Here is a 144,179-nt window from a genome sequence, read left to right as displayed (position 1 = left end):
ATGTCATTAAACAGCGCGCAAGGGAGCAGAGAGGAACTGCAGGATGGTTATTGCTCCCTCACGTGCCGCCTCCATGCTCCCCCGTGGCGGACGGCTTTAATGTTTCCTGCGTGGCTCAGCAAAGGGATGAAAAATGCCAGGTGGCAGGGCGAAATGTCTAGTCGCCATAGCGGCCTGGCACCTAGAATTTGTCGAGCCCTGTGTATGTGTGTGTATGGTTGTATACAATGTAGCGGACCACGGGTATATATATATATATACACATACACGTTTTATAAGTGCCCCCTACTTTTGTCTTTGGCCCCTTATGTGCCCTCCCTCACCCCCCAAGTATGAATCCTGGAGATGCCACTGCACAGCACCCAGGGCCAGCGCTACCGTAAGGCGGCCCAGGCGGCCGCCTTAGGACGCACTAGCCCTGGGGGCGCAACATCAGGCTGACCGGAAGGAGGGAAGCGCACTGCGCTCCCCTCCAGCCGGTTACTACTTGTAGCGTGGCCGAGCGCGGCATAGAGATCCCCGCCCGCGGAGCCCAGCCTCGGTCAGCCCACCTCCTACACTGGTGTCTGCCGGAAGCTGTGTGGAGGGGGCGGGGATATGAATGACATCTTATCCCTGCTCCTTGTACCACACAGCGCGGCTGGCGCCCAGTGATGGGGCTGGGCTGCAGGACGAGACTCCACAGAGCCGGACAGCATGCAACCAGGGGACAAGATTTAACAGATGTAAGTATGTAATTATGTATGTATGTATGTCTCTGTATGTTTGTCTGTAAGTCTCTGTATGTATGTATGTCTCTGTATCCAATGTGTATGTATGTATGTATCTGTATGCATGCATGTATATATGTAACTAAATGGATGTTTGTCTCTGTATGTACGTATGTATGTATGTGTCTGTGTGTCTCTGTATGCCTGTATGTATTTGTATGCATGTTTCTGTATGTATGTATGTATGTGTCTGTATGACGGTTTGCCTCTGTATGTATGTATGTTTGTATGTGTCTGTATGCCTGTATGTCTTGTATGTATGTTTCTGTAAGCCTGTATGTCTCTGTATGTACATATGTATGTGTATCTATGCCTGTATGTATTTGTATGTATGTTTCTGTATGCCTGTATGTCTCTGTATGCCTTTATATATGTATGTGTCTGTATGGCGATATGTCTCTGTATGCATGCATGTCTCTGTATGCGTGTATGTCTTTGTATGCCTGTATGTATGTATGTGTCTGCATGCCTGTATGTTTCTGTATACCTGTATGTCTCTGTATGTATGTATGTATGTGCCTGTATGTCTTTGTATATATGTTTCTGTATGTATGTATGTGTCTGTATGACGGTATGCCTCTGTATGTATGCATGTCTTTATATGCCTTCATGTCCCTGTATGCATGTATGCTTTTGCCTGTATGTCTGTATGTCTCTGACTGTATGTGTCTGTATGTCTCTGTATGATTATTTCTGTGTTTGTATGACAGTGTACCTGTATGACTTTGACTGTGTGACTGAAAAATTATGCCTGTGGCTTGGGAGGAAATACACACAGGTGAAGATGCATTTTTTTTTAATCAGGGTGATGGGCGCCAAAATGCATCTTTGCCTGTGTAACTAAAAATCCTATCACCGGCCCTGACAGCACCCAAAACACTCCTAAGGTGTCTGAATCATGAACAGGCATTGAGGACTGCAAAGTCTGGCTTTTTAAAGCTCTTCCTCTTGCACACCTAATTGATGCCTGTAAGAACCAGAAAAGCTGATGCTTACATCTATCAGCATAATCATTATGTTCAAGGAGCAGGTTCTGTGTCAATTGCCCTAATCAAAAGGTAGCCTTCTAGAGGACCATATAAAGACATTATCCTGCATATCATCACTTCATTTTATTTTAGACACCTTGTAATATTTTTTCTCCCCTACTTTGTAACTGCAACCTCTACTAGCCATACTTTGTGCATCCTGGGCATATTGCATACGTTTTCACCTTTATGTCTTGTTCGGCTTGGTTTCACCAGCCCTGCTCGATATATTTGGTTTGTTTAATTGTTTTATTCACCTACATGCATACCTCTAATAACTTTCCTCTGTGATTTTGCCCTCCACTCATTCTTTTATTGATACCTTGCCAAATGTTTGTTTTGTTTGAATAACCCTCATCTCACATGTACATAGATGCATCTCTCCATTCCTCAGCTTTATTGCAGGCCTCTTTGACCCCAACATATCTCTCTCCCACAACCTGAATGAATAGTTATCTAGCCTCAGACTTGAACAGAACTCAGAGCTCCAACAGCTGATCAACTGCCCCTGAGCTATAGTCAAATGTTCTATCTGACCACAATCTGCTGACCTTTGACATCGGTATACCCTGTACCCAAATTATACCACCCTCGGTATATCAGTCTTGCAGAAACTTGACAAGTCTTGACCTATAGCAATTCTCCACCAACCTCCAAACTCTGCTTTTGCCTATTTAAAACCTCACCTGCCCTAGCTCTGCAACCTCCTCCTCAACTAGATATCATGGAACCTCCTACATTTAAATGTTGCAAGAGCCCCAGATTACAACTATGGCAAACTGATCCAATGCCTCCAAAAATGCTCCTGAACTTCTGAATGCTACTGGAGAAAGTATCATTCTGAAACACCTCTTGCCCACTTTTAACTATCTTCTTTGCTGTGTTACTGCTCCTCCTCCTACTAACTTAACCGATACAAACTTCACAACTCACTTCACTAAGAAGGGGCGGAGGCCAGGTGTAGCAAGTGGCAGAGCCGGTTCAGAGTACGCCCCATCGTAAGGCGGCTGGTGGGAGTGGAAGGAGGATGTCTACGGTGGGCTCCGTATGGAGGAGAGCGCTGCTGGGCAGGACTTCTGCATCAGAGGCACCCATGGCCCCCTTGAGTCAGCCCCTGGTGGTCTTGGCGGCACTGCTGGAGAAGGGTTGGAGGGGGGGGTCGATGCGGGCCGAGGGTCAATGAGACGTTGGGGTCAGGCTGGTGGCAGGAATTACCCAGGGGACGCTCTCAAGGACAGCGCAGCAGGTCACCAGATGTCACAGGGAGGAGGCAGGCATTTACACAGCACAGAGAAGGGACCAGGCGCAGCAGGGACAGGCAGTCCCCAAGGTGGTGTCCAAACCAGCCCTTCTGTTCGGCGCTACAGCAGGGAGCCTTCGGTGTGTTCAGACAGGAAAGTGCACAGCCGACAAAGTGCTTCTCAGCAGTGGTGTATCTTGGTTTTGTGCTGCCCTAGGCAGGACAAAACTCAGACACCCCCCCCCCGCGCGCGTGTGCCACCCCCACCCAACCCTTCCCCCCTGCCCCGCTTTCTAAATACACACACATTCACTGACAGATACGCATACACTAGCTAACAGACACACACAGTCGGACACACACAGTCGGACACACACACACACTAACAAACACACACAGTCGGACACACACACACTAACAGACACACACAGTGAGACACACACACTAACAAACACACACAGTCGGACACACACGCTAACAAACACACACAGTCGGACACACACACACTAACAAACACACACAGTCAGACACACACACTAACAAACACACACAGTCGGACACACACACACTAACAGACACACACAGTGAGACACACACACTAACAAACACACACAGTCTGACACACACACTAACAAACACACACAGTCGGACACACACACTAACAAACACACACAGTCGGACACACACACACACTAACAGACACACACAGTGAGACACACACACTAACAAACACACAGTCGGACACACACACACTAACAGACACACACTGTCGGACACACAGTCAGACACACACACTAACAGACACACACACACTAACAGACACACACACACTAACACACACAGTCACAGACACACACACACACACACTAACAGACACACACACACACACACACACACACACACTAACAGACACACACACACACACTATCAGACACACACAGTCAGACACACACACACACTCACATTAACACATTTTTTTTATTATTATTTACTCCCCCCCCCCTACCTTTGGGAATGCTGGGGGTGGGGGGGTTCTCCCATTCCCTGGTGGTCCAGTGGCTGCAGGACGGCACTGGCGGGCAGGCTGGGCGGCCGGCGAGGGAGCTCTTCCCCTGAGCTCTCTGCTCAGCTCCCTTGCGCGCCGCCCGCAGAGTGAGGCTGGGAGGCGGAGCTGGAATATGACGTCATATTCCGGCTCCCAGTCTCACTCTGCGGGCGGCGCGCGAGGGAGCTGAGCAGAGAGCTCAGGGGAAGAGCTCCCTCGCCGGCCACCCAGCAACCAGCAACCAGCCCAGCATGTCTGTTAGCCGCAAGGCTAACAAGACATTTGCATTGGGCATTTGGGGGCGGCGTTTTTTGCCGCCCCCTGGAAAATGGCGCCCAAGGCAAATGCCTTGTTTGCCTCGCGGCTAATACGCCCCTGCTTCTCGGTCATGTAGCAGAAGCCCACTCAGGGGTAGGCTTACCCCATGCGGCCAACCGGGTCAGGCTCAAAGGCGCAGCTCGGACAAGGATCGCATGCGGGAGCGTGGGGAGGATGGGTGGGTTGATGCTACCGAGAGCAGACTTCACAGGTTTTTTTCTCCCCGCAGGTCATGGACCCCTTCTCCCGCGGTTCTGATGTAGGACCAGGATGCCAGACGTCGGAGAAATGCTGCCACTCCTGAACCTCTTGAAGTGGATGGAAGGACAGCTCCCTGTGGACCTCGATGGCCCTGGCGGTGAATATTCATTTGCATCACACTCTGGGTCTTTGTTAGACAGTCTGAAGTCCTTTTTAAACACTTGGTCGGAAGGGGGGGGCTCAAGGGCACAGTTTAGCAGAGTATGAGATCCCCCTGGCAGGTGTAGTGTGCCTGGCGGTGCGGTGGTAGCCGTTGACGGGAGCGGCCCGAGGGTGGCGTTGGAGGCTTCTCCAGCTTCAGGCGATTCCTCGGGGGTTGGGGAACGAGTGGAATTGACAGGTGAGATTCCAGATGTGGTGAGGCAGAATGTACATGTCTCCTTTGAGGGTCCCTTGGGTTGCCATTTAAAATTAGATGAGAAGGAGAAGATATGGCGGGAGGAATTCCTAGAAATCTTTTTGCTCCTTCCCCTCGAGGAGTATCTTGACCTGAAGGAGAAGGACAAAAAAGATACCAAAAAGGAGGAGAAACGTCGGCGGTATCGTAAGATACCAAAGACGTTTGGGAATTGGCTTAGAGCATTGTGTATCTTGGCGAGTGTATTGGGGGATAAATGTCCAGAATGCTGTTTGCAGTTCTTTTGCTATTTGGATGGCATCTGTGAGGCCTACTGGACATATGGGGGACTGGATTGGTGTAAGTACGACGAGCAGTTCCGCCAACACCTATCGGCTAATCCAGGGATACGGTGGGATCAGATGGACCTGCCACTCTGGATGAAGTTGATGATGGCTCAGAAGGTGGCGCCCTTTCAAGGAGGGGCTGGCGTGGGAACGGGTGCCTCATCGTCGGCCAGCCAGAGAGAGGGGTTTTGCTGGCTCTTTAATGAGGGCCAATGCAAATGGGTAACTGCATGCAGATTCAAACATGAATGTTCTGGATGTGGGGGGACTCACGGGCTCAATCGATGCTTTAGGCGAGGTAATACTTCCGCTATGGGGGGAGCGGCGACATCTGCCTCTTCCTCTGTGGGCAACCCCGGTGAGGGTAGCACAAAGCTTCCACAGAGGGCTGTAATGCCTAATGATCAACAAACAGCGACAGAGCTCCTGCTCTGCCAACAAGCACCTGCTCGGCATACCCTGAAACATCTCACTGTGAAGCCTGATTACATCATTTCACTTGAGGGCATCGGTTGAGCTGGGCTACACGATGGGACTTCTGGGACTCATGCTACTGTGTCTGCTTTTAAGATATACTGGGACTACCATCAGGATCTGCCATTACCTTTAAGGGCCTCATATGGTGGATAATCTATACTAATCTATACTACTCTATAATTATGCCGATTCTACTTTTGCCTTATTTAGTCTAACTAATTGCACAGTTACTGCTGTTTCTTTTTCCTCCCAAGCCACTGTCCACATCCTAACTACGGTTTGCCTATGCTATGCTCCCTCAAGTACCTCCAGGTTTAGCATCTTGAACCCAGGGACCAATATACTTGGTGACTTTTTACTCATGCTTTCCCTCTGTACAGTCAGAATGTAGAATGTAGAATTATAATTTATGTCCTTTTCTTTCTTTCTGTTTTAACTCACACCTGTTCTCTATATATTTTTAAATAGTGCAATTCTCTCACATGCCAAGCCTATGTATCAACCTGTCTGCTATTAAAATCTTGTCTGTAAACTCTTGCACTTCAAAAATAAAGAATATAAAAAATAAACAAATAAATATTTTTTTTAGGTGAAAGTTGTCCTTTAAGTGTTTTAAGAGTTAAGACATTCAAATATATTTATGACTGGATGGAAAGCTAGAAATATAATCAAGATGAGCCAGTGTCACCCATAGGGTTATGCACTAAAATGAGAATTCAAAGTGGATTCAAAGTGATTTTAAAAATTTAGGCCATAGAAGCAGAACTGGAAGCATGGCTGACTTGAAGATTTTACCATTTTGGTAAATAATACTGTTATTATACATTATAGTTGAGTCTAACATTTGTCACCACTCTGCCAGCTATCAGTACAAATATAAGTTTTTATTATTCCATTACAAATTGTTATGCCGTTCCAACAGGTTTGGGTTTATACTGTATATTTAATGTGGTATGTGGAGACATGTATGCCATCATTCTGAGGATTTTTTTATTTTATTTTTACCAACTTCTAAAGTAATTTTATGAAAGTATGCTTACTGTCCCAGAATATTAACTAATTGTTTTCAGTATATACAGCATGTTTTTTTTTTTTAAATAAATCAGACTACTTACCTAAAATCTCAATGGCTGTATTAAGATAGCAAACAAAACTCTATCCAGTCAAACAAAACTCTATACAGTCATCTCTTACTCATGGTTGATGTTACTGACAGGAGTTAACAGACGACATTCCAGGTGTTATGGAAAAGCAGAGAGGGTCGACATTTGGATTGCAACTATTATTCATAGGAGTGGTTTCGGAGCCTCCTCATTACATATTACTCACAGCAATTTTAAAGCTTACTACTGGTTTTATATTACATCACACCCTATTGCAATTAATGTCTTTTTCTCACAATCTCAAAAACAATACATAATGATCCAGCATGGAGAAGTATGTCAAATCAAAAGTGTGACATTTACTTAGCTAAAAACTCTCTTTTAGATTTCAGAAAATGTCAGACCTATGGAGATTTGGCATCAGACCTGGTATTGGACATAGACTCTAAATTTCCTCCAGTTACTTGCATGTACCAGATCTGCTCTGCTTTTTAATGCTCATGTACTCTTGGTATGTATTTTTTTTTTTATTGTGCCATCATAGAACCAGTAAAGCTACTAGTAGGATGTACTTAAAGGGTTACTCCAAGACCCTAGACCACTTCAGTGACTTGCCTGGAATCTGTTTCCTAGAATTTTACTTTGAAATGCAGCACATCTAGAGATTGACCCATCTTCTGCTGTAGGTGTAACTCCACCTCTAGCAGCATCATGGTGATGACATCAGCCAGCCCAGAACTAGAGTTTCAGGCTGGCTAATGGCTAATGTCAATTCTGTGCAAATATTGTTGCACACAATGACAGTCATTGGTTGGGAGCGGTCTGCTGATACAGAAGCCAGCATTGTAGAAGCTGGAAGCACATCACCATGAAGCATCAGAGACAAGTAAAGACCCAGGCAAGGGTGCAAACTCTTTCTTTATGGTATATGCCATCACCATGTAACATGGCTAAGGTGCTCCTGGCATCATAACCCCTACAGCAAGCTGTAGTGGTTATAATGCTTGTGGTAACCCTTCAAATGGTCCATGTTAGCTTGGCTCCAAGAGTGCTTTAGATTACAACTGCATGCTTGTTTTGGGGTTGGAATGTGTATTCATGTGCAAGCCATTATGTGTGCAGCACAGCTCTCTATTTGAGTGCATATAGCCTTTATTAGCATGCAGTGCATATGCCCTGACACTATGGGAGAGGTTTATCAATGACTCTATGGGAGATATTTATCAATGCTGGAAAATGGTTATTTTTGGTCTCTAAGATATTTGCATGTATTACATTTTTCTAAAAAGGTCCAAAAAGTATCAGCCTTAATTCAGGCAATTTTCATACACATATCTCTCCAGTCCAGCTTAACCTCTTCTGAGACAGGTCCATCAAACTGGGACAGAGCTTCCTGCATTCACTGCTGAACTCTGAGGTTTGGCACCTAGATTTCTGCACTCCACAATCTGCTTCTGCTCCGGCCTGGTCAAACTCTGTAGTCACATCCTCCCAGATCTGTTGTACCACCTCTGCTGATGGATTGGCTCCAAAGAAAGCCAATCTCTGTGACACTCATCGGATGAGAATGCTATACAAATGCTAACTTTTATCCATATCCTTAAATTCTGGAAGATGTGCAGGGATTCCAGTGGATGTTTCTAAAACAGCTAGAATGCCATCCCACCCCTGCCACCAATGTGACGTAGCTCCTGTACTCCAACTCCGACCTCTCTGCCAGGTCAGCTTACTCGCTACTGCCAGGGGCGGACTGAGAACCCTCAGGACCCCCGGGCAAAATAAATCAAGGGCCCCTTACAGGCCCCACCCATACTCCGCAGCAAGCGCCACTCTTGTCCCGCCTCCATGCACCGCCTCCAGCCACACCCTACACAATCTTTAGACACAAGGAACAAAAGTGCAATAATCCCTTCGAGGCCCCAGTAGAGACTACAATTGAGGGCTAATGGGCCATGGTCTTTCTAGAAGAGGCTATCTCAGTGTCCTTTAGAGAGTGTGTTAGAAAGAATCCCCTCTAGGCCCCATTAGAGACTACAATGGAGTCTAATAGGCTTGGAAGGGGGTCTTTCTAACAGAGGCCATCTCAGCGTCCCTGCTGAAAACAGTCGCCTCCAGGCCCCAGTAGAGACTACAATTGAGGGCTAATGAGCCATGGAGGGGGGGGGGGGTCATTCTAGCAGAGACTATCTCATTGTCCTTTAGAGAGTGTGTTAGAAATAATTTCCTCCAGGTCCCATTAGAGACTACAATGGAGTCTAATGGGACCTGGAGGGGGGTCTCTCCAACACTCTGGTTCCTATTCACAATATAGCAACACAACATAGCTTGCTGATACCTAGGCCAAGTTGGCTCCTCTGTTGCTGGCTGGCAGTCTGTGGGCTTGCTGGAAGGCTGTGGGCTTACTGGCTGCGGCTGGCAGGCTGTGGGCTTGCTGGCTACTGCCGGCAGGTTGTGGGTTTGCTGACTGCGGCTGGCAGGCTGTGGGCTGGCAGGCTGCGGCTTGCTGGCTGTGGCTTGCTGGCTGACAGGCTGTGGCTTGCTGTAGGCCTGTGGGCTGGCTGGCTGGCCTGTGGGCTAACTGGTGGCCTGTGGGCTGGCTGGCTGGCTACTGGCCAGCCTGTGGGCTGGCTGGTCGGCCTGTGGGCTGGCTGGCTGGCCTGTGGGCTGGCTGGCTTGCTGGCTACTGGGGCACTTGTAGATTATTTAAAGAAATAATCCACGCACAATAACCACTACTGCTCTGTGTAGTGCTTATGGTGCCAGGAGGGCCGGGCCCCCCTCCCAGAGTAAGTAGTCAAACTGTTTAAGAACAGTTTGACAACTTACCTGGGGTCTGCTGGGATATGAGGCTGTAGTAGGGTATAGGAGCAGTGGTGCAATGTGTGAGGGGTGCAGTGTGTGTGTGAAAGGTTCAGTGTGTGTGAGGGGGTGTAGTGTGTGAATGGTTCAGTGTGTGTGAGGGGGTGTAGTGTGTGAATGTGTAGGGTGTGTGGGGCAATGTGTAGGGTGTGTGGGGCAATGTGTAGGGTGTGTGGGGCAATGTGTAGGGTGTGTGGGGCAATGTGTGTATGAGGGGGCTGTGTGTGTGGGGCAATGTGTAGGGTGTGTGGGGCAATGTGTGTATGGGGGGCTGTGTATGTGTGTGTGTGTGTGTGAGGCAATGTGTGTAAATGTGTATGTGTGTGTGTGTGAGGCAATGTGTGTAAATGTGTATGTGTGTGTGTGTGAGGCAATGTGTGTAAATGTGTATGTGTGTGTGTGTGAGGCAATGTGTGTAAACGTGTATGTGTGTGTGTGTGAGGCAATGTGTGTATGTTGTGTGTGTGAGGGAATATGTGTATGTTGTTGTGTGTGAGGCAATATGTGTATGGTGTGTGTGTGGGAGGCAATATGTGTATAGTGTGTGTGTGGGAGGCAATATGTGTATGGTGTGTGTGTGGGAGGCAATATGTGTATGGTGTGTGGGGGAGGCAATATGTGTATGGTGTGTGGGGGAGGCAATATATGTATGGTGTGTGGGGGAGGCAATATGTGTATGGTGTGTACAGGCTAAGCACACAAAGAATAGTCAGGAAACAAGCCGAGTAAGGGGAACCAGAAGACAGAATAACGAGAGACAAGCCGAGGTCAAAGGGTAGGAGAAAGTCGCAAAGTCGGATACACAAGCCAGAGAGTACGTAACCAGAGAGAAACACAAGTTCAGTAGCAATACTAGCAAGCAAAGACCACAACAGGGCAGAGAGAGACAGGAAAGGTAAGTATTTAAACCTATAAATTAATTCTGATTGGATAATTTCCAATCAGAATTAACAATCACACGTGGGAGATATTTATACCTCCCACTGTGATTGAGGCACTGTGCCTTTAACGCCGGGTCAGGTGGCTGACCCCGGCATTTATAAAACTGGGCGGTCTCCCAGCGTGCAGCGTCATGCATGCTGCCGCTGGGGGACGGAGAGGAAGACGCGGGCGGCATCCGAGGCTGGGAGGATGCCGCCCGCCGAGCATACGCCGGGAAGGGGACCCCGGACGGCTGGAGGGTGAGTGCCGCGAGCGGACTGAAGCCTCCCCTCGCAGCCGCCCGCGGGATCCTGACATTACCCCCCCCTCGAAGACCGCCCGGAGAGCGGGAAGCAGAAGGCTTCAGAGGAAACCGGGCATGAAAGGAGCGGACCAAAGAGGGAGCGTGCAAATCAGAGCTTGAAACCCAAGACCGCTCCTCAGGGCCGTACCCCTTCCAATCCACCAGATATTGTAGCCGACCCCTAGAAACACGAGAGTCGAGGAGGGCAGCCACTTCGTACACGTCACTAGAGACAGTACGAGGGGAAACGGGCCGTCCGAGGGAACGAGAGAACCGGTTACACAGCAAGGGCTTCAAAAGCGAGACGTGAAACAAGTTCGGAAAACGCATGGAAGGAGGCAAGTCCAGGGAGTAGGAAACGGGGTTAATCCTACGTAACACCTTGTAGGGACCAAGCAAACTTCAACGAGGGAACCTTGAGACAGAGGTTCCTTGAGGACAACCATACCCTATCACCCGGAGCATAAGAAGGGGCCGCACCCCTTCGGCGATCAGCAAACTTCTTCTGAGCAGCTGCTGAATGAGACAGCGCAATATGGACCTGATCCCACATCTTCCGCAAAGAAGCGAGGTGCTGGTCCAAGGCGGGCATTCCCTTGTCGGAGAACGCACCGGGAAGGACAGAAGGCTGAAACCCATAAGCAACCTCAAAAGGACTTAAGCCAGTAGATGAATGAGACACCGTATTCCTGGCAAATTCAGCCCACGGAAGGAGACGAGACCAGTCGTCCTGGTGCGCATTAGTGAAGCAGCACAAATACAATTCCACAGACTGATTAGCACGTTCGGCTGCACCATTAGATTGCGGGTGATAGGAGGAAGTGAACGACAAGGAGACCCCCATCTCAGCACAAAAGCCCCTCCAAAACCGAGAGACAAATTGAGGACCCCTGTCAGACACGATATCCTGAGGTACCCCATGCAAGCGGAACACTTCCTTGGCAAACACCTGAGCTAGCTGAACCGCAGAAGGCAGTTTCTTAAGCGGAATAAAGTGCGCCATTTTAGAGAACCTATCCGTCACAGTCAATATCATTGTCTGACCATCAGAAGGAGGAAGGTCTACAATAAAATCCATGGATAAGTGGGTCCATGGTTTCTTGGGTACAGATAGAGGCATCAGTAGACCCTGGGGTCTCACATTAGGAGACTTACACTGCGTACAGACCTGACAAGCCTGTACAAAATCCACTACGTCTCGCTTAAGTGAAGGCCACCAGAACTGTTGAAGGAGGCCCTTATAAGTCTTGGTAACCCCCGGATGACCGGCAGTTTTGGCGGTGTGAAATAAAGTTAACAACTTTTTTCTGTAATTTACTTTAACATATAGTTTACCAACAGGCGTCTCAGGGGGTGTTTGGGTTTGGTATGTCTTAATACCATCAAGGAAAGGAGACGAAATAACCAAACGGGTAGCAGCTATTACCTGAGACGCAGGTACAATAGGTTCAGGAGTGGGGTTAACAAATTCTAAAGGTTCATACTGTCGAGAGATAGCGTCAGCTTTGGCATTATGGCAACCAGGTCTATAGGTAATAACGTATTGGAAGCGTGAAAGAAAAAGAGACCATCTAGCCTGCCGGGCGAACAACCTTCTAGCATCAGCTATATAGGAGAGGTTCTTATGATCTGTTATAACCGTAATTTTGTGTCTAGAACCCTCTAATAAGTACCTCCATTCCTTAAAAGCTAACACAATAGCTAATAGTTCCCTGTTCCCAACATCGTAATTCTTTTCTGGATCAGACAACCTTTTTGAGAAGTAACAACAAGGATGAAGGGGTTCGTCATACGATAACCTCTGTGACAGTACTGCTCCCACACCCAATTCAGAAGCGTCTACTTCCATAACAAAGGGAAGAGAAGGATTAGGGTGGTGTAGCACTGGGGCAGAGGCGAATGCCTTCTTGAGAGTTTTGAAGGCCTTAAGAGCTTCAGGAGTCCAAACCCTAGGGTGTAGGCCTAGGGTGCTGACCTTTTTTAGTCAGCTTCGTGATAGGGGAGATAAGCGGTGAAACGTTTTTTATAAATTTCCTATAATAGTTGGCAAATCCTATAAAACGCTGGATAGCCTTAAGTCCTTGGGGAAGTGGACAGGACAGTATGGCTTCCAGTTTAGCAGGATCCATACTGAAACCCTGTTTGGAAATTATATATCCTAGGAATTGCAGAGGTCTAATCGAACAAACATTTTTCTAACTTACAATAAAGTCCGTTCTTTAATAACTTTTTAAGCACCATCCTAACATGCTTATGGTGTGACTTCAAATCAGGAGAATATACAAGTATGTCGTCAAGGTATGCCACGGCACAGACATGCAGTAGATCCATAAGGACATCATTTATGATTACACAGTCCAAAAGGCATGACCAGATATTCGTAATGCCCACTACGCGTATTGAACGTTGTCTTCCACTCGTCATTCTCCTTTATACGGACAAGGTTATAAGCCCCCCTGAGGTCTAATTTAGTAAAGTACTTAGAACCTTTAACACGATCGAACAACTCAGTGATGAGGGGGATAGGGTAGGTGTTTTTAACCATTATATTGTTCAGACCCCTGTCTATACATGGCCTTAGGTCACCCTCCTTTTTGGCAACGAAAAATAAACCAGCCCCAGCAGGAGAGGAGGACCTTCTGATAAAACCTTTACTTAAGGCATTCTGTATGTACTCCTCCATGACCTGGTTCTCTTTTTCGGAAAGAGGATATACCTTACCCCTAGGCGGCATAGTACCCGGTAAGAGGTTTATGGCACAATCATATTCACGGTGCGCGGGCAGTTTATCTGCCTCCCTTTTTTCATAAACCTTTGCTAGGTCTGCATACACAGGAGGGACTGAAACAGAAAGTGGTTTGGCTGTGGGCACATTAAGCAAGCCAACAGGACAAACACGGGTCATACAATCCCCTTGACAAGATTTTCCCCAGGAGAGAATCTCCAAAGAACCCCAATCAAGCACTGGGTTGTGCTTAACCAACCAGGGGAAGCCCAAAACGATAGAGGCTGTAGGAGAGTCAATTATTTGAAAGGACAACCTTTCCTTGTGCAAGGCACCCACAGACATAACCAGTTCTTGGGTCTCATGGGTCACCAGAGGTTTTTCCAGTGGTCTACCGTCTATGGCCTCCACGGCCAAGGGAGTAACCTTTTGGATCAGAGTCAAAGATGCGGTTTTAGCAAAACTCTCATCCATAAGATTGTCAGCAGCCCCTGAATCAATCAAGGCTTTGGTAGTCAAGGTAGTATTCCTAACTAAAAGGGTAACCGTAATAAAGGGGACATGAGGGGAAAAGGACATAACACCCGAGGCCGACCCCTTTATAGGCCTTAGGTGCTGAAGTTTTCCCTGCAATTCAGGGCAGGTTCTTAGAAGATGTCCCCTTTTCCCACAGTAAAAGCATAACCCTTCCCTTCTTCGATATGATTTTTCAACCTCAGTTAATCCAGTAGCACCCACTTGCATGGGTTCAGTGGGAGGTTGGTTAGAAGGGGGTAATGCTAGTAGCGCAGTATTGGGCAAAGCAGGTAACATCTGTGTATTCATACGCCTCTGACTACGTCTCTCTCTAATACGATTATCAATATGGATGAAATAATCAATAAGATCATCCAGAAGGACAGGCAATTCCCTGGACGCTATTTCATCCAGGATGTAAGCGGCCAAACCCTCCTGGAATGCTGTTACGAGAGCGTCATTATACCAAACCACTTCAGCTGCTAAAGTGTGGAATTCAATAGTGTAATCCGCTACCGATCTGTTCCCTTGACGAACCCTAAGCAGAGCTTTGCCAGCAGAAGCAGCCCTACCGGGTAGATCGAAAGTACATTTAAAGGACCACTCTAGTGCCAGGAAAACATACTCTTTTTCCTGGCACTAGAGTGCCCTGAGGGTGCCCCCACCCTCAGGGACCCACTCCCGCCGGGCTCTGGGGGGAGGAAGGGGTTAAACTTACCTCTTTCTCCAGCGCCGGGCGGGGAGCTTTCCTCCTCCTCTCCTTCTTCCTTGCGACGTCATCGGCTGAATGCGCATGCGCGGCAGGAGCCGCGCTCGCATTCAGCCGGTCGCATAGGAAAGCATTTACAATGCTTTCCTATGGACGCTTGCCTGCTCTCACTGTGATTTTCACAGTGAGAAGCACGCAGGAGCCTCTAGCGGCTGTCAATGAGACAGCCACTAGAGGTTTTAGAGGCTGGATTAACCCTCAGTATAAACATAGCAGTTTCTCTGAAACTACTATGTTTATAAAAAAAAAGGGATAATCCTAGAGGGACCTGGCACCCAGACCACCTCATTAAGCTGAAGTGGTCTGGGTGCCTAGAGTGGTCCTTTAAAGGCTGTTAAAAACACAGCAAAGGATGTAGGGGACGTATTCTCCCATATGGGATTAGCCCATGCTAAAGCTTTCCCGGAAAGATGGTTAATAAGGAAAGCAATCTTAGTTCTATCAGTGGGATAGGAACGAGGATTCATCACCAAATGGATATCAATTTGGTTGAGGAAACCACGACATAATGACGGATCACCACTATAACGCTGTGGTGGCGTCATATGCACTACATGAGCAGGAACAGGTACTGGCTCGGGAACGGGTTCTGGCGTCGTAGTAACTGCTTCTTGGACACCAGACTGCAAGTGAGCAGTACGAGCCAGTATGGTTGGTAAAGCCTGAGCAAATTGGTCCATACGGTGGTCTAAACCATCCATTCTAGCTTCCTGATTAACCAATAACTGTGGAATGTCAGCAGGTTTCATTATGGCCCTGTTGTAATGTCACGATTCTGGGAACCAAACACGCTAACACACACACAAAGAAAAGGTGCAGTACCGGACCTTAGAGTGGCCGGGCTAAGCACACAAAGAATAGTCAGGAAACAAGCCGAGTAAGGGGAACCCCGAGTAAGGGGAAGACAGAATAACGAGAGACAAGCCGAGGTCAAAGGGTAGGAGAAAGTCGCAAAGTCGGATACACAAGCCAGAGAGTACGTAACCAGAGAGAAACACAAGTTCAGTAGCAATACTAGCAAGCAGAGACCACAACAGGGCAGAGAGAGACAGGAAAGGTAAGTATTTAAACCTATAGATTAATTCTGATTGGATAATTTCCAATCAGAATTAACAATCACACGTGGGAGATATTTATACCTCCCACTGTGATTGAGGCACTGTGCCTTTAACGCCGGGTCAGGTGGCTGACCCCGGCGTTTCTAAAACTGGGCGGTCTCCCAGCGTGCAGCGTCATGCATGCTGCCGCTGGGGGACAGAAAGGAAGACGCGGGCGGCATCCGAGGCTGGGAGGATGCCGCCCGCCGAGCGTACGCCGGGAAGGGGACCGCGGACGGCTGGAGGGTGAGTGCCGCGAGAGGACTGAAGCCTCCTCTCGCAGCCGCCCGCGGGATCCTGACAAAAGGAAGAAAATGACAATTCAATGCCCAACTGTTTACTGAAAACCCTCCAAAACCGAGACACAAACTGAGAACCTCTGTCAGATACAATATTGTGAGGAATGCCATGTAGTCGGACATTTTCTCATATAAAAATAAGAACCAGGTCTTGAGAGGATGGCAATTTTTTGAGTGGAACAAAATGAGCCATCTTAGAAAAGCAGTCAACCACCATAAGGATGATGGTATAGCCATTAGAGTTAGGAAGTTCTTGATGAAATCCATGGACAAATGGGACCACGGAACACTAGGTACAGGAAGTGGATGCAACAGTGAAAGCTTATGAGGTACCTTAGAAACTGCTCAAACAGAACAGGCCTGCACATATTCTTTAACATCTTTCCTGAGAGAATGCCACCAAAATGATCTCATGATTGCGGATATGGATTTATTAATGCCTGAATGTCCAGCAGTTACTTTGTTGTTGAACACCCTCACGACATTCTCTCTTTCAACCAACGGAACAAATAATTTATCTAATTTATCTGGTTTATTGCACACAGAGGTCTGGGTGTCTCTTTAATTGGACTCTGCCGTTATGAACATGTCCCAGACCAGCTAATTGATCTATTTATTCCTGAACACATGTTGAAATATATTCTGGATTTTCAGGTACATTCATCACTGAAGTAGTGTTGGAAATATACAAAGTCTGTCCGAAAAAAGTCCAGCGTTTGTTAACATAACAAGAACGGCTTGCTCAACATTGATGTAATCTGGCAGCCAAGAAGAGTGGACTGTAATGTGCATATGTGAACAATGACAGCTTCACTGTACTAGTCAGTTGGACGCTAGACGCCATTGAGTGAGCATGTGTACTGTGTGACCATCACATTCAAAATAACTGAGCAAGTAGAACAATGAATCTGCATCAAATTTTGCGTTAAGCGTGAGCATTCCTCTATGGGCACTACTCGGTTGAGTCAGAAGGCTCTCGGGGACATTGCAATGAATGCAGCAGAAATAAAAGTGTGGCACAAATGCTTCAAAGATGGTCGAGAATCTGTTGAAAGATTTGGCGCCCTGCAACTTCTAGCTTTTCCAAATTTAAAATCACCTTTTTAAAGGAAGTATTTCAGATCATCAATGAGACTCAGATAAATAAAATGAGTCAGCTGATGGCGATTCCAACAGAGGATTTTGCAGAGTGTTTTGAACAATGGAAGAGATGCTGGGAGAACAGTTTGAGGTCCCAAGGTGCCTTTTCGAAGGAGACTAAGGTGTAAAATATTTCTTGTATCTTCTTCAGTGAATGTCTCTATTTTTCATATGTACATAGCTGGATACTTTACGGACAGACCTCGTACTTACACTATATATTACCCAATCTCTCAAATGCTGTATTACTAGTTGTAGCTAAATTTTGATCCCGAGCAGCTGCAGCACATACAGTTGTGCTCAAAAGTTTGCATAACCTGGCAGAAATTGTGAAAAGTTGGCATTAATTTTGAAAATATGACTGATCGTGCAAAAAAAATAATTTTATTGGAGAATAGTGATCATATTAAGCCATTTATAATCACATAGTTGTTTGGCTCCTTTTTAAATCACCCAAATGACCCTGATCAAAAGTTTACAAATCCTTGAATGTTTGGCCTTGTTACAGACACACAGGTTAAAATGGCAATTAAAGGTTAATTTCCTACACCTGTGTTTTTTAAATTGCAATTAGTGTCTGTGTATAAATAGTCAATGTGTTTGTTAGCACTCACGTGGATGCACTGAGCAGGCTAGATACTGAGCCATGGGGAGCAGAAAATGGTCAAAAGACCTGCATAACAAGGTAGTGGAACTTTATAAAGATGGTAAAGATATCCAAAGCCTTGAAAATGTTAGTTAGTACTGTTTAATCACTTATTAAGAAGTGGAAAATGTGGGGATCTCTTGATACCAAGCCAAGGTCAGGTAGACCAAGAAAGATATTAGCCACAACTGCCAGGAGAACTGTTCGGGATACAAAGAAAAACCCACAGGTGACATCAGGAGAAATAAAGGGTGCTCTGTAAAAAAGATGGTGTGGTTTTTCAAGGTGCACAATATGACAATACTTGAACAAAAATGAGCTGCATGGTCCAGTTGCCAGAAAGAAGTCTTTACTGCACCAATGCCACAAAAAAGGTTACAATATGCCTGACAATACCTTAGCACGCCTCACAGCTTCTGGCACACTGTAATTTGGAGTGACAAGACCAAAATAGAGCTTTATGGTCACAACCATGAGAGCTATGTTTGGAGAGGGGTCAACAAGGCCTATAGTGCAAAGAATACCATCCCCACTGTGAAGCATGGTGATGGCTCACAAATGTTTTTTTTTTTGGGGGGGGGGGGAGGTGAGCTCTAAAGGCATGGAGAATCTTGTGAAAATTGATGGCAAGATAATTGCAGCATTAGAATACACTGGCAAGCAATTTGCATTCTTCTATACGAAGGCTGCGCATGGGACACACTTGGACTTTCCAGCGGGACAATGACCCTAATCACAAGGCCAAGTTGCCCCTCCAGTGGTTACAGCAGAAAAAGGTGAAGGTTCTAGTGTGGCCATCACAGTCTCCTGACCTTTATATTATCGAGCCACTCTGGTGTGATCTCAAACGTGCGGTTCATGCAAGACAACCAAAGACTTTGCATGAAATGGAGGCATTTTGCCAAGATGAATGGGCAGCTATACCACCTGCAAGAAATAGGGGCCTCATAGACAACTATTACAAAAGACTACACTCTGTCATTGATGCTAAATGGGGACAATAAACAGTATTAAGAACTAAGGGTATGCAGACTTTTGAACAGGGGTCATTTACTTTTTTTTAAATTTTTTTTATTCAAGGTTTTTATTGTTGACATATAATAAGCATTAAACATCGACACAATTGTATACATAGCAGGTCATATAGCATCGCTGGGTAAGCCAGTAAAGTATACAGTTTTACGGATGTACATAGTATGCATTGTAGGTCATACAGTAGGTATTTTCAGTTATATAGTGCATTTCCTTAGTGCAGGTAACCTGCCGGGTGGGGTAGGTAATAAGAGGCAGCGCTTGTCGTGGTTTCAGCGGCTTCTGTGTTGTTGGCGGTGTGTTGGTCAAGTTATATGTCTTGGCAAGCCGAGCACGGCGTCCTTTTTTTCTTTGTTGCCATGTTTTGTTTTATGATTGTGCCATTCTGTTATTACCTACAGTTGAATATGAAACTCATGAGAAATAAAAGAAATGTGTTTTGCCTGCTCACTCATGTTTTCTTTAAAAATGGTACATATATTAGCAATTCTCCAAGGGTATGAAAACTTTTTAGAACAACTGTAAGTACCATTAATTAGATTTGTAATCTTTGTAATTTCTGTAATACATTTAACGTTTCCCATTTAACTATTTCTGTGCTGAGAGGAAGATGTCACATTCCTCAGCAGTATGCAGAGCTGACAATCAATTTGCTCAGGCTTGTATCTAACCTGCGTTGATATCTTGTAAAATCAACGGGAGGGTGAAGGTGCTGGGAGTGGCCCATATGTTAGTAATAATCTGTGGGAATTTGAGGCACATACAGATGTGTTACAATCTACCTGGATTGTGAAAACGTTCCTATTTCTACTAATGAAACATTATAGTTACAGTATCGTGGCTACAAATACAACACAAATTAAAACTGACTAATGCACAAATAAAAATGCATGTAATTATATAGGTCTTATATCATATGTATGTAATTATCACTTTTAATGTACAAGATTTGGAACCTAATTGTTTTAGTGGCAAAGTGGGTAGACTGGCTAACTAAGTTACTGCCGAGATTGGCATTAATTACAATATATAAGTTTTTACAGTACACAAAACAAGAAATCAGAAGATTTTTGCTATAATCACACATGCAGGTATATCATCTATGGTGGATGTTCTTAACATTTTTCTCAGAGTCAAATTATGTACATGGCATTAGATATCTTGCTTTATTACTATTATGCTGTGAAATGCTCACTATGAATAAAATATATGATCTCATTTGCATGTGGTATTTCAGACCCTCTTGCTGGATTCCTGAATGTTCAAGTGAATGACTCAATCTTTATTTTAGGGGCATTTGTAAAAAAAAAAAAAAAAAAGCATCCCAACTGAATTGCAGGGATTATGCCCAAATGAAGTCTGTTACTGCTTTAATTACATACCATGGTTGATAATTTCTATTTTAAGTGGTTGGATTGTGGGGGGTATAAGCCCCAGTAGTGTAAATTCAAGTGTGGTCTTTGTCATTAGCATTGCAAACATAGGTAAAACTTGCTTAATTGGAGAGAATATCCACCTCATCCCTGCTTTTTACCTGAAGTCTTCATAATATTTTTATATATGGGGCAGGACCAAAATTGGGCCCCCATTCTATTGCAATTGATCCCTAAATGTTGGAGAAGGCACATTACGTTCATCAACTGCGAGCTCCCGACATTAAACTGACTGCTGTAGTTCACTGATTTTTCCAGTGCAATGGAGACTTCTCTGCTGGGAAAAGTATAATTACGGTGTTTTTACTGAATATCTTTTGTTAAATGCTGCATAGAAACTGAAGCAGTGTTAATTTTGTCGACTAACAATTGTAGTCAGCTTTTAGTAAAACTGAGACAAATGAGGGGACTGGGAGAATGAGACACATGAAGGAACTGGGGGGTAAATGAGCACATGTAGGGTTTTGGGTGGAATGAGACATGTGAAGGGGCTGGGGGGGCACAAAGTGACATAGAGGTGCTGGGGGAGAAAGAGACAAGGTGCTGAGGGGAAGAGATGCACAAATGGGGCTATGGAGAGAAAGAGACACACAGAGGGGATGAGAGAGTGGAGAGTGGGGCAAGGAGCCACAGATGTGCTGAGAAGGGAGGGGGACAAAGATCCACAGAGGGGCTGGGCAAGGGGCAATAGAAACAAACCTGGGCTTGGAGGAGAGACACCAAGTGACACAGAGGGGCTAGGGAAGGGACAAAAGAGACAGATAGAGGTTTTAACTAAACCCATTAGATTTTAGTTGTGTTGACTGGAGATTTAGTCGACTAAAACTAGACTAAAACTAAAACAATTCATATGACTGAAATAAGACTAAAACTAAAATGGCTTTCTAGTCAAAAGACTATGACTAAAACTAAATTGAAAGTTGTCACCAAAATTATCACTGAATTCAAGAAAGGTGACTATTAGTGATGTCCCTAACGGTTCGCTGGCGAATAGTTCCTGGCGAACATAGGTTGTTCGCGTTCGCCACGGATGGCGAACATATGCGATGTTCAGTCCGCCCCCTATTCGTCATCATTGAGTAAACTTTGACCCTGTACCTCACAGTCGGCAGACACATTCCAGCCAATCAGCAGGAGACCCTCCCTCCCAGACCCTCCCACCTCCTAGACAGCATACAATTTAGATTAATTCTGAAGCTGCATTCTTTTTTTTTTATTCTTTTTTTTTATTCTTATTATTTTTTTTGTGTTTGTGTTTATTATACATTATCCTCCATAGCCAGTAACCTGTGTTTATTATACATTATCCCCCATAGCCAGTAACCTGTGTTTATTATACATTATCCTCCCATAGCCAGTAACCTGTGTTTATTATACATTATCCCCATAGCCAGTAACCTGTGTTTATTATACATTATCCCCCCATAGCCAGTAACCTGTGTTTATTATACATTATCCTCCCATAGCCAGTAACCTGTGTTTATTATACATTATCCTCCCATAGCCAGTAACCTGTGTTTATTATACATTATCCCTCCATAGCCAGTAACCTGTGTTTATTATACATTATCCTCCCCATAGCCAGTAACCTGTGTTTATTATACATTATCCTCCCATAGCCAGTAACCTGTGCTTATTATACATTATCCCCCCATAGCCAGTAACCTGTGTTTATTATACATTATCCTCTCATAGCCAGTAACCTGTGTTTATTATACATTATCCCTCCATAGACAGTAACCTGTGTTTATTATACATTATCCCCCCATAGCCAGTAACCTGTGTTTATTATACATTATCCCCCCATAGCCAGTAACCTGTGTTTATTATACATTATCCCTTCCATAGCCAGTAACCTGTGTTTATTATACATTATCCCTCCCATAGCCAGTAACCTGTGTTTATTATACATTATCCCTCCCATAGCCAGTAACCTGTGTTTATTATACATTATCCCCCCATAGCCAGTAACCTGTGTTTATTATACATTATCCCTCCCATAGCCAGTAACCTGTGTTTATTATACATTATCCCCCATAGTCATTTATCGTTGGATCTAGGCAGCATGATGTCTTAGGCCGGCCCAGAGAGTGAGTGAGTGAGTGAATAATATAATATATATGTTCAGAAACATATTAGTAATATATGTAAATCGGGTTCACGCAAAGAGGGTGAAAAGGTATTAAAGAAAAACACACTTATTGCATCAAATTTACAAAGCCAAACTTTTAAAAGCTTTCCTCATTTCTTTCTCGGGGTGAGGAATATATCGGTTGTAGACTGAGGATTTCCATCTGCCCAATCTTTTAATAATATGGAGTGTCAGTGTTGAAGGAGATCGAAGCTGCCCCTATTCTAAATGAAAGACCCGAGACATGGATACAACCCAATCTTAGGAGTAGTGTTCTGATGTAGAAGATGAATTTAGCCGTAGTCAGAGGGATTCAGTGAGAGTAGTGGTGAAATGTGTGTGGCATGACTGAGTGTGGGTAAGTAAGAGTCAAGTATTTTAACTGGGCACTAGTTCTAGGTGGGATAATGTGGTATAGCGGATGGATGAGTAGTTTGGTTCGTTTTAGAGGTTTGTAGAGAAAGTATATAGTGATCATGATTTTTAGCGATATCCAATATTTTTAAGGTGGTCTCAAACAAACATAAAATGCTACATAAAATTTGTGGGAATATCGAATAGTCGTGTACAGTAAATCAGAGAGGGCTCAGAATATCGAACCATCGATTGGTAACCTGGATGAAGTAGGGGGTCTATCTGTTTTATTAAATACGCGGTAATATGCTTTTAATGGGATAGGACGTTAGGAAAGGTGTGTGATTGGGATAAGTGGTTGTGGCTGTATTTACCTTATCCTGGGACCGACCTGGCTCCTAAGCTTGAGCCGCGCGTGGCTGGATCACTCCTGCCTCCACACGAGCCGCATGCGGCTTGATCTCCTCTTCTGACTTAGCCGCGTGCACTGACCGCAGTGATCGGTCACGTGGCCCGCCTGGCACTAGGAGCACGGCTCGAGTCACGAGCTTGCTCTTAAAGGGGCAGTGGGAGCCAAAAGTTGATTCAGGCTCCCATTGGCCCACGTCATTCCAGCACCCCCACACACAAACGTTTTGGGGGCACAATAGCTTGCATTTAAAAAAAAAAAAAAAATTTTTTTGACTGTAATATAATAGCAGTCAGTTTCCTTCACACGTGTGCGTTTCAGGGCCTGCCAGGGCAAAGTGTCACACCAGTGCAACTCATATCTGGTGTAACAGTAGTGTACATTTAAAAAAAAATACAGGGGGCTTGTTGTCACCTTTCGGGGACCCTTGGTGTTGTACGTGGCTGGGTGGAGGAAGAGACCTTCAATGACATCAGTGAGGACAAGGAACGGGACATGGCTAGCTTGGTATCCAACCTTGTGCAAATGGGGAGTTTGCGGTTGTGCAAATGGACTGTTTGCGGTGCGTTAAACGGGGAGTTTGGTCTGTCACTGTGAAGCGGGCGTAACCCTTACACTACCTGATCGATACAACATCATACCTGATGTTTTAAAGCACGTTATTCCAAACAATTTAGGAATGTTAGGTGATTTATGCCCTTTATGGATTAAAACCATACTCTGCATCAACTATGTAATTTTCCATGGGAGTTTTGCCATGGATCCCCCTCTGGCATGCCACAGTCCAGGTGTTAATCCCCTTGAAACAACTTTTCCATCACTATTGTGGCCAGAAAGAGTCCCTGTGGGTTTTAAAATTCGCCTACCTATTGAAGTCTATGGCGGTTCGTCGGGTTCGCCCGTTCGCGAACATTTGCGGAAGTTCGCGTTCGCCATTTGCGAACGGAAAATTTTATGTTCGCGACATCACTAGTGACTATTAACACTAAATCTAACCAAGGGCATAACATAGATGGCAAGCTTGTTTGAGAAGGGCCTTCTTCACCTCTTGTTTCTATTATTTTGTCTGTCAATTACTCATTGTCAGATGTCCCTATTCTATAATTGTAAATTGCTGTGGAATGTGTTAGCACTATATACATGATAATAACAATAATAATAATAATTTTAGTAATAATATAGCATTTACTTTTTATTGTCTTTATTATTTTAACATAATAATATGATAAATGTAAATGACTGGGACTATTTCTCTTATGCTTAACATATTTATCTGCCAGCTGATAGCAAATATTTACAGTTTTCAAAGTACAGCAGTGTGTGACAGATGCTGAGAACATATATTTCACTAAACAAACAAGACCAAAAAAAGCCTGCAAACATTGCATTCTATTGAAGGTCAATGGTAACTTGAGTGCAGGGAGCCATGTTGGAAATTAAATATCGTCTGGCTTCGTAATGCCATCAGTCGCTGGTAAATCCACTGATGATATTGCTTTGCATACTCGGCTGTCATAAAGGTTAAAGCGAAAACTATGGCTGGATCACCTTTTTGACAATGAACTACAATGAAGAGTAGATTGTAGGCACAAACTAATTATTTTACAGACAGTTATGTATTTAACAATCTATATTGAGTAGTAGACAACTGGAAATGTACAGTATCATTCCTCAAAACATATTAGCCCGCAGAATTGGGATGGGGTGGGCAGTCCCCTGAGGGTGCGTTGCCAGTTATGCTGTCCATGTCACAGCCACACCTATAACGGGTAGACCCACCGGGAAAAGGTGGGCAGTGGTTCCCAGCCTTCAAGACTATGCAGGGAAAGTGCTCGCTCTGCACAGTTCTAGTGCATGCTGCACAGGGCATGTAATGATGTACTTGCTCTGTGCTGCTAGGGATAGTTCCTTGGTGTACCCAGATTTATGATACCAGGCTACTAAAGTGGGATGGCGGGACAGAACCTTAAAATGGGGAAGGTACTGTTGGGAGGCCTGCAGTAGTGGTAATATCTATATATATAGAGAGAGAAAACATTGAACAGTGAAATGTGTATTATAAGAAAATAATGCCATTAGGATCTCATAATAACCTATTAGACAGAAGGTTGAGTGGTTTATAAATATTTTCAGAACCCAGAAATAGCATTATTTTCCCCATAAACAAGTTTCTACACTAGGTATATTTTTATATTGCTAATAACACTGCTAAATACACACACAGAGACTGCTGAATATATACAGACTGCTGAATACATGCAGACTGCTAAATGCACACATACACACTGCTAAATACACATACAGAGACTGCTGAATACATGCATACTGCAGTGAGGGGTGCAGGGCACAGGGCGCCATGTAGCAGGGGGCGCTGTGCGGCCGCACAGCCGGCCGGGATTTAAAAAAAAAAAAAAAATTAAATTTGCAGCAGGGGCGGAGCTTACCGTGCGGCGGGGGCGGAGCTAAAAGCGCCGGAAAACTGCTGCAGGGGAAGCAGGAAGGAGTCCCTGCTTCCCCACCAAACAGTCACCAGGAGCTGCACTGCCTCCACAATGAACTCCACAGGTAACTGTGTGATTGTCAGGTGAGTGTGACTCTCTGCCTGTGTGTATTACTGTCTGTGTGTGTATGACTGTCTGCCTCTGTGTGTATATGACTGTCTGCCTGTGTGTATTACTGCCTCTGTGTGTCTGTGTGTATGACTGTCTGCCTCTGTGTGTCTGTGTGTATGACTATCTGCATGTGTGTGTCTGTGTGTGTGTGTATGACTGTCTGCCACTGTGTGTCTGTGTGTATTACTGTCTGCCTCTGTGTCTGTGTGTATTACTGTCTGCCTCTGTGTGTGTGATTGTGTGTATGACTGCTTCTGTGTGTATGACTGCCTGTGTGTGTCTGTGTGTATGACTGCCTGTGTGTGTCTGTGTGTATGACTGTCTGCGTGTGTGTCTGTGTGTATGACTGACTGCGTGTGTGTATGTGTGTGTCTGTGTGTGTGACTGTGTGTGTCTGTGTGTATTACTGTCTGCCTCTGTGTGTGTCTGTGTGTATTACTGTCTGTGTCTGTGTGTATGACTGACTGTCTGCCTGTGTGTGTCTGTGTGTGTGTGTGTGTGTGTGTGAGACTGTCTGCCTTTGTGTGTCTGTGTGTGTGTGTATGACTGTCTGCCTGTGTGTGTGTGTGGATGTCTTCCTGTGTGTGTGTGTGTATGGCCGTCTGACTCTGTGTGTGTGTGTGTCACATACAACCAATACACGCATATCACACACTGTTAATACACCCATTACAAATATCACACATAGCACACATATCACACACAGTCATCACATACACAGACAACACAAACATTACAGCATACATGGATGACGGGGGGGGGGGCGCTGTGAAGATTTTTCGCACAGGGCGTCTAAATGCCTAAGGCCGGCCCTGTATGTGAGTGTGTGTCACGCTGATGCTACAAAGAAATACACATTCACACAGTGATTAGAGGAAGTTTGGCTAAAGGTACATAATTTTATCACATGACAGGAGGCTTCATATTTTGCATAACTTTCTTTACTTTATGCCTCCAGCAGCACAAGTCAATCAGAAAACTTTAAACCAATCAGTAACAGGCATCACCTCCATATATAAAGCCCTGACAGTCACATGATTTCCTCTTTCTTTGCTGCTTCCAGCCAAGGCACAGGTCAGAGTATTAAGCTCTCAACTGCTTTTCTATATATAGTGCAAATTTATCTTGTGGTCCCTTTAAGTTGTTTTTGGCATTGTACCTTTTACTTTTCCCCCTGTCTGGGGCCCCCCTTTTTCATCTGCCCCCTCTATTTCCCCCTGCTATATCCATCCTTCTCCCTGGACTGTTAGGTGTTTTTTCCCCCCCACTGTTTTCCCCTGCTGGGAACTGTTCTGTCTGCCTGCTTGCCTGTTTGTCCCTCGCGATTCGCGGCATTTTACCGCGATCGCGCGGGACCACCAGGCTTCAATGAGAGTCCCAGGGTACCGAGGAGTGGGGAGGGGGGCACGAGGGGGTGCCGACCGATACCGTCGGACCGCAATCGCGGGCTGCGATCGCGGACTGCGCGGCAAATTTGCGCGCGAACGGCGGCCATCTTGGATCTCGCGATACAGCGAGATCCTCGGCGGCCATCTTAGTTTCGCCAGTTCGTGATTCCCACGAACTGGCACAGAGTTTTTCTACTTATATAAATGTTTTATGTGCCATTAAAGAATTACATGAATAAATTGGTCCTACCCACAGGACACCTAACCTAGTTTTTAAAGGTAAAGTGTAAAAATTATTGATATTGTCGGAAATAAAAGTTTTTGCCACATAATATAAATGGGTAAAAACTAAACACACTTCTCACTGCAGTTAACCCCTGCAACTCTGTGCTAAAGGGCCACTGCAGGTAACTTACCATTAGGATTGTATTGCACCAGACCAGGAACAACTCCCATCAGGCTAAGCACACTTCTCACTGCAGTTAACCCCTGCAACTCTGTGCTAAAGGGCCACTGCAGGTAACTTACCATTGGGATTGTATTACACCAAACCAGGAACAACTCCCATCAGGCTCAGGCTGCACTGCCCAATTAGATGAACTCTCACAGAAGGCAATGATGATTGGTACACACGGGTGAAAGCACTGAAGAACTACCCAGAAATCATTACAAACAAACAAGCAACCAGAACAAAAAATCTGGCATTATCCCAAAGGGTGACCACCACGCCCAATCATGGGCTTATAACGAAGTACGCACAATCCACAATGGCGAAATTTCCACAAAATTCCATACACAAGGGGAAGGTACTGTTGGGAGGCCTGCAGTCAGTGGTGTATCCTGGTTTTGTGCTGCCCTAGGCAGGACAAAACTCAGGCGCCCCCCCCCGCGCGCGCGCGACACCCCCACCCAACCCTCCCCCCCCCGTCCCACCTTCTAAATACACACACACACACACACACACAAATTCACTGACAGATACGCATACACTAGCTAACAGACACACACACACACAGTCAGACACACACACACACACACACACTCACTAGCAGACACACACACTCACTGTCAGACACACACACTCTCTGTCAGACACACACACTCTCTGTCAGACACACACACTCTCTGATATATAATATAATATATAATATAATATATAATATATAATATAATGTAATATATAATGTAATATATAATATAACATATAATATAATGTAATATATAATGTAATATAATAATATATAATATATAATGTAATATAATAATATATAATATAATAATATATATAATATATAATATAAAAATATATATAATATATAATATATATAATATAATATATATATAATATATAATATAATATATATAATATTATATATATATAATATATATAATATAATATATTATATATATATAATATAATATATATAATATAATATAATATATATATATATATATATAATAATATATATAATATATATATATATATATATAATAAATATAATATATATAATATATATATATAATAAATATATAATTATATATATTTATAATAATATATATATATAATAATATAATATATATATATATATATATATATATATATATAATATAATATAATATAATATATATATAATTTAACCTACCCCCCCCCCCAGCCTCCTTACCTTTGGGAATGCTGGGGGGGGTTTCTTTACCTCCCTGGGGTCTAGTGGGGCTGCCGGTCGGGCTGCTGGGCTGGTTGCTGGGCGGGCGGGCGGGCGGCTGGCGAGGGAGCTCTTCCTCTGAGCTGTCTGCTCAGCTCCCTCGCGCGCCGCAGAGTGAGGCTGGGAGCCGGAAGATGATGTCATATTCCGGCTCCCAGCCTCACTCTGCGGCGCGCGAGGGAGCTGAGCAGACAGCTCAGAGGAAGAGCTCCCTCGCCAGCCGCCCGCCCGCCCAGCAACCAGCCCAGCAGCCCGACCGGCAGCCCAGTTAGCCGCAAGGCTAACAAGGCATTTGCCCTGGGCATTTGGGGGCGGCATTTTTTGCCGCCCCCTGGAAAATGCCGCCCAAGGCAAATGCCTTGTTTGCCTTGCGGCTAAAACGCCCCTGCCTGCAGTAGTGGTACAAAAGCGTACTGAGGTCTTCGATACCTCCCATTACCAGGCTTACGTCCCGACCATTACCGGGCTCTGTCCCAACCATTACCGGGCTCCGTCCCGACCATTACCGGGCTCCGTCCCGACCATTACCGGGCTCCGTCCCAACATTAAAGACCGTTCACCCCGGTCGATAAGAGGGTGACCCCTCTTCAGACAACTAGTCAAATTCCTAATGGTACTGATTACATGGTACCTGGGTGTCCCCCAGTTGTACGTGGAAGCCACTGTGTAGCTACATACGCACTGACGTATACTCTGTCTCCCCACAGACGGGAAAAATCATACTACCATTGTACCACTACTTGTCACGTTTAAACATTTCATATGAAGGAACACAACTGCAGATTTCTTATAGTTCGAATATTTATTAGGAGTAATTGGTATTGACTTTAATTCCAATATACAGGTACTGTAGCATTAAGTATTAAACGATAAATGAAGTCCACAGTTATATGCACTGTAGCTTTAAGGAGTAAACGGAACTGAAGCAGCAAGAGTCCTTTAGTAGTATTAATTAATTAGATGATAAGAAGTTACAATAGCTGTTCCATAGACTTTAACTGAAGAAAGATAGATGCAGCTAACTGAGACAAGTATGTGTTGAAGTTAGCTGTAACGGTTGGCTTTAACGAAGGACTTTGGAGACAGGAAATAACAGCTTTAGATGCAACGTTTATCAGAGAAGTTTTACTTAGCTTCCGGCTTATAGAACACTGGTTCCCGAGATTCCTCAGAGGCAGATTATCCTGCATGGATAGAGTTCAGCTTTAGCCGTGGATGAGGAGAGGCGAAGGGAACTTGAAGTCTTCTATTCCGGTCCGGTAACAGCAGGTTTTCACAACTAAGTTGCAGCCGGTTCGTGAGTACAGAACGTAGTTCATTAATCCAGCCTCGATCAGCTGGTGCGGTCAGATTAAATAGGGAGACCGGGTCATGAAGGGGTGTGGCTAAGCTCCGTGGAACCAGGAAGTAAGGGGATATTATAGTTAAGGCATGACAGTATCCCCTCCTTAATGAGCAACCTCTGGGTGCTATTGACTTGGTTTAGAAGGGTAGCGTTTGTGAAACTGGGAAACTAATTTGTCAGCATGAACGTCAGAGGAGTTTTCCCATGTATCTTCATCAACTCCATATCCTTTCCATCTGATGAGATATTGTAAGGAGCCACGATGGAACCTTGAATCCAGTATACTTTGAATATCGTATTCTTCTTCACCCTGGACCAGTATAGGGTCAGGAGAAGTAGTGACATTCCTTTGGAAAGGGTCAGGATGATGAGGCTTCAGCAATGACACATGAAAAACAGGATGTTGCTTTAAAGTAGGTGGAAGTTTCAATTTAACAACATTACGGTTGATAATCGATAGTATTGGAAAAGGACCAAGGAAAAGAGAACTTAACTTCTTTGATGGACGGTTTGTAGAAATGTTCTTTGAGGAAAGCCAGACAAGATCACCGATTTGATAAGAAGGTGAAGGTTGTCGTTTTGTATCAAAAAACTTCTTTTGAGTGGAGGAGGCCAATTCAAGATTGTCATGCAATTTTTTGAATAAAGAGGACATATGAGAGATTTGATTCGAATCGGAGAGATTAGATGAAGAACTTGTCTGAGCAGGAAATGAGGAAGGATGAAATCCATAATTGGATAGAAATGGAGTCATTTTACTGCTGGTATGAAAAGAGTTATTGTATGCGAATTCTGCCATAGGTAACCAAGTTATCCAATCGTCTTGTAAGTGAGAGCAATAACATCGTAGATATTGTTCTAAGCATTGGTTGACTCTTTCAGTTTGTCCATCTGTTTGAGGATGATATGCAGATGATAGTTTACGTTGGATATGAAGAGTGGCACATAAGGCAGTCCAGAATTTGGAGGTAAATTGAGTTCCTCGGTCTGAAATGATTTCGTCTGGCAGTCCGTGAAGTTTAACTATGTTGTCAAGAAATGTTTTCGAAAGTTCAGAGGACGAAGGTAACTTCTTTAAAGGAATGAAATGAGACATTTTCGTGAAACGGTCTACCACCACTAAAATGGTAGTGTGATGATGAGAAGGAGGTAATTCTACCAAGAAATCCATAGAGATGGATTGCCAAGGTCGTTCAGGAATTGGTAAATTCAATAATTGACCAAATGGTTGATGATGGACATGTTTTGATCTTTGGCATACAGAACAAGATTTGACATAAGATTCAATAGTTTGGTCTTGACGAGGCCACCAATAGTATCTTTTGGACAATTCAAGGGTCTTCTTTATACCTGGATGACCTGCCAGAGGAGAATCATGAATAAATTCGAGTACTTTAATTCTGAAGGATGGAGGCACGTAAATCCGGTCTTTGAAATAGTAGAGACCGTTTTTCTTAAATAATTTAATTGATTTAGGAAGTTCGAGAGCATCTTCACTGAGATCTTTAATGTCGTCAATAAGAGAAGATAAGATTCCAATGACTTTAGGTGAAGGAGGTTCAATCTCAGTGTCCTTATGGATCCTGGAAAGGGCATCAGCCTTTTTGTTTCTAGACCCAGGTCTAAAGACGATTTGGAAGTTGAACCGGGAAAAAAAAGAGATTCCATCTTACTTGTCGAGCAGACAGTGTTTTATTGGAGTGAAGATATTCGAGATTTTTATGGTCAGTATAAATGATTAAAGAGTTCCGAGCGCCTTCAAGAAGGTGTCTCCAGGTTTCTAAAGCCACTTTGATACTTAATAATTCTTTTTCTCCTGTAGGATAATTCTTTTCAGCAGGAGATAATGATCGTGAGAAGAAGGCGACAGGATGAAGAGGGTCTTGAGGAGTTTTGTGTTGAGAGAGGACAGCTCCAATTGCAAATTCCGAAGCATCCGTTTCAAGGACATAAAGATATGAAGGATTGGGAAGTTGAAGAATAGGAGCTGTTGTAAACTTTCTCTTTAATTCGGTGAAGGCAGTTTGAGCCTTCTCGTTCCAATTGAAGGGATAATTTTTTCTGTTAAGTTGATTGAGTGGGTGAACTATCTCAGAGTAGTTTTTAATAAATTTTCTGTAGAAATTGGCGAATCCTAGAAATCGCTGTAATTCTTTAACTGTAGAGGGAACAGGCCAGTTGATGATACAATCGACTTTTGCATTGTCCATACCTATTGAATGAGGGGAGATGACATAACCTAAGAAGGTAATTTCTTTGACATGGAAAAGACATTTTTCAGGTTTAGCGAATAATTTGTGAGTTCTGAGTCTTGATAACACCCATCTGACATGTTTTCTATGTTCCTCAGGAGTGTTGGAGAATATGAGAATATCATCTAAATAAATGATGACACAGACGTCCAATAGGTCTCTAAAGATATCATTTATGAAGTGTTGAAAAGTTGCAGGGGCGTTGCAAAGGCCAAAAGGCATTACCAGATATTCAAAGAGGCCATACCTTGTTCGGAAAGCAGTCTTCCATTCATCATTAGCCTTTATCCTGACGAGATTATATGCCCCGCGAAGGTCAAGCTTAGTGTAGATGGTAGCAGTTTTCAATCGTTCAACCAGTTCATTGATGAGAGGAAGAGGATAACGATTTTTAATTGTTATTTTATTTAAGGCTCTGTAGTCAATGATAGGACGTATAGTCTGGTCTTTGTTTCTTACAAAAAACATACTTGAGGCAGCAGGTGAACTAGAGGGTCTAATAAACCCTTTCCGTAGATTTTCATCTAGATATTCTTTGAGAATTTGTAATTCAGCCTCAGAGAGAGGGTAGATGTGCCCAAATGGTACTGGGGCACCAGGTATGAGGTCTATAGGACAATCGTAAGCACGATGAGGCGGGAGCGTTTCAGCTTCTTTTTTACTGAAGACATCTGAAAATTCTGAATAACAAGAGGGTATGGTTGGTTCTTTAGAGATTTGAAGAATAGGAATTTGTTGTAAACATGTTTCTTTACAATAATGTGAGTTAAAGGTGATGGAGAAAGGAGACCAAGAAATTTGAGGGTTGTGGTTCCTTAACCAGTTGATCCCTATTATAACGGGATAGAGAGGTGACGGAATAACATCAAATACTAGAAATTCAGTATGTATGTGATTTGTGGTTACCTTTAGAGGGATGGTTTCATGAAGAATCGGTCCCGAGGAGATAAAGGAGCCATCAATCACTTTAACAGGAACAGAGTTAGCTTTTTGAACACAAGGAATTCTATTCTTTGTTACAAAGGTTGAATCGATGAATACTCCATGTGCACCAGAATCGATGAGAGCTTCAGTCACAATTCTCACCTTATCCCACTGTAAGACAAGGGATACAGTTAAGAACGGATTGTTTGATGTTGAAGGGAGTGCACTGAAGATAGCAGAGGTATAAGCTTGTCTACCGGCCTTTGTCCGTTTTAATAAGGGACAATCGGAAACCAGATGATCTTGAGAGGCACAATACATGCATAGGTTTAATTGACGTCTTCGGTTCTTCTCTGCAGGAGTAAGAGGACTTCGTATTACCCCTATTTCCATAGGTTCACTTGGTAAGGAAGTCTTTTCTGGAGCTTTTGAGGGAGTGAAAGGTTTGCGGTCTTTAGAATGTAAAAGGGCCTTTTCTGCCTTTCTTTCTCTTAATCTTCTGTCAATGCTGATTGATAAGTGAATTAGAGCGTTCAAAGTAGTAGGAAGTTCTGTTCTAGATAATTCGTCTTTTACAGCTTCAGATAACCCAAGTCGAAATTGGTTGCGCAATGTGATGTCATTCCATTGCGTTTCTACAGCCCATCTTTTGAATTCAGCAATATAATCTTCAACGGGTCTATTTCTTTGCTGTAGTGTTCTGATTGTTAAATCAGCTGTAGCTTGTTTGTTAGGATCTTCATAGAGAAGAGACATGGCTTCAAAAAATTCATCCAGTGAGCCTAAGATGGGGTCATCATTGTCCAAAAAGGTATGGGCCCAGAACATAGGTTCACCTCTTAGAAAGGAAATAACTGAAAAAACCTTAGATCTTTCTGTGGGATAAGCTCTAGGTTTTAAAGCAATCAATAGTTTGCAGGAATAAAAAAACTCCTTATATTTGGAACGATCACCATAGAATTTTTCAGGGTTACATACAGCAGGATCGCTAGCCGAGTGCAGAGTAGTATGGGGAGTATGAGTTTGTAAATCTCTGACATAGGTGAAAAGTCTTTCGTGAGTAACTTGCAGTTCTTGCATACCTTGGACTAGTGTATCAACTCTTTGATGCAGCGTAGCTAAAGTAGAATCGAAATCTGCTGGATCCATTACAATGGCTGGATTAATCTGTCACGTTTAAACATTTCATATGAAGGAACACAACTGCAGATTTCTTATAGTTCGAATATTTATTAGGAGTAATTGGTATTGACTTTAATTCCAATATACAGGTACTGTAGCATTAAGTATTAAACGATAAATGAAGTCCACAGTTATATGCACTGTAGCTTTAAGGAGTAAACGGAACTGAAGCAGCAAGAGTCCTTTAGTAGTATTAATTAATTAGATGATAAGAAGTTACAATAGCTGTTCCATAGACTTTAACTGAAGAAAGATAGATGCAGCTAACTGAGACAAGTATGTGTTGAAGTTAGCTGTAACGGTTGGCTTTAACGAAGGACTTTGGAGACAGGAAATAACAGCTTTAGATGCAACGTTTATCAGAGAAGTTTTACTTAGCTTCCGGCTTATAGAACACTGGTTCCCGAGATTCCTCAGAGGCAGATTATCCTGCATGGATAGAGTTCAGCTTTAGCCGTGGATGAGGAGAGGCGAAGGGAACTTGAAGTCTTCTATTCCGGTCCGGTAACAGCAGGTTTTCACAACTAAGTTGCAGCCGGTTCGTGAGTACAGAACGTAGTTCATTAATCCAGCCTCGATCAGCTGGTGCGGTCAGATTAAATAGGGAGACCGGGTCATGAAGGGGTGTGGCTAAGCTCCGTGGAACCAGGAAGTAAGGGGATATTATAGTTAAGGCATGACACTACTCCATCATCAGCGGTGGATTTCCAGGCCATGATCAATGCCGCGGGGTCGGCTTCGGGGAAAAGGCTTTGGCCAAAATGATGACACAGACACCGCCGGAGATGGTGGACACCACGCCTCCATCAAGAACAAAGGATAAGGATCCTACACAACTTAGGCCGGAGGCAGGGGCGTCCAAACACCATTGGAAGGGCTCCAGCACAATCCTTCCAAGAGGTGAAGGGAAGATATCGAGGAAGCGGAGCCGCCAGTCAAGGCGCCTGGACCGCTCCCCTCCACAAGACCCTCATCAGGGGATGAGGAACCATTATCTCCACCGTCCTTAGAAATCATAGACGAATGGAGGGCAGAGGACTCGCCCTCGGAGGAGGAGGACTGGCAAGACATACCTCAGGAAGTCGGAGAACCCAGCCAAGACCCGGAATGGCTAAGGACATATAGATATCGGGGTCTAATCCCCACGTCCTAGGAGGGCTGATAACCACGGAGTACGATCTGTTACTGTATGCCAGACCGGAACACAATGGATACATGTATGTCGACAGCACCAAGAAGGAGAGCTTATGGTGCTGCCAAAGCTCCACAGTACTATATCCAATAAGGGTGACCCCTTGGATAATTTGGAGACTACCGTACCTCCCCATACGGGCTTACGTCCCGACATTTCTGACCGTTCATCCCGGTCTTATTGAGGGCGCCCCCCTCCTCAGACCACTCACAGGAAATCTCTAAGTGGGACTGATGGAAACAGTTCTGGGTGAACCCCAGCTGTACGTGGAGACCCACTAGTGGCAATAAGTGTATTACCGTACCTGACACCTGTCTCGGTACCCCACAGACCGGAAGAGGGTCCCAACAGGCCATACATACAGGGGTGACCCCCTATGCTGGGTGACCCCAGGCTAGTCTTACTCCGGTGCTAGTGGCATAGGTACGAAGGGGTGACCCCCCGCACCCATGTCTAGGGCTTCTACCTTCAGAGTATGCTCTGGCATTGTATGCACAGACCAGGGCACACTACATGCATGTGTTCCGACACCTCTATGTTTCAATTGGAGGATCCGTACGCCCTTCCCTTAACCGAGAAGGAGAACTCACTATACCGCCAAACTCCACAATTCTAGGACATATAAGGATGAACCATTAGATTATACATAGGGAGGCTTTCACGTCTCCCATACCTGGGTACGTCCCGGTCCTATGGAGGGTGTCCTCATTCTCAGACCACTACCCAGATCCTGCGAAAGTGGTACCGATTAATCGAAATGCTGGGTGTCCCCGGTTATACACAGAGGCACACTGAGTGGCAATAAGCGTACTGTTGTACGATCCTGACTCCACAGACCGAAAGGGTGTGAACCAACGGGTCGGATTTCCCTCAATTCACCGACTGATTTCCAGGTGAGGATTAAAGCCGCCAGGGCAGCTCCGGGGGAAGAAGTCCTCTCCAAGAGGCTGGCTAACAAGTCGGGCACCTTACCACCTAAACACCATGGGAAGGGCCCAACGTGACTTCCCCAAAGGGGAAAGAGAACACCCCGACTTTGCGGAACCGTCTCTCAGAACGTCCTGCACATTGAACATCTCAGACTCCATCATCAGGGGACGAGGACTCCATTCCCCCCCCTTTTCTGGAGATCATAAGAGAATGGAGAGTCTCCATCGGAAGAGGAAAAGTGACAGAACCCGCCTAGCAAGAAAAGTTTTCCTTTGGCACACTGGACAACCTTGGTTGACTCGCGTACCACCAGACACCCAGGATCATCCGAAAGGGGTTTGCCGGAGCACCGGGCACACCTTGCCAACCTCTGGCTTTGGGTAAAAGAAGTACGAAACAAGCTCAGGATGGAATGCCCATGTCATCTAGGAACGAACAAGATAGTCCTCAACAGGGAGCTCGGTGTCACTACAGGGATATCTATGTCCCGATCAGACCGAGGTCCACGTAAAAGTAGTAAAGGAGAAGACAGGAGACTCTCACCCAGTCATCAACACATAGTACCTCAAGAAGTTTTGGAAACTGGCCAGGACGCACTGAAGAGCAAAGGGTATCTGCTGTAGCATACCTAGACGACTTGCTGACCCTTTGCAAGCCCAATTCCTAACTGCGTATACAAACGAGATTTATTGTTACAGTTTCTGGAATTGTTGAGATTCATAGTGAACAGAGAGGAGTCGGTCCGATTCCAGTTCCGAGTGACTACGTACCTCTACTTTGGAATAGATTCCACCTTGGACGGATTGCACCTATCCCACATCAGCGATAGCGACTTTTCGTAAGGAAATCCGACGGATATGGCGGAAAGGCTCCATAGTACCTTGACTATTTCCCAGGACCACTTCACTGACGGGCCAGACATCGCCTGAAAGCTCACTGCCTGAGATCCGGGCACACCTATGAAATTGGGATCAGAATGGCAAGGACTTCGATAGTACTCGTTACAGAGGTAAAGGAGCTAAGCGTGACACCTAGAATGATTGTCTTTAATTGGGATCATGCTCTGCTTCTTCAGTTTTAACTTGCCTTCGGCCAGATCAAAAGGGAGAACATCATCGATTGTTAATGCAGGAGCGGCTAGAGTTGGTGGATTGGTGTCTTCCAAGGGAGACTGGTATGTCAAGGGACTATCGCAACCAACTAGAGTCATGGGACTCATGGACAACAGGTATTCACCGAAATAACTTATCCACATGGAACACTTGGAATTCACTGGGGTATGGAAAAGGACTACGATCCTTTTATTACCCCTATCTACCTCGATGTTGAATCTTTATCATAATTTTCACGACGGGCCGATCGGAACGATTCGACCGCTCCATTAACGGGATACATTCCGTTATTTCGACAGCGCATAGTACGATTCACTACACTCCGGTCCATCAAGAGCCTTTGATAGGCTGTTTTTCCGCGGGGTAGCATACGGTCCAGAACCATGAGTTAAAGTATCACTGTTGTGAGACTTTGATTGGGTTTTTCGGAACTAGTCAGATAACACGAACCTAACCCTCCGTCAGCCGTCAGTCATAATCACGTTACGTTAGATTTTTTTCGTCGGGTATCAGATATTCTGGAGTTTGACGTAAATGATTTTTCGGTATCACCAGAAGGAAGGACCTCTACGGTGTCTCGTAGAACTAAATCCCTTTCGCGTCCGTATTTTACCCTGTTCCCGGCGGTTCCCCAGTCTTTGTGCAGTTATAGCGGTGTTTTGTTATATGGAGATCCCGACAACACTTAGATTGACACATTAAGACATCTGCTGGGTTTATACCAACCATACAAGCCAGTTACCATGAACACTCCGTCTAGATGGGTTCACTGGTTGTTATCGTTAACGGGGGTGGAGACGTGCTTTGGGTACTCTTTCGGTACGAGGCACGGCTGCTTCTCAGGCCTTCACGGGGGGCCTCTATATTTTACAGGCGGCGAATTGGACACGGCGAGACAACTTCCGTATATTTATTTTCGTCAACCACACACGCATCCTTTTCGCTCATACCACAGCTTTAAAAATGCAAAATATGAAGCCTCCTGTCATGTGATAAAATTGTAGATTATGCTAACATAGTGTACCTATAATCTTAATTTTAATAATGACAGGAGGCGAGTATTTTCCCTCCCTGTTTCCCTCCCTATACTCTGGGAAATTCTAATTTTCTGGTTGTCATTTTCACAGTCTAATTATAAGATTTTGGATATTTCAGTATATTTATGGGATGCTTATCTGGTTGACGGGTGTTGCAGCCGTGGCGATTATTAAAGTATACTACGGTTGTTTAATGTTTCAGTATATTAACGTAATATAAATATAGATACATATAGTACTGGATTTAATGTGGACATCAGTTGGGTTCCATCACCTTTCACGTATTTCTGTTCTTTTCAGAGTAGCCATCATAAAGATAAAGATCAAGATAAAGCTGGAAGGTTTCAAGTCGTATTCCAAATTATGTTCTACACGTTACTCAGGACTGTTATTTGAATTCCCTGACGTTATAATGGACTGTTTTTCGCAAGAAAGAGGAAATCATGTGACTGTCAGGGCTTTATATATGGATGTGATGCCTGTTACTGATTGGTTTAAAGTTTTCTGATTGACTTGTGCTGCTGGAGGCATAACGTAAAGAAAGTTATGCAAAATACTCGCCTCCTGTCATTATTAAAATTAAGATTATAGGGGGCGGATCCAGGACAACAGCTCCTGCAAGAAACAGCGATAATGGGGTTAAATACCCCGAACACCGACTCACCCACAAGGCAGAGGACACAGGACGAGCTGGGGAAACCCGGGGGCTCTGAAGGAACCCACAGACGAGACTCTCAAAACCTGGGACCCCAGACAAAGCACACGGGGCCTACATGCGGCAGAGCCAGGGAGAGGCGGCCGCTCTCCCGGTTGGTAACACCGCAGACGCGACCTTCGATGCACTCGCCTTCCTCCCCCCCCCCCCCCGGGCCGGCAGGGGTCATCCCGGCCCGCACTCGACAATCAAAAGAACCGGCAGAGACAACAGCACAAGCCTGTTCCAGGCACACGAGACCGCAAGCCCCTACAAAGCACACCTAAAATGGCGGCTGGCAGCGGGAAACGCATGAAGACCACGCGGCCGTCACAGCTGCATAGGACGGAGTTCAAGCAGAGAATCATGGCATACTCTGGAATACTCACATAGAGCGGCAACTGGCAGCCCTACACAAGCAACCCACGCTACAGATGAGCGAAATGCCCTTGGGCACGATGCCACTCCGGTTACTCACCTACACACCACGAAGCCCACCTGGACACCGCGCACAACACAGTGCGGCAAGACGCCGAGACCCAGCGACAAACACACCCCGCTTCCATCAAAGGGGCATAGGATGAAAGTGACTATACCTGGGGCCTCATGTCCACGCGCCAGCAAGCCACCGACGGCAAACTTGCCCCACCAAATCCCATTGAGCATCAGGACACCCAGGTGGACACTGAACATTACACCTCTGTACTACACCTATGCCTTAAGCATTGGTCCGTTTTGTGTACTGCTGAGGCGATTAAGATCTGTTTACTGCAGGGGCATTTAAGCACTGTATTACTCTTTAGCCGGCTACACTCAGTGTAGGGATAGGCCAGGTGTCGCCCAGCACACCACACTTAGCACAGACCGCAGCCTTGCCATAGCAACTTGTAACATGCCCAGCTGGTGATCTTACACAACACCCCTAGACTACCAACTCACTGTCTCTAAATACCAGCATGAAAATCTAAATGTCAATAGTTAATACACCTGATATCGCTGAAACGTTAAACATAACAAATTGCTTTAGAAATGTATAGGCTACATGTTAAAACTATGTTATAGCAACAGAATTACCTACCAAAGCTAGCCTATTATAATTCACGTTGATAGAAACTTAATCTATAACCTGCTTAAAGAGCATGTATTCAGCTTGCTTGTAAAACAAAAACTAGTGCATTGTAAAACCATACCCCACTGCTCTCCATGTTATGTAACCTTTGTTTTGAAATATGCATGTGGATTGCCTTTGGGGTACCTCATGCCTGTATGCAGTGGCGTACACACAACCCATGGGGCCCCGGTGCGAAAACTGATCCGTGGGCCCCCCCGCGCGCTTACTCTGTGCGGGCTGGGGCCGCAACACATGGCGGCGGGCACCGGGTCGCAGGGCTGCGACCTGTGTGACCGCGGTATGTACGCCAGTGCATGCATAAACACATACACTTAAAGGACCACTACAGACACCCAGATCACATCAGCTCAATGAAGTGGTCTGGGTGCCAGGTCTCTAGTTTTAACCCTGCAGCTGAAAACATAGCCGTTTCAGAGAAACGGCTATGTTTCACTGAGGGTTAATCCAGCCTCTAGCGGCTGTCTCATTGACAGCCGCTAGAGGATTTTCTGCGATTCTCACTGTGAAAATCACAGTGAGAAGACGCTGAACGTCCATAGGAAAGCATTGAATAATGCTTTCCTATGGGCGGTTTGAATGCGCGCGTGGCTCTTGCCACGCATGCGCATTCGGAGCTGAGAGGCGGATCGGGGCGGAGAGATTCCCAGCGCCAAGGGAGTCCGGCGCTGGAGAAAGGTAAGTGCTTAAGACACACACACTCTCATGAACAGACGCACACATTTACTGACAGACACACACTCAGTGACAGACATACATACACACTCACTAACAGATGCACACAAACATACTCAGTAACAGACACACACTCTAACACACACATTAACATACACTCTCACACACACTCTAAGACTAACACACTAACACACACACTAATACACACAATCTAACACTAACACACACTCACACTCACACTCACAAACACACACTAACATACACTCACACTAACACACTCACACACACTAACATACACTCACACACACTAACACTCACAAACACACACTAACATACAAACACACACTAACATACACTCACACACACTCACAAACATACACTCACACTCACAAACACACTCACTAACACACACTCACACTCACTAACACACACTCACACTCACTAACACACACTCACACACACTAACATACACTCACACACACTACCATACACTCACACTCACAAACACACACTCACACTCACAAACACACACTAACATACCCTCACACTCACAAACACTAACATACACTAACACTCACAAACACATTTTTTTTTTTAAATCCCCCCAGCCTCCTTACCTGTGGGAGAGCTGAGGGGATTCCCTGGGGTCCAGTGGTGCTGCTGGGCTCCTGGGGGGCCGGTCACCCGGCGGGCAGTCAGGCTGACCGGTCCTGCGGGCGCGCGAGGGAGCACTGTCTCCTGTGTGCTTCCTCTTCAGCTCCCTCGCGCGCCGCACTGATACCGGAGCCGGAAGATGACGTCATCTTCCGGCTCCGGTATCAGTGCGGTGCGCGAGGGAGCTTAAGAGGAAGCACCTAGGAGACAGTGCTCCCTCGCGCGCCTGCAGGACCGGCCAGCCGGGTGACAGCAGGGCCAGCCTCGGGGGGCCCTGAGGTGGCCGGCTCTTGGGCCCCCCAGGAGAAGAGGCTGGCCCAGTGACATACATACCGGGGTCGCAGGGCGGCCGGGCCCCCTGGTGGGCCGGGCCCGGTCGCAGCCGCGACCCCTGCGACCCCGGTATGTACGCCACTGCCTGTATGTTACCCTCATATGCACTGCAAAAATAAAGAATTAAAAAAAAAAATTAAGATTATAGGTACACTACGTTAGCATAATCTACAATTATGCTGCAGAAAGCTACAAAACCTTTCTTTATTTACCAAAACTAATGTGATTTAAATGTAGAGAAAACATAGTATAATGAGGCAGTATAAGTATGAGGCACTTCAACACCCAAGGCAACAAAACAACTCAATCGGAATTAGTTCTTATGGTCACAGTATGTTCTTTGCAATGGTGTACCTTCAGATATTAAACAAACAGTTTAATATCTGAAGGTACAGAGTGACCGTTTACGTTGTGCCAGTGTCTCACCATTTTCCTTATCAAATGATAAGCAAAACTAAAACAAAACTACTTATATATGAATGTAGATTGCACAAGCCCATTAATCTTTCTTTATTTTTTTCGCAAGGATTTTTTTTTTTCTTAAGTATAAATTAGTACAATTTAAAGAAAATTGCACATTTTAGGTTAAAATAGCAAAATCAGGAAATTAGCCTACTCCTGTTTGTTTGCGATGTTTGGCATTAAAATCTAAATTTACTTCACATTTCTGTCAGCTCAATTACATTAACAGCTCAATTACATTTATGTTAGTATGCTGTTGATAACAGTTATTACAATTATTCTAATTTCTATAGTGCCAACATGTTGCTCAATTCTGCACACTGGGAAAATAAAACCATTAAATAAATGACAAACATGTTACAAGATATGTGAGGAGGTGCAGAGAGGGACAAACATTACTATTTGGATAAGTCCAGATAAGTCTTTTAAAAGGTGTCTTTTTATTTGCATTGTGATTAGTTGAAACTCTTGCTCTGCTTGCTCATTTTACTTTCTCACCATAAATTTTTTTTTATCTGAATTGATACATAGCCAAAAAGCCCCTTTAAGGGTCCAAGTGATTTGCTGTCCGTGGGAGGGATTAATAGATTATGTTTTCAGGCTGAGGGGATGCACCTGACTTGGCAGAGCCGAAAGTTTGAGACAGAATTGTTGAGGATCTGCTGTGACCATGAGGCCTTTCAGGTAAACGATTCCTTCTGCTTGTTATTAGGGAGTTATGTATAACCCCATTTTCGCTGGTAGTGATATCTTATATTCACCAGGGAAGTAGAAACATTATTTTTTATATTTTGTGGTATTTTTTTGTGCCACAACAGCATTACTATGGCATGACACCTCCCTAAACAAGTTTGCAGATACAAGTCAATGAAAACCATAACATGTATGTATACATGCAAACACATCTTAAAAATAGTGGAGCCATCACATATCAGTTTTCTGCACTAACAGCTAGTATTTCTTTTTATTTTTTATTAAATCTTATGCCCGTTGAACTAGTAATTAACCAGGAAGACATAGTGTACTGGTAGGTGGGGAGCAGGAGGCATAGTGGAGGAGTGTGGGGGAGCAGTGGTAGTGTAGTGGTAGGTGAGGGAGCAGGGGGCACAGTGGTGGTGTATTGGTAGGTTGGGGAGCAGAGGCACAGTAGTGGTAGGTGGGGGAGCATAGGTATTGTAGTGGTAGGTGGGGAGCAGGGGGATCAGTGGAGATGGGGGGGAATCGGTAGTGTAGTGGTAGCTGGGGGAGCAGGGAGCACAGTGGATACCTGGTGGAGCAGGGGCAGTGTAGTGGTAGCTGGGGGAGCAGGAGGCACAGTGGTGGTAGCTGGGGGAGCAGGAGGCACAGTGGTGGTAGCTGGGGGAGCAGGAGGCACAGTGGTGGTAGCTGGGGGAGCAGGAGGCACAGTGGTGGTAGCTGGGGGAGCAGGAGGCACAGTGGTGGTAGCTGGGGGAGCAGGAGGCACAGTGGTGGTAGCTGGGGGAGCAGGAGGCACAGTGGTGGTAGCTGGGGGAGCAGGAGGCACAGTGGTGGTAGCTGGGGGAGCAGGAGGCACAGTGGTGGTAGCTGGGGGAGCAGGAGGCACAGTGGTGGTAGCTGGGGGAGCAGGAGGCACAGTGGTGGTAGCTGGGGGAGCAGGAGGCACAGTGGTGGTAGCTGGGGGAGCAGGAGGCACAGTGGTGGTAGCTGGGGGAGCAGGAGGCACAGTGGTGGTAGCTGGGGGAGCAGGAGGCACAGTGGTGGTAGCTGGGGGAGCAGGAGGCACAGTGGTGGTAGCTGGGGGAGCAGGAGGCACAGTGGTGGTAGCTGGGGGAGCAGGAGGCACAGTGGTGGTAGCTGGGGGAGCAGGAGGCACAGTGGTGGTAGCTGGGGGAGCAGGAGGCACAGTGGTGGTAGCTGGGGGAGCAGGAGGCACAGTGGTGGTAGCTGGGGGAGCAGGAGGCACAGTGGTGGTAGCTGGGGGAGCAGGAGGCACAGTGGTGGTAGCTGGGGGAGCAGGAGGCACAGTGGTGGTAGCTGGGGGAGCAGGAGGCACAGTGGTGGTAGCTGGGGGAGCAGGAGGCACAGTGGTGGTAGCTGGGGGAGCAGGAGGCACAGTGGTGGTAGCTGGGGGAGCAGGAGGCACAGTGGTGGTAGCTGGGGGAGCAGGAGGCACAGTGGTGGTAGCTGGGGGAGCAGGAGGCACAGTGGTGGTAGCTGGGGGAGCAGGAGGCACAGTGGTGGTAGCTGGGGGAGCAGGAGGCACAGTGGTGGTAGCTGGGGGAGCAGGAGGCACAGTGGTGGTAGCTGGGGGAGCAGGAGGCACAGTGGTGGTAGCTGGGGGAGCAGGAGGCACAGTGGTGGTAGCTGGGGGAGCAGGAGGCACAGTGGTGGTAGCTGGGGGAGCAGGAGGCACAGTGGTGGTAGCTGGGGGAGCAGGAGGCACAGTGGTGGTAGCTGGGGGAGCAGGAGGCACAGTGGTGGTAGCTGGGGGAGCAGGAGGCACAGTGGTGGTAGCTGGGGGAGCAGGAGGCACAGTGGTGGTAGCTGGGGGAGCAGGAGGCACAGTGGTGGTAGCTGGGGGAGCAGGAGGCACAGTGGTGGTAGCTGGGGGAGCAGGAGGCACAGTGGTGGTAGCTGGGGGAGCAGGAGGCACAGTGGTGGTAGCTGGGGGAGCAGGAGGCACAGTGGTGGTAGCTGGGGGAGCAGGAGGCACAGTGGTGGTAGCTGGGGGAGCAGGAGGCACAGTGGTGGTAGCTGGGGGAGCAGGAGGCACAGTGGTGGTAGCTGGGGGAGCAGGAGGCACAGTGGTGGTAGCTGGGGGAGCAGGAGGCACACAGTGGTGGTAGCTGGGGGAGCAGGAGGCACAGTGGTGGTAGCTGGGGGAGCAGGAGGCACAGTGGTGGTAGCTGGGGGAGCAGGAGGCACAGTGGTGGTAGCTGGGGGAGCAGGAGGCACAGTGGTGGTAGCTGGGGGAGCAGGAGGCACAGTGGTGGTAGCTGGGGGAGCAGGAGGCACAGTGGTGGTAGCTGGGGGAGCAGGAGGCACAGTGGTGGTAGCTGGGGGAGCAGGAGGCACAGTGGTGGTAGCTGGGGGAGCAGGAGGCACAGTGGTGGTAGCTGGGGGAGCAGGAGGCACAGTGGTGGTAGCTGGGGGAGCAGGAGGCACAGTGGTGGTAGCTGGGGGAGCAGGAGGCACAGTGGTGGTAGCTGGGGGAGCAGGAGGCACAGTGGTGGTAGCTGGGGGAGCAGGAGGCACAGTGGTGGTAGCTGGGGGAGCAGGAGGCACAGTGGTGGTAGCTGGGGGAGCAGGAGGCACAGTGGTGGTAGCTGGGGGAGCAGGAGGCACAGTGGTGGTAGCTGGGGGAGCAGGAGGCACAGTGGTGGTAGCTGGGGGAGCAGGAGGCACAGTGGTGGTAGCTGGGGGAGCAGGAGGCACAGTGGTGGTAGCTGGGGGAGCAGGAGGCACAGTGGTGGTAGCTGGGGGAGCAGGAGGCACAGTGGTGGTAGCTGGGGGAGCAGGAGGCACAGTGGTGGTAGCTGGGGGAGCAGGAGGCACAGTGGTGGTAGCTGGGGGAGCAGGAGGCACAGTGGTGGTAGCTGGGGGAGCAGGAGGCACAGTGGTGGTAGCTGGGGGAGCAGGAGGCACAGTGGTGGTAGCTGGGGGAGCAGGAGGCACAGTGGTGGTAGCTGGGGGAGCAGGAGGCACAGTGGTGGTAGCTGGGGGAGCAGGAGGCACAGTGGTGGTAGCTGGGGGAGCAGGAGGCACAGTGGTGGTAGCTGGGGGAGCAGGAGGCACAGTGGTGGTAGCTGGGGGAGCAGGAGGCACAGTGGTGGTAGCTGGGGGAGCAGGAGGCACAGTGGTGGTAGCTGGGGGAGCAGGAGGCACAGTGGTGGTAGCTGGGGGAGCAGGAGGCACAGTGGTGGTAGCTGGGGGAGCAGGAGGCACAGTGGTGGTAGCTGGGGGAGCAGGAGGCACAGTGGTGGTAGCTGGGGGAGCAGGAGGCACAGTGGTGGTAGCTGGGGGAGCAGGAGGCACAGTGGTGGTAGCTGGGGGAGCAGGAGGCACAGTGGTGGTAGCTGGGGGAGCAGGAGGCACAGTGGTGGTAGCTGGGGGAGCAGGAGGCACAGTGGTGGTAGCTGGGGGAGCAGGAGGCACAGTGGTGGTAGCTGGGGGAGCAGGAGGCACAGTGGTGGTAGCTGGGGGAGCAGGAGGCACAGTGGTGGTAGCTGGGGGAGCAGGAGGCACAGTGGTGGTAGCTGGGGGAGCAGGAGGCACAGTGGTGGTAGCTGGGGGAGCAGGAGGCACAGTGGTGGTAGCTGGGGGAGCAGGAGGCACAGTGGTGGTAGCTGGGGGAGCAGGAGGCACAGTGGTGGTAGCTGGGGGAGCAGGAGGCACAGTGGTGGTAGCTGGGGGAGCAGGAGGCACAGTGGTGGTAGCTGGGGGAGCAGGAGGCACAGTGGTGGTAGCTGGGGGAGCAGGAGGCACAGTGGTGGTAGCTGGGGGAGCAGGAGGCACAGTGGTGGTAGCTGGGGGAGCAGGAGGCACAGTGGTGGTAGCTGGGGGAGCAGGAGGCACAGTGGTGGTAGCTGGGGGAGCAGGAGGCACAGTGGTGGTAGCTGGGGGAGCAGGAGGCACAGTGGTGGTAGCTGGGGGAGCAGGAGGCACAGTGGTGGTAGCTGGGGGAGCAGGAGGCACAGTGGTGGTAGCTGGGGGAGCAGGAGGCACAGTGGTGGTAGCTGGGGGAGCAGGAGGCACAGTGGTGGTAGCTGGGGGAGCAGGAGGCACAGTGGTGGTAGCTGGGGGAGCAGGAGGCACAGTGGTGGTAGCTGGGGGAGCAGGAGGCACAGTGGTGGTAGCTGGGGGAGCAGGAGGCACAGTGGTGGTAGCTGGGGGAGCAGGAGGCACAGTGGTGGTAGCTGGGGGAGCAGGAGGCACAGTGGTGGTAGCTGGGGGAGCAGGAGGCACAGTGGTGGTAGCTGGGGGAGCAGGAGGCACAGTGGTGGTAGCTGGGGGAGCAGGAGGCACAGTGGTGGTAGCTGGGGGAGCAGGAGGCACAGTGGTGGTAGCTGGGGGAGCAGGAGGCACAGTGGTGGTAGCTGGGGGAGCAGGAGGCACAGTGGTGGTAGCTGGGGGAGCAGGAGGCACAGTGGTGGTAGCTGGGGGAGCAGGAGGCACAGTGGTGGTAGCTGGGGGAGCAGGAGGCACAGTGGTGGTAGCTGGGGGAGCAGGAGGCACAGTGGTGGTAGCTGGGGGAGCAGGAGGCACAGTGGTGGTAGCTGGGGGAGCAGGAGGCACAGTGGTGGTAGCTGGGGGAGCAGGAGGCACAGTGGTGGTAGCTGGGGGAGCAGGAGGCACAGTGGTGGTAGCTGGGGGAGCAGGAGGCACAGTGGTGGTAGCTGGGGGAGCAGGAGGCACAGTGGTGGTAGCTGGGGGAGCAGGAGGCACAGTGGTGGTAGCTGGGGGAGCAGGAGGCACAGTGGTGGTAGCTGGGGGAGCAGGAGGCACAGTGGTGGTAGCTGGGGGAGCAGGAGGCACAGTGGTGGTAGCTGGGGGAGCAGGAGGCACAGTGGTGGTAGCTGGGGGAGCAGGAGGCACAGTGGTGGTAGCTGGGGGAGCAGGAGGCACAGTGGTGGTAGCTGGGGGAGCAGGAGGCACAGTGGTGGTAGCTGGGGGAGCAGGAGGCACAGTGGTGGTAGCTGGGGGAGCAGGAGGCACAGTGGTGGTAGCTGGGGGAGCAGGAGGCACAGTGGTGGTAGCTGGGGGAGCAGGAGGCACAGTGGTGGTAGCTGGGGGAGCAGGAGGCACAGTGGTGGTAGCTGGGGGAGCAGGAGGCACAGTGGTGGTAGCTGGGGGAGCAGGAGGCACAGTGGTGGTAGCTGGGGGAGCAGGAGGCACAGTGGTGGTAGCTGGGGGAGCAGGAGGCACAGTGGTGGTAGCTGGGGGAGCAGGAGGCACAGTGGTGGTAGCTGGGGGAGCAGGAGGCACAGTGGTGGTAGCTGGGGGAGCAGGAGGCACAGTGGTGGTAGCTGGGGGAGCAGGAGGCACAGTGGTGGTAGCTGGGGGAGCAGGAGGCACAGTGGTGGTAGCTGGGGGAGCAGGAGGCACAGTGGTGGTAGCTGGGGGAGCAGGAGGCACAGTGGTGGTAGCTGGGGGAGCAGGAGGCACAGTGGTGGTAGCTGGGGGAGCAGGAGGCACAGTGGTGGTAGCTGGGGGAGCAGGAGGCACAGTGGTGGTAGCTGGGGGAGCAGGAGGCACAGTGGTGGTAGCTGGGGGAGCAGGAGGCACAGTGGTGGTAGCTGGGGGAGCAGGAGGCACAGTGGTGGTAGCTGGGGGAGCAGGAGGCACAGTGGTGGTAGCTGGGGGAGCAGGAGGCACAGTGGTGGTAGCTGGGGGAGCAGGAGGCACAGTGGTGGTAGCTGGGGGAGCAGGAGGCACAGTGGTGGTAGCTGGGGGAGCAGGAGGCACAGTGGTGGTAGCTGGGGGAGCAGGAGGCACAGTGGTGGTAGCTGGGGGAGCAGGAGGCACAGTGGTGGTAGCTGGGGGAGCAGGAGGCACAGTGGTGGTAGCTGGGGGAGCAGGAGGCACAGTGGTGGTAGCTGGGGGAGCAGGAGGCACAGTGGTGGTAGCTGGGGGAGCAGGAGGCACAGTGGTGGTAGCTGGGGGAGCAGGAGGCACAGTGGTGGTAGCTGGGGGAGCAGGAGGCACAGTGGTGGTAGCTGGGGGAGCAGGAGGCACAGTGGTGGTAGCTGGGGGAGCAGGAGGCACAGTGGTGGTAGCTGGGGGAGCAGGAGGCACAGTGGTGGTAGCTGGGGGAGCAGGAGGCACAGTGGTGGTAGCTGGGGGAGCAGGAGGCACAGTGGTGGTAGCTGGGGGAGCAGGAGGCACAGTGGTGGTAGCTGGGGGAGCAGGAGGCACAGTGGTGGTAGCTGGGGGAGCAGGAGGCACAGTGGTGGTAGCTGGGGAGCAGGAGGCACAGTGGTGGTAGCTGGGGAGCAGGAGGCACAGTGGTGGTAGCTGGGGGAGCAGGAGGCACAGTGGTGGTAGCTGGGGGAGCAGGAGGCACAGTGGTGGTAGCTGGGGGAGCAGGAGGCACAGTGGTGGTAGCTGGGGGAGCAGGAGGCACAGTGGTGGTAGCTGGGGGAGCAGGAGGCACAGTGGTGGTAGCTGGGGGAGCAGGAGGCACAGTGGTGGTAGCTGGGGGAGCAGGAGGCACAGTGGTGGTAGCTGGGGGAGCAGGAGGCACAGTGGTGGTAGCTGGGGGAGCAGGAGGCACAGTGGTGGTAGCTGGGGGAGCAGGAGGCACAGTGGTGGTAGCTGGGGGAGCAGGAGGCACAGTGGTGGTAGCTGGGGGAGCAGGAGGCACAGTGGTGGTAGCTGGGGGAGCAGGAGGCACAGTGGTGGTAGCTGGGGGAGCAGGAGGCACAGTGGTGGTGGGTGGGGAGCAGGAGGCACAGTGGTGGTGGGTGGGGAGCAGGAGGCACAGTGGTGGTGGGTGGGGAGCAGGGGTAGTGTAGTGGTAGGTAGGAGAGCAGGGGTAGTGTAGTGGTAGGTAGGAGAGCAGGGGTAGTGTAGTGGTAGGTAGGAGAGCAGGGGTAGTGTAGTGGTAGGTAGGAGTGCAGGGGCACAGTGGGAAAGTGGGGGAGCAGAGGCACAGTGGTGGTAGCTTGGGAGAGGGGGCTCAGTGGTGGTAGCTTGGGAGAGGGGGCTCAGTGGTGGTAGCTGGGGGAGAGGGGGCTCAGTGGTGGTAGCTGGGGGAGCAGGAGGCACAGTGGTGGTAGCTGGGGGAGCAGGAGGCACAGTGGTGGTAGCTGGGGGAGCAGGAGGCACAGTGGTGGTAGCTGGGGGAGCAGGAGGCACAGTGGTGGTAGCTGGGGGAGCAGGAGGCACAGTGGTGGTAGCTGGGGGAGCAGGAGGCACAGTGGTGGTGGGTGGGGAGCAGGAGGCACAGTGGTGGTGGGTGGGGAGCAGGAGGCACAGTGGTGGTGGGTGGGGAGCAGGAGGCACAGTGGTGGTGGGTGGGGAGCAGGGGTAGTGTAGTGGTAGGTAGGAGAGCAGGGGTAGTGTAGTGGTAGGTAGGAGAGCAGGGGTAGTGTAGTGGTAGGTAGGAGAGCAGGGGTAGTGTAGTGGTAGGTAGGAGAGCAGGGGTAGTGTAGTGGTAGGTAGGAGTGCAGGGGCACAGTGGGAAAGTGGGGGAGCAGAGGCACAGTGGTGGTAGCTTGGGAGAGGGGGCTCAGTGGTGGTAGCTTGGGAGAGGGGGCTCAGTGGTGGTAGCTTGGGGAAAGGGGGCTCAGTGGTGGTAGCTGGGGGAGAGGGGGCACAGTAGTGGTAGCTGGGGGAGAGGGGGCTCAGTGGTGGTAGCTGGGGGAGAGGGGGCTCAGTGGTGTTAGCTGGGGGAGAGGGGGCTCAGTGGTGGTAGCTGGTGGAGCAAGGGGGCACAGTGGTGGTAGCTGGTGGAGCAAGGGGGCACAGTGGTGGTAGCTGGTGGAGCAAGGGGGCACAGTGGTGGTAGCTGGGGGCACAGTGGTGGTAGCTGGGGGCACAGTGGTGGTAGCTGGGGGCACAGTGGTGGTAGCTGGGGGCACGGTGGTGGTAGCTGGGGGAGCAAGGGGGCACAGTGGTGGTAGGTGGGGGAGCAAGGGGGCAGTGTGGTGGGAGCAGGGGGCACAGTTAGGTTAGGTGGGGGAGCAGGCGTACTGGAGCAGAGCAGAAACCTTTTCCAATGTAGCGGGTGCGAATGAACATAGAACAGCAGAGGGAGTGAAGTTAGGGGAAGTATTGTAAGGGGAAGAAGAAAGATGAGAGATCTCTTCTCTGATTGTAGAGATCTTGTCAGTGAAGTGAGTTGCAAAGTCTGAGACGGTCAAGTTAGTAGGTGGAGGAGGAGCAGCAGGGCGAAGAAGGAAAAATTCTGCGTCTCCATGCAGAGTGTGGAAACACTGAATGGCAGCACTGCCCCTGGAAGAACTTTCAGTGGCCATCTGAGGATTGGCCACTTGAAGGTGTCCCTAGGGTGCAATGCAAACATTGCCTTTTCATACATGCAGGGTATGTGATCTTGTAGGTTGGGTGTTTATTTTTTATTTATTTTTTATATATATAAAAAAAACTTCTTCTTCGCCCTGCTGTTCCTCCTCCACCTACTAACTTGACTGCCTCAGACTTTGCAACTCACTTCACTGACACGATCTCTACAATCAGAGAAGAGATCTCTCATCTTTCTTCTTCCCCTTACAATACTTCCCCTAACTTCACTCCCTCTGCTGTTCTATGTTCATTCGCACCCGCTACATTGGAAGAGGTTTCTGCTCTGCTCCAGTCCTCCCGCCCCACCACCTGCTCCCTAGATCCAATTCCCTCGCATCTCATCCGTACTCTGTCTTCTTCTCTTTCACCACCTCTCACTAAAATTCTCAATCTCTCTCTCCTCTGGTATATTTCCATCACCCTTCAAACATGCAACTGTAACCCCAATTCTAAAGAAGCCCACTCTTGACCCTAACTCCCCATCCAACTATCGTCCTATCTCGCTACTGCCTTTTGCATCCAAGATCCTTGAAAGAATTGTGTATGCGAGATTGATAGACTTCCTCAAGTCCAACTCTCTGCTAGACCCGCTTCAGTCTGGTTTTCGCGCTGAGCACTCTGTAGAAACGGCACTGACCAAAGTATCCAATGATCTACTCGCTGCTAAATCTCGTGGTCACTACTCTATCCTAATTATCCTTGCCCTCTCTGTGGCTTTTGACACTGTTGATCATCAACAGCTTCTTCTCATCCTCCGCAATATCGGTCTACAAGATATTGCTCTCTCCTGGTGCTCCTCCTACCTCTCCCAGCGCTCTATCAGTGTTTCTTTCTGTGGCTCTGTTTCTTCTCCCCAACTCCTCTCTGTTGGTGTCCCCCAAGGTTCAGTCTTTGGTCCCCTACTGTTCTCCATCTATACTGCCTCCTTTAGTAAACTCATTAGCTCCTTTGGCTTCCAATATAATTTCTATGCAGATGACACGCAAATCTACATGTCCTCTCCTGATCTCTCCCCGTCCCTCTTGACTAGTGTCTCTGACTGCCTCTCTGCTATTACTAACTGGATGGCTGCCCACTTCCTTAAACTAAACTTGACCAAAACTGAAATTCTGGTCTTTCCTCCCTCAAGTGTTGTTACTCCTGTGTCTGTCTCCCTCCAAATCAACGGTGCTACCATCAGCTCCACCACGCAGGCTCGCTGCCTAGGTGTTCTCTTTGACTCCGACCTCTCCTTCAAGCCTCATGTTCAATCTATCGCCAAATCCTGTCATTTCCATCTCAAAAACATTGCGCGCATCTACCCCTACTTAACGCCAGATGCGACTAAGGTGTTGGTCCATTCCACTGTCCTTTCTCGCCTTGACTACTGTAATACGCTTCTCAGTGGTTTTACGTGCTCCCAACTTGCGCCGTTACAGTCCATAATGAATGCGGCAGCGAGGCTCATCTTCCTGTCTGCCCGCACCTCCCATGCCTCACCCTTCTGCCAGTCCCTACATTGGCTTCCTATAAAATATAGAGCTCAATTTAAAATTCTGGTTCTTGCTTTCAAACCTCTACATAATGCTGCTCCCACCTATCTATCCTCCCTTATACACAAGTATGTCCCGTCTAGGCCCTTACGATCTGCTGAAGACTTACGTCTATCTTCTGTCCGTACTCCCACCTCTGATGCTCGCCTTCAAGATTTCTCAAAGGGGTGCACCGTTCCTGTGGAACTCACTTCCCTCCTCCGTTAGATGGAGAAAACCCACTTCTTCATAAAAGCGTATCAATTAAACTGTTAATAGCTCCTGACTGATTCCTCTTCTGCAACTGTCACTAGTCTAATACTATCCTAACCTTTTTGTGTCATTTTACCCCACTCCCTCAAGCATGTAAGCTCATTGAGCAGGGCCCTCTACCCCTCTGTTCCTGTGTGTCCAACTTGTCTGGTTATAACTACATGTCTGTTCGTCCACCCATTGTAAAGCACTGCGGAATTTGATGGCGCTATATAAAACCATAATAATAGTGTTTTCACTTGGAAATTAAAAAAAATTCTAATGCCATGTACATAATTTGAGTCTGAGAAAAATGTTAAGAACATCCACCATAGATGATATACCTGCATGTGTGATTATAGCAAAAATCTTCTGATTTCTTGTTTTGTTTACTGTAAAAACTTATATATTGTAATTAATGCCAGTCTCGGCAGTACTTGGTTAGCCAGTCTACCTACTTTGCCACTAAAACAATTAGGTTCCAAATCTTGTACATTAAAAGTGATAATTACATACATACGATATAATAATAATAATAATAATAATAATAATAAAATATATATATATAAAATTTTAACCCCACTAAGCAATACTCGTAAACAGACACATGTCCATTTGTTTAGAAACTGGAGGCTTTGACTTTGGGTAAGCTTATAGCTGTGCAGATTGCCATATTTCTGAGACCCTATTCTGTGGAGGGGAAGGTTAAAGGAGAACTATATGGTCAGGAAAACAGACGTGTTCCTGACCCTATAGGGTTAAAACCACAATGTAGCCCCCTGTCCCCCCTCATGCATCCCTAAATTAGTAAAATCTTACTTGTAATCAAGCCTGAAGCTGCTGGTTTTGTCACTGTTTCCTTTTGACCTGACAACTGCATGCTGACATCATCATAAGTGGTAGCCTGATCCAATCACAATGCTTCCCCATAGGATTGGCTGAGACTGACAAAGAGGCAGATCAGGGTTAGAGCCAGCATGATTCAAACAGCCCTGGCCAATCAGCATCTCCTCATAGAGATGAATTGAATCAATGAATCTCTATGAGGAATGTTCAGTGTCTGCATGCAGAGGGAGGAGATACTGAATGTTTGGATGCATTTTAGGCAGCCATGACCCAGGAAGGATCTCTAACAGCCATCTGAGGAGTGGCCAGTGAAGTTATCACTAGGCTGTAATGTAAACACTGCATTTTCTCTGAAAAGACAGTGTTTACAGCAAAAAGTGTGAAGGTAATGATTCTACTCACGAGATCAAATTCAATAAGCTGTATTTGTTCTGGTGACTATAGTGTCCCTTTAATGAGATAACGACAAGGGGTCCGTGGAGTGGCTGAGTGGCTGGGCATAGCCCTTGGATTTGGCAAGATAAACAGGGGCAGACGCATACTGCCCCTCCCTCGAAGACCTGTTTTACATTATTATTTAAACACATGGTATTTCTGCATCTCATGTTTCAAATAAATTGTAAACATTGCTTTCTATGACACCATGAAACTGGGACCTAAGTCATCACTTTTTATTAGTGAATGTTTTACTTGTCACAAGCTGTATTTCTTTAGTTCTGTTCATGATGATTCAGTTGTTATTAACTGTAATTGTGTTGTTTTTTGTTTTCTTTTTTCAGACCATCAAACTGGAAACATGGCAGGTAATCTTTATTTTAAGGGAGACTTTAAATTGTATGAAATGTTACTTAGTAGCACACAGAGTATGTCAGGTATAAATTACTGTAAATCCAGCGCTCTGCAAAGCTCCGTGCTGCTTGGCACTCCCAGTCTGATGTCATGGCAGCAGCCACAAGTTCTAATTAAAGGCTGCTTATAGAGAAGCCCTTTTATTGGACCGTTTAACCTGCTCCGAGCGCATCTGTGCTTTGAGCCAGGGAGATGGTGGGGAGGGAACTTAATTTAACAGAGGGTATAAGGAGCCGGGGCTGACTGCAGGGAAGGTGGGGTGAACGTCTGTCATCAACGTGCAATGCCCACTGACGACAGACGTCAATTTTGTACAGAACTAATATTTGGCAGTCTGGCAGCCAAGATTTCTGTTCAAAAATAACACGTGCCAGGGGCGTAGCTAGCCCCTAGCACACACGTGCAAATATCTCTGGATGTGCAGTGTTTGAAGCAGAAACAATGCACATACAGATTCCTTCCTCCATGACCACTTTTAAAAGCAGAAGTGGCCACTGATGTTGGTGTAACCCTTTAATTGAAAGTTAATAATCCCAAAACAATGAATTGTGGGATTTAGTAACAGAGTTGCATAAGAGGCTAAACTATGTGGTGCTTTGAATGTTTTAACTGCCGACTTGGTGCTCAACTTGCAATCTGGTTCTGAGTTCACTCTTTTGTTAATGAACTGGTTGGAATATCTTTTATTTTGATTTGATAGTAACAATAAAACTCGTTATTTTCGTGTACGCAAGAGTTGTAGAAAGCTAAAGTGCCTATGATGTCATTTGAAAATGTAATGCCATAGAACTAGTAAACCTTATTCATACACAAGCACATAATCTATAACCATCCCACCGCCCCTTGGTTGCAGTCAGTAACACCCAGTATGTTTTCCTCAAGTTCTTAATTGTCACCTCTGTAATGATCAGTTTAGTGTTCTTTGTGGATACTTTAATATAGTGATAAACTAGTTTAATATGAATGATGTAGATGTAAATATTACTGCATGGCTTTTATAATGTTAAAACTTGTGCCAGCTGCCCTACAATTGGCCTCCTGGAGATTTAATAAAATGTGCCCAGTGTATACAAGGTTTAAAATAATTTTTTTCTTCTTTGCTTGGTAGAAGAACTGTGATTAAAACATCACATTATTGTGAGCCTTGTTTCTTTAGTACAATCTGTCGAGGCGGAACCTCTGATGGAGTAGTGATCACAGGATGAAAATGGCAGGCTTGCTGTGCTTTTCTGTAGTGCATATAGCACATCTCCACTTGTCAGACCTACACAAATCTGATAGTCAAACCTATCACCAACTCTAAATGACTTTGTTATTTTGCCACACAGGTAAGAGTGTGGTATGACTAATGTTGGGAAAATGCTAAGTAACTTGTTGCAGCACATAAATTGATGGTGCCCATCTCTGCATGGAGTTATTCAATTAATTGCAAAAAAACACATTTTTGGTCCACCGCAGTCTGTCCGACTCCTTTCGAGCTGGAGCTCACGACCTCCTACTACTGGAAAGGTGTTTTATCTCTCATTTGTTTTTTGGGGGGGGCCCAGGCAACAGAGTACACAGGACTGGTCATGATCCAGTGCATATTTACATTCAGATACTTGTATCCAGCCATTTGGCAGTGTTAATATAATTTAATATGGAATTTAAAACACAGTGTGCTTATTGGCTAAAGAAATGCACTTTACTGATTTGCTACTTGACACACAGAATGTGTGACATAAAACCTTTTGTATAAATTTAAAAATGTGCAATGTGCTACTGAGCACAAAGGTTTCTCCTGTAATGTGAATAGCTGAAATGCCTTTTGTTACAAATAAGAACAAAAATTCGAGGAGACAGGTACTTCACAGTTTGCAGTACGGAAGTATTGTGCCATTTATTGTGTGACTAGGAGAAAGGCACTGTTGAGGACAGGGTCCTCTCTGTATTACAGTTACAATGCTTAGAAGGTAAGTGCGCTGCTTTCATTATCTAAGGCTGCAAAAGTGAGACCTAAATAGCCAATGACTGGAATAAGTGCAAACTCCTTGTAATAGGAGTCTCATTGAATAGATGGGGTTAATGTAGTTAAATGGGAGCATGACTTGTGAGTAGCGGTCGGTGATTAATTTACAGCTTGGTGTGTGGCTCAAATAACCTGAAGGCTTCCTTCAGTATAGACATTGGTCTCAGCCCAGGGAGGGACACTGTGTACCGTGGAATGAGACGTATGACTGACTTTCTTGCAAGCTCACATCTCTGGGTATATTCCACATAATTACTGGTAAGAAAAGGAGTCAAGATGGCCATAGAAGGGCCTGATGTACCATTTCTGAAGTAGCTACATAGAGAAGATTTAAAATAACGTGCTACCGTTGGAGGGTTTAAAATTCCGACAATGGGAGCACTGGACTGTGCATTGTAGTAAAGAATGTACCTTATTACACCGCAGCAGCAATCACCTGAAATAGTTTGGTGTTGTCACATTGCTGTAGAGAGCTACAATGTTGATAGCTAGGATGGACTTGATGAAGTTCTAGTATTTAAACCTCATTGTGGGGTATAAATATGCTTGAATACTATATTGCTGCAACCCAGCACTTTAGAGAGAATAATTTGGGTGGCATGGACAATACTGATTCTCGTGATTGCAAGGATGTAACGAAAGCAACCTTATCAACATTTTAAACCAGGTGTCTTTTGATATCTATAAAGATCAGGTATTCTACAAAATTCATTTATTTTCTTTCATGCCATTTTGTATAGTTTTATAAAGTGAATTTAGTGATGACTATTTTGAGGGGGACTTTATATTTTGTATGTTGACATTTTCCTTAACTTTCTGTTCTTGGTTAGTAGTGCCCCTCAGACATTCTAGAAAGCTACACATCTAGTCTGAGTATTTGTTGTGGTGACATTGTAAGGATTTTGTTATGTACAAACTATATATATATATATATTCCATCTCATTGGTTTCAATAATGTTTCAAACTTCATGATGTTTATTCATATATTCAGGAATTGTTGAAATTTGAAAAGGGAATTTCGTTTTAGATCAATGTCAAAGTTTTACAGTCAGCCCAGCTTGGCTGTTTTTTCTTTATGGCCAGTTAAGCGAAGAAACCCCGTAAGTTTAAATTCTTGTTGTACTAACCTTACTTCCGTATACATGTCAAAATGACCAAATAGGCTGAAGATGAATGCAGATGGTATGATAATCCAATTGCTTGCGGAATGATTGAAATATTGGCTTTTCAAGATGGCAATTGAGCAGTTGAGTGTTTTGGAGACGTACAATGTAAATAATGCTTTGCCAAACTGTACTTAATCATTGCATTCTGATGTGTGCATTCCATCCCTCCTAGCCATTGTTATTCTGTTGTAATGTCTGTTGTTGAATCAAGGATTTGAGGTAACCCTCTAGCTTTTGTAGGACTACAAATTCCTAGATCCTTTGCTAGCCTATAAACCATTGGTAATAGCTTGCAAAGCATCATGGAAGTGTTAGTTCTAGGATAGCTGGAGTGAATTACCTGTTGGCCACAGCTGGCTAAAACCTTTGTATAAACAATTCAGTGTATGCACCCACACATTCCAGATTATACGCTATGTGCTAGAGCAGGGGTGCCCGAAAGGTATATCCCAAAAAGGTTTTAAAATTACAACTTCATTGTCATTCTGATGGCATGCAAAGCATCATGGGAGTTGTAGTTCGACATCTGGGGATCTACCTTTTGGGCACCCCTGTGCTAGAGAGATACCTCTTCGGATCGACATAGGCTTTAGGATATGGGCTGGCAAAGCATTGTGATATTTGTAGTTCTACAATGCATGGTGAACAATCTGGTGACAACTGAAATTCTACCTCGTGGCTACCTCTGATTATGTATAGACTCTGCAGAATGCATTGCAATGCTTTGTGCAAGAAACACTACGCACTTTGTGTGTATAATTTAATTTGACCTGTTTATGCCTTTATCCTCTGCAGTTTTCTGTTACGTTTGTTAATATTTATCCTGTAAACATTCAACAAAAGGCAGATATTTAAGCATGTAATATTAGGGCCACCTACGTACTGAATCAGTTTTTCTCTGTCACATTTAGGAAAGCCGTGAGTAGAAAACATCCATTGTTGGTGCTGTATAAGAGTTTAGATATTGCTGTTTTAATTTTTTTTGCAAACATGCGAGCTTGCTGTGTTCATGTGAATAAAAGCTGCCATGTCTTTAGGAATTGCAGGGCAGGACATGGAAGCAGACAGGATAGTTTAGGGAGTTACCAGTAATCACAATACTGTGGTGAAACACAATAACAAAGGTGTGCCTCTAGCCTTTGACATGAGGGCTGGATGAGACCTGCCACCTCCCGCTCCTCCCCCAGTCTCTGACTTCAGACTCACCCTGCAGGCAGAGGCACAGAGCTTTTGAGAGAGCAACAGGAGAAAGCTCTGTGCCCTGTCTGCATTCTTTTGAATATCCCCAGTTCTCCGTACACTGATTTTTTTTTTTTTGATTTTTTTTTTTGGCTTTGTGGTTTGTTTTACTTGGCTTTGCTTCTTTACAGCACTGGGAGCAGCGGTCCAGGTTGGGCTTAGCTTACCTGTTTACCTCTGAACTCCCATTTTTATTTTCTCCTCCCCCCTACTCATCTGCAAAGGTGTACTGCACATTTATTTTTCTTTATCCTTGAGTCGAATGTGTGATTTTTAAGTTGAAGACAAAATGAGTATAAATGGTGGATCGCATACTCGGATCAACACTCTAGGACGGCTACATAGAGCAGATTCTGGTCAGGATCTCATTGGCATGAACAACCATCACAAGAGGTTGCCCTCCTCGGTGTACCCCCAGAAGACGGTGTACACACAACATTACAGCACCAGTGAAACCATTGGAGATGGCTATGGGTAAGGCATACGGGTGACAGTGGTGTACATGCATTTATCTTACACGGATTGTCTTGGCATTTTAAAGCCAGAATATCAATCTGTTTGGCCTGATTTTTGGTATAATTCCATAGGTGCTAGAATGGAATATCTGTCTTTCTATAGCTCGAGGATGGTATAACTTTAACCAACTTTTCAGAACTCTTCTTTGTGTCATGTAAATTAATTATCCTTTGAGTTGGACCAAAGCAATTTTTATGTTAACCTTCCTATTCACATTGGTCTTTCCAGGTTACTAAATTATTGAAAACGTTTAAAAATAACATTTGAAATTCACTTTAAATTCACACGTTAAGGCAGATATTCCTTGAATTCAGTAGATGGCCTGCAAATAATGGGACTTGCGTCTTGGCATCATCTGGGGTGCCACACTTTGAGATGCCTACCTATGGTTTGTGTAACCGCTCTGCAGGATATGTAGATACTCTAAATATTAATGATGATAACTGTTTATACGTATTCTTCATCTTGTTTCAGTCTGTTACAGACATGCGTTGTATATTTTTGGGTTGGTGTTTTAGTAAGAAGTGATTTATGCATTTTATAAATTGAACATTTGTCACACATGCGAAAGAAGTTGATATTGCTTTTCTTATTATTGTATACATGGTATCAACATTTTATCATTGGAATTAGCATGTGTGCAACTAAAACTCTCCATTATTAATTTGTTCACTTCCTGGTTTAATATATGAACAAATCTCCTCTTTTAGAGAGCAAATCTGCACAACCATACTAGTTCCTCCGTTCCCACGCAACCTTTTGTACAAATGGAAAAATATACCTCCATTTTCAAATGATACAACGCAGCACAGAATGCTTGTTAAACTGGTCCATCCAGTGGTAGGCTTGCAGTTGTATTGTGGTTTTCTGTGTATGTGTTGTATATTTTATTTATTTATTTATAAAATATTTTACCAGGAAAGATACATTGAGATTTCTCTCGTTTTCAAGTATGTCCTGGGTCCACAAATCATTGCATTGTTATATTGGGCCATAATCTGACATTGATTCTGTGTAAAGCTGCTTCATATATAAAATGTTTCATATAAATATCTGTCACCTGTAAAAAAACAAAAAAAACGGTGTTTCAGCTATTTGTGCCTAAGTAAGGCAGCATTTTTTGAAGTTGTTACAGGAAATATACACTGCATAGCTGCGTCCATATCCTTGTTGCTCAGGATTATTGCCTAATGTCCAGAGGTAACCTAGGGAATGAAGACTCGGCTGGTGGGAATTCTGCCTTTCTTTACTCCCCTTTTTTAGTGTTGATGTAATTTTGTAGGCTTGTTTCCTTTTGCTGTATTAGAAGCATTTTTTGAACAAAAAAAGTTGTAGGTGAGGTTTCCCTGCCCCCCAACGTAGGTGGAATGCACAGATCAGTTTGCCTGCTCCATGAGATCACTTTATTCTAGGTGCAGTGACTGTGTTTATCGTACTTCCCTGGAAGGGAGTTTTGTGCGTAGGAGGGTTTTGTTGAATTTCTCCATTTCCCACCAGATAAGCAGTGCCTTGCTAATATGCTGATACTAATTATGATTCACTGTACATCTTTGGACATGAAGGCCATCTTTACTCATGCTTGTAGTCTGGGACTGAATAATATTTCACACGCTTTATTTAGATAGTGCCATGAAAATCATTCTTTAGAGTGTGTGTGTTTGTGTATGTGTGTATAATTAGTTTTTTCCCCTCCTTTTGTCTTATTGCAGATACAAAAACATAATGTACACACATACTTGTTTCAAAGCTTTAGTCTTTTTGTTTCTCTGTATCAGGAAATATATACTATTTTTCTTTTTAACTCTTACCTATACTATTTGTGGCATGTTGCCAAAGAAATTAATTAGGATGGCTCAATCATGTGCAAATCAGCAGTAATAAACATATTTTTTGTTTACATTCAAAAGCTGTGCTTAAAGGTTGAAAGAAAAGGCAAAAGAAACTTGTTAATTTTTTGTTGGCAGCAAATCTGGTGTGGGAATGCTGATTGGATTCCATAAATATTTGTCCTAAGAGCTGTATAATTCACAACTTTTTAAATGGTCAAAGAGAGACCCTTTAATTGTGTGTGTGTGTGTGTGTGTGTGTGTGTAAGGGGGGGGGGGGGGTCTAGTGGTGGGACTGTTTTTATAATTTGTGATTTACTAAGAAGGTATTCAACTAAAATGTTATTTTGGAAAAAAATATATATATCTTGTTTACACAAACCATCTTCTAAATACAATTTTTTTTTTTGTTTGTTTCTACTTTAAAAATACATAACTGTGCGTATATTGCTGTGGGTTCAAAACCATACCCCAAGAGTACTATTGAGCTAATGCAAAATAAGGACATTTGGAGAAACAAACATGCATTTTTAGCCCCATATAGGGACTGTCGCTCCTAATTAAGGATACTTAGAAGGAATGCAGTATTTAGGAATAGGTAAATGGAGACAGAATCAAGGAAATTGTGGGAACCATAACATATACACAGAGAATAGATACCAGTAGGGAAGTATTTAATCGATGTTTATTTTTTATTAACATAAAGTTTATATTTTCTTTTTATTCACTCTGAGCAGAGTGACCTAAAATTGCTTGAATTTTTTTTCTTATAAATTTACCACTGGTAAAATAATTATTACTGCCCATAGTATATTCACAATGTAACCGCTTCAATCTGTTCTTTTATCAAATCATATTACATCATTATACTGGTAGTGGAGAGCTCACTGGCTTTTCACAAGAACCCTACAGATTCCGTAGAATTGTACTGCCATAAACATTCCATTGAGCTGTGATTGTTATTTTGCTTATGATCCTTTTAATGAGACACCTGTTACTGGCTATTTGTACGTTTTTTTTTTTTGTCACATCTGTAAATTGTCTAAGTTATGGTTAAGTGCGTAAAAATATAACCTCCTTTACTGTCGCTATTTATTCATTTTTTTTTTATCAAGACCATTTCTACTCATTAAATTGTTCTTCTCCATTGAGCCTGTTTCTGGCAGCTTTAGAGAAAGAATGGGAGGTGAGTTAGTAATGGCAGTTTAGCTTTGCATGCCACTGAACTTTGACCTGCTGAGAGAAACTCAATAAAACAGAGCAAAACAATGACATCAGCACAAAAAATAGAATTGAATACAAAAACCAATGAAAGGGCAATAGTGTGTGTGTGTGTGTGTGTGTGTGTGTGTGTGTGTATATATATATATATATAATTTTCTGTTGGAAAGATTAGTGTATCACTGCAGATGGAATTCCTGAGTAGAAGAACCTATAGCATTATCAATTTTTTTCTGTCATATGGTGGCAGTAACCTCTGGGTTTTGCTCCTCCCTGTGGACAAGACTTTTAACAAGCTTTTTTAAACGGATCCTCCCCCTTTAGGTATAAATACTGAACCCGCAAAACCTACCCCAGTCTTCTTTCTTGTCCCGATAGGGATGGACAGGACTTTCGTTGATGGTGAGGCACACGGGTTGTTGTCTGGGGGATCCGGTCCGAGAGCTGCCCGGGTGGTAGGCTGAGTGGCCCATGCTCCGTTGTCTTGCCGTTACGGAGTGAAAGAGGCTGTTGGATTTATGCCGAGAAGGTTTCCGGCAGAATGCTTCCGGGAGGCGGAGCTCGTTCTGAGCAAGCGCACAGCGGTGGAACGCACGCCCTGGTGGTGATTGCGTTCCACCTAAGCTTCCGGGTGCGCAATGACGCATGCGCAAACGGAAGCTTAAAGATATACTCAAAAAAAAAAAAAAAAAAAAACCCGCGAAATTTGAATTTAAAAGCTGTGCTGGTACCCACTGACAGCATGGATGCAGGTCAGAAGTGGTACGCCGTGTCACCTGCCCCCCCACACGGCTCAGAGGTATTTTGAGGTAAGATTGATAAAGAAATCTTTACTTTGAAATACTTTCTGAAGAAGAGTTTGGTTTCTAAGTGCCTCCATTTATTTTTTTCCAGATATGTCTAGTCCACCTGAGATGGATAAGGAAAAGCTAACTCCCACGCCGAGAGAGGCTACGGTGAAGTCCAAACATATTGTTTGCAGCGAATGTGCAACTCCTCTCCCAGACGGGTCTAGGAAGAAAATATGCAGTCAGTGTACTGCAAACTCTTTGGAAAGAGAAAAGCAAAAGGATATGCAATCTTTCCTATCCTGGTTCCAGGAGAATTTGTCCCATACCTTGGACTCGATTAAAGAATCTAAAAGGGTAGAAGCCCCCATTCATCAAAAGATTAATAAAAGAAAGAGAATTTCTTCATCTGAATCATCTTCGGGAGAATGTTCTTCTTCTTGCGAATCAGTGGATTCAGGTTCCTCGTCAAGCGAACCAGTGGGGTTTCCCCCTGAGGCAATCCGCAAATTTATTAAAGAAGTAAATCTGACAATCCTACCTCAGGGATCGGAAAATCCAAAGAAGGGCTTTTCGGTCCAACAGAGCCTAGTTGAATTTGTATTTAGGGAATGGAAAAACCCGGAAAAACGTGCCTTTATTTCCAGACACTTCAAGGATGTCTTCAGGCTGGCTAGCGACGTTATGTGGGAAGATCTCCCAAAGGTTGATGTTCAGGTGGCACAGATTGCCAAGAGAACCACTATCCCTATAGGAGAAACTGCAGCGTTAAAGAATCCTATGGATAAAAGAGCCGAAACCTCGTGTAGGCGGGCTTATCAGACAGCTGGTTTCCAATGCAAAGCCTTACTGGCAGGAGCTGCAGTAGCCAGAGCAAATGAAGTGTGGCTAAATTTTGTACAGGAAAATTTATCGTCTGGTCATATTGAGGATCTAAGTCACATGTTTCAGAACATGCATTTGGCGAATGAATTCCTTTTGGATATGTCGACTGAGGTGCTGAAATTGGCCTCCAGGATTATGGGTTTGTCTTCTGTAGCAAGACGTGCCCTATGGTTGAGGTCTTGGTCTGCGGATACAGCGTCAAAGGCAGTCCTTTGTGAACTTCCTTTGGAAAAGTCTAAATTATTCGGCGCCCCCTTAGAGGAAATCATAAGACAGATGTCTGAAACCAAGAAGGCACTTCCTCAAGATAGGAAGTCCTCCTGGAAACCGGGGTACAGAAATTACCAATCTAAGGGTAGGAGATCCTTTCAAGAGAGACCACATTTTTTTCAAAGAAAGGAAAAAAACCGGAAATTTGAAAGTAATGAGGTCAAAAGATCCTTCAGAGACAAGGGGAGATGTTTTTGACGCCAGAGGTGTGGGAGGACGGCTCCAATATTTTTTTCCGGTGTGGGAACAGACCACGGAGGATCCCTGGGTTCTAAAGATTATCCGAAAGGGACACAAGATTATTTTTCTGGAAAAACCAAGATCAAGGTTCCTACTTTCGACTTACCAGTCTGCAAAAAAATCTCGAGCCCTAGATTATCAGTCCAGGCTGCTTCTACACAAAGAGGTTATAGAAAGAGTTCCAAAAAAACAGGAATTTCGGGGAGTCTATTCGAGACTATTTCTGGTTCCAAAACCGGACAACTCGTTTCGGCCCATTCTGGATTTGAAGAAAATAAATCAGTTTATCCCCTATCACAGATTCCGTATGGAATCAATCGCATCGATTTTTCCTCTATTACAAAAAGGCGACGTGATGGTAAAGATAGACTTAAAGGATGCGTATCTTCATGTTCCGATAGCCACCGCTTCAAGGAAATATTTAAGATTTGCAATAAGAAGAAGAGGTCACATCCTTCATTTCCAATTCAGGGCCCTGCCTTTTGGTCTGTCGTCCGCTCCAAGAATCTTTACAAAGATCCTGTCTCCTCTAACTGCTCATTTGAGGGAAAGGGGTATTTCAATTATCCCATATTTAGACGACTGGCTTCTAGTGGCTCATACCGAGGATCAACTACACAAGGATCTGCAGGTCACTATAAGGTTTCTTCAGGACCATGGCTGGATCTTGAATCTAAAGAAATCAGTTTGCATTCCAACAAGAGTTATAGAGTTTCTCGGTTTCGAGATCAAGTCAGACTCCATGTCAATTTTCCTTCCCAAACGAAAGAGAAAACAGATCCGAAAAACGATTTCCAACCTCCAAAGGATGAAAACTTGTTCCTTCAGAGAGGCCATGAGTGTGTTAGGCCTTCTTACGGCCACCTTCCCGGCGGTCAAATGGGCAAGATCAAAGGTCAGGCCCTTACAATGGAACATCCTGACTTCCTGGTCAAAGAAGGTGGAAGATCTGGACAAAATATTCCTGCTGTCCCCTCAGGTGAAGACGCAATTAGATTGGTGGAAAACCTCAGAGTGCCTTTTAAAAGGTTTATCCTTTCTACCAAAGGTCTGGCTAATAGTCACCACAGACGCTTCAAACTCAGGTTGGGGAGCCCACTTAGGCTCCACCATGTTCCAAGGAAAATGGTCTTCCAAGGAAGCAAAGGAGTCTACAAATTTCAAAGAATTATTGGCGGTTCTGTATGCTCTTCATCACCTCAGACCTTGGCTACTGCAAAGAGCGGTCAAGATACAGTCAGACAATCGCACGGTAGTCTCTTATATCAATCGACAGGGAGGAACCAGAGCAAGAAGGCTTTACAGTCTTTGTACAGAAGTTATGGAATGGGCGCAGAGAAATCTAGAAGACATCGCAGCGGTTTACATAAGAGGCAGCGAAAATGTAATAGCCGACGATTTGAGCAGAGGGAAGTGGGACCAAAAGGAATGGTCTCTAAACCCAGACGTATTCAGAATCTTGACTGGAAAATTTGGAGTCCCAGAAGTAGATTTGATGGCAAGAGAATCAAACAAAAAGGTTTCCCACTTCGCCTCCCTTTTCAGAACGGATCAACCCAATTGGATAGACGCTCTATCGATAAGGTGGGATTTTCAGCTGGCTTACATCTTCCCTCCTCTGCCCCTGATCCCAAAGGTCCTCCTCAAGACACGTACGGACAAGGCGAGGATATTGGCGATAATCCCTTATTGGCCAAACAGAGTCTGGTTTGCAGCCCTAAAGAAGATGACTATCGACTATTGGGAGCTTCCCATTTCAGTTCATCTCATTGTGAACAGGAACCTACCCTTGAAAGTACTGGAAATGTTCAGGTTGACGGCTTGGCTACTGCAAGGCTGATCCTTCGGAACAAGGGCTTGCAAGATGAGAGAATAACAGTCTTACTACACGCAACTAGAAGATCAACTTCTAGGATATACTTCAGAATTTGGTCCAAATTTCTTCACTGGGGTAGGGATCACCGGGTCTCGATATTACAACCGTCTATAGATAACATTCTTCAGTTTTTGCAAGACGGCTTTGACGCAGGCCTGGGAGTCTCCACTCTCAAGGTTCAAATCTCAGCTTTGAATTTTTTTCTTATTAAGGATTTGGCAGCCAATGTTTTCGTCAGAAGATTTTTTTAGGTCCATCAGCCTCAAGAGACCTCCTAAACGATCGGTCTTTCCGACGTGGGACTTGTCCCTAGTCCTTCAGGCCCTTAGTACTAACCCGTTTGAACCCTTGGAGGAAGTTCCTTTGAAAATTTTATCTCTTAAGGTATTGTTTTTGGTAGCCATCACGTCTGCCAAAAGAGTGGGAGAACTTCACGCCCTATCCTCCTCAGATGAATTCACCATTTTTCATGAGGACAAAGTGGTTCTTTACCCGAGACCATCTTTTCTTCCAAAGGTTTTATCTTCAAAAAATGTTAATCAGCCTATTGTTTTACCTTCCTTTTTTAGTGCGCCCTCATCTCTTCAAGAGCACAGATGGCAAAAGTTGGACGTCAGAAGAGCGTTATGTATATATTTAAACAGAACAAAGGAGTTCAGAGTTTCAGATCACCTGTTTGTTAATTTTCAGGGTCACCAAAAGGGCAAGGTGGCTTCCCGTGGGACCTTATCTCGTTGGCTTATTCAGGCTATCGATTTGGCATATTCTTCCTCAGGTCTGCAGTCTCCTGCTACAATCAAGGCCCATTCTACTCGAGCAATGGCTACCTCATGGGCAGAAAGAGCACTTGCATCTCCAGAAGTCATTTGCAAGGCGGCATGCTGGTTGTCCTTCAACACCTTTATCAAGCACTACCGGCTAGACATATTCTCTGCCTCTGAAGCTGCTTTTGGGCGTAAGGTGTTACAAGCCGTCGTGTCATAGGTCCCGCCCAGAGGGATTCTTGCTATATCCCAGAGGTTACTGCCACCATATGACAGAAAAAACAGAAATTTTTACTTACCGTAAATTCTTTTTTTCTTAATATGGTGGCAGTATTATTACCCTCCCTCTTTATTAAAGAATTTTTTGCATTGGATGTTTGCTTGTTCTGGTTTTCTTTACTTGTTACGTACTGGGGTAGGTTTTGCGGGTTCAGTATTTATACCTAAAGGGGGAGGATCCGTTTAAAAAAGCTTGTTAAAAGTCTTGTCCACAGGGAGGAGCAAAACCCAGAGGTTACTGCCACCATATTAAGAAAAAAAGAATTTACGGTAAGTAAAAATTTCTGTTATCTAGAATACATTTTAATAATAAACCAGGATCCAACCCATTAACAAATGCACAGGTGGTAAGAAATTATATTATATTGTGCTTTCTTACAGAATCTATTCTAGACAGAGGATTGCAATTGTGAGCAGTACATCTTGCAATATTTGTAAACTCAGACAGGTGGTATCACAGGTGTGATGATGCATACTCTCAATAATAATATAAATTAATAGTGTACCTAAAACTATTTTTGTACAGATAAAAACAAACATTTATGTGCATCTCTTATTTACTTGTCTCGTATATCATTGAATTCTCCATAAACCCGCTACAGTTCTCTTTATTTGCTTATTAGGACAATTATTTAGTCATCCAGCAGGCAATGTTGAGCAGACATCTGCCAATCCGCCCCTCTGTCACTTGTTTGTTTGGGTTTCTCGTTTTTTTTTTTTTTTTTATATTCCTTATTTTTGTGCATGAATACATGGATATTGCTCATATACGGTAAGGAAGGCAGTGTAGAAAATTATATCCAGCATGTAATACAATCGTCCGCACAATTTTTACATTTTTTATTTTTAGTAAAGTAAGATAATGAGAGTACTAAGGAAAAACAAAACAATGGAGCATAACTGCATTAAATGCCTAGTTAGTAATAAGTAATTGGTGAGACAAGCTAGACTAGCTGATCTGTTGAGCATCACAAGGTTAACACCCCATAGGCCCCTCTATATCGATGGAGGAAAGGTATAATGGATTAGTGGAAAGGCATAATGGCACAAAAAGCGGTAATTTGCACACAATTAAAGGAGTAGCGTGTACATCAGCAGTTCTCTGCAGGGTAGGCTTGCATGACCTAGAGAGAGCCGCGTCAAGGCCCCCCGATCACACTTCAGTTGATGCCTGTTCTGGACAGGATACAGTCCCGTAGTATGATGCTGTGGAGACGTGTGCTTCAATCACTTGTGACAAATTGGTAGAATGAGCGGTCAGTCCATGCGGTATGCACAGTGCTTCCCATTGCTCTGCAGGTCTCACACTGAACACCGCTCGTGGCTTGCTGTTGACCCGCTTCTGGTGCTGCCAGCGTGGTCTGTGCCATCGGAACAGGCCACCATTGGGCCTAAAGCTGCTCATCTGCCCCAGGGCTGCCGCGCTAACCTTGCAGGTAAGGGAGATGATGGGACTTGTGTAGCAGGCTGGAGACACCTCACATGCAGCTCCCTCCAGAACCTGTCAAAGATGGTGTCCATCCTGGACTCCGGTGCAGACTGCTCACTCTGGTGCGTCAGGGAACATGCAGCCTCCGCCATGTTAGGTAAGTTTGGGGTTGAGTCGCAGAGTTTAGCAGGGCCACAAGTCTCCCATGGAGTGTAGGGACTAACAAGGTGCAGAGAGGGGGTAGCGGGGCATCAGCTCTTTGGTGATTCAGGTTGGCACGCATCAGGCAAGGAAATCAGCAGCGTTTCCCTACTACTGTGCTCGCCAGGCCTCGCACTCAATTTGTGAAGTGCCGTCGTCCGTGACTGCTGGAAGCAACCCATGAGCTGGTCCATAATGCCGGATAGCTAGGATATTCGATTGCTCCAGGTGAAGTGTAGATGGCAAGGGCGACTGGACCAAATCAAGGCATATATAAGGAGCTCAGCGTAAACACGTCCAGTCGCCACCGCTGTCAGTGGAGACACTTATTTTATACTTTCCTCCACACACTGCTTAATACCTGCCTTGAACCAGGACTTGAATCTTGCACAATAAGTTATTTATGCCGCAATGAAGTGGACACTATTGTCACCAAACCACTCTAGCTTAATGAAGCAGTCATGGTGAATAGACCATACCCCTGCAGTCTCACTGCTCAATTCTCTGCCATTTAGGAGTTAAATCCCTTTGTTTATGCAGCCCTAGTCCCACCCCCTGCATGTGACATACACAGCCTTCCTAAACACTTCCTGTAAAGAGTCATCTAATGTTTACACTTCCTTTATTGCAAATTCTGTTTAATTTGGAATTCTCTTACTCTGTTAATGGCTTGCTAGACCCTGCAGGTACCTCCTGTAGTAATAAAGTTCAATAAACAGAGCAGGCAATAATAACTTCTAAAGTAAAAGTTACATCTAATTGAAAATTAAACAATTTTTTTTTATGCGGACTCTGTGAAACCTAGCCAGAGTAAGTGGACCCAGGGCTGCATGAACAGGAACAAAAGTTATTTAACTCCTAAATTGCAGATAATTGAGCAGTGAAACTTCAGAGACACAATCTATACACCAAACTACTTAAATTAAGATATAGTTGTTTTGGTAACTATAGTGTCCCTTTAAGGGGACACTGAAAATACTTAACGCTATCTACCAATGAATGGCACACTTTGTATGAAAATTTGCTCAGAACAATAACCAGCCTGAAATTTTGTTCTGACTGGCTAATGATGTTGCCAAAAGTGGAGTTACACTTCTGGTAGTTACTTCACGTGGTTATGTTGCTTTTCAATTGTAGAGCTACATATATGCATGCTTTCTAAAAGAGAATTTGAAAACATACAATAAAACTTTGTGGAATTTGAAGGCAGAATGCTTGGGGGTAGGGTGGGGCAGGAAGGCCGTTGCATTCTTATATAGTACACCGTCTGCAAACAATCTGTAGTGGGGTGAAGAAATACTGACCGAAGTAATGAATCTCTCCATTCACATTCTCCTTAGAAATGCTGGCAAATGTTACATTTTTATTTTGTGAACTAAGCATATCCTTGGATACTTTCAAAAGGTGCCTGACCTTCTCTGTGGAGGCATTAGTGGCTGCTGTTTCTGTAACCTCACATTCCAGGACTGCCTTTAACAAAAGAATCTGTTACACAAAACTGCAGTTGCAGGCTTTTGAAAATAAAGTTCTGTGCAAAATAATTAAAGGGACACTACTGCAGAAGAAATGCAGCTTAATGTAGTTGTTCCGGTGAGTATAATAGCTCCCTTCAGGCATTGTTTTATGCAAACACTGCCGTTTCAGAAAAAAAGGCAGTATTTACATTACCTCTAGGGACACCTCCAAGTGGCCACTCCTTAGATGGCCACTGGAGGTGCTTCCTGGGTCAGTGCTGCCGAAAAAGCAACCCTGATGTTCAGCATCCCCACGCTCTGCATGGAGAAGCTGAATTTTTCTCCTAGAGATGCATTGATTCAATGCATCTTTATGAGGATGTCCTGATTGGCCAAAACGGGAAAGCATTGGATTGTCTAAGAATCGTCCATTTTGATGATGTCACAAAGGGAGCGGAGCCAGCGCAAGGTGAGTTTTAAACTTTTATAGTGGGGCTAAGGGAGGGCAAGCCTCCTTAATGGTGGGTTAAACACTATAGGGTGAGGAATACATGTTTGTGTTCCTGACCCTATAGTGTTCCTTTAAAATAGCCCTCTTTTACATCTCTCTTTCTCTCCTTCTTTCATTCTTTTACTTCTTTTTTTTTTTTTTTTTTTTCAATTTTCTTTAATTTTTATTGTGAAGAAGAAAAAAATTAAAACCAAATGAGTAAAAAGACACTTTAGTTTTTACCATTTGAACTAGGTGGTGAGATTTATACTTTTTTTTTTTTTTTTTTTTTTTTTTTTTTAAACCAGTGTATTGTATAACTCGAGTACTGTAGTAATCTATGCTTTACTCACTGAACACTGAATTGTAGGGAATTGAAAGCAACTGCAGAATTTAGGCCAACATTTATTCATAACCTGACTAGGAGCCTGCGATTCGAAATTTAGCTTTTTAGTTTAAAAAAAACAACAAAAAAAACTGTTTATAATGGGTCAAAAACAAAACAGTCTGGCTGAGTTGCTTTTTAGGAGACATTCATTTTATAGAGTGACACCTAACCACCTTAATGGACGTGTGAAATTTGGGGAAATATTTATGGTAAAGTGCAGATAAGAGGACACAATGGACCAATCATTACCATCATGAAACCATCCATACATGGGTCAATACCTAGAGGTTTAATACAATTACATGACTGTTTATTTAGTAAGGAACCAAGGGCTGCATATACCTATTAATGTCATTGTGCTCACCTTAACATGGAATTGTGTGTCATCAGTGAGTAAGTGTTTAATGTCTGGGATAATTCCCTTGTCATTCCTGCTTGCTGAAGACATAGGAAGTATCATAAAGGGACACTTTTTGGAGTTGTGCAACGTTCATGCATTGCAAGAGAATAATATAAATGAGCGTGTTTAAGTCTGAGTTGAAGAAGCTAAATTCCCTTTCTTTGTAAGAGCAATGGTAAAAAACCGTATGACTAAACGTGTATTGTTCACAATCATGGTTAAAATCAATTAAGATCAAGCAGTTTTGACCCTTTAATCTTTCACAAAGAATTAAAAAAAACAAACTAGTTTGACCGCTAAATCTCAAGTGTGACAGGCAATATGTTTATAATAAAAATACAGCTGTTAACATTATTATGTTTGTAAACATTAAACAATTGTGCATCTCGTCAAATACATGGACTGTGCAAGATCTACAACTTTTTTTTTTGTTCTTGTTGTTGCCCTTGGCAAAACTTAAATTTTAATCCTATACAGTGACAGAACTAATACCCCTCCGCAGCGCAAGGGTGGACAAAAGGTAGGTCCTACATGGGCGTACATCTCCTGTGATACTTTGCCAGCTGTGGATCTATGATTTGGCTATCCATAAGGGCTGTATTTGTCAGCAGTATCTGTGTGTGTTTGAATGTAAGCCTGTTTTTCATGGAGTAGGTGTGTGTTTGTATGTAGTTTTGCCTTTTTAATGCAGTGGTGTAATTTGTATGTAGTGTTTGCGTTTTAGAAGGCATTTTTTTGTGTGTATCTGTTTGAATGCTTATATGTATACACATACTCTCACACACATACACTGCTACACATTTACTGAAAGACCCATACATTTATATACACATACAGATGCACAGTGACACACATGCATATATAGAAGTATGAATTTCCATGTTTTTAGCCACCTTCCTGTTTCCATACCTTTAGGGTGCAGTAGGGTGGCTTCCCTTGGGTCCTGTAGATCTGGATGCTGTCTGAGTTTGATGGGAGGTAGAGGCTATTCCAGGCTTTCTACTTCTTCTTGGTCTCTTCCAACCCACAGGGATCTTTCTGTAAACTGGGAAGAAGTGACCTGAACTCGTTCTCTCCCAGCAGTGCTGGTGTTAAAGGGGTCTGGTTGCATAGTTTAATGGCCGCAGCCGCCGACCATTCCCTTGATCAGTAATGCCTGTCGGGTAGCCCCAAGTGTGAGGACCCCCCAGCGCTTGTGGGACTGCACTGACCGTTCCCTTGCTGCCCTATACCATTACCCTGGGCATCTTTTAAGGTTCACTCTAAGCACACACAGCTCTATAATTTATTGTATAGAGCTATGAGACCTTGGAAACCCTCCATCAGTTTTCAAACCATTTTGGAGCGATTGGTTCAGCACCCAAAGCCTGTCTCTTCCGCACTATTTATCCAAAGCATCCAGTATTGAAATGCAATGGATGGGTTACAGCAGTGCTTTTCAGCCTAACCTTGCCAATCAGTGTTTGCCAGTTTTCACTCCTGCGTTATCTGGGTCTGGACAGAAGTGCCAGGATTTCGGGTGCTAGGGCAGGTTTTGTCAAACCTCTTCAAGGCACTTGAGATCTAAACGGGGATATGACACATGAAGACTCGTGGCATCCTAACCACTGTAATGTTTTTTCTAAATGAGCCCATTTTATGTTGTTTTTATTTTCTTTGTGACCTCTTTATGCTCTGAATGTTTGAGCTTGTGAGTGCAGTTATATCCGCCTACCTTAAATTGGCCCATAGGTTGTAAGTTTGCCTGAGCAGGTCCTTCTTCACCTTCAAATATCACTTTTCTATAATTAAGCACTGTGGAATATTTTGGTGCTAAAGAAATGCTAATAACAGGAATTGCAAATGTGTGTGTGATTTGGCATTTAGTTTTTCATGTGAATTCCATTGAAAGTCATTGAAAACCAAAGCAATGTCTTTGATAAGAACTGAATTCCATATCACAAATACAGTGACTAGGTAATTCAGTATATTGTATACGGATTGTGGCAAGAACCCATCGTCTTTTCTTCTGAGTTATACATAGGAGTATTAGATATCCTTGAAATGGACAAGGCAGTCTCTCGCTGCAGTACTACTTTGCCTCTTGGAGTACTCCTGCTCTCCTGACCAATCTGATGCTTCTCAAAGAGAAACTTTAGAACACATGGTAATCGCCACACTGTATAGCTGTTTAGCAATGATTTGCATAGAAAAACATTGAATCCAATGCTTCTGCATTGTGCCTCAGCACAAGACAATGAGAAGGGGCACCATCCTAGCTGTCCCCTGTGAGGGTGCATCCTTGCCTGTTTGCAAAAGTGCCAGTTTCTCTCAAAATTAGCACTTTTATTAAGTAATAAGGAGGGTGACTCACCAGTGCCAGGAATTGCAACTCTACCTCCCTCCCCCTTTTTTTTGTTTAAACCACCTTTTGCGTGCTTATTAAAATATTTTGTTGTGACTGCATTTTTCAAAAAATATATATATTTTAACCTCTGTAATTATCCTTTAGTAATACTAGCCCCTTAATCTTAAAATACTGACAATAACGTGCTTAATAATGCAGATTTAATAATGCTTAGGGATGGAGGATTCTATACCTGTGATCATGTTGCTTTAGGCTATTTGGGTGGAGTGATTTGACTCATGGCTTCCCTTGCAGGACTCCACCTATTTTTTAAAAAAAATGTATGTACTATTGTGTTTTTAGTTGTGCTGTTGTGTTAAGTGGTGCCATTGGTCCCAAAACTAAAAATTACAAATCTGGTTTGGCTTACCACTGAAAGTATAATTAACTTTATAACCATAACCACTGTGACACGTTGAAGCAGTTATGGTGTCTAGAGTATGTGGGCACTGGTTCTGCATCACTGCTAAAGGACTTGCTCTCCGTTAAGTAGAGATGCTAGGCCCTCTGCAGCTTGTGCCCAAATTATGATGTGGTAGAGGCAAATCTATGCTCCACCATGGCAGTGATGCGGGATCCTGGGCCCACTGACTCCAGTCACCATAACCTCTTCAATCCATTGGCAATGTCAATTCTGTGAATAAAATAAGTCTGTCAGCACAATGCACACTGCTGACAGACATGATAATTTTCCCTTTGCATTCAGAGCGCCTGCAGGGGAAGACCGTCAAGAGTGTAACTACCTCCAAACAGTAGTGTATCTTGGTTTTGTGCGGCCCTTACAAAATGTACTGTATTTTGCTAGGTTAAGGAGCTTTATCGTGAAAGATGTTTGTATGTGTGTCTCTCTCTCTCTCACGCCACCATTGGACTCTAGAGCAGTGGAAACATATTCTGTGCAGTAACCAATCATGTTTCTGTTTGGCAGTGTGATGGTCAAGTCTGAGTTTAGCAGATACTAGGAGAATATTACCGGATTGCATTGTGCAAACTGTAAAGTTTGGTGGAGGAGGGATAATGGTATTGGACTGATTCAAGGGTTGAGCTAGGCCTCTTACTTACAGTGAAGGAAAATCTTAATGCTTCAGCATACCAAGACATTTTGGACAATGATATGCTTCCAACTTTGTGGGAACATTTCGAGGAAGGCCCTTTTCTGTTCCAGCATGACTGTGCACAAAGCACACTCTATAAAGACATGGTTGGAGGAACTTCACTAGCTCGCACAGACCAATGACCTCCACCTCCTCTAACACTTCTAGTATGAACTAGAACTGAGATTGCGAGCTAGGCCTTCATGTCCAACATCCGTGCCTGACCTACAAATTTACACAGAAATACTTCAAAATCTTGTGGAAATCTTTTCCACAAGAAAAACTTTAAAGTGGGGAGTAATGACATACTTACATTTTAATATTTAGAATGTAATGTCATTGCAAGCATTGTTATTTTTTTTTTTTTTTTTTTACATGTGTGTAATGCATGAATCACTTATTACAACTTATTTAGAACTGCCTAAGGAGAGAGAAATACCCACTTATTGTATTCTATTTGTTTAGGTTGTATATGTATCTAGCTTATTGAATTGCAGTGCATCCTCCACTTAAAGGGACACTATAGTCACCTGAACAACTTTAGCTTAATGAAGCAGTTTTGGTGTGTAGAACATGCCCCTGCAGCCTCACTGCTCAATCCTCTGCCATTTAGGAGTTAAATCCCTTTGTTTATGAACCCTAGTCACACCTCCCTGCATGTGACTTGCACAGCCTTCCATAAACACTTCCTGTAAAGAGAGCCCTATTTAGGCTTTCTTTATTGCAAGTTCTGTTTAATTAAGATTTTCTTATCCCCTGCTATGTTAATAGCTTGCTAGACCCTGCAAGAGCCTCCTGTATGTGATTAAAGTTCAATTTAGAGATTGAGATATAATTATTTAAGGTAAATTACATCTGTTTGAAAGTGAAACCAGTTGTTGTTTTTCATGCAGGCTCTGTCAATCATAGCCAGGGGAGGTGTGGCTAGGGCTGCATAAACAGAAACAAAGTGATTTAACTCCTAAATGACAGTGAATTGAGCAGTGAAATTGCAGGGGAATGATCTATACACTAAAACTGCTTTATTTAGCTAAAGTAATTTAGGTGACTATAGTGTTCCTTTAAAGAAACTTTGTATATTTATTCTTCAGCTTTTCAGGTTGGAGACTGTTATTATCAGGAAGGGGAATGGTGTTTACAAAAGATTCAAAGAGACAGCCTTATAGCACAGGTATCTGCAGAAACAGTTAGCGGTACAATTACATTTCTCCAACAAAGGCCCTGGGCTGGACGGGTTTTAAAATTTTGTATTTCAAAAAGATTTTTTTTGTTTGGGGCCGTGGCTGACTGCACAGCAAGAAAGACATGCTTTTGAGGAGCACTGTCCCAGAGTATAAAAAAAGAGGATAATTATCATTGAAAAGCTCCAAAAGGGCGCAAAAAAAGCACCCAAGAGGCATGTCAATTTCCAGACATAAGCCTTTCTTTTGACAGACTTACACCCCTGGTTCTTAGTAAGATGGCGGAGCTAAGCAAGGAGGAAGCTTCAGAGGCATCCCGAGTGGCCCCTACAGTGAGAGCGACTCAGAGGAAGACTCATCAACAGCACTGAAAGGAGATGTAAAAAATGTATTGCTGGAAATGAGACGCGTGCGGAAAGCAGACCTACTAGGAACAAAAGCTGAACTGGGGACCCTGCGTCAAAACTGTGCCAGGAAACACAGGATGCAGATCACCCAAGACCAGTTCCAAGACCTCTGTCAACAAGTTCAGAGACTTACCAGAACAGTAACAGTGCTGGAAGAACATCCGCCTCGGGGGGTGCCAGAAACAGTTGGAGGAGATGCCTTACCACCCTTCCTACTACGTCTACTAACCTCAATGGGTGTCAAGGAAGGTGCAGACAAGGGAAATGTAACCTTGGCATTCCGAAAAACTGCAGCTGCTCCCGTTTACGCTCCTAGAGACATCATCACAGTGACAAAACATATTTTGAGGGCTGTAATGTAGCTATCTATTGAGACCTCCCATTCACAGCGCTGGCAGCAAAGAGGCAGCTGGCACCGGTTGCTAGACAGTTATGAGATGCTGCAATTAAGTATAGGAGATAGTACAGTCACCGTATGCTCATCTGGGGAGCAGACGACCTTCCTCTCGCGTCTGAATTTGCTTAAATCTAGCAGAATAGAAGACCGTAAGGCTGGAAAAAGCGCAAAGTGCTGACTCTTATACTACTGGTTATACTGACTAGCTGACTCCTACACTATTGATGCTGCACAAGGATGTTAGTGTTGATTCACATAGCCTAAAGATCACAGTATTGTGTGAGAATATAGTTAAGCTACAAATAAGAGCTCCTAGGCATTTTACTTTGTTTCACCTACAGTCGTTTCTCCCTCTACCTACCTACCTACCGATTATTCATACCTTGGGGTCGGGCACATGCCAAACCAGTTAACCCTAGCTCATGACACAAGTTACAGGCCACTCATATAAAGATTAAAATTACCAAGATCTGTGTAATGCCTCTTGCATAACTTATTATACTATTGTTTTCATCATCTTTGGCTACTCTAATACTGCAAAAATGTTGCATTTTGTAAGTGTAACCTACAATAAAATACAAATGGGGAGGAAAAAAGAACTGTGTCCATAAATGTTGCCTACCAATGTTGTCATTTGGCAGAAGCCAGAAAAATTTCCAGAGACACTAAATTCTGAATATTCATGAATTAAATCTGAATGTGAAAACTGTGGCAAAAATTTGCTTATCTCTAAAAAGAAGAAAAAAAAAAAATAGAGCCTTAACTTGGCTATTTTTGCCCTATTGGTTCCATTCACATTTAATTATTGAAATTTTGAGTTTAGTGAATAACCCTGGAAGTGTCAAAATCTGAGTCCCATGTCTCTCTGTTAACCCCTTAAGGACACATGACGTGTGTGACACGTCATGATTCCCTTTTATTCCAGAAGTTTGGTCCTTAAGGGGTTAAACACTGATGGTGAAATGTATGCTAAATTTTTTGCCAATTAATAGTGCCATTTATCATTCATGATGATCTGGAGGACTTTGTGTGGGTTAGCCTACGACAACAGGGAAGTTTGGAATTTGTTACATCTTTTAAACAAATCACATATGGGTGGCTTAGTAATGTCTTTTAGATGTTGAAACAGCCTTTTCATGTCTGATAATTCCTTGAGATATTTACCGAATCTAAAAGCCTATTGCCAAATGAGAGGTATGGTGAAGGCACACTCCTTGAAATCCCCACCCCAGTGGGTTCTCTTGGACTCTTTAAGCTCACTGTGGACAAGAGTGCAATATTTAAATCTGTTACTAAAACACACCAGACAACTTCTATCCAACTTTCTCCAGACCATCCAATTATCCTTGAAAACCTGGTACACTTGGTGATATAACCTGTGTATTCATAACCCCATCTCTGTGGAAACACCTATACGTGTTTCTCTCTCTTAATCTCTGCATTTGATTGTAGGCCTCCGTTTGAAGCAGGAATTGCTCACCTGTTCCAGCTCCACGTGTATGGGAAAACTGATAATTTATCCTGTTTGATATAAAATAAAACCTGAGACCCACAGCCTTGCTCTTATACAAATCCATTTATAACACATATCACTCAGAATCCCTGATCCTCTATAGGCGTCTTATTCACGTTTTTAAAAGCTTTTATAGGGTTTCCATTCTTAAAATGTTATCTGTTAAATGTTTCCCCATATTGTCCCACAATGTATATTAAATCTGGTAAAAAAGACAATGGATGTGAAAAAGATTAGGTGTGTTAATGCAGCTATTACAGAGGAGTGTAGACATACTATACTTTCCATCTAGAACAAATCTAGAAGATGGTCTACAGATGGTACCTGGTCCTGATCAAATTGACCATATGAAAACAAACATACACTGATCAGCCACAACATTAAAACTATCTGCCTAATATCGTGTAGGTTCTCCTTGTGCAGCCAAAACAGCTCTGATGCATTGAGGCATGGACTCCCCAAGATCTATTACCATGTCCTGTGGTATTTGTCACCAAGACCTTATCAGGTGGGGCCTTCATGGATCAGATTTGTTGTTTCAACACCTCCCACAGATGCTCAATTGGATTGAGATCTGGGGAATTTAAAGACCAAGGCAACATCTTGAATGGTTTGTAATGTTCCTCAAACTATTCCTGAATAATTCTTGCAGTGTGCACAATCCTGCTGAAAGAGCCCACTGCCGTCAGTGATCATCACCATTGCCACGGAGGGATGTATGTGATGTGCAAACAATCTCTAGGTAGGTGGTACATGTCAAAGTAACATCGACATGAATGCCCAAGGTTTCCCAGGAAACCATTGCTCAGAGCATAACACTGCCTCTGCTGATCTGCATTTTTCCCTTAGTGCACCCAACTGCATTCTCTTCACCAAGTAAATGATGCACCTGGCCATGCATCTGGGCTAAAAGAAAACCTGATCAGACAAGGCAACTTTTTGTAAAATTTAAAAAAAATATTATTTTTTGCTCTGTAGTCCAATTCTTACGTCCCCAATGAAGGCACTTTCGGCATTTGACAGGTCGTCATGGGTAATCTGACCGGTCTGTAGTTACACAGCAACCTAGGCCGCACTGTGTGTTCTGACACCTTTCAGTCATGGCCAACATATTTCAGGTATTCTAGCTACAGTAGCTCTTCTGTGTGATTGGACCAGATAGGCTAGCTTTCACTCCCCACGTGCATCAGTAAGCCTTGGACGCACATGAATCAGACAGCAGTTTATTGTTTTGTCCGTGCTTGCACCTCTTTTGGTAGGTATTAACCACTGCATACCATGAACACCCCTGTAGATTAGCTGATTTGAAGATGCTCTGACGCAGTCATCTAGCCATCACTAGTTGGCCCTTGTCAAAGTCACTCAGATCCTTTTGCTTGCCCATTTTTCCTGATTCCAACCCATTACATTTTAAGAACTGGCTATTCACTTGCTGCCTGATATAGTGCACCCATTGGCAGGTGCCATTGTAACAATATAATCAATGGTTTTCATGTCACCTGTCCATAGTTTTAATGTTGTGGCTGTTATGTGTACGAAACAAGTTTGCTGGAGATACTCACTCATTTTATCAATTAATCAATTTAGGGATCTAGGGTTTATATACACTGCTCAAAAAAAATAAAGGGAATACAAAAATAACACCTCCTAGACCTGAATGAATTAAATATTCTTCTAAAATACTTTGTTCTTTACATAGTTGAATGTGCTGACAACAAAATCACACAAAAATAAAAAAAAATGAAAATCACATTTTTCAACCCATGGAGGTCTGGATTTGGAGTCACACTCAAAATTAAAGTGGAAAAACACACTACAGGCTGATCCAACTTTGATGTAATGTCCTTAAAACAAGTCAAAATGAGGCTCTGTAGTGTGTGTGGCCTCCACGTGCCTGTATGACCTCCCTACAATGCCTGTGCATGCTCCTGATGAGGTGGCAGATGGTCTCCTGAGGGATCTTCTCCCAGACCTGGACTAAAGCATCTGCCAACTCCTGGACAGTCTGTGGTGCAACGTGACGTTGGTGGATGGAGCGAGACATGATGTCCCAGATGTGCTCAATTGGATTCAGGTCTGGGGAACGGGCGGGCCAGTCCATAGCATCAATGCCTTCGTCTTGCAGAAACTGCTGACACACTCCAGCCACATGAGGTCTAGCATTGTCTTGCATTATGAGGAACCCAGGGCCAACCGCACCAGCATATGGTCTCACAAGGGGTCTGAGGATCTCATCTGCTGCAGGCAGCAGAATGTTCTCCACGGCGTCTCCAGACTCTGTCACATGTGCTCAGTGTGAACCTGCTTTCATCTGTGAAGTGCACGGGGCACCAGTGGCGAATTTGCCAATCTTGGTGTTCTCTGGCAAATGCCAAACGTCCTGCACGGTGTTGGGCTGTAAGCACAACCCCCACCTGTGGACGTCGGGCCCTCATACCACCCTCATGGAGTCTGTTTCTGACCGTTTGAGCAGACACATGCACATTTGTGGCCTGCTGTAGGTCATTTTGCAGGGCTCTGGCAGTGCTCCTCCTGTTACTCCTTGCACAAAGGCGGAGGTAGCGGTCATGCTGCTGGGTTGTTGCCCTCCTACGGCCTCCTCCACGTCTCCTGATGCCCATGCTCTGGACACTACGCTGACAATATATTGTCCTACTATCCACATCTTAAGGTTTTATTGCGTGAAGCATTTCTGAATGTGTCCTATGAAAATATAACCCACTGTCTGAACGATGGAACAACTTGTTAGTGGCCTAGGAGATGATCCTTTCATGCAATGATTTGTGAATGCTCTGTTCATATAGAGCAGACATTCAATGGTTATGAAGAATTGTATGTGTGAATAGCCTTCTCTGACCAACTGAATCTGGCTACTAAGTGACATTTGACTTTGTTGTACTTTTGTTTTATTTATTTTTTTCTTTAGTTATAATCTTTGTCTTATTGGTAGTGTTTTTTTCTTATCGTTTTCAGTGAAATTACATGTAATTCCAGTATATGTATAACATTTAAGGAATATTTATGTTTGGCGATTTTTTTTTTTTTTTTAAATTTTTTTTCACTTGCAAAATATTGAGTTTTTACACACATTTAAGAAGTAGGTTTTACAAAATTTGGCTAATTTCAGAGTCAAAGGGCGACTCCAACCACCATGACCACTTCTGCTTTTAGAAATGGTCATGGTAGTGTTTCTTCTTGAAATGATGCACATGCAGAGAAATCTACAGTCATGTGCAACTAGCCAAGGCACACGGGTACACGTGCCTTAAGCAGCCCGCCCCACCTCCCTCAGTTCTCAACATTTTTTATTTATTTTTGTTTTTACATTTATAATTAAAACCTTCCCTCCTCTTATTGGCTTCAGAGCACGTGTATGTGCTGTGAGCTGGTGAAATGGTCAAATCAAATGTTTCTTTATCAGAAGTATTTGAATGGACCACCGATGAGGCTGTGTACTGACCGATGGGATGTTTAAACAAAGATAGGACCAGGGGCGTGGAGTACCTCGTACCAGGTTTGATTTGAGGGAAGTTTTAATCTATTTAACAGGGTTTAATTAAGTGGGTGGGCAAGATCAATTATGCCCAATATGGCATCATAAAACTAAACAAACCTTGTCAAGAAAAGGGTTGTACCTACTCTTTAAATGTGCAGTCAGGAAAGTGCATGAATATATTGCAAAATATATGTATTTATGCTATTGGCTAGAACGCCTTTTTAAATCTTAAGATGGTTATCCGGAAACATTACAAGTGATGAAAACGTTTGTAATTTTGTTAATTTCACAGGCAAGCTAGTACCATGTCACGGCGCTCCAACACCATTCAGGATATGTTCCAGACTATATCTGACCACCTGATGCAAGCTGAAAATATAGTGCAATATGTAAGTAAAATGCTAATTTGAAAATACATTTCTGTTGCATGACTATATAAGGCCCACCCTTTTTTATAATAAGCTGCAAGTCTGGGGCAAAAATTAGGAACATTTAGTGTCAGAAATAGATTTGTGGTTGGTCTTAAATTATCCTGACCCTTAATGTACAAACTACGTTTCCCTCTCCACATCCATAGTCATATAGAGGAAGGAGGCCTGTGACCTGAGGAGGAATAGAGCAGCTGATAAAGGGAGGGAAATGGGGTTACAAACACACCCTTGCGTTCACAAGCAATTGGCCCTCCTCTCTCATTACTACTGGTATTCATTCATGCAATGACCCTTTAGGAATATGCACACCTAATCAACACATGCTGATTTGGAACTGTGAATCAAAACAAAATTCTGTTTTATGTGCATTTGTGTTGGTATGAGACTTGTAGGTTTGGCTTATAGGTTAGGACTTTAAAAAATAGTATTTTAGAACCATGCTCAAAATGTTGTTGACTGTGAGCTTTGACTATGGCTAAAATAACTCCCAAATGCAAGCCTGGTATAGCCTATTTCATTGCCTTCTTGGAAGTGGCAATGATGATCTCAACATTACTTTTTTGTGTTTAATATATTAAAGGGACACTATAGTTGTTCTGGTGAGTATAATGGCTCCCTTCAGGCATTTTCATGTAAACACTTCCCTATGGGAAAGCATTGATTTGGCTAAAAATCGTCCATTTTGGTGATTTCACAAAGCGGGCGGAGCCAACGCTGGCAGACCTGCGCGGCCCTAGAAATAAGGGAAGTTTTAAACTTTTATAGGGGGGCTAAGGGGGTACAAGCCACCTTAATGGTGGGCAAAGCACTATAGGGTCAGGAATACATGTTTGTGTTCCTGACCCTATAGTGATCCTTTAAGTAAAGAATCCCTAAATTTTATATAGATTTTCGACTGCCTCTTTTTTAAGGTGTTTTTTTTTTTGGAAATGAGGTTACAGGTTATTAGATTCTGCATCTAGCAATTTGATATGTTCCCCATGCCGCCTTTCAGATCAATAGGTGATTTATTACCGTACATTGCGTGTGCATGTAATTGTACATTACAGGAACACTATAGGATCAGGAACACAAATGTATTCCTAACACTATAGTGCAAAACCCACCGTTTAGGTAGCTTGCTCCCACCCCCTTAAAAGTTGATAAAACGCACCTTATTTCCAGCGCCGCATGGGTTTGACATCAGCAGAATTGCAGATTTTTAGCCAATCCAATGCTTTCCCAATTGGCGAAGGGGCAGGGCCAAACACTGTTTTGGCCAATCCGCACCTCCTCACAGAGATGCATTGAATCAGTGCATCTCTATGAGGAAAATTCAGCGTCCTTATGCAGAGCGTGGAGTCGCTTAACGGAACTGCTGCCTACTGTGCAGCACTGAGCCAGGAAGCACCTCCAGTGGTCATCTGAGGAGTGGCCACTTGGAGGTGTCCATAGGGGCAATGTAAACACTGCATGAAAATGCCTGCATATAATGATTATCAGGGCCGGCGCGTCCATAAGGCGGCTCAGGCGGCCGCCTTAGGGCGCACCGGCCCGGGGGGTGCAAAAGTCCGGGTGACCAGCAGGAGGTTGGGAAGCGCACAGCTCCCCTCTCCTGCCGGTCACTTCTTGTAGCGTGACCGAGCGCAAGCCGGCAGTGCCGCGGACTGTGTGGAGGGGGCGGGGATATGAACACGTCATATCCCTGCTCCCCCTGTAGCACACAGCGCGGCTGGCGCCCAGCAGGGGCAGAGCTACCGCCGGCCCCTCACTTCAGCATGGGAGGAAGTCCCCCCCAAGAAGAGAGCAGAGATGAGGCAGAGAGGAGGGGGGCTGGGCAGGACCAGCTCCTCCAACTCCCAACTACCTCAGGCAGCACTTTGGATCCCAGGTAAGCCACCCTCCTGAACCTGTCTGTCAGTGTGTGTGTATGTCTCTGTCAGTGTGTGTGTATGTCTGTCTGTCAGTGTGTGTGTATGTCTGTCTGTCAGTGTGTGTGTATGTCTGTCTGTCTGTCAGTGTGTGTGTATGTCTGTCTGTCTGTCAGTGTGTCTGTCTGTCTGTCTGTCTGTCAGTGTGTGTGTCTGTCTGTCAGTGTGTGTGTCTGTCTGTCAGTGTGTGTCTGTCTGTCAGTGTGTGTGTCTGTCTGTCAGTGTGTGTGTCTGTCTGTCAGCGTGTGTGTATGTCTGTCTGTCAGTGTGTGTGTATGTCTGTCTGTCAGCGTGTATGTCTGTCTGTCAGTGTGTGTGTCTGTCTGTCAGCGTGTGTGTCTGTCTGTCAGCGTGTGTGTATGTCTGTCTGTCAGTGTGTGTGTCTGTCTGTCAGTGTGTGTGTCTGTCTGTCAGTGTGTGTGTCTGTCTGTCAGTGTGTGTGTATGTCTGTCTGTCAGTGTGTGTGTATGTCTGTCTGTCAGTGTGTGTGTATGTCTGTCTGTCAGTGTGTGTGTATGTCTGTCTGTCAGTGTGTGTGTATGTCTGTCTGTCAGTGTGTGTGTATGTCTGTCTGTCAGTGTGTGTGTATGTCTGTCTGTCTGTCTGTCTGTCAGTGTGTGTGTATGTGTGTCTGTCTGTCAGTGTGTGTGTATGTGTGTCTGTCTGTCAGTGTGTGTCTGTCTGTCAGTGTGTGTGTCTGTCTGTCAGTGTGTGTGTCTGTCTGTCAGTGTGTGTGTGTGTGTCTGTCAGTGTGTGTGTCTGTCTGTCAGCGTGTGTGTCTGTCTGTCAGCGTGTGTGTCTGTCTGTCAGCGTGTGTGTCTGTCTGTCAGTGTGTGTGTCTGTCTGTCAGTGTGTGTGTCTGTCTGTCAGTGTGTCTGTCTGTCTGTCAGTGTGTCTGTCTGTCTGTCAGTGTGTGTGTCTGTCTGTCAGTGTGTGTGTATGTCTGTCAGTGTGTGTGTCTGTCTGTGTGTGTGTGTCTGTCTGTGTGTGTGTCTGTCTGTGTGTCTGTCTGTCTGTGTCTGTCTGTGTGTGTGTCTGTCTGTGTGTGTGTCTGTCTGTGTGTGTGTCTGTCTGTGTGTGTCTGTCTGTGTGTGTCTGTCTGTGTGTGTGTGTCTGTCTGTGTGTGTGTGTCTGTCTGTGTGTGTGTCTGTCTGTCTGTGTGTGTCTGTCTGTCTGTGTGTGTATGTCTGTCTGTGTGTGTATGTCTGTCTGTGTGTGTCTGTCTGTCTGTGTGTGTATGTCTGTCTGTGTGTATGTCTGTCTGTGTGTATGTCTGTCTGTGTGTATGTCTGTCTGTGTGTATGTCTGTCTGTGTGTATGTCTGTCTGTGTGTATGTCTGTCTGTGTGTATGTCTGTCTGTCTGTCTGTATATGTGTGTATCTGTCTGTATATGTGTGTATATGTCTGTCTGTCTGTGTGTATATGTCTGTCTGTCTGTGTGTATATATGTCTGTCTGTCTGTGTATATATGTCTGTCTGTCTGTGTGTATATATGTCTGTCTGTCTGTGTGTATATATGTCTGTCTGTCTGTGTGTATATATGTCTGTCTGTCTGTGTGTATATATGTCTGTCTGTCTGTGTGTATATATGTCTGTCTGTCTGTGTGTATATATGTCTGTCTGTCTGTGTGTATATATGTCTGTCTGTCTGTGTGTATATATGTCTGTCTGTCTGTGTGTATATATGTCTGTCTGTCTGTGTGTATATATGTCTGTCTGTCTGTGTGTATATATGTCTGTCTGTCTGTGTGTATATATGTCTGTCTGTCTGTGTGTATATATGTCTGTCTGTCTGTGTGTGTATGTCTGTCTCTATATGCCTCTCTGTTTCTTTATGTCTGTGTCTGTATGAATGTATGTCTGTGTTTGCACGACAATGTAACTGTATGTGTAAATTGTATGACTGTGTTTGTTTGATTGTGTGCCTTTTATGACTGTGTGTCTGTATATCTTTGTGACTGTGTGCCTGAATAATTATGTCTGTGTGCTTGTATGGTTGTGTGTCTGTATGTTTGTGTATTTGTGAATGTATGTATTTTTGCCTGTATCCATGTCTGAAAAAAAAGAGAGATAGATAGGGGCTGAGGGGAAGAAAGAGACAGACTTGGGCTGGCGGGGAAGTAAGAAATACATAAGAGGGGTTGTAGGAGACACACTAAAGGGCACAAAGGGGCCAAAGGGGTAAGACATTGAAGAGGTTGGATATGCAACACTAATGGGGGCTAAGAAATTCAAAAGGGGGCTACGAGACACAGAGGTGAAGATGCATTGTTTATTTTTTGGGGAGAGGCGTGGGGTGGGGCGTCAAAATGCATCTTCGCCTGTGTAGTCAAAAATCCTAGCACCGGCCCTGATGATTATACTCACCAGAACAACTACAGCTTAGAGTGTCCCTTTAAATGTTAATGCTTAGAGCGAAGTTTGCATATAGCGTTAATGATGCCAAATGTGGCATCTATTATTAACAATGGGAATATGTGCATAAAAGACTCGGAAATTAGGAATAGAAAGCCAAACTTGAAAGGTTAGCACAAATCTATTTAGGAATGGAGTTTGAAATAAAGGGGCATTGTCACATCCCAGGAATTTTAAGTATTTGGTTTACTAATTGATATATATTTAACAAATCTGTATTTGTGAGCTGACAAAAATAAAATTAAATCTAGAAAGCTACACCAAATTATCCTGCTATTTGGTGCTTCCATCTTAGCTCTCTGTTAATCATTTTTCTAAGCTCTGTCCTTTAAAACTGGCAGTCAATCTAGAGGAAACTTACAGAGAAGAGGAGAAAGTCAACGTTGTTATTATTTCTTCTGTCATGTGCATTGTGTTCCCTGGATTTATCTGGTCTCAACTGGCTTATGATAATTTAAAAAAAAAAAAGATCATATTATGTAAAAGAAATTCACCTTTAAAGGACCACTATAGGCACCCAGACCACTTCAGCTCAATGAAGTGGTCTGGGTGCCAGGTCCATCTAGGGTTAACCCTGCAGCTGAAAACATAGCAGTTTCAGAGAAACTTATATGTTTCTAATAGGGTTAATCCAGCCTCTAGTGGCTGTCTCATTGGAGAAAATTTGAGAAATGCTTTCCTATGGACTGTTTGAATGTGCGCGCGGCTCTTGCCGCGCATACGCATTCAGCGCTGACATCGGAAGCGGGAGGAGAGTTCCCCAGCGCCAAGGGAGCCCGGCGCTGGAGAAAGGAAAGTGTTTAACCCCTTCAGCCCAGCGGGAGGGGAGCCATGAGGGTGGGAGGGACCTAAAAACCCTATAGTGCCAGGAAAATGAGTTTGTTTTCCTGGCACTATAGTGGTCCTTCAACTTGTGTTTCCCCTTCAAGGTTTTATTAAATGGTGTACATGCCGGAGAAGTTACATTTTCCTTTTTTAATTTATTTATTTTTTTAACCAAATACAAACACAGACCAAAGATATTAAATTTTACTTTTTATATCAAATTATTTCAGGAAATGAAAACTGGAGATGGTCAGATTCGAAGCAAGGAAGTTGATGAGGCTCTTGGAATTGCCAATGAGCAGATGGAAATGGCTGATGGCATGATACGGGAAATGATGAACATGGGCCACCAATGTGATGGTTATACTAGGAGGTAATCCTCTACACAAACATTTTACATGTGACCGAGGTCTGAAATGGCTCAAACTCATTTTATTTTTTAAATTTTGTAGGATGCTTCAGCTTCAGGATCAACAGCGTGCCCTTCATAAAGCAATTCAAAGTTCTCGCATGCGCAAAGGATCTCGGGGAGCAAGTGGTGGTGGTGGTGGTGGTGGTGGTGGTGGTGGCGGCTTTTCATCGCAGAGTGGGTCAGGATGGGATGATTACACAAAGCGCACCACTACAGAAACATTAAATCAGATACGACAACACAGGGTAAGTGAAGTTTAAAGATTGTCTCTTTTTTACTTTTTACTAAAGCTGCTCTGTTTTGTGTATGCTCCCATCTGCTGTGGTGAGGTCGGAAGAGCGACCTGTTTTTGTAACATTTGACAATGATATGACTGGCGTACAATGCATTTATAAGTGTTCGTTTAAACACAGGGCACACGTGAAGCATACGTTTGGTAATGGGGACACCTGTTCTTTAGGCAACTGAAAGGCTTCCTTTAATAACTGGGTTTCTAGGAAAATCGGGCTGTCCCTAATTCGATCACGATATATTTATCGGTTTTGACCATATACAGTGTCTGAACTTGGCTGAACTGCATTTTTCATGATTCTTATCTAGCTCTGACATAAGGCAGTGATGGTCAAAGGGATACTCTATCAACATAACCACTCTAATGTGTAGTAATGGCTATGGTGTTGGGAGACCCCTGGTACTGTCAGCTCTCAGCAAATTAATAATCCAAAGTACTTATAAATTTAAATTTCCATATCCGTGCAGACCAGGAGAGTGATCACACAATATAGCAAGTGTTAAACTGTTTATAAATGGCTTGACAGCTTTCTGTGAGACAAAACCAGGGAACTCCTGCTATTAAAACCTCTACAGTGAGCTGAAGTGGTTATGGTACTTATAATATCTTTTGAAGTACAACTGCAGTGACATTCTGCTGTAATTTTTTATTTTTTTTTATGGTTTCCCTTAAAAAAATCACATTGCATTCAAATTGTTATTACATTTTCTGATGTGAACGACTTCAGAAGAATACATTTCTAGCTTGTGTGATTGTGCCTTGTTGAAGCAAATTCTTGTTTCGGCTCTTAGCCAGAATGCACGACTCATATGTCTAGTCTGGCATTTGGTGGATTGTGAAGTTCTTAGTGGCTGTATGAGTTTTTAATTTCTTTTTCTTCTTGAACTGATGCCATTAACCCTCAGGTGTAGGTGTATCTTAGTATAGCATGTTTCTTCACAAATGATACGTTCCTCTTCTGAACATCCTTCTTATTTTGAATGAGATTTTGATTAAGTGGCACAACTTTCCACAGCTAGAAAGTGAATCTACTGTGTGTATACATACTCAATAACCACTTTATTAGGTATAATACTGGATAGGAAGCTAGGCTATTCTGCATAGTGCTGTTGAAAAGTATGATTATTCCAATTATTGTTGTCTTCTTGGCTGCTTGAACCAGACTTACCATTCTTCTTTGAAGTCTTAATACAAATGCATTTTCATTCACTCGCAGCACTTCTGTGCGCTGGATGTTTATAATTTCCCCCCACCATTCTTTTTGAAGTCTAAAGCGGTGGTTCCCAACCCAGTCCTTGGCACTCGAACAGTACAGGATTTAAGCATTTCCTGGGCTGCTGGTGTGGATTCAAGAGTTGGGAACCACTGCACTAAAACAGTTATGTGTATAAATGTCCCAGGATATCCACAGTACCTGAAATACTGAAACCTATTTTAGATTACAATTCTTCAACATTATGATGTTTTGGTTTGAACAGCAACTAAACCTCTTGACGTTGTCCATGTGCTTTTATACATTGAACACCTCTTCTAATGTTTTGCCCATTTGGGCAGTGGAGTGTTCCTCTAAACAAGGCCAGAAACATCCCAGCAAGACCGGAGATGTATTTATGAAAACCATGACATGCACTGTATTACTTTATTGATTTAATTTACTTATTTACCATTTGTAAGGCACCAAAATACACAATGCTGGACAGTTACTTATAAAATGTGAATGTCTGCGTCAAGGAATGTTCATCCGTAATCCGTGTGTGTGTATAAAAATATAAGACAAAGGAAATGTATTTGTTTTTTTGCTTTGTTTATAAAAAAATATATATTTTTTTCTCTTTACAGCGTCAGATGGAGCTTGTGGACTGGGGATTTGACGCAAATTCAGTTGAGCAGCAAATTAGCACTCACAGAGTGTTCCATAATGCTATTGCAGAATACCGATGGGAACTAGACAAAATCAAAGTTGATCTGGTAATTTCTACATGTTTTTGTTTTTTAAAATCTTTTCTATGACTTATGCAAGTTGTCAAATTTGTTAGCAATTGATTTGGTTACTTAGGGGGCATAAGGCCATTCCAACATGCTGTAGTGGTTATGATGGAGTGTTACTTTAATGTTCTGGTTTTATATCTAGTCTTTGAAAGACTGACAATACCTTCACCTCTTTTTACTGATCTACATTGTATACTGATCACATGCATAATCTTAGTGTTTGACCTTTGTGAATTTGTTAATGGTTAATTTTTATTTTTTTTCTATAGAGAGAAAAGGGAGCAATTTATCAAATAGAGGAGGAATACGATGCGTTATTGGTAAGAATGTTTATTTTCTTTTTCTTTTTTTTTTTCTTGTCTTCCCTTTTTCCTCTTCTCCTCACTTTTAACTCTCCTCTCAAAATCTACTGAAACATTAATGCATCTACTTATATACCATAATGTATGGCAATTGCCATTCTTATCTCGTAAAACAAAGATTGTTTGTTTATATTGCAGAAAGCATCTTTTGAAAGAATGGATCAACTGCGGCAGCTGCAGAACATCATCCAAGCGACCTCCAGAGAAATCATGTGGATCAATGACCGTGAGGAGGAAGAGCTGGTGTATGATTGGAGTGACCGGAACACTGATATCCCGAGAAAGCAGGAGGCCTTCTCTGTAAGTTAGTATATGGCTGTCCAGAGGACATTGGGTCATTTGAATACTGTGCAGCTTTGAATGCAAGTTCAATTTTTAAAATATTTTCTGGGGACTTACCTTTTGGCAGCAAAGCCATTGTGTTCAGATGTAGTGAATTGTGCTACTTTGTAAAATTTCTCAGCATTTGCAAATCTTTTTTCAATTCACTACAGTTTAATGAATACATTTTGTTTACTTAAAATTCAAACTATAAATACCCTTTTTATCGATGAAAACCCAATGCTGTTTTTGTTTTGCTCTTTAGTTGTTCTTATTATTAAATCTTATTGTTCTTTTAGTTCCTTCATTTCTTACTCCCCTCTGTCCTATCCCCAAAAATCTTTTATTATAATAATTAGAAGTCTTGGAAGCGCAGCTTCAAGGCAAGTCTCCAAGCCCTCTTGGTATGGGAGCTGGGACTGTTACTTTCTGGCTCTCATACCCAAACATACCATGATGCCAATTGTGCATTCGCAGTGCCGTTACAGTCGGACATAAAGAATTATTGTATTCAATTATTCTCTATAAGAGAACCATAGACACATTGATACATAGCCGCAAGTGCCGCACATGTGCCTATTGTCCCCAGTGTTCCTCTGAGGAGCATTGGATTGGACTGTCATCCTGAATGACTTCATACAAGGAGAAGGTCACAGCGGCGCCAAACAAGACTTGACTCTTTAAAGAAGGAAAGTACATTTATTTGTTTTTCGTTTGGTTTTCAAACACACTGGGGAGCCCTAAAACTAATGAGGGACTTTAAAACTGTCGCGTTAGGAATACAGGTATGTGTTCCTAACCCTACAAAGTCCTTTTATGTTGACATGTGTATAGCAAGAGAATTCAAAGTATTCTAATCATCTCCTAACACTTACACATATCTAAAGTTGATAAAATCACTTTGACGCTTGCTGGGCAAAAAATATTAAGGGCCGTTTTGGTGCCTATAAATACTCTCCGTTCTAGCTTGTAAAAACAAGTTGGACTTATTTTGTGTATCTTGATAGAGCTACTAACCTTTGTTTTGCAGTTTGTCAGTCTTTAAGCACTCTGCAGATTTAGTTTTTCTTCATTATTCCATTTTGCAAAAGAGTCTGCTCTAGATGATCACTTTGCTTTTTCTTCCCACCTAGAAACTCATGAGTCAGTTGGAAGTTAAAGAAAAAGACCTCAACAAAGTCAAGCAGGAAAGTGACCAGCTGATCGCCAACCATCACCCAGCATCCGATAAGATTGAGGTAAGTGTATACTAAACAGAAAATTTTACACCCGAAATAGACTTGACCTGTGGAACCATGGTGTCCGTTTGTCGCCAATAAACGTTTGTCAATAAAAAGTTTGTTGATGGGAAAAAACATTCAGTTTCCTGTCAAACCCACCTTGTAGCAGAATGGTGAGAAACCTACCCCTTTCTTAAGAAAATATAGCACTATTATAGAGCTCTGTTTATCGAGCTTGAAGAGTTTAAATACCTGATGGACTTGACTGTGACATATGAAGAATGAAACTTGACCTACAAGACCTCTTACCACAGATGTTTACAGTATCATACGCTCTATCATACTAGCAATTCATGCTGTTCTTTAACCCCTTAAGGACCAAACTTCTGAAATAAAAAGGAATCATGACGTGTCACACACGTCATGTGTCCTTTTTTTTTTTTTTTTAATTCTTTATTTATAGTTGTGCATGACATAACAACGGGCTTACGTAGCCACGACAGCTGACGTAGGCGGCAAGCATCAAAACAATATATACATGGCATAGAAAAACATACTGCACAATTTTATATTTTAAGAAAAGAAAAAACATAGACAGCGGGTGTGTATGACCCTCTGTAGTGGAGCTTTCCTGGCCGACCAGCCCCTTTATTTATTTATGCGTTCAGTGATTCTTGTCGGCAGGCCAAGGGCGACTCCCCTAGCATACACAGGTAGCCTTAACCTAACTGCATCTGTAAACATGAGCTATACAGGTGGTCAATGACAACCCACTCTCGTATCAGAGGCTGTCGTAGTGATCCCCCGAGATCTGGATGGTTATGCCAGCTGCCATTCGTCCCTTCGCAGAGATAATCAGTACGTTACATGTAGCCTGGGGCATATCATGCAGCTTTAGTGCATACGGGCCTAAGAGCAGCAGTAGCGCGTGCCCTCCCCTAGCAAGGAGGCCCCTGTGGTGAGTGGGGCTCCCGATAGGGCCTAGCCCATGCACAGCAGTAGTGACTACGTCTCCCGGGTAGATCCCACCCAGCAGCCTCTGGCAAATATATGCTAACCATAAAAATAAAAACAAAGAAAAGGGGGAAAGAGAGAGGTCAAAGATAGAAGGGTAGAAGGGTAGGGCGTGGGGCGGGGTGGGGCGGGAGCCATTAGGGGCCCACTGTCGTCAGTCTAAGTAATCGCAGTTGTCGATACCGCTGCCGGTCCTAGCACCAGGGGCTATTTTCCCAGGGCGCCCAAATTTTTTGGAATTGTGTCTGCGTTCCTCTAACCCGTGCCGTCAGGTCATCCATCACGTATACCTCTCTTATTCTGTTAAGTACCCCCGCTATGGCCGGCGTGGTCTGTTTAAGCCAATCAGCCGCCACTGCTCTCCTAGCTGCCAGTGTAAATTTATGAATGAGTTTTTGTTCACGTCTCGTCCACCCATTTACTGTTCGACTGAGCAGGTATAGCCACGGGTCCCAGGGAGGGGGTCTGGAAAATACCTGGGCCATCATATCTCTAACCTGTTGCCAAAAGCGTACCATCAGGGGGCATTCCCACCACATGTGGATATAGGTCTCTTTCATCCCGCAACCCCTCCAGCAGAAGTCTGTAGGACACTTTCTCATGTGGCATAGCTTAACCGGGGTTGTATACCAACGAAACAGCGTCTTAACTGCTTGCTCCTGCATCGTTACGCACACAGAAGATCTATGATTGGCTTCCCAGATCTCCTGCCATTCCACCCCCTCTAGGTGCTCCCCTAAGTCCCTCTCCCACTGGTCGATATAGGCCATGTCGCCCTGTCATGTGTCCTTAAGGGGTTAATATACTACGCTCTTACAAAACTTTGTCTATTGGATCTTAGAATAATATGTAATTTTACCAACTTTGGATGTGGTTAGTATTCTGTTTGTAGAATAATGGCTATTCCATAACGATGTGACCTGTTCCATGAATTACTATGGTGAAACATAAGTACGGTAATAATGGATCTTCTATCGATAGTTTTGAATTATAGAAGGGATGCATTTCTGAAAAAGATTTCAGATCCTGCAAATTTATAATCAGTCAGAAACCGTCCTTCTTGAATTTATTTAACAAACATTGCCACTATGGGGGTATGCACATTCTAAGACCCAATTTTAAAGTATTTTCTCTACATTTGTATTGAATAAATGTTCTGGCAGCTGGGTCCAATTCTAAATGTGTCATGATAACCTGCTTGTGGTCACTTATGCATGGGAAAATTCCGCATATACTTGCAGAACATCTCAGGAAGATACAAAGTGTTTCAAAATTCCGTGCAGGGGAGTGTATTTTATAGTTTTCATCTGCACATCCTACCTCATTGAACCCTTTAGAAGGGAGTAGAAAAGAAAGTGTATGGATCTATAGGGCAAGAAGACTGAATGATGAGAGACTTGGCAATAAGGCTAAACTTTCACAAATGCTCACTTGTTTGGCTTGGAGGAATGGTGACTATCTTCTCCCAGATTCAAAAGAGATGTAGTTCTTTAATTCTTCATTCAGGTAGAGGGAAAGACCTTCTACTTTCGTTGTGATCTTCTCAAGTAATAACAAAATAGAGTATGTGCTTAAATGCTTATTGAATAGCAACGTCTTTATATATTTTATCTCTATATATGAGGTAAATAGTGAATACTAGTATAACCTATGTCATACAAACCTTTTACAAGCTCCTAATCAAACAATATTTTATTTGATATCCATTCGCTTTATTAATATAACAGACTTTCTATAGCAATGCTGTTCCATGAGACTTAAAACTTTTTGTTCCCTGTCCCTTTCAGGCATACATGGATACACTACAGACTCAGTGGAGTTGGATCCTACAGATTACCAAGTGCATTGACGTTCACCTGAAAGAAAATGCTGCGTATTTTCAGGTAAGTTATTCTGCTTGTACTATATTCCTGTATTTTTTATTATTTTTTTTTAAGATTCTTTATTTGTATACTTTCTTTGTAATTATAACAATGCGATAAAGTCAAGACAGGGTTCAGAATTGCGCTACAATGCAGAACCAACAACTGTTATAATAAAAACTAAATGAGAAACAATTTGACGGTTGTACTGACTGCGTGAGTTGAGGGTCAGTCAGGTTCCTCAGGAAGAGGAATGTTTCCATCCATTAGCAAGGGCTCCTTTAGGGACTAGAAGACTGGCCCTGACCACAGCCCCTCTAGGGATATTGACAACCTGGCCTCTGCACATGGGCAGTCAAGCTTGTGGGGTATTGTTATGGGGGAGAAGGCTTCAAATATTGCTACGGGGTCTAGCGGTGGTAGGAGTAAGTGGTGTTTTGATCGTACCCCGTAAAAATGTATGGTTATGTAGAGCTGGTTAGTTCTTGACAGTGTAATGTTATATGTGGGAAAGAGAGGAAAAGACTGAGTGGAAGGAGTGAAAGAGAGAGGAAGAGAGAGAGATGCTGACCCTTGAGCAGCCAAAATTAAGACAGTGTGACCAAGCGTTCATAGCCAAGGCCCCAGACCTGGAGTGGAAGTTGGAAGATACCTTTTAAGTGTTGTAGAGTATTGGTAAGAGAGAATATTATCTGAGTTAATCAGACGTTTACCAAGGGAGTGAGGGGTCTTCATTGAGCCAGGTGTCCCAAGTTTTATGAAACTGTCAGCTTGTTCATATCTTGTAGTTGCTTTTAATAGCCTTTTGCATAAATATTGAGTAGATGCAAGGTAGCATTTTGAGCTTTTCTATACATTATTCATGTTGCTCTGTAATAAATCTAGGATATGTAGCAATGGCTACTTAACTAGTGTTAAGTGCAGACTGAGTAGTTGGTTAATTGATTAAATCTACTGACCTCCTAGCAAACACTAAATATTTTTTTCTTCCAAACTACTGTGTAATCTATTTCTGTGAATCATGTAATGGCATAAATTAATGCTTTATTTACCCACCACCACCCCAGTTTTTTGAAGAGGCACAAGGGACAGAAACTTATCTGACGAACCTCCAAGACACCATAAGAAAGAAGTATCCTTGTGACAAATCTATGTCACTGCAACGTGTCCTGGAAATGATAAAAGACCTAGAGGTAAAATAATTTGGATTTCAATAAAAAAATATATATATCAATATATATAAAAAATATTTAACCCCCTGCACTCCAATCAAAGTAGTAAATACCTGGTGCTCTGGTTGCTAGATAATATAAATTGAAAAATTACAGGCCAAGGTGTGTCCTGATGAAAGCTCCTTAGTGGAGCTGAAACGTTGATGTACTTATCAGAATAAAGAAGATTTTTATTTGGAAAAACTTGGAGTGCCGGTATTTTTTCACTATATATATTATATATATATATTTTTTATATACAATTATTTTTTTTACAAGTGAGAGATTTTATATTTATATATATATATATATATATATATATATATATATATATATGTGTGTGTGTGTGTAATCTCACTTGTAAAAAAAATAAATTGTATATTTGCTATGTTAATGCATTTCTATTATATCATCATAGTTACTGCAATAAAAAGCTGACTTATTTCCAATTAATGTTCGTACTTTTTATTTTTTTTTCAGAGAGAACGAGAGAAAATTAATGAATATAAAAGACAGGTGCAAAATCTGGTAAATAAATCCAAGAAGATTGTGCAACTTAAGCCACGCAACCCAGATTACAAGAGTAATAAGGCCATTGTCCTCAAAGCTCTCTGTGACTACAAACAAGACCAGGTAATTACTGTGAGGGTTTCTTTGCTCTAATCTAGGAACTGCATGGTAAGAGAGTGAGGGGATTAAAAATGTAATCTGAACTTTTAAAGAAAGGGAATGTGGGAGAATGAGGGGGGCACTGCATTCCAGTGAAGAAATGTTGACTTAAGGAGAATGCAGCTTTAAATAAAACCAGTATGTGGACACTTCTGTTATCCGGAATAATAAATTGAACTAATTCAAGATTAGAGAATGTGTTTAAGTGGTTCAGCCTGTGTGTGTGCTATGGAGCAGATACAAGTAGCCTAGATAAGATGCATTCACGATCATGGTAAAGAGACCCTATGAGTTAGAATGGTTGCTGACCTTTGAAAGCCTTAAAAATGTACACAAAATGGAATAAAGAAAAAGATACTTGAATCTGAATTTGCAGAATTTGATCAAAATCTGTAACTTTAGTTCAGCTATAAATATAATTTGAATTGGTAAAAAGGCATGCATTTATTTACAAATAGAATCCATAGCATGCAAAATCGTTTTATTAGTGTTTTCTTTTCTGAAATTAAGGCGCAAGTAGCTACTGTACAGGAATAATGTTATCGGTTTGTGATGTATTGTAGAAAGTGATACACAAGGGAGATGAATGTCTCCTGAAAAACAACTCCCAACGCAGCAAATGGAATGTGACTGGCCCTGGTGGCCTTGACATGGTTGTACCTTCTGTCAGCTTGATTGTTCCACCCCCAAATCCTGGAGCAGTGGATCTATCCACCAAGTAAGTTTCCAGCTCTGTTTTTGTCATTTAACACATACGTACTGTACCTTCTACATAAGACATACAGGGTTATTTACTCAAGTGAGAATTCAGAGTGAATTTAAAAATTTAAGGCCAGAGTAGCCAAAAATGAAAGCACTTTAGTCAATTGCTCTGAAATTAAAGGGACACTCCAGGCACCCAGACCACTTCTGCCCATTGGAGTGGTCTGGGTGCCAACTCCCACCACCCTTAATGCTGCAAGTGTTATTATTGCAGTTTTTATAAACTGCAATAATTACCTTGCAGAGTTAAGTCCTCCTCTAGTGGCTGTATATCAGAACACAAAAAGGGTTATAAACGACGCTGGACGTCCTCTCGCTATGCATGAGGACTTCCAGCGTTGCCGAAATCCCTATTGGAAAGCATTTAATGCAAATAATGCTTAAATAATGCTTTCCTACGGGGAGTTCTAATGCGCGCGGCCATTGCCACGCATGCGCATTAGGTCTCCCCTGCTGGCTGACGTCGGGGGGGTAGAAGCGTTGGCAGAGCCTGACCCAGCGCCGAGGGACATCGGCGCTGGATTCAGGTAAGTCACTGAAGGGGTTTTCTGGTGCAGAGAATAGCCATAAAAAGTAAATAAACACAGGAGAGTAAATAAGCTGGTTAAACCCCTTAAGGCCGTTACGGCGTTCTATGTCGTCCCCATTCTAATGGGCTTTAAAGCCGTTGCGGCGGCATAGAACGCCGTAATGGCTTAAGCCCCCAGGAGGTCCGCGGTACTTACCTCCACCACGATCCTCTTTGGGAGGACTGCTTGACAGCCCAGGCAGCCCTTCCCTGGCAAATCAGGCCCCCAGGGGCCATGTGATCGCTCTCAAAGAGCGATCACATGGCCCCCTATAGCTGGCTGTGGATCTGCCAGCAGGGAGACTGTCTGGGCTGTCAAACAGTCCCCCTGCTGGTGGGAAGTATAAAAAAAATCATTATTAAATGTGTGTGTGTGTGTGTATGTATATATATCTATATCTATATCTATATCTATATCTATCTCTCTATATATATATCTATCTCTCTATATATATATATATATATCTATCTCTCTCTCTATATATATATATATATATATCTCTCTATATATATATATATATATCTCTCTATATATATATATATCTATATCTCTCTCTCTCTCTCTCTATATATATATATATATATATATATATATATGTAACGTCATATTTAGTGTATTTTAAAATAAATATAAGTACATATATTAGTACTAAAATACACTTAGAATGAAGTTACATATATATATATATATATTATATTTATATCTATATGTATAATTACAATAATAAATAAAATAAAAAATGTTTACATTAAAATAAATTGTATATACATATGTAATTTCATTCTAACTGTACTTTGTTATTAATATATACTGGTAACAAAATACACTTAGAATGACATTCTATATATATATCTATCTATATATAAAATACAAATAACCGCAAATATATGTATGTAGATAAATATATATAATTACATTAATGATTACATGAGTATACATGTAGAATTTAAATGTATATATATTAAAATTCTACGTGTATATTTAAGTAATATTAACATAATTATGTGATTTTATTAATTAAAATTTGATTGACATGCTTGACAACCCAGGCAGTAAGTGCAGAGAATTTAATTCGCAAGCACTATATTTAACCCTGTAACTTTCCAAGACCGCATAAAACCTGTACATAGGGGGTACTGTTTTATTTGGGAGACTTCACTGAACACATATTAGTGTTTCAAAATGGTAAATTGTATTATGATATTTTTAGTAAAAGTTAAGTTTTGGTTTTTTTTGTTGCATTTTTCTCACATGAACGGCACTTTAACCCCTGAAGGTACAACTGTGTGTGGACACTCCTGCCTTAATAACTTAAATGTACTTAAAGGGACACTATAGTCACCATCTTAATGTGGTGGTTCTAGTGACTTTAGCTTTTTACATTGATGCCTAGTAACACCTCTAATGGTAGTCACTAAGAGGGCCTTTAGAAGTGCTTCCTAGTCCAGTGCTGCACAGACAATGCTCTGCATGGAGACACTGAACATTCTCCATATATATGCATTGATTCAATGCATCTCAATGAGGACGTGTTGATTGGCACTACAAATGGGCAATAGCCTCCCGTAGGAAAGCATTGTATTAGCTGAAATCCTAAAGATTGATACCAGCCATGGAGGCAGAGCCTGGCAGGGCCAACTGGCTTTGGAGAAAAGGTGAGTAAAAACTATTCAGAGCAGGGTCGGTCATCCAAAATGCTACATCAGGACTATAGTGTCAGGAGTACATTACATATTCCTGACACTATAGTGTTCCTTGAAGTTGTTGTTGAGGTAGGGGTGTTGCTTTACATGTAAAAAAAATTAAATAAATATAAAAATCCAGCACACTCACTTATCCACTACAGCAACTTCAATGTTGACAGATTGTATTAGTTTTTTTTAAAAACACCTAATCTAGGCAAAAATAATGGGGGTTTAGTTACATTATATGATCATACAATTGCTTAAGCCTGCCACAATGTCAATGTACCCCATCTCAGGTGAGTGCAGCCCCCTGTTTTTATTTATTTATTTATATTTTTAGAAGTGGGTCATACCCATAGGTGTGGACAGCACATTTAATTAGCTTGTCCATATATATATATAGGCACAAGCTAATTAAATGTGCTGTCCACACCTATGGGTATGACCCATTTCTAACAACATCAGGCACACAATCAATGTAAGTGCTAGCTAGATGGCCCCATTTCACTTGTAAGGTTCAGTAATGTCTGACACTCTTGTAAAAGAGAACTTGCATGATAGATGTGGTCAGTTTTTTCACTAAGATGACAAGTTGTAAGTCTGGCAGAGGGGAGAACAGAATAAGAGATTTTTCAGGACCGTTTACATTCGGGCTTTGATTTTGGAACTCTTCTTCTGATCTGTTTCTTCTCATCTGAAATTTTAACCTTGTGTGATCTGTTAGATCAGTGAATTAGCAGTTGTGTTTAATGTGTTTTCAGGATTGAGCAGTTCTATGAGGCTATATTGAGCCTATGGAACCAGCTTTACATCAATATGAAAAGCTTGGTGTCGTGGCACTATTGCATGATCGACATTGAGAAGATCAGAGCTATGACCTTGGCTAAGGTATGGAAATGTGGTTACCACTGATAAACCATTTTGTTCTATTTGTTTTGTAGAGTTTATTGTTGTGGTGCTTTTGATGGTTTAACTGAATATTTAATCATACTGAATTCATTATTGTAGCTCAAAACCATGCGTCAAGAAGACTACCAAAGGGTTGTTACAGATTTGGAATTGCATTATCAAGAGTTTTTGAGAAACAGTCAAGGTTCAAACATGTTTGGAGATGAAGAAAAGCGGAAAATGCAATCTCAATTCAGTGAGGCGCAGAAGCATTACCAAACATTGGTAGTCCAGCTCCCAAGCGTTCACACTAAAGTGACAGAACATACTGTTGTACAGAGACAAGCACCAGTAGTCACAGGTCAGTTCACACTGCTAATATTAAATATACATTTCTCGGCATGAGTAATTGTCTTTCAAGGACACCTGTTATAACAATCTAACTTAATCTTAAATGAAATACAATCACATTTTAGAATGCCATACCAATAAAGGCAAAAGTGTGGTAGAATTTGATAGTTGTGGGACCATGAAAATCTACTTTCATCATAATATCAGAAGGGTCCTAGTGGTTATCACCATTTCCTTTTTTTTTTTTTTTTTTTTTTAGAGCAGCCAAACTGTAACTATTAATTTGTTTCCAGTTTTCTGCGTATATGTTTGCTTACAGGACTGAGCAATGTATAAAGAAGTATATGCAAACATTTGTTTTAAGTTGCCTTTTCCAACGGTCATTTTGCATGCATTTTTTTTCGCATGAGGGCCAGACTAACCTTTTTATGAAGTAACACCGCTATTGCTACCCACAGATTCCAAAACTGCTCGAACTGTACAAACTGATGTCAGTGCAGTGGCTCTGTCCTTATTACCCTGCAATTTAAAACATTACTGCTCTATAGAAACTGAAATCTTTACATTATACAGTTAAGCACACCTTTAGCTGCTGTAGTCCAGATAGCCACTAGAGGCTCTTTGGAGAGTGTTGAATTCAATGCTTTCCTGTGAGAAGCATTTGGATGCATGAGCAGCACTCTCTGCGCATGCGTGTCAGTTTTCAATGCTTCCCTACCTAAAACTACTTTGCAAATCGTGCACTATATTGTTAGGAATACAGATTTCTACTTAAAAAGAGAAAAATTTCCTTTTTTTTTTTTCCTTTCTTTTTTTTCTTCAATTTTTCTTCTTTATTTCTACAAGGTGAGCGCAGAGAAATAAGCAGTAGCTCCACTGTAGTGGTGGATGGAAGTAGTAAAGAGATCGACCGGGATAGGGAAAAGCAGGAGAACTGGCTGCTACTTGAGCTACAGAAGATCCGGAGAAGACTTGAAAGCCATGAGACTCGATTTTTGCAAAGAAACATCTACAATGTTGACCAGGAAACCTACAGAGATTTAGGACACAGAATAAATGACTTTGAGGTATGTCCAGAATAATCTGATAACCTATGTTTTTACAAGGTCTTTAAAGTTAAACTATTGCTTTAAATGGCTGAACATTAAAACGCTTTAATCAAGAATGCTTTATTACTATGGATTACTGTGTGTATTTCTCTGTATCCAGTGCACAACAGCACAACTTTACAGGTTTTTTTTCTCTCAAGATCATAAGTGGTTATAAACAGGGTCTCCCATCTTCAGTCAATATCATTGTGAAAGATCTATTCATTTAATAGATACTTTACTAAAATGTAAAAAGAGAAATATTAAAAAGACAAAGTATAGAATGGTGCCACAGTACTTTGATAGCCATCTCTATAACAAAGTTTAACCACTGACTGTAAGTAATTGTGCTTGTGACTTGTAGTATAAATATTCAGCATACACATTGCATTTGTTTATCGTCTTGTTCTTTGCTTTTTATAGACTTTGCGAGGAGAGGGCCAAGGACTCTCTTCAAACTTCAACATCGTAAGAGAGACCATGATGAACTTAAAAGGTTCAGACAAAGCTTCATACTTGCAGTCGGAGCTCAATGTGCTCTTAAAGAAAATGGAGAGCATCAATGGGTTTTCTGTGGAGCACTTGGATAGGTATAATGAAATCTCTCTTCTAGAATGTTTCTACATTTGTAAAATTGCTTTGAACCTGCTGATTCAACAATCCTTCCATAAAATGACTAAATCTAATACAGCAAGCATGTCAAACTCAAAGGCTAACACAGGCCAAATAAGCAAGGTTTACGTTTATGTGGGCCCCAAAAAAACGAAAAACTTCAGTTTTCATAGAAAGACGAGTTTATTTTGAAAAGTACAGTATAAAAAAGTCACCTGACACTGGACGTCCTCCCGCGCATAGGACTTCAAAGTAAGCAAAAGAGCGAATTTATTTTAAGGAGACGTGCATTTGCATATCCCTAATGTTTCAGTCCAACTACCTTGACATATTAAGAAAAGTTTGGTAATGGGACTGAAATGGTGAATGTATGCTGTTGCGAAAAAGAAATTACATTATTGTGTTGATTTTGAAGTCCTATGAGTGTGTTCTTCACCCTGGCTGAGATAATTAAACTTGATGATCTCAGCCAATCCAATGCGCATTGGGAGACTGTTGTGCATGTGTGGCAAAACGCTACACGGCTAATCAGCATCTCCATGGGGAGTATTCAGCGCCCCCATGCAGACCCAATCTAATACATTGCCCTATCTAACACACTTCCCCCAAATCCAATACACTGCCCCCTCCCCCCAATCTAAAACACAGCCTTAATTTTATACACTGCCCCCCTCCCTCCTCCAATTTCCAGTTCCAGATGGCATTGCGAACAGAAGGGAAAGGGGAGTGGCTGCTCTGCAAACAGCCAGCCACCCTGCGCACTGTAGTGCTGCAGGATATGAATTCACATGCTGTATGCGCATATCCGGTGTCCGGCATGGATTAATGCTTAACAATCTTGTATTCGTTTAAGCACGTGATCTACCGTGGTAGGGCAGACAGGAAAGATCTTTCCTGTCTTGTGGCTGGTCACAGCCACAGCACAAAGCGATAAGTTGAAACAAAAAATGTGGATGAGACCAACGTTGCCGCAACACCAGGTTTTTGTAGTATCGTTGGTATCCGGTAGGTTCTTAGTGCATAGATAGGAATCCAAAGATCAAATGGTTAGTAGGGTTTAGATCCTGGTGCTGGACTTTTCCCAATCATAGAAAATATCTCACAATATCAATACAATAGTCCACACACAGGGTTGAGCCCTATTGTCCATAGAAAAAAATATTGGTATAAAAAAAAATAATATAAAGCTTTGATGACTTTTTGCTAAAAATGTTTTAATTGTTAAAAAAAAAAATGTCTAGGTGAAATTACATTTGTACTATTACAATAGAACTTGGAATTATTGACATGTTTAATTTTGGGTTTGCAAATAATGAAGAAATATTTTGTAACTGGAGATTAAAAAACAAACCATATGAGCATAGATAAATTTGATGATTCTATTTTTTGAAGACCCATTGGCTTCATAAATGCCATAATATCTGTAAGAACGTGAAATGAGAAACCATTTTCTTAAGAAAGAATAAACTGTCCATTTATATTTCCTGAAACAGGACAATTTAATTACAGGAGAAACCCAATCTATTTTTTTTTCATGGCCCATTGCTTTTTGAAAGGATTACTACTAAATATTCGTTTTTACAGCAAAAACAAAAACATTAGATTTCTCACTTTTTCTAAATTGATTTTGTGATATTTTTTTTCCTCCCATGCAGCCCCACCCATACTAATGCTTTCCATATTTAATTTCTACGTATCAGGCTTCAGGCTTTGAGAATTCTCCTGCAGAACATCCTTCAGATTGAAGATCTGATTAAGGTTTATGAAGCCCGGTTGACAGAGGAAGAAACCATTTCACTGGACCCTGCAAAGGTTGAAGCTTATAGAAGTGCATTGAAAGTAAGAACGTTTTATGTTTTTAAACCAGTGAATAATTGCAAAGAAGGCTCCATTGCTTTTGGTATCGGTCTTTGCCTCTTACCAGTGGAAATGGTGAAACACCCAGGAGCATTTAAACCAAAGTACCCTTTCACACCTTTTTAAAATAATGTGCAGTGCATCACACAAACATGATCAGCTTCCCATGTACTTGGTAACAATCAATGGGAACAACTTATATACATGTTTTGTTGCTGCATTTACTTTTTTTTTAAAGAAAATATAGCACAATCTATATAATGGATTAATGGATTAAACTCTGCACCATTAACACGACAGCATTCTCTAGTGGTTATGATTCAAGGAGTACCCTGGCATGCAGAGTAAGTAGTCCATCTGTATTTGAACACTTGCTTAATTGACACTAATATCTGGATCCCTCCGGTATCTCCAGTGTGGCCTCCTTTTCAAATCACATATATATATATATATATATATTTATATATATATATTTAAATATTGTGGAGTTATTTTGAAATATATATTTATTTTGAAAATATAATCTATATATTTTTGATTTATTTTTTTTGTCCTTATATTGACAAAATTCATTGACTGACATTTTTGGCCAATGAACACTATCGAAACATAAGTGAAGTTGTTGTCACTACAGTGGATATTTGGATTTCTGCATTAGCAAGTTCAGAAAAGTAGGCCAGAGTGGAGGTGTCTTGGAGATCAAGGTAATTGTCAAGTCATCTGAAAATGGTTTGACTACTTAACATGGAACGGCATCAGGGAACTCCTGACACCATAACCTCTACATATTTCTGTAGTGGTTGTGATCCATAGACTGCCCCTTTAATATGGGTGGTTAAAATCTACAGTGGATTGTTGAAGTAATAAACTACAATAAAGACATTAGACCCATTAACTAACAATACCTTATTAAAAAATAATATGCAAAGAGTAAGACGCAAGACAAAATATTCAGAATTCGCCCTGTCAGTCACCCAGTGAGATGGTCTCCGTTGTGTTTTAGTTCACTTTTGCCATTCCCAACCAAATCAGTGCACTTGGCATATCAGCCTGGTGACACACAGGTGGCCCAGAACCAGGAAAGCCTCCTTTTTAAGGTCTACACAGAGGAACAGCCAATATCCCAAATAGACAGTGTAGAAGAAGTATTCAGAGTGGGCAACCAGCTATAGGACAAGCCATTGTCCTATAGGACACTGCCCCTTTAATATGGGTGGTTAAAATCTACAGTGGATTGTTGAAGTAATAAACTACAATAAAGACATTAGACCCATTAACTAACAATACCTTATTAAAAAATAATATGCAAAGAGTAAGACGCAAGACAAAATATTCAGAATTCGCCCTGTCAGTCACCCAGTGAGATGGTCTCCGTTGTGTTTTAGTTCACTTTTGCCATTCCCAACCAAATCAGTGCACTTGGCATATCAGCCTGGTGACACACAGGTGGCCCAGAACCAGGAAAGCCTCCTTTTTAAGGTCTACACAGAGGAACAGCCAATATCCCAAATAGACAGTGTAGAAGAAGTATTCAGAGTGGGCAACCAGCTATAGGACAAGCCATTGTTGTGTTTATGTTTTATCCATTGTTTCTTGCTCATTCTGCTATTTTATAGTCATCCTACGTCAGTCATCCTACTTAAAAGTGATAATCTGTATATAGACTGCTTGGGAATTTGTCTCCTCTCTCGTGCACACGTAGAAGAAAGCTGCTTGGTGTATTGGTGGTACTGTAAGGCCTTGGAACTTAGATTTAATTTGTTAATGGAACAAATGAACTTGTTTGATCTACAGAGTGTGTGAAAACCTACATGTGGAGCAACACTGTTTAGAATGCAGTTCTGCAACATATAGTTCACATAGTTTAAATTAACCAAAGCGCCTATTTATGTTTGGATTTTTTTTACCCAGATTGCTTTACAAAATTTCCATGCAGCCATGTATGTACACACCGTAAAAAGTTTGTTTTGTAGGATGACACCTTTTCATTGTGCTGCTTATGTTTCTTATTATACATCCAGAAAATGAGAATGGAACTGGATCAGAAGAAAGCTCTTCTGAAAAATATGGATACAGAAATGAAAAGTGTACTGAAAATAAATGACCATGTCTCTCAAACCTATCCCTACTGTGAAGTGGATATCGCCAAGTTCTCTGACAAGGTCAACCAGCTGACTGACCGCTGGCAGAGGATTGAAAAGGAGATTGATGACAGGTAAGCCGGAGCAGCTACATGCCATTATTACTGGTTGGATTGATTTATAACCTAGCTGAAGCCCAAGTCATCCTCTCCCAAGCTGTGAATTTACGTGATATTTGCAGATGTTCTGTTTGCGTATCTGACAATTAGTTTCCTTTGCCTTCTTCTGTGTGGTGTATAGGGGCAATTCCTGGCAAAAGAGGTCCCTACAAGAAGAGAGAGGGAATGGCCTGAAATATGTGCTCCTATTTACCATTTTAGAGGGCCCAAGAGAGGGCTGAGCTAGTTGAGAATGCAAGGTTTTGGCTGATATTTTTAAAAAGTCACTTTATAATTTGCATATAGCATCCTGGGGAAAATGTTTGTTCACCAAGGAGTACATAATATGGCATTTTGACGGTTTAATTTAGGTAGAACATCGCTTACCAGTAAAAGTAATTGTCGAACGTGATTCTTGAAAACAGATGTATGTGATGTTCAGGACATTGCTCACATACAATAGATGTATTATTTGAACATGCTGAAAGTGCCAGAATTTTATTACATTTTTTTAATAAAATGTATTAACAGGTCATGGGAATTAGAAAAACAAGGCAAGCAACTGAGAAATTACCGAGACCTGCACCAGGCATTAAGCAAGTGGATCAGTGATACCAAGCACAAGCAGGACACATTGGAATCTTCCAAACTTACAGATTCCACTGCTGTTGCCAGATACTTAAATGAACAAAAGGTAAAAATGCCTATTCTATTTATCTGTAAAATAGGTTCCTTGTATTTGGTGTATTCTTTTTCAGAACAAATTAAAGTGTTTTTAAGAGGGAAAAATTAAGTAACTGTATAGAAAAAAGTTAAATTCTGCAATTTAACACATTTTCAGTTGTTGAAGATTTAGTATTTGTCCCTACTCGGAATACTTTTTTTTTTTTTTTATTAAAAAAAAAAAAAAATAAATTCTACTTAAGCCTACAAAAATGGATGTGTTGCCCTTTGATTGAGCAGGCACGCAGGCACATAATCCATGTGTGAAAACCTGACTTCCATCGTGTAATAGTAAAATATTTTGTATGCAGTGGCAAATAAGGTTTGAGCTAGCTTATTTAAAAAGTTACTTTCTATTAAGCATCAATAGAATGTTTTCTACAGTAAAGCATCTGTGGTAGTAAGGCCTTTAACGTGCACAAAGGTTGATACAGTGCTGAAAATTCAGAAATTTCAAGATAAAATGTTTGAGTGTGTGTGTGATATATTTATTTTTTTCATATTTTATTTTACAGAGTTTGAATGTAGAAATTCAGGGTAAACGAGACAAAGTGGAAGAGGTCATGAAAACTGCAGATCTGTGTGCTTCATCCATCAAGGTAAAATACAATCTAAACATCCATATATATCTATCTCATAAGGTTTTTGCCACAGTGGTTAGATTTAAAGAGCAAAAAAGATTGAAATATACTCAGTGGTATAATTGAGATTCTTACAAGAATTAAAGAATTAACATAACCCCTGCAGCTTAGTGAAACCTTTTGACAAAAAAAAACAAGGCTTTCCTCAGCACCTGGACACAACCCAATTCTCTGCTGCATAGATTTATACTTTTGCATCAAAAGTATAATTTTTATCCAACCTGGATGACCTTGATAGGCTGAGCACATTGGAGACGAGTTACCCAGGAACCTGAAGAGTCCAGCTACTCTTGCAACATAAACACTACACTGGACTATAGTGGTTATATTGCAGGGGTGTCAAAAAGTTAGATTCCCAAATGTTTTAAAAAACTACAGCTGACAGGATGCTGTCATTATAAAGGCATGAAAATCATCATGGGAGTTGTAGTCCTACGACAGTGATGGCTAACCTTGACACCATAAATTGTTTCTGGACTACATTTCCCATGATGCTCAGCTAGCTTATAGACTCTAAAAGCTAGCTGACCATCATGGGAAATGTAGTCCAGAAACAATTTCTGGTGTCCTGGTTAGCCATCACTGTCCTACAACATCTGGGCACACCTGGCCTAGAGTGTCCCTTTAAGAATAGTTTTGTTTTGCTTTAAAGTGAAACTCTCTTGATGGTTTGTGGGTGTTTTGTTAGTTGTAACACCCACCTGCTGTTCACTGTTGCACACCTCCTATCTGCTTGTCCACACACGGAAAACCATTATGCTTCCTGAAGCAGGGAGCATCTATCCCGCCATGCCAATAGTTTGGCTTTATTGCCAGCAAATTAGTGTTCCTCTATTTCTCGAGAACAGGCAAAGTGCTTGTAGTCTTGCACCCACCAGGTAAGTCACATCACCTATAGCTGTGCATTTACAATTCGATTAAATTATTTTGTGGGCCATTCTAATGCCTTGAAAAAAATCCTTTAAGTGTAGACTTGCAAATGTTTTAGCCTTTCTGGTTAAATAATTTTATAAATACATTTTATCCAATTTTTTTTTTTTTTTATGTGATGGATTCCATTATTACATTTAGTGAATTTGATTTGGGAATATGCATTGATGCTAGTGGTGAAAAAGAAGAATTTGTTTATGATCATTTATTTATGAGTTAATATTAATTTTGCAATCAATGAATACATGTTTTATTTCTATATTACAGGATTATGAGCTCCAGTTAGCATCTTATAGCTCAGGACTGGAAACGTTGCTTAATATCCCAATAAAAAGGACAATGGTTCAATCTCCTTCAGGAATCATACTGCAAGAGGTAACACTTTTTTTTTTTTTTTTTTATCAAGATTTAATGTATTCTCTCACCTTATATAATTAACTTGAAAATAAATTTCCCAAAAGAGTAATCTTTTTAACTACATTCTCTAGTATATGATAAAGGTATATGTATTTACCACGAGAGCATCAGTCAGCTTGTCCATGTGAGGAGTCACATTGAATGCATTCTAATTTTCCAAATCTCTGTCAATGTTGGCATCAGACTTTATCATTAACTGTGATTTATACAAGTTTATGGTTTTTGTTTTCTCTATAATCCCTGATACAATTGAGAGAAGATGTTGTTTAAAGTCATTGAATAATGATTAAAGGCCATTTAGCAGCTAGGACGCATAGGTTGCCTGGTAATCACACAAATTATAGGCAGCTTTTAAAGAGCTATATGATTAAAAAAGTCTATATTTGATTGGACCATGTTGCCCTTTTTATAAAGAGTCTAAAAGTTGTAAAATGGCATAGCTAGACTATATGTTGAAAAATGTAAAACACATCTGTGAAATAAGCTGAAGGTAGACCTACAGGAATATATTTTTTTTGTATTGTATAAGGGCAGGTTTTTGTAAAACCTAAAATATATTTTCAGTCACATCAATTATTTATTTTCGTTTTTGTAGTCTGCCGAAATTCAAGCTCGCTATATTGAACTACTTACAAGAGGAAATGATTTCTATAGACTTCTGCATGAAATCTCAAAGAGCATGGAAGATTTGAAGGTAACCACACTAGAGCTCTTTCATTGGTATGCTAAATCAAAATGACCCACATTTGCCTGTTAATGTGTCATAATTTATACTTTATTATGGTAACACCACTAGGCACATGTTAGGTGTTTTTGTTTTTCTAGGTAAAAACCAGAGTATGATAGCTTGGGTTGTTTAGTGTGCAGCAGTACACGCTTATCATTGGCAGTATTTGTTTAAAGCCTAGTTCTGTCTCTGATCATTTATTGGTTGCCAGAACCAACAGCAAGCGATAACTAGGGAGGAAAGCTTAACTTCAAGCTCTCACTATTTGCATAATGTGACAGCAGCTCCCATTGGCTAGTGGAAGGCTGTTTGTTCTTACCACACCCACTGCACTATTGGTTTCTGCAGTCTTTTTATGGCCCACGCAAATTGTACAATATGGTTTTAGAGGAAATTCATATAGCTAGAGATTATTGGCAGTTATAAGATTAGTAAGCTTATTCTTGGTCAGCAAATAGGATAATTATGACGGTTATTATTGGAGATGATGGATAACCTAATGCTTAACCATAAAGATGTCCTAGAAGTCAGCTAAAGGTTTTTTGTTTTTTTTTAAGTGAAATAACACTGCGTCCATCAAATTTTTGATGAAATGCCTGTGCCAAAACCCCAATACTAAACAGGTCACGTTAAAACATCTTGGACATCCTAGAGCTACAAAATGTTCTATCTTTTTAACTGGATCTCATATCAGTCTCCATTTAAAAGAGAAATCCACCTCTGATAATTAAATACTTCTGGGTGATTTAAGTGATTTTTTTTTAAACTAGCTTGTAGTTAGTATCATGAACATAACCATATATAAAATATGATGACACTAGAATACTGCACATGTGATTACAGTTGTAATAGTAATTACAGCCATAAGTTTGGCAACAAAATTTTAGGAGTACTATGATTGTTATGGATAAATATGAACACTTTTTAGTTAAAGAAACTAACATCACAATTTTAAAGTTTTCTTCTTTGTTTACAGATGAAAAACACTAGAATTGAATTGCTGGAAGAAGAACTACGTCTTGCAAGAGATGCAAATTCAGACAATTCCCACAAAAATAAGTTTCTTGATCAAAATCTGCAGAAATACCAGACAGAATGCTCAGAGTATAAGTCCCGGCTACTCCTACTAGAGGACATGAAAAGGAAAGCCGAAATAGATGGCAGCTCAGCAAAGCAGAACCTCGAGAAGTGCTACAGCCAGATTTCTGAGCTTAATGAAAAGATAACACGATTAACCTATGAGATTGATGATGAGAGGCGGAGGAGAAAAGCATTAGAGGAAAGGTGTGACCTACACAAGAATGAGTTTGACCAATTGCAACAAAAGCGGCAGATTGATCTTGAGGGCATCAACCGTCAAAAAATAGACTATGAAAAGATAACCAAGGAGAAGGAGTATGAGCTAGAAAGATTGAGAATTCGTCTACAGGACGAGGGCCAGCGGAAGCAGGAGTATGAAAGTGAGCTGTCAAAGGTAAGGAAGCAGTATAGTGACGAGATCAATAGTTTGAGGAACAAATATGAATCAGAAATTAACATTACGAAGACCACAATTCAGCAAATAACTGTTCAAAAAGAAGAGGACACATATGAACTCAGAGCACAGATGGAAAAACTAGCCAGAGAAAACAGAGACCTTACCCAGGAAATTACTCGACTAAATGAGACAATAGTACAATCAAATGAGCAGAGAAGAAGGGCAGAAGAAGATGCTCTTCAGCAAAAAGCCTCTGGTTCTGAACTTTCTCAGAGAAAGCAGCATCTAGAGATTGAGATACAGAAGTTAATTCATACTCATTCTGAAGACAGTGCTAGATACAAGATGTCCCTAGAAGAAGCTGCCAGGACAATTAAGGAACGAAACAGTGAGGTTGAAAAGTTAAAGTACCAACTTCAAGAGGAGGCCGCACGTCAGAGACAATATGAAAACGAGCTGGTTAAGGTAAGAAACGATTATGACGAACAGCTTATAACTTTAAGGAGCAAGTATGAGTCAGAAATTAAGATCACAAAAACTACCATCCATGAGGTAACTGTTCAAAAAGACGATAACATCAATGATTTGAGTGCACAGGTTGACAATTTAATGAGCGAAAAGAGAGACTTGCTTACAGAGGTAAATAGACTAAAAACCTCTATAACACAAATGACACACAACCTCAAGAAAACAGAGGATGATGCTCATCAGCAAAAATCCTACTCCTCTGAGATATCCCAGAAAAAACAGCAGCTGGAAATTGAGCTGAAACAAATCATTACCCTTCGAAAAGAAGAGGAGCAGAGATACAAAAAATCTCTTGATGATGCTGCCAAAACAATTCAGGAGCGCAACAAGGAAGTTGAGCGTGTGAAGAAGCTTTTAGAGGTTGAAACCGATCAAAGGAAAAAACTTGAAGATGAGCATGTCAAATTACAGCGGACCCAATTTGATCTGCAGAAAGCAAATACCAGTGCCTCAGAGACTATAAGTAAATTAAAGATTCAGGAACAAGAATTGTTCAGAGTTAAAACAGACTATGAAAAATTGTTTGTAGAAAAACAAAGTAAAGAAAGTGAGATAACAAGACTTCAAGCCAGTTTCAAAGAAATGCAGACGCTCAAGCTAAAATTAGAGGATGAAATTAACAGGCAAAAAAGGATTGCCACAGATGAGCATGCAAACAATAAGAAATTGGGAGATGAGCTAGAAAGCTTTAGAAGAACCAATAGTGAACAGCTGAAAAAAATCACCAGTCTTACACAGCAAATAGAACAGATTTCTATTGTTAAAAAACAAACCGAAGAAGATTTGAGGCAGCAGAGGGAGTCTTTAGACAGTCAACTTAGGGATAAGCAGAGAAATATTGATGAGTTGAGTAAACTTGTAGCCGAGGTGGAGAGTCTACGTCGACAGCTGCATGTTGAACAAGAAAACTTAAGGCAGGCTCATGGGCGAAATGAGCATTTACAGAAAACTATTGAGGAGAGGAATAAAAGCCTGAATGAGTGTAAAATTGAGATAGAAAAGTTGCAGTCAATCACAGAAAACCTTACCAAAGAACACCTGAGGTTAGAGGAGGAGTTGCGGTATGTGCGACTGGAGAATGAGGAAGTCAAGAAGAATAAAGATGAAGTGGATGGTGAAAAAACTGCAACCATTACGGAGTTAAAGAACCAACTACAAACGAGCAACAAGCGGTCCTTGGAGCTGCAGGGCCTGATTAATGAGTTACAGAAAGAAAGGCAAAATTTGAGACAGGAAATTGAAAAATTCCAAAAGCAAGCATTAGAGGTATTCAAATACAATTCCTCTTAATATGTATCTTTTGTGAAGTGGTCAACTAATTTTATTGTTTGGCTTTCTAAAAAATACTTACACTTGTAATCACTGTGAAATTCTTAACTTTGGAATGGGGCATTTCTTGTTTGTTTGCTTTAATAGTTTAAATAAAATTTTAGCGTTCTAGAATTACGACTACCATTTACAAAAGGTAGAACTATATAAATAGGATATGTTAAATAAAACAATTCTATATTAATATAATATGCACACATAAACACATAAAGGAGGATCAGTTTGGAAAAAATAGTTGTTGCAGGTATTTTTGCGGCATAAAGTTTTGTTGAATTTTTATTTACACGTTACAATATGTAGTGAAGAACAAATATTGCTGTAAATAGTGAAATGTTAGAGTAAATTATTAAGGGAGATTATTTTTGTAAACTTAAACATCTGCAGGCGACATGTCCTGCTTTCTTTGCTGTCAGTAGTTAAATTAGAGATTCATTGAAGAAATATGCAATATGGAGAAAACTGAAAATTGTAATTTCATAGAAATTTACATTTTATAACATGGCGGTTGTTTTTTGTTTGATTACTGTTAATTTCAGGGGTCTCCCTTTATTATACAGTATATAGCACACATCTATAAATGTAATCTATATAGTTTCTGTAAATGATTAAAACATTTTATAGTTAGTATACTTTCTAATGAGGTCTCATATTTTTTTCCATTAACTTGATTTCCTTAATGATTCTATGTTTAATTCTAACCATGGGAAGTATGTTTCAATCAGATGTTATTTGTCTTCATTTCTGACATAATCATACTTTTTCCTCATTAAAAATTATTCTCGGCTGTTTTGTAATTCTCTTTTGGTATGGTTTTGTGTAATTTCTATTGTTTCGTGTTTTTGTAATTTCTCATATAAAACATACAATTTAATTTTCTAATGTTACATTAAAGAATTTGTTAGTCATTATTTAGGGAAGTGCAGCAAATATAGTTGTATGCTTATGGTATATGTCTTAAAATATTGTATATGTAAAATAATTTACACAATGTTTCATTCTGCTTCAAAGAAATCTAAGACACTGCTAAATGATGTCTCTTGAGCCTAGTGAATAAACATATATTGTAGTTAATTTAATAGGTTAATGGCATCTTATATTAAAATTGTAAAAAGGTTGTTATTGAGTGTTGGATACATGTGTCACAATAAACAACATTCTTCATCCTTTTTTTTCTTTGATATAGGCCAATAATAAGATACATGAGAGCAGTAGCAAGTACTCCGAAATTATTAAGGAAAAGGAGAGCCTTCTCATGAAAATAAAACTTCTTGAGCAAGATAAGGCAAGGCTGCAAAGGCTTGAAGATGAACTAAACCGTGCAAAGGCTGCTCTAGACTCTGAAACGCGTCTTAAGCAACGCCTAGAAGACGAGAAACAACAAATCCGAAATGAGTTCAATCAGTGGAAGAGCCAATATACCCGCAAGGATGATGATGTGAAGAGAGTTGAAACTAGTTTGGAGAGAAGTGAGAGGGACAAAGTTGGACTTAAGAGTGAGATTGAAAGGCTGCAGTCAGAAATCCGATCCATTGAAGAACGATATCGGCGTAAATTAGAAGAAACCAGTATGACCCAATCTGAATTGGAAGCACGACGATTAGCATTAGAAAGGGAGCTGGAAAATCTTAAGAGGCGCCCTCTTACCACAAATATTCAAACTCAAACTGATGAAGATGCATCGAAATTTGTATTTGATGGACTTAGAAAAAAAATTACAGCTCTTCAACTTCTTGAATGTCAAATAATAACCAAATCAACTTTTGATAAGCTTGTAAAGGGGCAAAAATCAGTAGAAGAGGTTGCTGCAGAAATAGAACCTTCTCTAAAAGGTGCTGGTGCTATAGCAGGTGTTTCAGTTACACCTAAAGAGAAATACACACTAGTCGATGCCCAAAGAAAAAAGCTAATTTCACCTGAAAGCACTGTAATGCTGCTAGAGGCACAAGCTGCTACTGGAGGAATAATTGACCTGCAAAGGAATGAGAAGCTGACAGTAGACAATGCTATAGCAAGAGATCTTATAGAATTCCAAGACAGAGAGGCTGTATATACAGCCGAAAAAGCAGTCACTGGCTTTAAAGATCCTTTCTCTGGAAAAATAGTAGCTGTTGCAGAAGCTATCAAGAAAAATTTAATTAGTCGGGAGGTAGGCCTCCGTCTTCTAGAGGCTCAACTAGCAGCAGGAGGAATTGTTGACCCAGTCAACAGTATCTTCCTACCGTTAGAAGTTGCACTATCACGAGGTCTGATTGACAGAGACATACACAGAACATTAAATGATCCAAATGATGATGCTAAAAAATTCATTGAACCAGTCACAAAGAAAAATGTCAGCTATGCTGAGCTTAGAAAGAAATGCAGGATTGAGCCACACACAGGATTTCTTCTGCTGCCTGTTATGAAGAAAAGTCTTTCATTCCAGGGTATTCGAAATCATGTCCCAATAAATGAGCTAGTGGAATCTGGTATCATACGGCCTTCTACAGCTGATCAGTTAGAATCTGGACAGATAACTGTAGAAGAAGTCAGTAAGGATATCCAAGTCTTTTTGCAGGGATCTAGCTGTATTGCTGGTATTTACAATGACGCAACAAAAGAAAAACTGGGTATTTATGATGCAATGAAGAAAGGCTTGTTGAGACCTGGCACTACACTTGAACTTTTAGAAGCCCAAGCTGCCACTGGCTTTATTGTTGATCCTGTTAATAATCTCAGACTTCCAGTCGAAGAAGCATACCGGAGAGGTCTTGTTGGAATTGAATTCAAGGAAAAACTTGTATCTGCGGAAAGAGCAGTTACTGGATACAAAGACCCAGAAACTGGAAATATTATATCCTTGTTCCAGGCAATGAATAAAGAACTTATTGAGAAAGGCCATGGTATCCGTTTGTTGGAAGCACAGATTGCTACTGGTGGCATTATTGATCCCAAAGCAAGTCATCGTTTGCCAGTTGATGTTGCGTATAAACGTGGATATTTCAACAAACACATGAATGAAATTCTTTCTGATCCAAGTGATGACACGAAGGGATTTTTTGATCCCAACACAGAAGAGAATCTGACATATCTGCAGCTAAAAGAAAGGTGCATTGTGGATGAGAAGACCAACCTATGCTTGCTACCTCTTAGAGAGAAGAAAAAGGCAGTTCAGACCTCACAAAAAAATACCCTTAGAAAACGTAGAGTTGTGATAGTTGATCCAGACACAAACCGAGAAATGACTGTACTGGAAGCCTATAATAAAGGCCTCATTGATTACGCCACTTATGTTGACCTATCGGAACAGGAATGCGAATGGGAAGAAATTACAATTACAGGATCTGATGGATCCACAAGAGTTGTACTTGTTGATCGAAAAACCGGAAACCAGTATGATGTCCAAGAATCAATAGAGGTGGGCCTGATAAGCAAATCTGATTTTGACAAATATCGTGGTGGTTCCTTAAGCCTAACTCAGTTTGCAGATATGATCTCCAACAAAAGTCTTAGTGATGATGTTTTAATTTCATCAAGGCAAGATTCGGTTTCCTCTTCAACTAGGTTTCGAAGTGGTTCATGGTCAAAAAGTGGTTCATTTTCTGACGCATTAGAAGAAACCACTCCTATTGCTGCAATATTCGATACTGAGACCATAGAGAAGATCTCCATCTCAGAAGGTATCAAACGTGGAATTGTTGACACAATAACTGGGCAGCGTTTACTGGAAGCACAAGCTTGTACTGGTGGTATAATCCATCCTACCACAGGGAAAAGAATGTCTATTCAAGATGCTGCTAACCAGGGTATTATAGATCATGATATGTCTGCCAGGCTTAAGCAGGCGCAGAAAGCCTATTCTGGATTTGATGGCGTAAGAGGGTCCAAAAAACTATCTGCTGCAGAAGCAATGAAAGTAAATTGGCTGCCTTATGAAGCTGGACAACGCTTTCTAGAATTCCAGTATATGACAGGAGGCCTTATTGATCCAGAAACACAGTTAAGAGTAACTACAGAGGAAGCTATTCGAAAAGGCATGATTGATGGTCGTGCAGCACAAAAACTACGCGATATATCAAACTATCCAAAAGTTCTCACTTGTCCTAAAACTAAACTGAAAATATCCTATAAAGATGCAATGGATCGCTCTATGGTTGAAGACACAACAGGTTTGCGGATGCTGGAAGCTTCTTCAGTTTCCTCTAAAGGCATAAGTAGCCCATATAATGTCTCTTCTGCACCAGGATCACGGTCTGGATCTCGGCCTGGTTCACGAAGTGGTTCACGAAGAGGAAGTTTTGATGCTACAAGCACAACCACTTACAGCAGCTCTTCCTTCCAATCTGTTGGCAGTTCTTTAGTGGGTCTCTAAATGGTAGAATACTTTCAATAATATGTGTTTATTCATTTGTAATTTTTTTTTTTTTTATTAGTTTTGCAGCAAAGGCTACTAGTTTCCTAAAAAAAAAAAATAAAAAAAAAAATAAGTAAAAGCAGAATAACGTGGGTTGGAGGGGTACAAGTTTTCCCAAATGTATTCATCTAGAATGTACTCCAGGCACTGACACGAATTAATTTTATTATGATAGGCTTTACACAGGGCTATTCAAACATGAAATTATTAGGCATGAATTATAGTATTTACCAGTGTTTTTAGCAGCAGCTGATTTGTATTGCAGTTAACATTTTCTGTGTATTGTCTTTAAAAAACTTTCGTGCCTTTTGAGATTGTCCCTAAAATTTAAAAATTTTAGAAATAAATCTATTAATGCTGTTTAATTCTGATATAGTTCAGATTGCTCTCTCGTTGTGTAACACAAAGTTGGTTCATTGTATTAACTTTACTATTTTTATGTAATGTTCTGCACATTTGCATTTTACTGTACCTTGGGGAGTTGCATCTTTTGTATTCATCTTTGCTTTTTTGTTATTTGTTATGCTGGGAATAAAGTTTGAAACATTTCACCTGTTTTTGTAAGTAATTTATTTTAAAATGCAAAGTTTTGTAAAGCAACACTTTACAATAATATACAGATCAAGCCACACAAAGTATGTGATTTAAGAGGGGGAGGTTGGAATGTTATGTATAAGTCAGAATATCATATTTTGGGAACAAGTCAATAATAGACTGATTATCAAAAAAAAAAAAAAAAAAGGAGCAGGCTTTCATATTTACATAATTCAGTATAGGAATCTATGGTACTAGTGAAAAAAAATGCCACGCATAGTGTCAAACAGACCTGTTACTCTGAGGACCTCTTATGGAAATTCACATGGAATTTATTATGGAAATGTAGCAACACGAGTTACTACCTTTCAGTTCTAAAACCACCTTTATCAAACCTGAAAGGCTTCCAGATGTGTGTTCTGTAAAGAGTGATTTTGAAAGATCTATGGTCAGTGCATGAAATTCTTTATAGCCATGTCTTACGATTAACATCACAAACATTCAAGGGCATTCTTTATAACAGAGAAGAGTTAATGTTAACTATAGGGAATAATTATTTTAGCCAAAAAAAGCACAAAACACTCATTCCAACCATTTCCCAGTGCTGTATAAAAGACATACTTGAGAATAAATCTGCAAATCCTGGAACAGAAGATGCAAGTGGGATAGTTGTGCTAAAATGATCTTCGTCTAAAAAGATTACTTAGATGGGAAATAAATGCTACTTAATCAGGTTATATTGACAGAACTGATCCATCCCTTCCACATTTAGTATACTTCTACAGCATACAAGGTGGTTATGATAAAGTGTTTTTCTATATATATTTTTTTTTCTTTCAAACAGATAACATCTGGTCTTAAAATAAAGAAAGAACAGTTGTCAGAGACACACATGCTTTTGGATTAAGGAAGGGGAACATGTCCATCAATCTCTATTGCTCCCAAGTGCTATCTATCCTTTTGCGTTAAGAACATATTGTTTACACATTTAAGAATTTTTTTTTTAATATAGCATATTAGTTGAAGCCCCCCAAAAAGTACTAAAACAAAACTTGCTGCTTGGTGGAATTCTAAAGACAAAACAAATTCAGTTAAACACTAAAGAGACAACATATCTGGATTTCATACCTTGAAAATTAAATGTCTATATTGCGAATTAATGAATCACGCACACACTACATTGTAAAATATGTTCTTACTGGTGTTTTAGATAACACAAATATGTATTCCTAATTCTATAGTGCTATTTAATGTTTCTGTTCACTATTTAATGTCTCCCCTTCTTATCCTCCCCCCCGGGGTTAAATAATTATACTTACTTGCCTTATATTCAACCACTTGCCAGCTTTCTTGCGGCTGCCCTGTTTCCCTGGCTCCCATAGGGAAACATTGAGAAGCTAGTGCACATGCAAGGCATATTGCTCCACTGCGCCAATCTGCATCTCCTCATAGATGCGTCAGTGCATCTCTATAAGGAGCATTCAATGTCTCCCTGCAGAGACGTTGAACAGTCACTCTTGCAAAGGTTGCAGGACATAGTCCATGAGGTGCTTATAGTGACTGTCTGCATGACTGGGACTGGAGATGGATTTAGGCAGCAATGTAAACCATGCCTTTTCTCTATAAAGACAGTGTTTCAATCCTCAGCCTGCAGGAATAGGCTATATAGCCCATAACTAATACAATTATATGTAGTGGTTTCTAGTGACAATGGTGTCACTTTAACTATAAAGCTTATTGTAATGGTTATAGTACTGGGCCGTCATTACCTTTTTACTTATACTTATTTTCCTTTTATCTACAACATTTGTGCTCCAAGCAAGGACTCCCAACTGTTCTGCTTTTGGCAGGACAGTCCCTAATTCATGGAGCTGTCTTGCCATCCAGGTTTTGTTCCCTGGAGTACTGTATCCAGGGATGCCAGGGTCCCTAGCCAGCACAACGCACAAGTCTCATTAAATTCACTTTGTGCGAATGGCACTACCATGCACAAAGGCCTGCCAAGTTTGGACCTTGCCACTGGCAGTTTGCATGATTGGCACTGGCCTGCCTTCCCTTTGGTGAAAGTATGCCTCCCAGTATTGGCAGGGTATGCTCCTATACCCTTTCCACTTTCTTTCCTATTGATTTCACCGGGGGAAAAATAGCTTCCTTATTAAAAAATGCAGGATCGGTGTTGTGAACACATGCCCTAATCCAGAGTCCAGTGTTACCTGGCATTTGTATGATGACAGTGGGGCTGGAGTGTTGGTGCCTGCAGAAGAAGAGGGAAATAATAATAAACTGCAGAACAGTCAACTGTATTGAATACCAAATTGAAAAATTCAAATCAACATTCAATTTCAAACGTAAGCTTGCTGAAAAAAAGATGAGCTGAAGAACTCTACAGTCTTACAGAGCTAGAATTACAAGAAACCTCAATTTGTTTGCAAAAAAATAAATAAATATGCATACATTTTGTCATTTCTAACACAAAACAATTTCCCAACTGATTCCAGCAGTGGGTATTATTCCAAAAAGTAGAAAAATATAAAATGAAAGGGAAAAAAATAAAATACAAAAAAAGAATTCCACAACAAAACAAAAACATGAATATTAACAATTACATACATACTAGATGAGCATTGGTGATGGTGTTGCTGCTGAGGTTTTAAGATGGTTTGGTGCCAAACACCATCCCTCTCCCAGATCTATTGAATCCTTTGAACATTCTTATCATAACCCCACCTCCCCCGCCTTTAGTTCAACACTACAATATGACCAGCAAAGGAATGTAACTGTCACAGCCCTGGTACTGAAATGAATAGAAACATAAAACTAAGTAAAACTATTGCTCTGTATGTAGGGAGCTGCTTAGGTTAAAAATTGTAATAACATTTTTGGAACCTCGGATATGCTCTGATAATATTATTACAACTCTCAACACTCAACATAGAAATATCCAATTAAAAAAAATACTTAATAATATAGAAGAACACAATACTGGACCTATACATAGAAACCTGGGAACGTCTGGCAGCATACTTCAACAGTTACATACAGTGCTGGGAGTGGGGCAAACCTTCCTAGAAGGAATGCAGTGTTGCTATAGAATGACCCATCATCAGCAGATACACAGTGCTGGTATTGAAACTATACTCTGTCACATTGTGTTTTCCTGTAGCATAGCAATTAAGAGTTTTTTTTTTGTTTTTTATCCTGGCAACCATGGTTCAATTCTTGTTATAGGTATAATATTTTATTTTAGAAAACATTGTTTGAGATGTGATGTGCTGAATTGAGAGCTTTATTGGCTTCAGACTGAAGGTTATGATGAGCCTATTATAGTCTCTATAGTAGGGGCGATAATAAAAAATAAAATAAAAAAATATACATACAAAGTAGTAATTCATCAGCTCTCCAGGGATTCTCAAAAAAAGTTTACGTCCAAAAAGTGTCACAGTCAACGTTTCAGTTCGTATTTGGAACTTTCCTCAGGACAAACACAAGTGTATTGCCACAAACATCACACATTTATAGGACCCTAATCACTTACTCACTATTCATCTGAGCAGGCGGTATCGTCCAGAGAGCACATGGTTGGGCTGAGGAACTGCTGAATTAATCATATCCCTGTTCCCTAGGGCTGGATCCATTAGTTAGGAACACCAGGTCGCGGACGTCTACAACATAGATCCGCCCGTTCATTAATATGTGTCTGCCCCTGGGGCCTCAAAACAGGCACGCCGCATAACCTGGGTAACCAGGACGCGTGTATCTGGAGCCCCATTCCCGGAATCATTTATGTAGCTGCACTCGTCTCCATGGACACCGCCAGTATCTGAATAGTAGAACTTTCATGCAGGGCCGGATTAACATAAGGGCTGATGGAGCTGCAGCTATAAGCCCATTGATTTAAAAAATAAAATAAAAAATTGAGTACTTATTTTTTTTTTTCTTCACACTACTCTTCGGTGCCGATATTGCAGTATTACTGGCAATACAAATTTTTCTCCATATAAACAGAGATTACGCTGCAATACCAGCACCTGCCAGTAGGGGTGAGAGGCAGGGATAAGAAGTTACAGCATATACCTACATCTCTCTACTCACTGATCTGCGGGGGAGCAGCTATACAGCACAGAGAGTCCAGACAGCAGCTCCCAGCCTGCAGAAACCGTCTAAAGCTCAGGGAAGTGAGGGATGGGGTAAAGGCTGCAGGGAGACTAGGGGACACTGAGACATGGGGACACATGGAGACCTCTGGGGATGCTGAGACACTTTGGGAGACTGAGACACTAGGGGACACTGGGAGACATGGGGACACAGACACACTTGGGGACACTAAGACATGGGGAAACAGACACACATGGGGACACTGAGACACTAGGAACACAATGTCCCTCAGTGTCTCCCAGGGCCGGCGCTTCCTATAAGGCGAACTAGGCAGCCGCCTAGGGCGCCATATAGGAGGGGGCACCCTGTGCCCCCATCGCCGGCCCTTTAAATGTTGCAGCCGCCTGAGCGCTCTATAGAGAGCGCTCAGGCGACTGACTCACTGCCTCACCTCCCCTGTAGCGTGGCCGAGCTCCTCTCCGGTCCGCGACCCGGCTGGACTGACAGGAAGTGCACACTGAGTGTGCACTTCCTGTCAGTCCGGCCGGGTACAGGAAACCCAAGCTCCTGTACCGCGGACCGGAGAGGAGCTCGGCCACGCTACAGGGGAGGTGAGGTTAGGAGGAGAACTGGGGAGGGGGAGGGTAAGGAGAACTGGGGGAGGGGGAGGGTAAGGAGAACTGGGGGAGGGGGGTAAGGAGAACTGGGGGAGGGGGGGTAAGGAGAACTGGGGGAGGGGGGTAAGGAGAACTGGGGGAGGGGGGGTAAGGAGAACTGGAGGAGGGGGGTAAGGAGAACTGGAGGAGGGGGGTAAGGAGAACTGGAGGAGGGGGGTAAGAAGAACAAGGGGAGGGGAGGGGGGTAAGAAGAAGAGGGAGGGGGAGTAAGAAGAGGGGTGGGGGGAGTAAGAAGAGGGGTGGGGGGAGTAAGACGAAGAGGGGTGGGGGGAGTAAGAAGAAAGGGGGAGGGGAAGTAAGAAGAAGACAAGTGGAGGGGGGAGTAAGAAGAAGAGGGGTGGGGGGGAGTAAGAAGAAGAGGGGTGGGGGGAGTAAGAAGAGGGGTGGGGGGAGTAAGACGAAGAGGGGTGGGGGGGAGTAAGAAGAAAGGGGGAGGGGAAGTAAGAAGAAGACAAGTGGAGGGGGGAGTAAGAAGAAGAGGGGTGGGGGGGAGTAAGAAGAAGAGGGGAGGGGGGAGTAAGAAGAAAGGGGGGGTAAGAAGAAAGGGGGAGGGGGAGTAAGAAGAAGACAAGTGGAGGGGGGAATAAGAAGAAGAGGGGAGGGGGGAGTAAGAAGAAAGGGGGGTAAGAAGAAGAGGGGAGGGGGAGTAAGAAGAACACAGGAGGGGAGTAAGAAGAAGACAAGTGGAGGGGGGAATAAGAAGAAGAGGGGTGTGGGGAGTAAGACGAAGAGGGGTGGGGGGGAGTAAGAAGAAAGGGGGAGTAAGAAGAAGACAAGTGGAGGGGGGAGTAAGAAGAAGAGGGGTGGGGGAGTAAGAAGAAGAGGGGAGGGGGGAGTAAGAAGAAAGGGGGAGGGGGAGTAAGAAGAAGACAAGTGGAGGGGGGAATAAGAAGAAGAGGGGAGGGGGGGAGTAAGAAGAAAGAGGGGAGTAAGAAGAAAGGGGGGTAAGAAGAAGAGGGGAGGGGGGAGTAAGAAGAACACAGGAGGGGAGTAAGAAGAAGACAAGTGGAGGGGGGAATAAGAAGAAGAGGGGAGGGGGGAGTAAGAAGAAAGAGGGGAGTAAGAAGAAAGGGGGGTAAGAAGAAGAGGGGAGGAGGGAGTAAGAAGAACACAGGGGGAGTAAGAAGAACACAGGGGGAGTAAGAAGAACACAAGGAGGGGTGTGAGGAGAGGGGGAGGTGAGAAGAACACAGGGAGTGGGAGTGAGAAGAACACAGAGGGGGGTGAGGAGAGGGGGAGGTGAGAAGAACACAGGGAGGGGGAGTGAGAAGAACACAGGGAGAGGGGGGTGAGGAGAAGGGGAGGTGAGGAGAACACGGGGGGAGGTGAGAAGACACGGGGGCAGGTGAGAAGAACACAGGAGAGGGGGTGAGGAGAAGTGGAGATGAGGAGAAGGGGAGGTGAGGAAAACACAGGGAGGGTGGGTGGGTGTGAGAAGAGAACCCCAGGGGAGGGTGGGGGGGAGAGGAGAGACCACTAAGGGGCAGGGGAGAGCTCTAAGGGACAGAAGGGAGAGCTCTTTCACACTACACGCACACACACAATGCATCCCTATACATACACAGAAACACACAATGCATCCCTTACACACACATGCAAACACACACACACGCTGCTTCTCTTGCATACACACAGAAACAATGCATTTCTTACACACACTCAATGCACACACTTACAGACACACACCTTGCATCCCTTATGCATACAAACACAGATTCAAACAATGGATCCCTTACAGACAACCACAAACACACACTACTTCCACTACACACAAACACACTGCATCACCTACACAAACTGGTATGCCTATACACTACATTCCATAAGCAAACACATTAGATCCTCTACAATAACACATAACACATGCCCTACACACTACACTTCCTGTGAGCTAATTTAATGGGTGGAACATATAGGTGGACTTATGGGTGGGCCTTATGGGCATACTCACCGTCAGGCCCTGGGGCTCAGACCTTGAGCTATGTAAGGGGCCTCAAAAATGGAGCTGCTTCTGTTCTCCCAGAACATTGAATTTTGTGACCGCAGTTACAAACAGCCTCCAGAGATCCGGTTCTACACCAGACCAGTGGAGCCAGACTGCAGCTAGAGCCCATCACCATCTTCATCTGGTTGTAAGTAGGCAATCTAGTATATTATTAGTGACACTAATATCTAATTAACCTCACATTAAAGGGACACTATAGTCCCCAGAACCACTGCAGCTTAATGAAGTGGTTCCAGTGTCTATAGCCTGTCCCTGAAGGCTTTTTAATGTAAACACAGTGTGCAGCACTGGCGTTAGTTCATATGGCAGATCATATGGGTGGGGCATTGTGATGTCACATGGGGGGGGGGAGAGGGCGGCAAATTTTCTTTTGCCTAGGGCGGCAAAAATCCTTGCACCAGCCCTGGTGTCTCCGTGTCCTCCATCCAGTGTCTGTGTCCCAATGTCTCCTAGTGTATGTGTTCCCATGTCTCCCAGTGTCCAAAGTGTCTGTGTGCCCATGTCTCCCAGTGTCCCCATGTCTCTGTGTCCCCTAGTGACATGGGGACACAGACACTAGGGGACACTTGGTTACATGGGAACACTGGGAGCAATCCATCTTTACAGCAGAATCAAACTGTAAGTAGTTTTTTGGTGACTTTACAGAATTTTCTCTTGTGTCACTCCTTGTGATTTACATCATGTGATGTCACGCATACATAATTAGTTATGCAAATTAGTAAGGCCTGTATTTTTTTCCAAAGTAAGGTGGCAACCCTAACTACACTTCATATACTCTTGCTTAAGTATGGAAACTTAAGAGGGATATATGGAAACAAAACTTGTGTGGACTAGCTGAAATGAAATTAGTTAAGGTAATGCTGACTTTGGTCTCTAACACTGTTGCATGTTCCCTTTCTTCTACAGTCACTACATCCACCTTTTCTCTGTCTCAGTGTATATACCAGGAGCTTCTACCTGCTAGTAAGAAGGTAAGGAGACACGTGGACATGTGAGTGCTAGGAGACAGTCCTTAGAAAGCATGGAGCGCATCATTAGACGCATTTATGCCAAACTCAGGATGTTGATGGCCAGCATGCATGATTGTCAGGCAGCCTAACATGCATTCATGCCAGGCTAGCCTTCCAATTCTTTGGACAGACATGCCTCCTTTTTGGACATGTTCGTCCCTTTCTGAAGTTCTGGTTACGTGATCCGCGTCAGTGGCCCACCCTTTCACACGGCCCATTGACTTACTGCTTCACTGGACACTGCTGTTAGGGGGTATGGATTTAGTTGAAAGGTGAAAGCATGAATTAGAGAGAGAGAGAAGTATATTTTAAGAGAGTCTGCGTTTTCTTATAGCTGCATCCTATGTGTTTCCTTCCGGCAACATCTCCATCAGCTACATAACGCTTGAGAGGTATGACTGTTTTAGTGTTTTTGGTCGATAAGATTCTGTACTTAGGCCCCTGATAATTGTCAGCACCAGGCTCACTGGGCTCTTAACCTGGCCCTGCTTACATGGCATAAATCTAAAATCCCAATCGGGGAGTGCAGCAACTGTTCATAAACACATCTATACAACAATATATATTGCAGGACATAATTGCTCATAAAATACTGGTCTGATTCAAAGCTTAATATTTAAAAAAATACACCTATTTGTAGTGTGGAATACAGTTTAAAAGTGACAGTGCATTTTGCATTTTGAACACTTCCCCTGTGTGCAGATGATTGAAACTTTTACAGGGAATGCGATGCCCACAAGTAACACATCTCAAGCATCTAACACATCCCAGGTTTGCTGTATTTATATGGACCGGCATTTGGTTTTAAACCGGATCTGTGTGGATCAATTGGTCTCACAAATTTTTATTCCTTTTATAGCAAACCATGGGTTTGTTGTATAGAATCTTGGGAAGGGATCTGTCGCTCTCCAGTATATTCCAATTCTTATTGATAGTTTTTATCAACTCCGTGCTCGCTGTATTATATATCATAGGGAACGTAATTCTTGGCGGAGTCTCCTTCCGAACCGTTGCCACAGTACCCTGGAATTTGTCTCTAGCTTTCTGTTGAGATTTGTCTAATATTCTCAGTGTGTAGCCCCTTCTTAAAAATTTCTCATACATCTCCTGTATTTGAATTTCACTTTGCGGTTTTCTGGAATTATTTCTCAATACTCTTAAAGGGACTCTCCAGTGCCACGAAAACAAACCGTTTTCCTGGCACTGCAGGTCCCCTCTCCCTGCAGGTCTTAAAACCCCTTCAGTGACTTACCTGTATCCAGCGCCGATGTCCCTCGGGGACTGCCCACGCTCCTCCCCCGCTGACGTCATACGGCGGGGGAGACCGATTGAGCATGCGCGGCCGCCGGCAGGGGAGACCTAATACACATGCGCGTTAGATCTTCCCATAGGGAAGCATTGAAAAATGCTTTCAATGCTTTCCTATGGGGATTTCAGGGACACTGGAGGTCCTCACACAGCGTGTGCTATAAACATGTTAGTGCCCTCTAGTGGCTGTCACTAGACAGCCTCTAGAGGAGGAGTTAACCCTGCAAGGTAAATATTGCAGTTTATGAAAACTGCAATAATTACACTTGCAGGTTTAAGGGTAGTGGGAGTTGGCACCCAGATCACTCCAATGGGCAGAAGTGGTCTGGGTGCCTGGAGTGTCCCTTTAAGAAATGAGAGTGAGGAAGTGAATCCTTCAGATGTTTGGGGTGTGCACTCTCATAATGTAATAGTGTTATGGTCCGTGGATTTTGAAGAGAGTTGGTATTCTATCATGCCACTTTCAAGCAGTATCTCCTAGTCCAAAAATGGTATCGCCTGTGTGTTAATGAGTGGTTTTGTTTGAGATGTGCTGGATTAAGAGCTTTATTGGCCTCAGACTGAAAGTTATGATGAGCCTATTATAGTGTCTATAGTTGGAGGGAAAAACCAAAACATATATATATATATATATATATATATATATATATATATATATATATATATATATAAATACAAAATAGAATGGCTGCACTCACGGAATTTCTTCAGTTTAAAATATAACTTTTAATGAAATCGCATAAAAATCGACGTTTCAGTCCAGCCTGTGGACTTTCATCAGGATATCCTGATGAAAGCCCACAGGCTGGACTGAAACGTCGATTTTTATGCGATTTCATTAAAAGTTATATTTTAAACTGAAGAAATTCCGTGAGTGCAGCCATTCTATTTTGTATTTGGATATTTGGAGCCCTGGTATTGCACCCGGTTCATGGCAAGAACTGAAGGACAGCTTGAGTGCAAGGTATTATATATGTGTTTGTATATATATATATATATATATATATATAAACCAAAGAAAAGAAAATGTTACTTGCGCTTTCTCCTTAATCCCTATGTATATTTAGACAAATGGAGGTCATTTAGTTGCTCCAATGGCCATTGGAGGGAATGCCCGCCTGCCAACGTCAAGGCAGACCCCCCTAAGCGGGTCCTAACACTGACCCTTCAGCCTGCTTCCTTGAGCTTCTGGCATATATATATATATATATATATATATATATATATATATATTGTATTCTTCATATGTAAACTAGATAATGCAGACCTATACAAAACCTAACCAGCTAATGACTAGATTTTGGCAAAAAGTAATGTTAATTTTACCACTGCAGTGTACAAAATCCAAAATGCAAAAATTTTAAATCTTTATTACATATAAAAAAAAAAAAACATGCCAGTTACACAATTCATAAAGAAGATCAAAATAAGTTAATTCTCAAGTATGTATAATTCAAGAATAATATATAAATATAGTCAGATTGCTTGTACAAAAATATCATAAATGGCAAAAAAGCCCTCCAAAAATGTTCAATCTGTAAGAAGTGTTACCTTCTAGCAGCGATAACTAAATTCACTTAACATTTTGGCTAAATAAACCCTTAAAGGACCACTATAGGCACCCAGACCACTTCAGCTCAATGAAGTGGTCTGGGTGCCAGGTCATTCTAGGGTTAACCCTGCCTGCTGTAAACATAGCAGTTTCAGAGACACTGCTATGTTTACATTAGGGTTAATCCAGCCTTTAGTGGCTGTCTCATTGACAGCCGCTAGAGGCGCTTCCGCGCTTCTCACTGTGATTTTCACAGTGAGAAGACGCCAGCGTCCATAGGAAAGCATTGAGAATGCTTTCCAATGGACTGACTGGCCGCGCATGTGCATTCAGCCGATGACGTCCGAAGGAGGAGGAGAGTCCCCAGCGCCGAGGGAGCCTAGCGCTGGAGAAAGGTAAGATTTTAAGCCCTTCCTTCCCCTTCAGCTCAGCGGGAGGGGGGCCATGAGGGTGGGGGTGGGGGGGGACCTATTAATACTATAGTGCCAGGAAAACGAGTTTGTTTTCCTGGCACTATAGTGGTCCTTTAACAAAGCACGACTTTTATTTATTTTTTAAATACTGATTTTAGTCTAAATTTTCTAATTTTGTTTTTACTACAATTCACTGCTTAGTGAATAGATACCCAAGTGTTTGTGTGTTTGTTTTTCGTCATCTGTATAAAAATACATATGCATGGGATTGTGTGTTTGGCAACCGTCCTTACGTATATAGATGTGCTGATTTGTGTCCCTGTGTATGAATAAATATGTGTAAGGCTAGCCTATGAGCCTACAGGTAAATGGCCACATTTGCCGACAATGCCCGGGAGGTGTGCCAGCAGCAGTCATAGTGCCTGTGGCTGCTGAATCCCAGTCTGCATCTTCTAATCCTCATTTGCAGCAGGTGAACTAGTTATGGCCGTGCCTGTATTCCAAGATGGTGGTCATCGCATGAGGAGACTGGTCAGCGAGCCTGGTGGTGGAGCCAGGACAATGATGTAGAAGAGAAGTCTCACAGCCAGTCATATTAACCTCAGGTCATCCCTCCTACAGGTGAGACCAGGTTATGTAAGTCAGCCACTCCTTACTAAGTAGAGCAATCAGAGCTTGGTTATTTTGTTGTTTGCCTCTCTGCGTTTCCTATCTTTGCTGGTTGTCACCTGCCCTGACCTCTGGACCGTCTGACTCTGATTTCTGTCTGACCCTTCTTCGGATACCTTTGTTTTGGTTTATTTTACTTTATTAAAGCCCCTGTGCCATTGTGGTGGAATCTCGGTAAAAATAAATTTAGTAGGCCGAGATTGCCACGTGGTATGTGTACGTGCATATACTGATGTATCGGTCGGTTGGTTGCACGTGGCAAAGATACAATCAATAGTGTACGGAGCATGTGCAAGAATACAGGATATAGTATTCCCCTCCTCCATTGTGCTGGACAAGCCATGTGGTCGAACAGGAAGTTAGTCTTTGTTCGGTTGATTGGGTAAGAGTATGTGTGGGTGGAGCTTATTATGGGTGGAGTTATATGCCTATATAAGGGACCTACACTGTATGTTCGGGGCTCAGATCTTGTTGTATTTTGGTGACATTACTCCCTCTGAGTCCCGGTCGGTGAATCGAATAAAGAATCTCTTCCTTCCTGAAGAAACCTGTGTCCATCTCTCTGTGCTCGGCTTCCGTCAGTTTCTCCGGTATCACCATCACCGACCCGACAATATCCTGTTCTCACCCTCAGAATGCTTGTAAGGGAGAGCTGTTAGTTCTAGGACTAAACACGACCCCAACGATGATTAGAAAAACTACCAACCTTTTACACATGCCCAGCTGCTCTCAATTGGTTTTCCAGACCTTCATCAATACTCATCAGTGAGTCAGTTTGTGCTGTAGTGGAAGAAGAATTAGAGAAATTATAGCATTGCAATATTGTATGTTATAGGTTTACCAACTATAATGGAATTTTGCAAGTTAACCTTTATCCCAAGCAAATTATGTAAATAAAGGGATCAACACTGGCTAGAAATGGAACAAGTCCATCCGCCAGAGTTGTGATGGTTGAAGGATACAATGGGGAATAACCCCTAGAAATATAAAAGAAAAAAAGGGTACTAATGGGTATCCTTATAGGAAAAGGCTGCTCTGCAATTATATGATAAGTATCAAGGTGAGTCGCAGAGAGCATGAAACAAAAAAACTCTTTATTAATCCCTCATGGGGGAGACTCAAAAAATACTAAACAAACATAAATAAAATAGGACCATATGGAATTTTATACTGACTCATCCAGAATAAATGATCAGGAAGATTACTGTAAGTATTATGCGGCAAAATTGCCTAATATAATTGTAAACAGTGATAATCTATGATCAAAGGGATAAGGGATAGTAAATGTTTCAAGTTGTAACAAAATATAGCAAACTGATAACGAGCAGCTGTTTGTAAGATGAAAAAATATATAATAGAAATGATTCCTAGATACTTGGGATTATTTATTTATTATTATTGCTATTTATAAAGCGCACACAGATTCCGCGGCGCTGTACAATTAGTGGAGAAACGTACAATATACAAATACAAGAGGTAAGAGAGCCCTGCCCGTAAGCTGATATCTAGCCATTGGAGCTCTTTTATACAAAGTGCTTGGCTAGATGGCCCGTGAGCTTACAATCTAAAGGAAACCATGGGGATTTGAGACAAGAGGTAGCAGGGGAAGTTTGGAGGTGATGGCTGAAAGAGTTAACAGAGAGAAGCTATTGGTAAGATGTTAGGGGAATGAAGAGGTAATTGGGTGAGAATCTCAAACAGCTGGAGGAGCATGCTAGCAACCAAATTCTATCACCCAAAATATGAATAACTGTCTACATGAAATATTGGTCAGAATCATTAAATGACAGTGGTACACACTGCATGCACATAACATTACAGTGGCAAACTACAGGTATAAATTGTAACAACTCTATAGTAACATATGAGAATATTGTAGCAATCCAGTAATAGGGGGGTGGAGTATCTTCCAAGCTTCAGTCAGTACCTGAGAGTGATGGGTGTTTCTGCAGGATGGTAAATGCAGTCTTCACTGAGTTGATTGTGAAGTAAGGCCTGAGGAATAGGGATGGAACAGTCATATGAAGGTATTTACGACTGGGGAGGGGAAAAGGAGAGTGGGGGGGGGGGGGGGGGGGGGCAGAGTAGGCATGTGTTATAGACTATTGAAAAGTTTAGCAACCAAATTCTATCACCCAAAATATTAATAACTGTCTACATGAAATATTGGTCAGAATCATTAAATGACAGTGGTACACACTGCATGCACATAACATTACAGTGGCAAACTACAGGTATAAATTGTAACAACTCTATAGTAACACATGAGAATATTGTAGCAATCCAGTAATACGGGAGGTGGAGTATCTTCCAAGCTTCAGTCAGATCTTTTGGATCAAAAGATAAAGTCACTTATGCAGAATAGAAATCCCTTAGGTACAAAGTAAATATAAATATAATCTGTAGTTAGATAAATAGGTGTACCAAATGGGTTAATGGCAAAATAGGTATGTGACATAGAAGATAAAACAGCAGCCCAGATCTAGCAATACACTGTAATACTATAGGAGATTTGGGGGAAGGAGTCCCTAGTAATAAGTTAAATCTTATCCCTCCGTATCTCTCCTCATCCCTCCATACGGTAGGAAAGTGAGTCAAACGAAAAACCAGAATAGCCCTATGTTAAAATCATCCGCTTAGAAAAGAGAAATGCTCGACGCGCGTTTCGGCGAAACAAGTGGGCGGAGCTACTAGGACACTGCCCACAGGAACTACAAGTCCCTCCCACAGGGGGCGTAGCTACTAGGACACTGCACACAGGAACTGCCAGCCCCTCCCACAGGGGCGGAGCTACTAGGACACCGCACACAGGAACTGCCAGCCCCTCCCACAGGGGGCGGAGCTACTAGGACACACTGCACACAGGCCCTGCCAGCCCCTCCCAGTGGGGGCGGAGCCATGCCCGCACTTCCCAAGCCACCCGGAAGCTGATAGCCACGCCCACACGCCGTGTGATGGAGGACCCGGAGGTCGCTGCCCGCTGCGGGCTACTGCGGGAGTTACAGGATTACACCGAGCGGTGCCAGCGCCAGCTGTCCGACCTACTGCACGAGCTGGAGTGGGCCGAGGATTTCTCCGCGGAGGGAGAGGTGAGCTCAGAAACCAACCGGCTGCCACGGTTAGCTAGTGCTGGCAAAGCATCATGGGAAAACTTCAACCACGGCTGTGGGAGCCAGAAGTTACCGGCAAAGCATCCTGGGTAAAGGAGCTCAGCAGTGCCTGTTTCTGGCAAAGCATCCTGGGTAAAGGAGCTCAGCAGTGCCTGTTTCTGGCAAAGCATCCTGGGTAAAGGAGCTCAGCAGTGCCTGTTTCTGGCAAAGCATCCTGGGTAAAGGAGCTCAGCAGTGCCTGTTTCTGGCAAAGCATCCTGGGTAAAGGAGCTCAGCAGTGCCTGTTTCTGGCAAAGCATCCTGGGTAAAGGAGCTCAGCAGTGCCTGTTTCTGGCAATGCATCCTTGGTAAAGGAGCTCAGCAGTGCCTGTTTCTGGCAAAGCATTCTGGGTAACCGAGCTCAGCAGTGCCTGTTTCTGGCAAAGCATTCTGGGTAACCGAGCTCAGCAGTGCCTGTTTCTGGCAAAGCATCCTGGGTAAAGGAGCTCAGCAGTGCCTGTTTCTGGCAAAGCATCCTGGGTAAAGGAGCTCAGCAGTGCCTGTTTCTGGCAAAGCATCCTGGGTAAAGGAGCTCAGCAGTGCCTGTTTCTGGCAAAGCATCCTGGGTAACGGAGCTCAGCAGTGCCTGTTTCTGGCAAAGCATCCTGGGTAAAGGAGCTCAGCAGTGCCTGTTTCTGGCAAAGCATCCTGGGTAAAGGAGCTCAGCAGTGCCTGTTTCTGGCAATGCATCCTGGGTAAAGGAGCTCAGCAGTGCCTGTTTCTGGCAATGCATCCTGGGTAAAGGAGCTCAGCAGTGCCTGTTTCTGGCAATGCATCATGGGTACTTGAAATTTTACCCAGGAAACTGAAACTTGGTGCTAGGATGGAGCAGGTGTTAATTAAATTCCACGGGTAAATTTGTCTTCTTTTAAACACGTTATTATAATTTGACACTGTGTAAGGACTTTAAAACCATCAAAGATTCTTCTTTTTTTTTTTTAATGTGAAGTTTTACATAGCTATCATTTCTCCAGTGAGAGAGATGTATATATCTCAATAATCAGCATGGTTTTATGAAACACATGTCATGCCAAACTAACTTAAAGGAACACTATAGGATCAGGAACTCAAACATGTATTCTTGACCCTTTAGTGTTAAAACCACCATTAGCCCTCTTAGAAAGGGTTAAAACTTACCTTATTTCCAGCGCTTTGTGCGTCCGCCAGCGCTGGCCCTGCCACCAGTCCGCCTCTTTGGCTGACATCAGAATTGATGATCTTAGCCAATCCAATGCTTTTCTATAGGAAAGATCGTGAAGGAAATGGGGACAAACGCCAGCCTGGCTCATAGAGTTCATGGAAACGCTGAACGTCTGAGCAGCGCACTGTGTACAATAAGCTGCAGTTGTCCTGTTGACTATAGTGTCCCTTTAATTGAATTCTACAAAAAATTAGACATGTGCAATTCGTTTCGGTCCAAATTTAAATTCAGAATTTCTAAATTGCCAAACCAAACTGCCAAAGTCCTGATGCGAACCGAATTTCTGAAGTGCCCGAATTCCGTAGGTGCCGAAGTCCTTTGGATTTCTGAAAAGTGGCAAAACAGGAGAGGGAGGTAAAATGACCCGAATCTAACCCTTACTCCATAGCTAGGCATTAAAATCCATGTTTGTGTTTGCAGATGACACAAAACTCTGTAAATTAATACAATGTGAGCAGAATATTGGTTTGCTGCCGAGGGATTTAGATTGGGGGACTGGGCATTCAAATGGCAAATTACATTTAATGTTGAAAATGCAAAGTTATGCACTTCGGGGTAAGTAATGCACAAGCAACTTACACCCTAAATGGTGGTGAATTAGAGATAACACATGAAAATGATTTGGAAATTGTTAAAAACAACAAACTAGGCAACAATATGTTGTCACTCGGCAGTTGCAAAGGCCAATAAGGTATTGTCATGTATAGATATGGGTAATAATTCTAGAAATGAAAATGATAATTTTGCCTCTTTATAAGTAACTGGTAAGACCACACATTGAATGTGCTGTGAAATTATGGGCCCCTGTTATAAAGAAGGATATTATGACACTAGAAAGTGTGCAGAGGCCGGCTACAAAATTGATAAAAGGAATGGTGCATTTTAGTTATGAATCTCTTTAGTTTGGAAAAACCTCTCCTCGGAGGGGATATGATGGCATTATACAAATATATTTGGTGCTAATACAAACCATTGTCTGGATATCTAGTCATAAACAGGACTATGCATATGACACAAGGTCAGAAATTTAGACTTGAAGAATGGATAATTAGTCTAAGGCAAAGGAAAGGTGTGTGTTTTATTAATTTTTTTTTATTTTAGAACAATAAAGATGTGTAATGCTATGCTAGAGGTGGTTTAATCAGAATCTATAACGATGTGTCAACAGTAATTTGATAAATACTTGCAAAATATAATATACAGGGATATACATTTTAATTAGTGGGGTAATAGCTTTTTCATCCAGGAGATATGACTGCCATTCTGGGTGTCAAGGAGGACATTTTCCTAGTTTGCTGAAAAATTTGAAGTGCTCCAGAGACTGGGTTTTTGCCTTCTTTTGGATCAGTGGCAAAAACAAATGACGCTTGCCTTCAAAATTTAAAAACTTTTTTTTTTTTTTTTTTTTTTTTAACTATATAATCATTGTGTCAATTTTTGAGCCAGCTGTAAAGCTACATAGGAATGTTCGGTTACTTGAGGTTTCTTTTTTTCTCCCTTTTAGAATTCTGCAATATGTCCATATGATGATAATCACCGAATGCCTAGATCATCACTGGATAGGCATGTTACTAAGTGTAGGCTGCGAAAGCTTGGTTATAGTAAGGAGGAGGTAAGTACTTGGAGGATTTCCATATCTCTAATTATTATTTGCATTCTTTAACTTCGTATTAAGGCTTAATTTTATTTTATTTTTTTATTCCTACCCATCTAGACAGACGTAATGGACACGTGCTTTTTCTATGAAAAATCAAATGTACCTTCAGTTGTTATTGGTATGTATATTAAGAAACACATATTGCTGTTTACCTGTTGAGACATGCTAGAAACTAGTTTCAGTTTTTTATGTCCGTAATTATTTCTTTCCAATGAAGAAAATAATAATATCCTTAGTAGTTATTAATTGGAATAATTTTACAAAAAGATTAAAGGGACACTATAGTCACCGGAACTACAACTTACCGTATATACTCGAGTATAAGCCGAGGCCCCTAATTTTACCCCCAAAAACTGGGAAAACTTATTGACTCGAGTATAAGACTAGGGTGGGAAATGCAGCAGCTACTGGTAAATTTCTAAATAAAATTAGATCCTAAAAAAAATTATATTAATTTAATATTTATTTACAGTGTGTGTATATAATAAATGCAGTGTGTGCGTATGAGAATGCAGTGTGTGCGTATGAGAATGCAGTGTGTGCGTATGAGAATGCAGTGTGTGCGTATGAGAATGCAGTGTGTGCGTATGAGAATGCAGTGTGTGCGTATGAGAATGCAGTGTGTGCGTATGAGAATGCAGTGTGTGCGTATGAGAATGCAGTGTGTGCGTATGAGAATGCAGTGTGTGCGTATGAGAATGCAGTGTGTGCGTATGAGAATGCAGTGTGTGTGTGTGTGTGCAGTGTGTGTGTGTGTGCGCGCGCGTGTGTGTGTGTGCGGGTGCAGAGAGTGTGTGTGATGCAGGCCTTTTAATGTTTTTTGTTATATTATTATTTTTTTATTATTGTATTATTAATTAATTTATTTATATTACTATTATAATTTTTTTTGTCCCCCCCCCCTGCTTGCAAGCTGGCCAGGGAGGGGGGCTCCTTCCCTGGTGGTCCGTGGGATTGGTAGTTCAGTGGGGGGGCTGTGGGGGCTGTCAGAGATGTTACTTACCTCTCCTGCAGCTCCTGTCAGCTCCCTCCTCCTCTGCGCCGGTCCGTGCAGCTCTTCTATCAGCTCACACTGTAAGTCTCGCGAGAGCCGCGGCTCTCGCGAGACTTACAATGGGAGCTAACCGAGGTGCTGAAAGGACCGGCGCGGAGGAGGAGAGAGCTGACAGGAGCTGCAGGAGAGGTAAGTAACATCTCTGACAGCCCCCACAGCGCCCAGTCTGTATTATGGCAATGCAAATTGCCATAATACAGACTATTGACTCGAGTATAAGCCGAGTTGGGGTTTTTCAGCACAAAAAATGTGCTGAAAAACTCGGCTTATACTCGAGTATATACGGTAATCTAGTTGTTCTGGTGAGTATAGCATGTCCCTGCAGGTTTTTTGTTTGTAATTTTTTTTTTTTTTGCAATAAAGCAGTGAGTTTAAGATACACCATTTTTTTTTTTTTAAAGTAGGTATATCAGGATTATAAACATGCTTTTTAAATCTCTCTAGTAACAAGCTAGGTACATGCTATATCTACATCTGTCATAAGAAACAGCTTAAGTGAGTAGTAACAGTAGCTTAAGTGGCTTATTTTTATTCTGCTTTAATTTCTATGATCTTGTTATGTAGAAGGTAATCATGTTTAGGCAATACGATTAGTTATTAAGCAGGGTTTGGTCCCTTCCTGTCTAAGCAAGTTTAGTAGTTTGCTGGTAGTTCAATGCATATCTTTTAAAGCCATTAAAGTAATGTGCCACCAGGCTGAGCACCACATATTCCACTATCTCCCTTACCAGGTATAAAGCTTAAACAAAAATTGACTGTCTATAAGATACTAAACAGAGGGTATGCCTAATAAACAATAATTGCAGTTACAATGGTATCTGGTGTGGCTATACATGGTATGCTGTATGGGGTGCTCCTTAGTGTGAATGGCTGGGGTCACCGCCAGCTCGAACCGTGCTCAACGTAAAAGGCAATGGGAATAATGCTAGGCGTGGGGAGAGTCCATGCAGGTTACCCGAGCTCCTATCATAACTTTGCGGTTACTGTGTGAGTCTAGATGCCTATCTTCGCAGACCTCGGTTTTCAGACGTGGGTTGTAGCCCTGTGTGGTCAGTGGATGAGGATGTTGTCCAGTGGTGAGGCGTGCGCGGTCGGGGGTGTCCCAGCGTGCCTTGTCGGAGGTTACCGCTTTGACATGGGCAGGTGAAGTAGATGTAGGCTGTAGTGGTTTCCGCCTGTCATCGGGCATGTTCCCCGCGGACTTCCCGTGGTGGTAGTTCGGGCTGTGTAGTGCCGCATTGCCATATCTGCCTGTCTCAGAGGGATTGCTGTCTCGGCTGGCGGTGTTGCAGCGCGGGCGCCGGCCATTTTGTTGAGACCGCGTGGGAGCCTTTTCTCTTCGGGCCGCCCAGGTAAGTTGTGCAAGGCAGTAGCCCGCCTGATGGGGAACGGGATGACCCCCACGGCCCACAGGGAGGGGAAACGGGACCAGGAAAGCGCCTGTCGGATATCGCTATGGTCGGGATGGAGAGCGAGGCAGCGGCCGTCCGCCCCACTCCCCGCCCGGGTAGGCCTCCATCCCCGAGCTCCAGAGTCTCATACCAGGACCCAGAGCCACCCATCGTCGAGCACTCCAGCTGCACCGGGACACTCCAGAGCTTCGTGCCATGGACCCCCGGGTTGGTACACGTCGGGTAGGGTGGGTAAATACCCTAATTTTTGGTTTTTCCCCGGGAGCCCAAGTGATTTGCAGCCCGCCCCCCCCCCTTGCAGGTTTTTTATTGTAAACACTGCCTCTTCTCAGACAGCCACTAGAGGTGCTTCCTGGGGCAGTGCTGACGTTCAGCGTCTCCACACTCCATGCATCTCTTTGAGGAGATGTTAATTGGCCAGGGTGGCGTCCTGCTCCGCCTCTGACCTGCCTCCTTGGCTATCATCAGAATTGACGTTCTCAGGCAATCCAATTCTTCCCGATGGGAAAGTATTGTGATTGGCTTAGATTGTTAATTTTGATGATATGCGGCAAGGAGGTGGACCAGGTGTGGGGCCAGACGCAAAGAGCCCTGGAAAAGTAAATCACCTTTCTCTTAGGAGCTAAGGGGGTCGACTATCTAAACAGTGGTTTTAGAACTATTGGGTCAGGAATACACCTTTGTGTTCCTGACACTGCAGTGCCCCCTTAATATTTAATACATACTCCTTTCATTTTACATTTATAAAAGTAATCAGTTGGTGATATATAAATGCCAGTAATAATTGTCTCCATGCAAAGCGTGGGGGGAAGGAAAATTGCTTTGGGGCTTGGTTATAAACTGCAATTGTGGAGCAATTTACATGAAAATATAATTAATGTGCATGTTGACTTCACATTCAGAACTTTGCCCTTTTATAAATAACAATGATTGTATATTCCGTTTTACACTGATAAAAAGCCAAGTAAGCACTGATAATCCCACCAAGGGCTTAATTCTATTAGATATGACATAAACTCCTCTTTTAATTGAATAGCTCTTTTTACGTTATTATTACTGTTTTTTATAAAGGGCCAACATATTCCGCAGCACTGTACAATTGGGGGAAAAAGACAATACAATAAGAACAGACAAATACAACAGGTAGAGGGGGCCTGCTTGTGAGCTTACATTGACTTCAGATAGGTTTGCTTCTGGCACCTTATTCTATTTTATGATATAGGTACCTTATGTGGGTTTCCTGAGCAGGTAGAGTGTGTAATGACATTCAGGGTTGAGAATATAAAACTTTATTTCAAAATAGCTGTCTTGAAGAATCTGTACAGTTTGGTTATTTGTATCAGTGTGTCATGGAGGTTCAAAAACATTGTACGAATAGCCACTTTTATAGCCAATTTGTGCCTTGCTATATTGTTACTTAATTAAAAAAATAAAAAAAAAACTGAATCTATGATAATGCGTTATTTATATTTATGCTATATCTGATTCCACTAATAAAAGGAAAAAAACCTGTGAGACAATGCTAGCAAAGGATTACTGAAATAATGTGTACAAATGTTCTTTATTAAGCTCATATTGAAATGCAGGGGAACATATGCTAACTAATAACATTTTGCTTCTCACCCCATTAGATAAAGTCCAACAGTCTGAGATAATCAAGGACACAAGGGACAATGCTTCTAGTAGCAGGGCTGATGGATCATATGAGGAAAGTAAGTAAGACTGAAAAGTGTATATTTCAAGACTATGTGTGGGCATGAGTAATGGATTATTTTACATCATGGGAATAGATTACCATCTCCCAAGAATACAAACTTAAGTGGTTGTGATGGTCAGTTTCCCAGCCCTTTGGGTTATTAGAGTACGTTTACTTTGCCCAGGGAAAAGAAATTAGCTGTGTATACTCGTATCATGGGTAGCGGGGACATCACAGGAAGCAATGTGTTGGTTTTTGTTTAGTTTTAAGAGCATTATGTTAATCAATCTGTATGTATGTTGTGTTTTTTTTTTTTTTTCTTTTTCTCATTCTATTACTCATTGCACTTATATATTTTACTCCAAAATGGTTATTTTTTTGGTTTCTCTTTCTGTAACAGGGGTGAGTATAAAGCGGATTTAAAGTCATGACAATGTACAGATGTGAACCACTGTGTATATTCAGTATCCTTTTTAAAAAATATCCTTTTGGAAAGACAAGTGGTTGTTTTTTTTTTTTTTTTTTTTTGGTACATAAAGATTGCATTTGTTTTACAAGACGAGAAGTAACCGAAAATATTTGACCAGACTATTTGTTTTGTTTTAAATGCATATTTTTTTTATTCATCATAGAATGAAATACAATTAAAACATTATGGTTTAATCCTAGGACAGGAAGTATGACATCTTGTGTGTAGCTTTTAGAAGCCAGGAAAATGTCCACAAATGCCTCTGTAGCTTATGGTATGACACACAGTTTCATGTCTGCCTGTAAGCAGTTGCCCAAAAGTGCCCACCTGTCTGATCTATGATTGATTTTTTTTTTGATTTTTTTTTGGGGGGGGTTGATCATGAATTCACTCTTGTTGTTTAGTAGTGGGGATAGGGACACCCAACCTACAAGCAAACAATCTCCGGAAATAGTGTTTCAACAACTCCATGCGCCAGTTCCTAAAAATGTCATAATTTCCCTTGGTTGACTTTATGAAGATACAAAGCAGTCATCAGGTGTAATAGCTCCCTCGCAATGGGTACATCACCATGTTGAGTAGTTGTGAACTGACTTTGTTGGTTGAAGTGATCATTTGAGTCCTAAACCTACTTGTATGTAGAAAATAGGGTGAATGTCAAATTTTCCCAATTTGGCAGGGAACTAGTTTGTGTTTCCTATTACATCAGATTATGTGTTCAAAACCGCTCACAACATACAATTTTTTTGGGGGGGACTTGTCAAAGGTGTCACTTCTTGTTCCATTTAGCAACTATCTTGTGAAGTGTCTGTGATTTTCTCCCTGTGGTATATTCTCATTAGTTTTAACTCTTTCCATCACACCACATTTTGTTTTTGTGAATAATTCACATTTGTGCATTTTGTATACTGACTTTTTGTCTCTTATTTGCTTCATGTTACTTTAAAAACTCACAAGTGCTAGTTATCAGACTTTTTTTAATAGCTAATATATACTGCAAACTGACAATCAGGGAAACTATGAGCAACATTTGCGATAATCCCCCTATGTGATGAGTTGAGCTATTTCATGGGACATAACATAATGATGCCTCCTTCTCCATTCTAAAGGTGCATACTCCTCTTCTTCTGTTGAGGTTCCTCACAATCACAAGCATGCTATCTGTGACCTGACACCTGCTGACCGCCTTGCCATCTATGACCATGTCCTTCTGGAGACAAAGAATATGCGCTCTTTATCTAACCTGGATCAGAACCAATCCGATTTATTTGAGGATTTGGCTGCTAAGATAAACCAAGGTAAGCATCTGGAAATATGAAAGCCAACTTCTTTTCTCTTGCTGCATGCTATGAAATTTGATTGTAGACACGTATGAGGAAAGTGACGATATTAAAAATAAAAAAAAAATTGAATGCCAGCCAATGATTTTATTGTTAGGTTGATACCACATCTTGATAAAAAATCCTCAGAATTAGAAAAGATGTTCTGATGTGCTTTTCTTAATTGGGGTATATTACCAAATAGACAATTCTTTATAGTCTATCTGCTTTTGTACATTGATGAAAAG

The 144,179-nt window shown here is 43.0% G+C and overlaps 2 protein-coding genes across 6 annotated transcripts in view; both read left to right on the top strand.

The window, feature by feature from the left end:
• Positions 1-57,850: 57,850 nt before the first annotated feature.
• On the top strand, positions 57,851-119,997 carry DSP (desmoplakin). 4 transcript variants are annotated; one of them, XM_063451752.1, is made up of 24 exons: positions 57,851-57,915; positions 83,857-83,953; positions 89,377-89,519; positions 89,599-89,803; positions 91,690-91,818; positions 92,109-92,159; positions 92,340-92,501; positions 93,656-93,760; positions 96,544-96,639; positions 97,686-97,811; positions 98,310-98,462; positions 99,062-99,216; positions 102,276-102,402; positions 102,523-102,763; positions 103,600-103,820; positions 104,265-104,431; positions 106,154-106,292; positions 108,332-108,525; positions 109,081-109,243; positions 109,788-109,871; positions 111,111-111,218; positions 111,856-111,954; positions 112,964-115,258; positions 116,505-119,997. In XM_063451752.1, exons 2-24 carry the CDS (start codon positions 83,870-83,872, stop codon positions 119,667-119,669), a joined length of 8,412 nt encoding a protein of 2,803 aa, XP_063307822.1. In that variant the 5' UTR covers positions 57,851-57,915; positions 83,857-83,869; the 3' UTR covers positions 119,670-119,997. The 4 variants fall into 4 exon arrangements, with proteins under 4 accessions (XP_063307822.1, XP_063307821.1, XP_063307823.1 ...); XM_063451751.1 differs by lacking the exon at positions 57,851-57,915 and adding an exon at positions 60,039-60,537; XM_063451753.1 differs by lacking the exon at positions 57,851-57,915 and adding an exon at positions 60,042-60,537 and having other exon boundaries at positions 112,964-113,929.
• Positions 119,998-134,920: 14,923 nt separating this feature from the next.
• SNRNP48 (small nuclear ribonucleoprotein U11/U12 subunit 48) overlaps positions 134,921-144,179 on the top strand; it is a 14,609-nt gene continuing 5,350 nt past the window's right edge. The window contains exons 1-5 of one of the 2 annotated variants that reach the window (XM_063450528.1): positions 134,921-135,063; positions 137,829-137,936; positions 138,039-138,099; positions 142,079-142,159; positions 143,722-143,910. In XM_063450528.1, the coding sequence (XP_063306598.1) occupies positions 134,929-135,063; positions 137,829-137,936; positions 138,039-138,099; positions 142,079-142,159; positions 143,722-143,910 (574 nt within the window). In that variant the 5' untranslated portion in view covers positions 134,921-134,928. Of the gene's footprint in view, positions 135,064-135,778; positions 135,976-137,828; positions 137,937-138,038; positions 138,100-142,078; positions 142,160-143,721; positions 143,911-144,179 lie in introns of those variants that run through there. The other variant, XM_063450529.1, reaches the window with a different exon arrangement.

Source organism: Pelobates fuscus, chromosome 4, assembly GCF_036172605.1.
Source record: "Pelobates fuscus isolate aPelFus1 chromosome 4, aPelFus1.pri, whole genome shotgun sequence".
NCBI lineage: Eukaryota > Metazoa > Chordata > Amphibia > Anura > Pelobatidae > Pelobates > Pelobates fuscus.
Note: the sequence above shows the minus strand (reverse complement) of the source record. Positions and strands in the feature narration are given on the sequence as shown.

What these genes read in the sequence shown, in the direction of transcription:
- DSP (XM_063451751.1), top strand. Translation starts at nt 60,353, where the DNA reads ATGAGTATAAATGGTGGATCGCATACTCGGATCAACACTCTAGGACGG. An exon ending in GAAAAGGAGATTGATGACAG is followed by an intron (nt 108,526 to 109,080) that starts GTAAGCCGGAGC and finishes ATGTATTAACAG; the next exon opens with GTCATGGGAATTAGAAAAAC. An exon ending in TGTGTGCTTCATCCATCAAG is followed by an intron (nt 109,872 to 111,110) that starts GTAAAATACAAT and finishes TCTATATTACAG; the next exon opens with GATTATGAGCTCCAGTTAGC.